Source organism: Leucoraja erinacea, chromosome 33, assembly GCF_028641065.1.
Source record: "Leucoraja erinacea ecotype New England chromosome 33, Leri_hhj_1, whole genome shotgun sequence".
Taxonomy (NCBI): Eukaryota; Metazoa; Chordata; class Chondrichthyes; order Rajiformes; family Rajidae; genus Leucoraja; species Leucoraja erinaceus.
This window is the reverse complement of record NC_073409.1, coordinates 19,278,163-19,417,161: the sequence shown is the minus strand read 5'-3', so window position 1 is coordinate 19,417,161 and position 138,999 is coordinate 19,278,163. Positions and strand designations below refer to the sequence as shown.

The 138,999-nt window shown below is 42.9% G+C and overlaps 2 protein-coding genes across 5 annotated transcripts in view; one reads left to right on the top strand and one right to left on the bottom strand.

The window, feature by feature from the left end:
* The window catches only part of LOC129712779 (retinaldehyde-binding protein 1-like), a 44,404-nt gene extending 24,367 nt beyond the window's left edge, over positions 1–20,037 (top strand). For both annotated transcript variants that reach the window (XM_055661509.1, XM_055661508.1), the window contains exons 4-8: positions 3,492–3,696; positions 12,280–12,458; positions 14,891–15,049; positions 17,530–17,640; positions 19,841–20,037. In XM_055661509.1, the coding sequence (XP_055517484.1) occupies positions 3,492–3,696; positions 12,280–12,458; positions 14,891–15,049; positions 17,530–17,640; positions 19,841–19,993 (807 nt within the window). In that variant the 3' untranslated portion in view covers positions 19,994–20,037. The remainder of the gene's footprint in view (positions 1–3,491; positions 3,697–12,279; positions 12,459–14,890; positions 15,050–17,529; positions 17,641–19,840) is intronic.
* A 39,406-nt stretch (positions 20,038–59,443) lies between these two features.
* On the bottom strand, positions 59,444–134,279 carry LOC129712777 (monoacylglycerol lipase ABHD2-like). 3 transcript variants are annotated; one of them, XM_055661506.1, is made up of 12 exons: positions 134,213–134,279; positions 126,858–126,915; positions 118,952–119,050; positions 117,145–117,364; positions 102,381–102,556; positions 100,644–100,811; positions 88,374–88,557; positions 79,503–79,595; positions 76,387–76,500; positions 73,448–73,517; positions 67,500–67,584; positions 59,444–60,169 (listed from the first exon to the last, which is right to left on the bottom strand). In XM_055661506.1, exons 4-12 carry the CDS (start codon positions 117,345–117,347, stop codon positions 59,967–59,969), a joined length of 1,296 nt encoding a protein of 431 aa, XP_055517481.1. In that variant the 5' UTR covers positions 117,348–117,364; positions 118,952–119,050; positions 126,858–126,915; positions 134,213–134,279; the 3' UTR covers positions 59,444–59,966. The 3 variants fall into 3 exon arrangements, with proteins under 3 accessions (XP_055517481.1, XP_055517482.1, XP_055517480.1); XM_055661507.1 differs by lacking the exon at positions 126,858–126,915 and having other exon boundaries at positions 134,213–134,268; XM_055661505.1 differs by lacking the exons at positions 126,858–126,915; positions 134,213–134,279 and adding an exon at positions 126,602–126,828.
* Positions 134,280–138,999: the final 4,720 nt, after the last annotated feature.

Sequence of the window (138,999 nt, the reverse complement as noted above, 5' to 3'; positions counted from 1 at the left end):
CCGTACAGACAACACCCTTAGTCAGGATCCAAACCGGGTCTCTGGCCTGGTCTGAGCCACCATGCCACCCAGCTCTGACAAGTCCTGACCATCTACAACACCGACTCACTAAACTTGCTGCCTCGCAGCGCCAGAGTCCCTGGTTTGATTCTGACTACGGATCTTATAGAAACATATAAAATTATAAAAGGACTGAACAAGCTAGATGCAGGAAAAAATGTTCCCAATGTTGGGCGAGTCCAGAAACAGGGGCCACAGTCTTAGAATAAAGGGGAGGCCATTTAAGACTGAGGTGAGAAAAAACTTTTTCACCCAGAGAGTTGTGAATTTGTGGAATTCCCTGCCACAGAGGGCAGTGGAGGCCAAATCACTGGTTGGATTTAAGAGAGAGTTAGATAGAGCTCTAGGGGTTAGTGGAATCAAGGGATATGGGGAGAAGGTAGGCATGGGTTATTGATTGGGGACGATCAGCCATGATCACAATGAATGGCGGTGCTGGTTCGAAGGGCCGAATGGCCTCCTCCTGCAGCTATTTTCTATGTTTCTCTGTTTACGGGTGCCTTCTGTATGGAGTTTGTTCATTCTTCCCATGACCTCGTGGGTTTTCTCCAGGTGCTCCGGTTTCCTCCCACACTCCAAAGACGTGCAGGTTTGTAGGCTAATTAGCTTCTGTAAATTGTCCCTAGTTTGTAGGATAGAACTAATGTATGGGTGTGGACTTAGTCGACCAAAGGTCATGTTTCCACAATGCATCTCTGAACTAAACTAAACAAAACTAACTAACCTAACCACCAATTTCCCAGACCTTCCATCTCTTATAGAGTGCTTAGTCAACAACATGAAGGGGACAGACACAAAATGCTGGAGTAACTCAGCGGGACGGGCAGCATCTCAGGAGAGAAGGATGGGTGACATTTCGGATCGAGACCCTTCTTCAGACAAGTTAGGGTTAAGGGAAACGAGAGATATAGGCGATGATGTGGAGAGATAAAGAACAATGAATGAAAGATACGCAAAAAAAAACAAAGTTGTAACGATGACAAAACGAGAAGCTGGGCCACTTGGGTGAGCTGGGATTTGAGAGAGGGATGAAAGACAACATTCACACCAAGGGCTGTAAGTGCCAAGCGAAATATTGGGTGGGGGTAGGGATCTTAGAGTCATTTCCTGAGTATTCACATACCCAGAGGAAACAAAAAAACGTTGCTCAACCAGTGTCCATTCAGTGTGCATTAAAAATAAATAGAAATAAAAATACATATATCATGAACAAATTTAACACTCTACTAAACATTCAACAGGCGTTCCGATCGGCAGCGGCACAACAGTGGCTCTGCTGCAGTGTGTCCAGGTTGGTGGTTGGTGTGCGATACTTTGGCAGGGGGCAAAGTCCGTTTAGCAGTCTTATAGCCTGTGGGAAGAAGCTGAGGAGCATCCTGCTGGTTTTGCAGCTAATGCTCCTGTACCTCTTCCCAGATGGCAGGATGGAGAATATGTGATGCGATGGGTGAAATATGATATACTGTTCCTCCAATTTGTGTTTAGTCTCACTCTGAGAATGGAGGAGACCGAGGACAGAAAGGTCTGTGTAGGAACGGAAAGGAGAATTCAAGTGTTTAGCAACAGGGAGATCAGGTTGGTTCAGGCGGGCTGAGCGAAGGTGTTCCGTGAAACGATCGCCCAATCTGCGTTTGGTCTCACCGATGTATAAGAGTCTACATCTTGAACAACGGATACAGTAGATGAGGTTGGAGGAGGTGCAAGTGAACCTCTGCCGAACCTGAAAGGACTGTCGGGGTCCCTGGACAGAGTTGAGGGAGGAGGTATAGCGACTTCTCTCATTAAAGTGGGTAGTGGTGGGATCCCGTTGGACATGGCGGGAATTTTGGAGGAAATTTAACAGAGATAAAGATTGACTTACCACATAACCATCCCTCTTTTCCAATTCCCACCCCTTCTAGTCCCACCCCTCTCCCACCCCCTCTCCACCCCTCCTCCCATGGCGGGACCCCCTCTTTGGAGGAAACCCCCTCCACTCCACCCCACCCCTCTCCCACCCCCAGCCCCCTCTCCCACCCACTCCCCACCCCTCTCCCCCCCCCCCACCCCTCTAACCCTCTCCCACCCCCTCCCCCCCTAACCCCCCCTCCCCACCCCTCTCCCCCACCCCCTCTCCCCACCCCCCCTCTCCCCCCCCTCTCCCACCCCTCTCCCCCACCCCCCTCTCCCACCCCCCTCTCCCCCCCCACTCCCACCCCCTCTCCCACCCCCTCTCCCACCCCCCCTCCCACCCCTCTCCCCCCCCTCTCCCACCCCCTCCCACCCCACCTCCCCCCCCTCTTCTCCCCCCTCCCTCTCCCCCCCTCTCCCCCCCTCTCCCCACCCCTCTCCCACCCCCTCTCCCCCCCTCCCCACCCCCTCTCCACACCCCCCTCTCCCACCCCCCTCTCCCCCACCCCCTCTCACCCACTCCCCCCCCCTCTCCCCCTCTCCCACCCCTCCCACCCCTCTCCCACCCCTCTCTCCCACCCCCTCTCCCCCCTCTCCTCACCCCACACCCCTCTCCCCCCCCCCCTCTCCCACCCCTCTCACCCCCTCCCCCACACCCCCCTCCCACCCCTCTCCCACCCTTCTCCCCTCCCCACCCTCCTCCCCACTTCTCTTCAAGAGTAAGAGCGTTTTATTGTCACATTTCCCGAAATGGAACAATGAAATTCTCACTCGCAGAAGCACAACAGACATGCAAACATAATATTCTGTAAAACCCACAATGAACAGCAAAAGAAAAGTTCAGTTGATATATTAAAAACAAACCAAATAAATAGTCATTGTGTGGAAGCAGGCCCTTCAGCCCAACATGCCCACACTGGCCAACAATGACCCATCTACACTAGTTCTACTTATCTGCATTTGGCCCAATTCCCTCTAAACCTGTCCTATCCATATAGTTATCTAATTGCTTCATAAGCATTGTGATGGTCCCTGCCTCAACTACCTCCTCTGGCAGCTCGTTCCATAAACCCACCTCCCTTTGTGTGAAAAAGTAACCCCTCAGATTCTTATAAAATCTTTCCCCCTTCACCTTAAGCCTCTGCCCTCTGGTCCTCGATTGATCGACCCTGGGCAAGAAACACCGTGCATCAACTCGATATGTTCCTCTCTTGATTTTATGCACCTCTATAAGATCACCCCTCATCCTCCTGTGGTCCATGAGTTCCAATTGAGTCCCAGCCTACTCAACCTCTGCCTATAGCTCAGAGCCTTAAGCCCTAGCAACATATACAATAATAGTACCTATATAATGTCCCTAAGTCTACATACTTTGGAACCTGGTTGGAGGATGCCCTGTTTAATAGCCTGGTGGTTGTAGAGAATAAGAAGCTCCTGAACCGGGATCTCTTTGAGATCTGAACCAGTGGTGACTCCCCATGGTCACCCTGGCCAACGGAACTTGCTGCGGAATGACGCTAACCTTTCTTCTCCCTCCGCAGGCCAAGGACGAATTGAATGAGACAGAGGAGAAGCGGGTGGCATGTGTGACAGAGCTTCAGAACCTGGTCCAGGACTCCGCCAGCTCGGGAGAGGAGTTTGCCAAGATTGTGCTGGAGAAGACAAAAGACAAAGATGATTCGTTCTTCCTGAGGTTCATCAGAGCAAGGAAGTTTGACGTGAAAAGGTCCTATGAACTTCTCAAAGGTGAGAGGTCAACCATAGGGCGATTAAGGATATTTGGAAAATCCAGGCTTAGCTTCCTCACACATCTTAGATGTCGATTTTCCAGAAGGCTGCATGTGTTGGCTAATTCCTCAAACTGTATTCAATTGGGCAAGAGTTGATTTATCTATATTGGTTAGGGAATGAAGGGAGGAATAATTGCCTCTTGCCTTGTAGAACATAGAACAGCACAGTGCGGGAACAGGCCCTTCAGCCCACAATGTCTGTGCTGAACATGATGCCAAGATCAACTCTTATCTGCCTGCAATATATCCATATCTCTACATTCAAATGCGCAATAGTCTCGTAAATGCCACTATCATATCCGCCTCAACTATCGCCCTGACAGTGTGTTCCAGGCACTCACCACCCTCCGTGAAAAATAAAATCTCTTTATTTAAAACATCTCTTTTAAACTTTGGCCGTCTGGCTTTCAAGCTGTGTGACCTCTAGTATTTAATATTTCCATTCTGCGAAAATGTTCTGAGTTTCTACCCTGTCTATGCCTCTCCTCATTTGATATCCTTCTAACAGGTCGCCCCCTTAACCTCTGACATTCCTGAGAAAACGATTCTCGTCTGTCCGACCACTCCCTGTAGCTCATACCCCCTCAGCGGCACAGTGGCGCAGCGGTAGAGTTGCTGCCTCGCAGTGCCAGAGGCCTGGGTCCGATCCTGGCTACGGATGCTGTCTGTACAGAGATTGAACCTTCTCCCCGTGACCTGCGTGGGTTTATCCGAGATCTTCAGTTTCCTCCCACACTCCAAAGACGTACAGGTTTATAGGTTAATTGACATGGTGCAAGTGTAAAACTGCCCTTAGTGTGTGTAGGATAGTGTTATTGTGCAGGGATCGCTAGTGGGCTGAAGGGCTTGTTTCTTCACCATTATTTCTAAACTAAACTAACCTGAGGGTGTCAGGCAGGAGAATGGGGTTGAGAGTGAAGATCAGGCACGATAGAATGGCCGAGTAGACTTGATGGGCTGAACGGCCTTAACCTGCTCTTTGAACATGAATCCAGGCATCACTCCTCCGCGCCATTTCTGAAGCCTCATCATCCTTCCTGTAATAACCATATAACCATATAACAATTACAGCACGGAAACAAGCCATCTCGGCCCTACAAGTCCGTGCCAAACAACTTTTTTTCTCCTTAGTCCCACCTGCCTGCACTCATACCATAACCCTCCATTCCCTTCTCATCCATATGCCTATCCAATTTATTTTTAAATGATACCAATGAACCTGCCTCCACCACTTCCACTGGAAGCTCATTCCACACCGCTACCACTCTCTGAGTAAAGAAGTTCCCCCTCATATTACCCCTAAACTTCTGTCCCTTAATTCTGAAGTCATGTCCTCTTGTTTGAATCTTCCCTATTCTCAAAGGGAAAAGCTTGTCCACATCAACTCTGTCTATCCCTCTCATCATTTTAAAGACCTCTATCAGGTCCCCCCTTAACCTTCTGCGCTCCAGAGAATAAAGACCTAACTTATTCAACCTATCCTACCTAAGTAATGGGGCAACTACTGGAGCTGCTCCTAGATGGAGAGGGCTGGGTTCCTGTTCAGCCAAAAGCCGATTTGCCCAAACAAAGCACCATTGATTTAGCATCCGCTGGTAAACATAGTGTGGACACCCATGACTGGCCATTTTACTTTTGTTTAGGTTATAAAGGAAGCAATGTAGGTAAGTATATGGATGATAGACTGTTGCATCTTTACCAGTACACAAGCCTCAAACCAGATAGAGTCATAGTGTTAATGAGAGTCAGAGAGTCACACAGAGTGGAAACAGGCCCTTCGGCCCAACTTGCCCACACCAACCGACATGTCCCACCTGTCCATGTTTGGCCCATATCCCTCTGAACCTTTCCTATCCATCCACCTGTCTAATTGTTCCTTAAACATTGCGATAGTCCCTGCCTCAACTACCTCCTCTGGCGGCTCGTTCCATGGCTCGTTCCATGAAAAAGCCATGCCTCAGATTCCTATTAAATTGTCACCTTAACCCTCTTCACCTTAAACCTATGTCCTCTGGTTCTCGATTCTCCTACTCTGGGCAAGAGACTTTGTGCGTCTAACTCTGGGCAAGAGACTGGACGTCTAGATGTGCGATGGAGTACACTTCAGCAGTGTGTCGTCCATACTCTTGCTACATGCGTAGCTATCTCCCTCACCTAAACAAAGACGCTACCCCGATAACAATCAGAACTGATCAATGGAAAAGCACCCCTGCCACTGAGGCTGCAGATGTAAACATGTACAGCATTGATCCCTTTATGACCCTCAAACCTCAGGCCACTCCACAAGGAAGGTCCAAGGGCAGTTGGAACATAAGATGGAACACTACACATCTCTCTACGTCACATAGAATCCTGACTTAGAACTACAATATAACCGGCTGACGTTTCTCATAGTTTGATCTGAAGTCATGTCCACCCTCCATGACTGGGGAGGGGGGGGGGGGGGGGGGGGGGTGAGGTGAGGTGAGGAGTGGGTCCGAGGTGGGGGGGGGAGGGAGGAGGACTTTAACCACATGATTCACCAAAAAGCAGCCCATCATTATCAACCCAAGATAATTTCAGGATGTGTGGTCAATGATGAGTTTGAGTCTAGTTTATCGTCATGGCAGTGAGATACAGTGACAAGCTTTTGCTGCAAGCTCACTGGTCAGCGGAGAGGCAATACGTGATTACAATCGACCCATTCACACTGCACAAATAACCTGAATAACATTTGTGCTGGATAAACATAGAAACATAGAAAATAGGTGCAGGAGGAGACCATTCGGCCATCCATTGTGATCATGGCTGATCGTCCCCTATCAATAACCCGTGCCTGCCTTCTCCCCATATCCCTTGACTCCACTAGCCCCTAGAGCTCCATCTAACTCTCTCTTAAATCCATCCAGTGACTTGACCTCCACTGCCCTCTGTGGCAGGGAATTCCATAAATTCACAACTCTCTGGGTGAAAAAGTATTTTCTCACCTCAGTCTTAAATGACCTCCCCTTTATTCTAAGACTGTGTGGCCCCTGGTTCTGGACTCGCCCCACATTGGGAACATTTTTCCTGCATCTAGCTTGTCCAGTCCTTTTATAATTTTATATGTTTCTATAAGATCGCCCCTCATCCTTCTTAACTCCTGTGTTTACAAGACCATAAAGTCCAGTAAAGTCCGATCAGATGGGCAAGAAGGATCTGAAGATGCTGGGTCACACCAAAGATAGGCACAAAAAAGCTGGAGAAACCCAGCGGGTCGGGCAGCATCTGAAGAGAAAAGGAATTGGTGACGTTTCGGATGGACCATCGTGGGCTCCACCTTTCCTGAGTCATTGGAGCAGGCGCTGCTTTGTTCTGGACCTTCCCATAGATCAAGTGTCTTCCTCCCTGTCTCTCAAATTGATGAAGGGTCTCGACCCAAAACATCACCTATTTCTTTCCTCCAGAGATGCTGCCTGAACGGCTGAGTTACCCCAGCTTTTTGTGCCCAAAGATAGTCCGAGGGTCTCCAATGAGGTAGATAGTAGCTCAGGACTGCTCTCTCTCTAGTTGTTGGTAGGATGGGTGGTAAATTCCATACTAGCAAAGACCTTATCCTGTAACATAATTTTAAAAAGGGTCTTCCATCAGGTTAAAGAAGGAACTGTAGATGCTGGAAAATTGAAGGTAGACAAAAGTGCTGGAGAAACTCAGTGGGTGCAGCAGCATCTATGGAGCGAAGGAAATAGGCAACGTTTCGGGACGAAACGTTGCCTATTTCCTTCGCTCCATAGATGCTGCTGCACCCGCTGAGTTTCTCCAGCACTTTTGTCTACCTTCCATCAGGTTAGTTTGTCCAAGTGGTTTTGTACATGTCAGGCTGGATGTTGATTGTTTTGTTTGGGCAGCAGTAACATGACAGCCACACTTTGGTTCAACTTGTATATAAGGGCCTCCCATTTGGAGCTACTCCAAACCAATGGTGCTGGAGTTCACCTTCCCCACCCCACTCACCCAGAGACACTGGAGCAATTGTCTATTCCCCTCCCTTATTCCTAGCCAACACGGGCTGCAGACCGGACCACCACCAATAGCTTTGGTCTTAGTGGAATCCACTGCTCGACTTCCCCCCAACATCTAATCAGTAGACAAGAAAGAGTTCATCCAGTCGAGAGTAACACGTATAATTCATTAAAGGGGGGACTTGTTTTCTCTGCTTGTTCTACAGTAATTGCTCTTGAAAAGAGCCAAATCTCTGGCATGGGAAAGTCCGTCTTTTTGTGTGTTCATTAGTGCGTAGGTTTATCCGATTGCACATGAGACACAGTAAGCATTGTCCCGCAGTGGAGCCAAGCAGGCACCATTCAGATGAGACCGGGAGGAGGAGTAGGCGCTGACTGCTGAACAAAACGGTCGGGCAGCACGGCGGCGCAGCGGTGGAGTTATGCCTTACAGTGTCAGAGGCCCAGGTTCGATCCTGACTACGGGAGCTGTCTGTACGGAGTTTGTACCTTCTCCCCGTGACCGCGTGGGTTTTCTCCGGGTGCTCCGGTTTCAACCCACACTACAAAGTTTGTAGGTCAGTTGGCGTCGGTAAAGATTGTAAATTGTAAATTGTAAATTGTAAATTGTAAATTGTAAATTGTAAATTGTAAATTGTAAGTTCACATGGCCGACTTTGGGATGTCCTTGGAGGAAACCCACGTGGCCACTGGGAGAACATGCAAACTACACATAGTCAGCACCCGAGGTCAGGATTGAACCCTGGGCTCTGCCGCTGTGAGGCAGCAGCTCCACCAGCTGCGCCACTGTGCACCCTCAGTCTTTCCATCCTGTTCTCCCCATATGCTCTCAGGCAGCTTGTTCTGAAATACATCAGTGTCGTTTGTTTCACATTCTAGACCTCAACCACCCTCGGGGTCAGTAGGCCTGTCCTGGATTTGCTATGAGATTTATCCATGAACAACTGCTAGTATTATAATCCCCAACAAGCACTGACATCTTTAGACAAAATGTTTAAGAAAGAACTGCAGATGCTGGAAAAATCGAAGGTGGACAAAAATGCTGGAGAAACTCAGCGGGTGAGGCAGCATCTATGAAGCGAAGGAAATAGGTGACTTGGGTCTCGACCCGAAATATCACCTATTCCTTCGCTCCATAGATGCTGCCTCATCCGCGGTGTTTCGCCAGCATTTTTGTCTACCTTCTGACATGTTTCGAGGTACCTTGTGATGCCTCTCCATCTCTCCCCCACCCTAATCGTCCTAACACTGTCGTCCTGCTTAGCCTAACTGTTTGTATCCACTCGTATAACATTCGCCACAGCCAACAATGGACCAACAATGGACCATTGTGGGCTCCACCTTTCCTTGATCATCGTTGCTGGCTTTTTATTTATTTTTTTATTTTATTAGAAGTTAATACAGTACAAAACAATACAGTGGGACCTAATTTTAGGTGCCAACTATGTCATAATGTAATACATTCTATGTACAACCTCTAGTTTTATGTTTTTGAAAAGGAAGTAAGAAAAACAAAAAAAACAAAAAATAGAGAGAAGAAAAAGAGGAAAAATAGATAGTAGAAAATAGAAAAACGTGAAGTGTGTGTATAAGAAAAGAAAAAGTAGAAAGTGGAAATAGAAGAAAAAGACCCTTAAAAAAGAAATTTTCAAATCTTTGTTCGTAAATCTATCCATGACCTGACCTGAAATCAGTAATCTTTACGGTGCTGCTGCATCACATGATTCCAAAAAGTCGATGAAAGGGGACCAACTCCTTAAGAATTGGTCATATTTATCTATTAGTCGGAGTCTCATTTCTTCAAGGTGTGCTATGTCCATCATATTCCTAATCCACATTTTAATAGTTGGTATGGCTGTATTTTTCCAAAATTTAAGTATCAATTTCTTTCCAATTATTAACCCATAATTAAAAAAAACTTTTTGGTCTTTATTTAAATTGATATCTTCTACTATTATTCCAAATATAATCCATTCCGTATAAGGTTCTATTCTTGACTTGAAGAGCTTTGTAAATATATCAAATATGTCGCTCCAAAATTTATTCAACTTTGTACATCCTATAAATGAATGTGTTGTATTAGCATTTTGAAACAAACATTTATCGCATCTGGGAGAGACGTTTGGGTAGAATTTATTCAACCTCGTTTTTGAATAATATAGTCCATGTAGTAATTTAAATTATTAATCTTGCATTAATGGAACAATTATATGTGTTCATCAGATACTTTTCCCATCTATCTTTCGGGATCTTTATCATTAGTTCATGTTCCCAATCTTCTCCTAGTGCCTCTGTTGAGGGTAATTCTCTATTGAATATACGATTATAAAAATATGATATTAGTTTTTGTGAATCAGCCTTAATATTCATTGCTTCTTCGACAGGGTCTAAAAATATAGTTTGAAATCTATGTATATATTTCTTCATGAAGTTACATATCTGTATATATTTAAAATATTGATTAACATTCAGTTTAAATTTTGATTTTAATTGTTGAAATGATAACAATTTGCCCAATTCATACATACATATCTCCTACGTTCCTAATCCCCAGTCTATCCCATTGTTTATATGTTTTGCCGATAAGAGATGGTTTGAATGCAGGATTGTTCATTGGTGGGGTTAGTACTGATAGATTATTTAATTTCAAGGATAATTTTATTTGTTTCCAAATTCTTATTGTATTGTGAATAATTGGGTTCTTCTTATATATTATACTATTCAATTTTATCGGTGAGAACAAGATCATTCCTATATCGTACGGGAAACACTCCTCTTTCTCCATTCTTATCCACTGGTGAGTGGAACTATCCAACCAGTACATTATGTTCTTAATATGCACTGCCCAGTAGTAATACATAAAGTTAGGTAATGATAAACCCCCAACTTCTTTAGGTTTACACAAATGCTTTCATTGAATTCTGTATGCTCTATAATCCCATATAAAATTAGTGATATTAGAATCTAGTTTTTTGAAAAAGTATTTTGGAATATATATTGGGATCGCTTGAAACAAATATATTAATTGTGGTAAGAAAGTCATTTTTATAGCGTTAATTCTACCTATCAATGAGAGCGGGAGCGTTTTCCAAAATTTAATCATATCATTCAGTTTATTTAATAGTGGTATAAAATTGGCGCTAAATAATGATTTGGGTCTTCTCATAATTTGAATACCCAAATACTTGAATTTTTCTGTTGCAATTTTGAAAGGGAATTTTAATAAGTGTCTCGCATCCTGTGGTTTTAAAGACATAATTTCGCTTTTATTCCAATTTATTCTATATCCTGAAAAAGAACCAAATTCCTCAATTAGTGTTAATAAGGTGGGTATACTCGTTTGTGTATTAGTAATATATATAAGGATATCATCAGCATATAATGACATTTTATTCTTTGAGTCCTTCGTATTATATCCGTGAATATTCAGATGATTTCTAATCCTTTCAGCCAGCGGTTCTATCATAAGGGCAAATAGCAATGGTGATAAGGCACACCCTTGCCTATTACCCCTTGATAAATAAAATTTTGGAGATAACATATTATTAGTTAATATTCTTGCCGTAGGTTTATCATAAAGTAGTTTAATCCCATCTAATAAAATTCTCTCCCGTATTAAATTTTTGGAGTACCTTATATAAATACTGCCATTCTACCTGATCAAATGCCTTCTCTGCATCCAGCGTAACAACTGAAATATCTTCAATGTCCTCTTTGTGAGAGTACATTATATTGAAAAGCCTTCTCAAATTATTAAATGATTGTCTTTTGGGTATAAATCCCGTTTGATCCGGGTTTACCAATTTGTTAATATAATTATTCAGTCTTCTAGCTAGAATCTTAGCTAAGATTTTCTGATCCGTATTTAGAAGTGATATAGCTCTGTAAGAACCCGGTTCCTCTAAATCTTTATCTTTTTTTGGTATAAGTGGTATTGTTGATTCTGCTAAAGTTTCTGGTAGTTTATTTTCGATATAAGCCTGCGTGTATAAATTGAATAATCTTGGTACAATTGAGTCCTGAAATCGTTTATAAAATTCATTACTAAAACCATCTGGTCCTGGGGTCTTCCCATTTTTCAATGAGTTTATTATTTGTTTTATTTCTTCACTAGTAATCCGTGCTCCTAATTCCTCTTGTTCTAAACTATCCAATTTAGGGAGGTTGCAATTATCTAAAAAAATTGTAATTTTACTATCATCTGTATTTATTTTAGTTGTGTATAAATTATGATAAAATTGGGCAAACCTTTTATTAATATCCTTTGGTAGTGTTAGAAGCTCATCCTTATCAGATTTCATTTTAGTGATAGTATTTTCCTTTTCTTGTTGCTTCAGTTGCCTCGCTAGTAATTTATGTGGCTTATCCCCAAATTCGAAGTGTGCCTGTTTTGTAATTTGGAATAGTCTTATTACTCTTGCTGATAATATTCTATTGAGTTTATATTTCAATATTATGTTTGTGTGTGTGTGTGTGTGTGTGTGTGTGTGTGTGTGTGTGTGTGTGTGTGTGTGTGTGTGTGTGTGTTGTGTGTGTGTGTGTTTTTGTGTGTGCCTTAGGTTACGTGCGTTTCCGTGAGCAGTACCCTGAGCTGTTTGAGAACCTGACGCCAGAGGCAGTGCGCAGCACCATCGAGGCCGGCTACCCCGGCATCCTCACCGAACGCGACAAGTACGGCCGTGTCGTCCTGCTCTTCAACATCGAGAACTGGGACTACGAGGAAATCACCTTCGATGAGGTAAACGATCCCACGTCCGGTGTGAAGGCGCACAAAACATGCAGGTGCTGGGGATCAGAAACAAAACCAAATGTACGGGTGGCCCAGCGGTAGAGTCGCTGCCTCACAGCGCTAGAGACCCAGGTTCGATCCTGACTACAGGTGCTGTCTGTACAGAGTTTGTACGCAGGTTCTCCCCGTGACCTGCGTGGGCTTTCTCTGATTTCCTCCCACACTCCAAAGACGTACAGGTTTGTAGGTTAATTGTCCCTAGTGTGTGTAGGGTCGTGTTAATATGCGGGGTGGGGGCGGGAGGGGGAGATTGCAACCATCACGTGGTCCGCCCTGTTTCAACGAATGCAATCAACCTGGCGTGCACAATCAAATAAGATCAAATTGAACGTTGTCCTACAACTTTAGGCTGTGCGTGCATTACGCAAGAAGAAGAAGAATGTGCGGGGGGGTCGCTGGTCGGCGCGGACTCGGTGGGCCATAAGGCCTGTTTCCGCGCTGTATCTCTAAACTAAACTTAACTAAACACTCAGCAGTCGGGAAGCCTCTGAGGAGAGGGAGTTACAGATTGAAGTCAGAAACCCTTCATTTTGGACCTGAAACTTTAACTATCTTTCTCTCTCCCCGGATGCTGCCTAACATGCGTCTAGATTTTATTTCTGACTCCTGCATCTTTATGGCGATGCCAGAATCCCACAAAGAATATTTTCAAGCATTTGTTCCAATAAGTCTCACTGCTTTTCAGCCAACTGAGTCCGCACCATCCATCAGCCGACCTTTCACACCACTACAATATTTGTATCCACCTATCATTTCCCAGATTTTCTCCCCCCCCCCCCCCTCTTTTCCAGCTTTCCTCCCTCCCCCCCCCCCCTTTCTCCAATTAGTCGGAAGAAGTGTCCCGACACGAATATCACCTGTCCGTTCTTTCCACGGATGCTGCCTGACCCGCTGAGTTCTTCCATCAGTTTCTGTATTGTTGCATAGAACCTAGAACAGTACAGCACAAGAACAGGCCCTTTGGCCAACAATGCCTGTGCAAAACATGATGCCAAGCCTGTCACTTATCTACCCGCCAGATATAACACATAATACAATCATGCACTGTCTTTCCGCTGACTGGTTAGCACGCATTACAAGCTTTACACTGTACCTCGCTACACCTGACAGTAAAATAAACTAAACTATATCCATGTGCCTATCCAAAAGTCTTTTAAATGGCACTAACATACCTGCTTCAACCACCATTCCAGCAGTGTGTTCCAGGCACTGACCGCGGGCTGGTTAGCATTCATGTTATTGACACCTGTACCGAGGTACAGCGTAAAGGGGCTGTCCCACTTTGGGCGACATTTGCGTGTCATTCACGTGCCGTGACGCGTAAATAATGTCGCGCGAATGACTCGCAAATGACGCCCAAGTGGGACTGCCCCTTAAATAACCTTTCCTTGCACCTCTCCCTTAATATTTAATCCCTCTTCTTCAACAGCGATACGGCAAACAAGAATAGCAATCCTATCTTGTGTTCGGTTTAGTATAGTGTAGTTTAGTTTAGTTTTGGGTACACAAAAAAGCTGGAGAAACTCAGCGGGTGCAGCAAGCAGCACCTATGGAGAAAAACATGCAGGTGCTGGGGATCACAAATAAAACCAAACGTACAGGGTGGCGCAACGGTAGAGTCGCTGCCTCACTGCGCCAGAGACCCGGGTTCGATCCTGACTACGGGTGCTGCCTGTACAGAGTTTGTACGTTCTCCCCGTGACCTGCGTGGGTTTTCTCTGATTTCCTCCCACACTCCAAAGACGTACAGGTTTGTAGGTTAATTGTCCCTAGTGTGTTAGTTTAGTTTAGTTGTGTTTAGAGATACAACAGGAAACTGGTCTTTCAGCCCCCCCGTCCGTGCCCTTCAGCGATCGCCCTGGTGCTAACATCATCCCACACACACTAGGGATATTTTACAATTTTATCAAGCTATTTACCCTACAAACCTTCACGTCTTGAGAGCGCGGGAGGAAACCGGAGATACCGGAGAAAGCCCACGTATGTTACGGGAAGAACGTACAAATTCCGTACAAACAGCACCCGCGGTCAGATTCGAACCCAGGTCTCTACCGCTGCGCCACTGTGCTGCACGTGTTCTTGTCGTCCCCATTCGTGCTATCACCTACATGAACCCAGCATGAATTGCACAACTCTGTGGAAACCAGTGCCCAATGCAAAACAGTGAACGCTACTTGTTAGTTGGCTGTTCGACTGTGGAAGAAGGAACTGTTCCTTCTATTGCATTGCACAGTCATCAGAATCAGGAGCCTTAGTTGATGCTTGATATTGGTGCCCTTTGGAACGAGGCTTCGGTCAGCTTTGCTGGAGCTGACAGTAAGAGCTTTCTTCTGAATCAAAGAATGATTGGGTGTGACACGAGACTTTCTCTCTCTCGTTAGATCCTTCGTGCCTACTGCGTGATCCTGGAGAAACTGCTGGAGAACGAGGAGACTCAGATTAATGGATTTTGCATCATTGAGAACTTTAAGGGATTTACGATGCAGCAAGCATCTGGCATCAAACTCTCCGAGCTGAAGAAGATGGTGGACATGCTTCAGGTGAGTGTCGGGATGTTACTGCCAGAAGGGCTGGAAAATCCAAGGAAGAACATGGAATTTTTTTTTTTTTTAATTTTCTTTTAAGTATGAATTTAAATTCCTTTGTTTTGAACAAATAGGGCAAGTAGAGGCGGCACGGTGGCGCAGCAGTAGAGTTGCTGCTTTACACCCCTGTCCCACGGTACGAGTTCATTCCAAGAGTTCTCCCGAGTTTGCCCTGATTCAAATTTGGAGATTTACGGTAATGTCCACTCGTCGGTACTCGGGGCTCTCGTGGACATTTTTCATCATGTTGAAAAATCTTCACGAGTCTTCTCGTACTTACCTGCCGTTAGCGAGTCTTCCCGCGTACCAATGTGATCATGGCTGATCATCCCCAATCAGTACCCCGTTCCTGCCTTCTCCCCGTATTCTCTGACTCCGCTATCTTTAAGAGCCCTATCTAGCTCTCTCTTGAAAGCATCCAGAGAACCTGCCTCCACCGCCTTCTGAGCTAGAGAATTCCTCTACCTCAGACTCACCACTCTCTGTGAGAAAAAGTGTTTCCTCATCTCCGTTCTAAATGGCTTACTCCTTATTCCGATTTTTCCGAAAAAAAATCGCATCTCCGTCGAGGTAAGAAATTGAAATAAGTTTCCCCCAGGACAGATTTGGAGGGATATGGGCTAAACACAAGCAGCTGCGACTCGTGTCAATGGAATATGTTGACCGGTGTGGGCATGTTGGGCTGAAGGGCCTGTTTCCACCATGTCTGACTTTACAACATGACATTGAAAAAGATCATCCAGTAACCATGTCCGGAGAGCCAGTGCTTTGCTGAAGTCCGACATTGGTGTTAAAATTCACCATTGGCTTCAGTGCATCAGGACCGCTGAAGACCAACTCAGAGAAAGAGTGTTTGATGGGCAAGACCTCTAACCCAGCACAAACCTCATGGACTTCCTCAATACATCTGAGACCTGGACCACAAAGCACCATGGAAGTTCTGGCAATTTAGATAGATATGCCATTTATTGTCACTATACATGTACAGTGAAACTGAAAGCTGCTCGTACTCAGTGCATACATACAATTTAGCACAAAAAACAAGAAACAGAAAAAACAAAAAACAGAAGGGAGATGGGGGGGGGGGGGAATAGGTGCACAAATTCTACGGCGCTACATACATATATACATATATACAGATGGAAGTCCGTGTTGGGCGGTGTAGTCAGTGCATGTGTGGATTTGAATTTATAGTAGATATAATTCTCGGGAAGCAGATTCTTGAGTCCCTGTTTGTCTTCGGTTGATGCACCTATAGCGCCTTCCAGAGGGCAGCAGGTCGAACAGTCCAAACGCAGGATGGGAGCTGAGACTTTGGTGATCTCTTTGCCTGCTAAGCGGGAGGTGTAGATGTCCATCAGGGAGGGAGAGAGGGCAACCAATGATCCTCTGCGCTGTCCTGGTTACCCTCTGAAGCCTCTCCCTGTCTGCCATGGTGCAGCTGCCATACCATGCTGTACATGCAGTATGTCGGCAGGCTCTCGATGGACGGGCGGTAGAAGGTCAGCAGCAGGTTAGAGTCCAGGTTTTGCTTCCTGAGGACCCTCAGGAAGTGCAGCCGCTGCTGAGCCTTCTTGATGGACGCTGTCGGTGTTGTCCGTCCAGGAGATGTCAGCCGCGATATGGACGCCGAGAAACCGGAAGGTGTTGACCCTCTCCCGTCACACACTCGCCGTTAATGTTAATGTAGGGGGACTAAGTCGGTGCTGTGCCTCCTGAAGTCGACAATGAGCTCTTTTGTTTTTCCTGGTGTTCAGAGCCAGATTGTTTTCTGAGCACCAGGTTGTCAACTTCAGGACTTCCTCTCTGTAGGCTGCCTCGTCCACCCCTTTGAAATAAGTCCGACTCACAGTAGTGTCGTCAGCAAATTTGACGATGCGGTTGTTGTTGTGGGCCGGACTACAGTCGTAGGTGTAGAGACAGTATAAGAGGGGGCTTAGCACACAGCCCTGTGGGGAACCGGTACTCAACCTGCGAGTGGAGGAGAGGTGGGGGCCAAGTCTCACAGTCTGGGGCCGGTTTGTGAGGAAATCCTTAATCCAGGCACATGTGACAGTGGGGAGGCCGAGAGTGACCAGTTTACCAATGAGGATGTCCGGGATGATTGTGTTAAAGGCTGAACTAAAATCCACAAAGAGCATCCGGACGTAGCAATTTAGATTAGCATTAACTTTGGAGACACGGCAATGAACCAGGCCCTTCGGCCCACCGAGTCCATGCCAACCATCTTCGATCAAGTTACTTCAAAGGATCTTCTACAACCAATGTGGATGTTTTGATTTTCTTTATTGATAAAACCATACCTCAGGTGCTGAGCGATGGGATATTTTGTCTGTCACCATTCGGTAGTTCCACCGTATGTCATATAAGTATACGCAGCGCAGACGAGGAAACTGAGATTAATTTGATTATTTCACGTTGGTTCCTCTCTCTAGGATTCCTTTCCTGCTCGGTTTAAAGCGGTACACTTTATCCATCAGCCTTGGTACTTCACCACCACCTACAACATGGTCAAGCCTTTCTTGAAGGGCAAACTGCTGGAGAGGGTAAGTACAGAACTCGATGGCACCGAATGTTCCGTTAAACAGTTTTAGTTTAGTTTAGAGATACAGTGCAGAAACACCGAGTGCGCGCCGACCAGCGATTCCCGCATATTAACGCCATCCTACAAACACTGGGGACAATTTTACGTTTATACATTTGTACCGAGCCAATTTATCTACTTCTGTACTTCTTTGGAGTGTGGGGGGAAACCGGAGAGCTGGGTGAAAACCCTGCTCAGATCACGGAGAGAACGTACAAACTCCGTACAGACAGTACCCGTAGTAGGAATCGAACCTGGGTCTCTGGCGCAGCAAGCGCTGTAAGGCAGCAACTCTCCCGCTGTGTCCCCCATCGCTTGCACTTAAATACCCGTTAAGATTTGCTCCATAATGCTCTGTGCAGAAATATCTTCAGAAATTCAGAAATATATCAGTCTGAAGAAGGGTCTCGACCCGAAACGTCACCTATTCCTTCGCTCCAGAGACGCTGCCTCACCCGCTGAGTTTCTCCAGAATTTTTGTCTACCTGCCAAATATATCAGAGGTGTGAATGTCGACAGTTCTCAGGTGCATATTGCAACTGGTGCTGGCTCAGAGTTTAATGTTACAGGATGCTAGGATGAGGGGAGCAGGATGTTTGCTAGGTTTCAGCGTGCAGAGACTGGAAGATGGGGGGCTGGCCAGGAGAACCAGTGACGGGAGCAAGTCCGCAGATGTTACAAACTGGAAGAAAAGAGCCGACACAGTGGCGCAGCGGGTGGTACTGCTACCTCACAGCGCCAGAGACCAATCCTGACCACGGGTACTGTTCGTGTGGAGTTTGCACGTTCTCCCCGCGGAGGATTCCGTGGGTTTTCTTCAGGTGCTCCGGTTTCCTCCCACATCCCACAGACGTGTGGGTCTGTAGGTTAATTGGCTTCTGTAAATTGCCCCCAAGTGTGTAGGGAGTTGATATGAAAGTGGACCAGTGTAAAACTTGGTGGGCTGAAGGGCCTGTTTCTCTATATTAAACTGAACAAGACACAACAGCAGCTGAGCTGAGACATCTGTGAAGACAAATAGTAGCAGGTGATAGAATTTGTCCGTCTTGGTGATAGATATAGGTTTATGTTTATTATTGTCACATGTAACGAGGTACAGTGAAGAGGTTTGTTTTGCATGCTATTCAATCCAATCAGATATATAGTATACATAAATATAATCAGGTCAAACTCAATACCAATAGGTAGAGCAAAGGGGAAGATACAGAGTGCAGAATCATGGTTTCTCCAACTTTAAGTGACCCTTGCATCCTCTCTCTCCATCCCTCCCCCACCCAGTCATACCAGCTTCAACATTGTCTTGTTGCGTCTCATTGTCTGTAACTCGTTTTCACCTAGCTCACAGCTAACAATGGCCTGTTCCTTTATCATCGTTGCTTTTTTGCATATCTTTCATTCATTTGTTCTACATCTCTCTACATCACCATCTACAGTATATCTCTCGTTTCCCTTCCCCCTCTCGACCTGAAACACCACCTATTCCTTTTCTCCAGAGATGCTGCCTGAATGAATGAGGAAAGAATGTTTCCACTCGTGGGAGAGTCTAGGACCAGAGGCCACAGCCTCAGAATAAAAGGACGTACCTTTAGAAAGGAGATGAGGAGTAATTCCTTTAGTCAGAGGGTGGTGAATCTGTGGAATTCATTGCCACAGGCGGCTGTGGAGGCCAAGTCAATGGATGGAGTTTGATAAATTTTTGATTAGTACAGGTGTCAGGGGTAATGGGGAGAAGGCAGGAGAATGGGGTTAGGAGGGAAAGATAGATCATTCATGATAGAATGGTGGAGTAGTCTTGATGGGCCAAATGGCCTAATTCTGCTCCTTTAACATGAACATGAACTTATGAGTAGCATATGCCTTCTTTGCCACTCTATCTATTGGTTTGATTGCACCTGAATTATCTAAAACGATAAATCACCACCAATTACTGACACAAAATGCTGGAGTCACTCAGCGGGACGGGCAGCATCTCTGGAGAGAAGGAATGGGTGAGGTTTCGGGTCGAGACCCTTCTTCAGACCCAACTCGAAGCGTCACCCATTCCTTCTCTTCAGATGTGCTGCCTGTCCCGCTAAGTTACTCCAGCAGTTTGTATCTATCTTCGGTGTAGACCAGCATCTACAGTTCTTTACTACTAAATAATCACCAATCATTTCTTCCAGGTGCATGTGCATGGTGAGGAGCTGGAATCGTTTTTTAAGGAAATTGATGCTGATATCCTCCCAGAAGAATTTGGAGGGAGCCAGGCGAAATACAACGGCAAAATCATAGCTGAGAAAATCTTCGGCACTGAGTCGGAAGATACTGCCCTATAAGCACCACAAATGGCATTGAGAGAAGCCTTAAATAGGGGGGGGGGGGAGGGGGGGGGGGGGGGGGGGGGGGGGGGGGGGAATGAATTGCAAACTAGGTACCACAGGATTTGGTTTTCAAAAATCAACAACAAATAAAGAACTGCAGATGCTGGATATCTGAAACAAAAACAGAACATCCTCTTAGTTTAGTTTATTTTAGAGATACTGCGTAGAAACAGGCCCGCCGAGTCCGCACCGACCAGCGATCCCCGCACACCACAACACCATCCTACACACTTTAGGGACAACTTAATTTTATACCAAGCCAATAAAGCCTACGAACCTGTACGCCTATGGAGTGTGGATGGAAACCAGAGCACCCGGAGAAAACCCACGCAGTTCACGGGGGAGAACGTACAGACAGCACCCGTGGTCAGGATAGAACCCTGGTCTCTGGAGCTGTAAGGCAGCAATTCTACTGCTGCGCCACCGTGCCGCATTTTTCACAATGGTTATGCGGTGATTGTGGAGAGGGGAGCAGAGTTAACATTTCAGGTCAGTGAACTTCCAGCTGTTAACCAGTTGAAAGTTATACACCTGAAATTTTAACTCTCCACACCAGATCTGCGAATAATTTTTTCAAAACTGTCCGAATAAAGCATTGCACGGTTCAACATGAGCTGTCCCCAATTCTCATTGTGTAACTGACTTTATTCCACACTGGAACTAGCTCTCGGCTCCTTTATCGTCAAAGTTAAAATCAGTAGAAACACACGTGTTGCTATGAAGGCAAAGCGAATGTTACATCACAGGTAGATAGGGCGGTCATGAAGACTATTGGCCTTCAACAGTCAGAGCATTGAGTATAGAAAGTAGACACAAGAAGCTGGAGTAGCTCAGCGGGCCAGGCTGCATCTCTGGAGAAAAGGAATAGGTGACGTTTCGGGGTTGAGGCCCTTCTTCAGACAGAGTCAGGGGAGAGGGAAACGAGAGATATGGAAGGTACATAGAACAAATGAATGAAAGATTTGCAAAAAGGAAGGCAACAAGAAAAGGTTGAGCCCACAATGGTCCACTGTTGGCTGTGGCGTGGGTGAAAATGAGTTACAGACAGTGAAATGCAACAAGGTGACAGAGTACAATGGCTAGCGTGTGGGAGGAACAGTGAGCGAGGGGATGTACATAGCAGTTGGGCAGTCATGTTGTATTTGTACAAGACATTGGTGAGGCCACATTGTGTTCAGCTTTGGTCACCATGGTATAGGAAAGATGTTGTCAAGCAGGACTCGAGGTCCTGAGCTACAGGGTTTAGCAGGCCAGGACTTTATTCCTTGGAGAGCAGGACAATGAGGGGTGATCTTATAGAGGTGAACAAGATCATGAGAGGAATAGATCGGATAAATGTAGTCTTTTGCCCAGAGTAGGAGAATTCAAAATCACGAGGACATAGGTTTAAGGTGAGGGGGGGGGAATCTAACAGGAATCTGAGGGGTAACCTTTTTACACAGGGCATGGTGGGTATATGGGATGAGCTGCCAAAGGAGGTAGTTGAGGCAGGTACTATTTTTACGTTTAAGATACATTTTTGGACAGCTGTATGGATAGACAATAGACAATAGGTACAGGAGTAGGTCATTTGGCCCTTCTGGTCAATGTGATCGTGGCTGATCTTCCACAATTAGTTCCCTGTTCCTGCCTTCTCCCCAGATCCTCTGACTCCGCCATCTTTAATAGGTTTAGAGGGTTATGGGTCAAGCGCGGGTAGTTGGGAAAAGTGTGGATAGGGCATGTTGGCCGGCATGGGCTAGTAGGACTGAAGGGCCCGTTTCCATGGCAAAACACTGCTTCACTAGTTGTAAGACAGTGGCCTATTATTTCATACATATTGAATCACAGCACAGAAACAGGCCCTTCAGCCCAACTCATTCCTGCCCACGTTTGGTCCATATCCCTCTAAAATCTTTCTTATCCATGTGCCTGTCCGAGTGTCTTTTAAATAGTTATAGTAGAGCCTCAACTATATCCTCTGGCAGCTCGTTACATATACCCACCACCATCTGGGTTGCCCTTCAGGTTCCTATTAAATCTTACCCTTCTCACCTTAAAGTTGGCTGTCTTTTCACCGTTTTATTTTTAGTTAGTTAAAGTGTTTTGTTTGGAGGTCTAGACTTTTTTGTGTGTGGGGGGGGGGGGGGGGGGGGGGGGGGGGGGGGGGGGAAAACTGCCTTCAGGGTCCCTACCTGGTCGGAGAGGCAGCTTTTGTCCGGGCTGCAGCTTCGACCTGTCCTCGCGGCCTACCAGCGGGCCTGGAGCGGCGTTTCCTGTCGCGGACCGCCCAGAACCTCGACTTCGGCGGCGGCACAGCGCTGGAGCGCTATCGTGGAGCGGAGCGATGCCTTGCCTGGGTCGCCGCGCTGGAGCTCCGGTATGCTGGGACTGCTGGGAACAACATCGCGGAGCTGCGGTTCTGTGGAGCGGCCAGCTACGGGCGGCGGCGCCGAACTTTACACCGGGAGCCTGGGATCTCGCGACGAGATCGCCAGTTGTGGAGCTCCAACCGGCGCGGCCTTGTCGGCTTCGGAAGCCGCGGTCTCCAGTACGGAGGTGGCCGTTCCAGGGTTCCCAGGCCGCTGTGAGGACTCTCCCGACGCTGGAGCAACATCACCCGGCGAGAACGGCCAGGAACATCGGGCCTCCGCAGAGGCAACTGTGGAGGCCTCAATAGGCCCGACTATGGGTGAACTGGGGTTGGGGACTGGACTTTGTGCCTTCCCTCATGATGGGAGCCATTGTGGGGGGATGTTCGTTATGTTTAAGACTCTCATTGGTGTTATGTCTGTATTCTTTTTTTTGTGTGCTGCAAAATGGCAAAAAGCATTTCACTTCGCTACACCTCGGTGTATGTGAATGTGACTAATAAAAACCTTTGATACCTTTGAATACTTTGAATAAACCTGGTTTTTGTCTACCCTACCCTGGGGAAAAGGTTTCCCCTGGAGTTTAGTTTAATTTAGTGATGCAACATGGACACAGGCCCTTCAGCCCACCAAGTACATGCTAGCCATTGATCACTCATTCACACATTATTTCTACACTCCAGTTAAGGGCCTGTCGCACTTTCCCGAGTTATTCACAAATTCTCCCGAGTTTTCCCCTTGATTCAAACTCGCAGAATGTTCGTAACGAGTCCGTAGGAGTGCGTGGATATATCGTAGCGGCTCGTTATGCCAGCCGTATGTGCTCGGGGCGTTTTTTCCAGCCTGATAAAAAATATCCACGAGTAAAAAAATAGCCCCGAGTCCCTGCGGCCGGCATAACGAGCCGCTACGATATATCCACGGACTCCTCGTTACGAACATTTTGCGAGTTTGAATCTCGGGAAAGTGGGACAGGCCCTTTATAGAGTTATTGCTTTGGTGTGAGCCAACACGGCCTCAATTTGGCCAAATAGCCTCCTTCTGTTTAGTGGTAAATAAGTTGGGAAATTCAGTCAAAAGTTAAATTAAGATACTCAGGGGGGAGGGAGCCCTTCTCCAGAAGATGTTAGTGGACAAGCTGGAAAAATAGTGTAACCTGACATTTTCACAGTGACTTTAACTGACTGCATGTTACATGCTTTGCAAATGCACAAAGGATTGTGGTGGGATTTAAACCCTGTATAGACACAGAATGCTGGAGTAACTGCAGTAAACCATGGTAGCCGCTACATGGTGACACCATCACACCTACAGCTGTGGAGCTGGGCTTTGACAACCTGGAGAGTTTAGGGCACAGAAAAATGCTGGAGAAACTCAGCGGGTGCAGCAGCATCTATGGAGCGAAGGAAATAGGCAACGTTTCAGCCCAAAACGAATGTCCCACTTGTCTGTCATTTGTACGTCATGCAGATGGCGCGTGAAGATTTTGTGCAACACAAAATCCTGTGACGCCGCACGCAACCGCACGCCACTGCCTATGTCATCACGCACCATGCGCGCATCACGTGCGTGTCACAATGCGTGCGTCGTGCCACGTTAATGATGTCCCGTAAATTACGCGCAAATGAAGGCTAGGTGGGACAGGCCCTTCAGTTAGCAGTGGTTTAGGGACATCCGTTCTTTTGTTGGAGGTGAAAGGGTACAAATAACTGCCGGCACTGCCTTGCTCTATCGCTGTACACGTGAAGTGGTTTTTTCAGCAACACGGATTGCGATGCGATAGAATTTTATTTATCCCAGGAGGTAAATTGATCTGCCACCAGTCATAAATCACAAAATACATGACACATTAAATTAAAGTGACGAGTGGAGAAGCTTGGGGGCTGTGCAAATATTGGGGGGGGGGGGGGGGGGGGGGGGGAGGGGGGGAGAGGGAGTCAGTCTGCCCCACAACACAAGGGGGAGGAGTTGTACAGTTTGATAGCCACAGGGAAGAAGGATCTCCTGTGGCGTTCTGTCCTGCATCCTGGTGGAACCAGTCCGTGCCTGAAGGTAGATACGCACAAAGGGTGATATTATGCAGCGTCACACAGTGTGGAAACAGGCCCTTCAGCCCAACTTGCCCACACTGACCAACATGCAAGATGAAGTCCAGTAAAGTCCAATCAAAGATAGTCCGAGGTTCTCCAATGAGGTAGATAGTAGTTCAGGACTGCTCTCTGGTTGTTGGTAGGATGGTTCAGTTGCCTGATAACGGATGGGAAGAAACTGTCCCTGAATCTGGATGTAGTCATACAGTGTGGAAACAGGCCTTTCGGCCCAACCTGCTCATACCACCAACATGCCCCATCTACTCTAGACCCACCTGCCAGCATTTGGCCCCTATCCCTTTAAACCTGTCCTATCCATGTAACTGTCTAAATGTTTTTTTAATGTTGCAACAGTCCCACCCTCAACTACCTCCTCCAGCAGCTTGTTCCATACACCCACCACCCTATGTGTGAAAATGTTACTCCTCAGGTTCCTATTGAATCTTTCCCCCCTGCATGCATGCATGCAAGCGGAGTTTATGATGCCTCGCGGCTGGTCTGGGACTGCAATGGTGCTGCGATGGGGGGAACGGAAACTACCTGAGAAAAATCACCACCTATATTTTGGGATTTTACAATATTGATGTTAAGGCTCCAGTGAATCAAAATGGGGCCATAATCGGGTGTGTAAGCCTTCCTCGCAGCTGAGTACATTTAAATCATTTCACAAACATTTAAAAACAGTGGAGGCCACAGTATTGTCCACAGTCAACACTTCTACTGCCCCTGTCCCAGAAGGTCATGCATATTATAATTCAAAGCATCTCACTCAATGCTTGGGTAGCTTACCACCCAACTGTACGAACACTGGATTCTCCAATTTTAAGTAACTAGTCAAAAACATGCCTCGTCTTATCCCCCTGTCTACTCCCCTCCCCTCTCCCTCCCCCTCCCCCCCCCCCCCCCCCCCCCCACCCCCCCCCTCCCCCCCCCCCTCTCCCCCCCCCCCCCCCCCCCCACCCCCCCCCCCCCCCCCCCCCCCCCCCCCCCCCCCGCCCCCCCACCCCCTCCCCCTCCACCCCCCCCCCCCCCCCCCCCCCCCCCCCCTCCCCCTCCCCCTCCATTCCTGTCTCTGACTTCACAATCTGCAACTTGTCTAACCTTATCTCACTCCTTTAGTCTTTCCATCTCTGGCTTATGTCCAACCAACAGCCTACCTCCTGTATCCACAACTGCTCGCCAGGCCTTGTCCTGCCCCCTCCTCTCTTGCAGCCTGTCTTCGCCCCTCCCCGCCACAATCAGTCTGAAGAAGGGTCCCACCCCCGAAACGTCACCTCTCCATGTTCTCCAGAGATGCTGCCTGGCCCACTGAGTTACTCCAGCAGTTTGTCTCATTTTTTTATTCAAGGCTCTCTGCTTCCATAGATCACCCCCACACAAACAGCTGCCACTAATACAGACATTGAAGAGCATCCAGAGGGATTTTCTGCTCCGAGTGATAACATTTGACATTGAACGACCAAAAGCAATGGGTGACAATTAGATTTGAGCGGTGGAGTTTAGTTTAGTTTAGTTTAGAGACAGAGCGTGGGTTCTTCGGCCCATTGAGTCGGCACCGACCAGTGATCCCCACACATTAACACTATCCTACACACACTAGGGACAATCTACATATTTACCAAAGCCAATTAACCTTTAAACCTGTACGTCTTTGGAGTGTGGAAGGAAACCGAAGATCTCGGGTAAAAAACCCACGCAGGTCACGTGGAGAACGTACAAACTTGTATTGACAGCGAACCCGTGTCTCTGGCGTTGTAAGGGGGCAACTCTACTGCTGCGCCACCGCGCTGCCCACTGATGCTTATACTCAATGCCCAGAATGATGAAGGTAGAGATGTGCCTGACCTGCTGAGTTACTCCAGCACTGTGTTTTCTTTGTAAACCAGCATCTGCAGTTCCTTGGATAGACACAAAATGCTGGAGTAACTCAGCGGGACAGGCAGCATCTCTGGAGAGAAGGAATGGGTGACATTTAAACGAGCATCTGCAGTTCCTTCCTACCCATCTGCAGTTCCCCGTCCCCCTGTCTCTACCACACTATCTATCCATGTTGCTGCGTTCAGGGAGTTATGGACATGGACCCCAAGACCCTGTGCATTAAAGGGCCTTGCATTAATTGCATGCTTTCCTCTTGCATTCAACTTGATTCAAGAGATGCAGTGGGGAAACAGGCCCTTCGGCCCATCGAGCCCGCGACGACCAGCATTATCCTACACACACCGGGGACAATTTACAAAAGTTACCAAACCCAATTTACTGACAAACTTGGACGTCTTTGGAATGTGGGAGGAAACCGGAGCACCCGGGGGAAAACTCATGCAGGCCATAGGGAGAATGTACTAATCGGCACTGACAGCACCCGTGGTCAGGTTCGAACCTGGATGTCTGTTGCTGTCAGGCAGCAACTCTATCGCTGCGCCACCGTGCCGCCCCTTGATGTGAAATAGATTTGTGTTTCAGTGTGAGACGGGGTAGGCTTCGTGATCTGTACATTTCCGGTGAACTGGAGTATGTCGAGGGTATCTGGGACTGACTCTCCCATCCACAAGATATCGCTTTGTACCACAAGGAATGTCAGAAATGTAAGCGGATGGGAACGGCATGTCAGTGGCTGGCCTGTCTTTCATTAGCTGCTGGTCACTTGTCATCATGGGTCATTCTTTAAAGGAGATAACGATATAATCATACGTACTCTCGTGTGTGAGGTAGCTTTGTTTCCACATTTCCACACACGCAGCCCAGCCCACAGACATCATCTTATCAGGATGCATCTCAGCTTGGTTTGGGAACGGCTCCATTCAAAAATTGAGGACACATGTTCCATCTACACTAGTTCTGCGTTTGGCCCTTATCCCTCCAAACCTGTCATATGTATGTACCATTGTTCAATCCTCAGGTGATCTGGTTACCTCCAAGTCCCAAAGACGTGTGGGTTAGTCGGTTCATTGCCCCCTGTGTGAGGACGAGTGGGCCACTACAATGTAGTGGGCATGGAGGAGAATATGTAGTGAGTAAGCTTGGGTTAGATTAGTGTACAATTGCGTCAATGGGTGGTTGCAGGTCATTACGGACTCGATGGGCCAAAGGGCCTGCCTCCATAGTACATCTCTGTGTGGGGTGGACACAAAAAGCTGGAGTAACTCAGCGGGTCAGGCAGCATCTCCGGAGAAAAGGACCAGGTGACGTTTCGGGTGGAGACCCTTGATCAGACACTCGTATCTACTCTGTGTGACTCTCGATGACCCTATTCCTAAATCTAGGCAGAGCCATCACAGTAAAGTGTAGGCAGTCTGGAGGGTCTCGCCCTGAAACGTCACCCACTCCTTCTCTCCAGAGATGCTGCCTGTCCCGCTGAGTTACGCCAGCATTTTGTGCCTGCCATTTAAACCACCATTCACTTCACAATAAAGTGTAACTGCGTGTGTTTACCACAGTCGCAGAATCTTGTACATCTTCTTCTTGCGTATGGTGTGCACAGCCTAAAGTTGTACGACAACTTGTTCTATTTGATCTTATTTGATTGTGTTGCATTGGTTGAATGTTGCAATCTCCCACCCATCTTGCGCATCAAAAGGTTTACTCTCACTAAATGTCCTGCATTCAGTCCCTCATTCCAGACATCAATAACATCAAGCCCCCATTTTGCCTTGTCTAACCTCACCCTTCATCATTTTAAACACTTCTGTCAAATCGACCGCTCAGGTATGGAAGAGTGAATTTCTCCTGTTCAAATGCAGTCTCCGCTCTGAATACCGGCCCTGTCAGTGCAGAGCCAGAGATGGAGGCGTTGGAGAATTGCCTCTTGTGCAGCGTGGATGAAGGCTCCTGTATTTGCTGCAAAACCCCAGGCCAGGGAACGGGGTCAGATTCCTTCAGGAAATGAATGCTGATGCACTCGGACACATGCCAATGATTAAGAAACGTTGCCCCAGACAGCGGTCCATTGAGGTGTTTAATAACACCATAATCACTCATGCTTCGGGGCCAGGGGTTCATTTCAAGGAATTTGCTGGAGAATGTTTCAGAGTTAACAGCGTCTGGGCCCTTCCCCACCTCCGTCATGTGCAGCATTCCAGTCCCGATTACCGGGCCTGGGATCAGTGGGAGTCACACAACATCCAGGACAGCTCAAGGGCTTGCTTATCCCAGTGAGTTAGCCCGTGTCTGAACAAGGGTCTCAACCTGAAAAACGCCAACTATTCCTTTTCTCCAGAGATAGGAATCTGAGGAGTAACCTGTTCACACAACGGGTGGTGGGTGTACGGAACAAGCTGCCAGAGGAGGCAGTTGAGGCTGGGACTATCTATCCACAACCCTTAAGAAACAGTTAGACAGGTACGTGGATAGGACAGGTTTGGACCAAACGCAGGCAGGTGGGACTGGTGTAGCTGGGACATGTTGTCCGGTGTTGGGCAAGTTGGTCTGAAGGGCCTGTTTCCACGCTGCTTCACTCTATGCTGGCTGACCCGCTGAGTTACTCCGGCTTTTTGTGTCTATCTTCGACTTAGCAAAATGTTCAGTGGTTCTATATCTCTGAGAGAAAGGAACAAATGAGGTAAAAGAATGGAGTTATATAGATATCGTATATAGATGAGGTAACAATTCAACATTCAAATCGATCCTCAGACATTAAAATCCCCTCAAATCATTAGTTTCACAACACACCCCAGTAGAAAAGGATTTTATTTTAATTTAATATGGAAACTAAAGACAATTCCTTTAGTAATGTTTGTGGTTTAAGGTTTTCTCAAGGCTGTGTGCTTCCCCCCCTCCCTAACAAGGAGCTTATTTATTACAAATTCAGTTTACAAAGTACTGCGTTAATCAAAAAAATAAAGATACCGTGTGGGAATATCAGCGGGTCAGGCAGCATCTTTGGAGAACATTGTGTGCTGTTTTGGTCCCCTAATTTGAGGAAGGACATTCTAGCTATTGGGGTAGTGCAGCATAGGTTTACAAGGTTAATTCTTGGGACGGCAGGAATGTCATATGCTGAGAGAATGGAGCGGCTGGGCTTGTACACTCTGGAGTTTAGAAGGATGAGAGGGCATCTCATTGAAACTTATAAGATTGTTAAGGGTTTGGACACGCTAGAAGCAGGAAACATGTTCCCAATGTTGGGGGAGTCCAGAACCAGGGGCCACAGTTTAAGAATAAGGAGTAAGCCATTTAGAACGGAGACGAGGAAACACTTTTTCTCACAGAGAGTGGTGAGTCTGTGAAATTCTCCGCCTCAGAGGGCGGTGGAGGCGGGTTCTCTGGATGCTTTCAAGAGAGAGCTAGATAGGGCTCTTAAAAATAGCGGAGTCAGGGGGTATGGGGAGAAGGCAGAAACAGGGTACTGATTGGGGATGATCAGCCATGATCACATCGAATGGCGGTGCTGGCTCGAAGGGCCGATTGGTCTATTCCTGCACCTATTGTCTATTGTCTAACATGGATAGATGACATTTTGGGTCGGACTCCCTACAATCAGATCGACGAAGGGTCCCGACCCAAAACATCACCAGTACATGTTCCCCAGGGATACTGTCTCGACCCAAAACGTCACCCATTCCTTCTCTCCAGAGATGCTGCCCGTCCCGCTGAGTTACTCCAGCTTTTTGTGTCCATCTTCATGCTGCCTTACCTGCTGAGTTACTCCGGCACTTTGTATCTTTTTATTATTTTATTTTATTTGTGAAACAGCATCTGCAGTTCCTTACAAAATGAGTGGGAAGGATGCTGGATATAAAGACAAAAAGCTGGATTAACTAACCAGGTCAGGCAGCATCTTTGGAGAAAAGGACTAGATGATATTTCATGTCGAGACCCTTCTTCAGACTGAGTCAGGGGAGAGCGAAACGAGAGATATGAACAGGTATGGAAACTAGAGATGCTGCCTGTCCCACTGAGTTACTCCAGCATTTTGTGTGTATCTTTGGTGTAACTCAGCATCTGCAGTTCCTTCCCACACATGACAACTAGATGTTCCGTACGTTTTCATCCCTCTAGTTCCCCTCTCCCCTGACTCTCAGTCTGAAGAAGGGTCTCGACCCGAAATGTCACCTATTCCTTTTCTCCAGAGATGCTGCCTGACCCGCCCGCGGAGTTACTCCAGCATTCTGGGTCCATCTGCAGTTTCCTATATCTGCCGCAATCACCACAACAGTAGTTCATGCCGTTTGCAAACATCGACCATCGGATTACAACGTTGTCAGCCCTATCCGCGACGCACTCCGAGCCCCCTTGACAACCTGCGTTCACGGGAGGCCTCCAACGCCCCCGTAGACACGGCATGCCGCCTCTCCAGTGGCACGTGGGCACGGACACAAGGTCTGTAATAGGTTCAAAACATTACATAGACTAAAATAAATAAACTCTTCCCCAATGTCTCACCCATCTGTGATAAATGTCTGTGTCAAGAAGCTACCCCATAGCGCATTCTTTTGTTTTTTGTACAAAAATACAAAAATTCTGGAATGAAATATTTGACAACTTTACAAAATTAATTCAAATAAAACTGGTACCAAAACCAGAATGGATCATTTTTGGAATATCGGAAGGTAACCCTGAACTAAACGTGTTTCAGAAGAATTTACTCAATTACGGGCTAATAATGGGGAAAAAAGCTCATACTTAAATTCTGGAAAAATGCGCCTACACCAACAATAAAAATGTGGATATCAAATATGTTTGAAACACTACATCTGGAAGAGATGAGATGAGATTCCTCTTAGCAGGCAAAGCAGACCACTTCCCAAAGACTTGGTCTACGTTTGTGGAACTATTACAAGCATAAGGTGCAATAGTAATCAAAAAATAAATAAATAAGTAAATAGATAAATAAATAAATAAATAGATAGATAAATAAATAAATAAATAAATAAAAGGTACCAGGATCTGGCAACAAAACAACAAAAACAGACTTGGTTGGTAGTCCCCTTTCTGCGGAGTTTAATGTTATAATAGAGCGATTGTTTCTCCTCTTTTTCCTTCTTTTCTACGGTCTATTTTCTTTCTTTACTTCCTTCTCTAACTTCTTTTCTAAGGGGCTTTCTTTTCTCAACACTCTCCTGCACCTTCACGACTCTTGCGCACTTTCTTTACTTCCTTTACTTCTGTCTTTTTCTTAAAGCTCAAAAATTGAAGCGGTACAAAGAATGTATTAAGACATATGTGTTGTGTAGTATTGTAACTTACCGCACTTCTAATAAAAATAAAAATAAATAAAAAAGTTCTGTAATAGGGGCAGGCAGTCTAGTTGGGTAGAAGCATCAAGGGGCTGTCCCACTTGGGCGACCTAATTGGCGAGTTTAGAAGAGTTTGAAAAAATGACATGTTGAAGACCTCCTTCAACTATGTTGAAGACCAGCTACGACTAACTTCGGGAAAACTGGACACCGAATAGTGGAGAGTGAAGACGACCTCCTTCGACCTCCCTTCGACTATGATGAAGACTATCTCCGACTACCCTCGACTACCCTCGACTACCTACGACTAACATGCCGACCTACTACGACTAAACCTACGAGTAAAAAAAGTATTGATTTTTTCCATGACGACCTTTTTTTACTCGCGGGCATTTTTCAACATGTTGACAAAAACGCCGCGACCTAGCTAAGGCCTCGAGTACGCGGAGACCACTCTCGAGCATGAAGGAGAGTTACAAAGACCTCCTACGACCTCGTGTCGACCATGCTGTGAGTATGAGTCGAGGGCAAACTCGCCTGAACTCGCGGATTAGGTCGCCCAAGTGGGACAGCCCTTCAGGGTTGTCTGCTTTGGGTCAGTGGACCTGCACCGCAGTAATGTGAACAGACAGCAGAGGGTGCTAGAGGCCCACCACTTGCAGCAAACTGCCTCTGATGGTCTCAAGTGGCTGATTTTTAACAAACAGATCAAATTAACAGACTGTTTGGCTGCTCGTAAATCTGCCATTGAATGTTTGTGCAAAGAGTTTTAACATGTGTACAGGGTGTTTGGAATACAATGTACAGAGATCAATCCACACCTCCACTTGTGGGAAAAATAACAGCAAAGAGGCATATTGAAATCCTGGCTGTGAATTAGAACTGAGCACATTGAGTAGACTTGCGTGAGGTTCAAGTCAAGCTGTTACCCCGCCTGTGACTCAGGTTAAACGTGCGATGGCAGATAATTCTCCGGGAACCTAATGTGTTGCACGGTACGGTGGCGCAGAGGTAGAGTATCTGCCAGAGACCCGGGTTCAATGATGACCACGGGTCGCTGTGTGTACGGAGCTTGTACGTGCGTTCTCCCCGTGACTGCGTGGGTTTTCTCCGGGTGCTCCGGTTTCCTCCCACAGTCCAAAGACGTACAGGTTTGTGGGTTAATTGACTTCAGAAAAATTGTAAATTGTCACTAGTGTGATGTCGGACACCGTTAGTGTGCGGGGATCGCTGGTCAGCATAGACCCAGTGGGCCGAAGGGCCTGTTTCTGCGCTGTTTAAACTAACCTAAACTAAACTAAACTGCTTCACCTTTCCAATTTCAGTCCATTGCTTTGGGATACAGGGTGTCATAAAATATGCAAATTTAACCCTGTAGAATCAAGGAACTGCAGACGCTTGGTTTACAAAAATTAAAAAGGCACAAAGTACTGGAGTGATGGCAGGTCAGGCAGCATCTCTGGAGACATGGATAGGTGACATTTTGATTTGGGACCCTTCTTCATCTAATTTAAATCTACTGTTCATCACCGTGGTTGAGGCATGTTGGGGAACACACTGTCTAAAGAAATCGTAACTTCGAATCTAGTTTTTACAAATATTCCATTTTTTCTCGCACAAATACAACCCCATCTCGATGATCCAACGTAACACAGATAAAAGATATAGTTTGATAGGCACAAAGTGCTTGAGTAACTCAGCGGGTCAGGCAGCATCTCTGGATCGATTTTCTCCATAGATGCTGCCTGACCCGCTGGGTTACTCCAGCGCTTTGTGTCTGTCTTTGGTATAAACTACCATCTTTGTTTCTGAAAGAACGAGGACCAGATTTTAGAGATGCAGCGTGGAAACGAGCCCTTTGGAGCCCCAATTCCGCACTGATCAGCACACTACACAAGCACTGTCCTACACACCAGGGACAATTTACCTACAAACCTGTACATCTTAAGAGTGTGGGAGGAAACCGGAGCACCCGGAGAAACCCCACGCAGGTCACAGGGAGAATGTACTAAAGGGCCGGTCCCAACAGCATTCCCCTGCATGCGGCAATCACGACCAAACCAGAAGCGGGAGCCGCGCGGAGGTTGAATGAGTGACACGGCGTCGAGGCGGTTTTTCGGAGCCACGCGCGATGTCGGGGCCAGCTCCGCACAACTCCATACGGCTCCAGCGATCGAAGTGGGACCGGCCACACGAGGCCGTACGGCTCAAGCGACCACGTTATGTCGCGCTTGCCGCATGCAGGCGCATGCTGGTGGGGCAGGCCCTTAACTGTACAGACAGAACCCGTAGTCAGGATCGAACCTGGGTCTCTATAAGGCAGCAACTCCACCACTGTGCCACTGTGTCGCAGTTTCAATGCTGTTTAATGATGGACCCATCAATGAGGATACTGCTAAATTGCTGCACAGATAACATGTTCTTGCACGATTCACTTTTTGAAAATGGTTTCAGTTACAAAGATTTAATTGTTAAGAGGTTTTTTTTTGACAGGTGTTGCTTTAATGATCTTAGTGCAGTTACTGACCACAATAGTGAACACAAAATGGGTTGTGAATTTTCTTTGGTGCAAGATGTTTAGACACTTTCTTCAGCTCACTGTTTGTGCTGTAGCACAGATCTGCGAAAAGTTCACAAACTTACAATGAGCAAGGGGTGAAGCTGCCATGGATTTGTTTGGCTGTTGGGCTGTTGCAGCTGGCTGCCAGAGACACAGACACAGACGGAGTCAAGAGTCTGGGACTCACGGAGAGGAGGAAATGTGAGCTTTATCAGAGAGTGGTGACAGACTCTAAATTAAATTGCCTCAGAGTTAGAGCCAGTACACTGTGGACGGGTTGCTTATAATATGTACTTATTCCAAAGCACACAGCAAAAAGCTTTTCACTGTACCCTGTGGTAACATGTGACAAGATAATCGCCACAAGTGGGGTTAATATAGATTGGCATGATGTGCGGCATTGGAGCGATGGGCCAAATGGACTGCTTCTCTGCAGTATCAATTACTCATGTATTAAAGCTGTAACCCAGTACAAAACATTGTCTGTCCATTCCCTCCACAGATGCTGCCTGACACGCTGTGATCGTCCAGCACTTTGGGTTTATTTAACCATTCGTCTTCCTGGTTTTTGGCTATTAGGGACTTTGGGTAAAAGATACCCCAAAGATGCCTTTGAAATCAACGGTTCTCAGTCTCTCTGATTAGAACAGAGGTGGTGGCCTTGGCAAGGCCAGCAGCATAATCAAGGACCAGTCTCACCCCGGTCACTCCCTCTCCTCCCCTCTCCCAAGGTACAGAAGCGTGAAAACGTACACCTCCAGATTCAGGGACAGTTTCTTCCCAGCTGTTATCAGGCAACTGAATCATCCTACCACAACTAGAGAGCAGTGCTGAGCTACTATCGACCTCACTGGACCTCGGACAACTGTACTGGACTTTATATTGCACTAAACATTATTCCCTTTATCCTGTATCTGTACACAGTGGGCAGCTTGCTTGTAACGTGTAATCCTCCTACAGGCTGGATAGCACGCAACAAAAAATCTTTTCACTGCACCTGATGTGATAATGAACTAAACTAAACTAATCGCCACAAGGTGGGACACACATTGGAGAGAGCGGTGGAGGGGGGTAGGTGATACCAGGGATGGGTTTGAAAAGTAGAATGAAATAATTCGAAATACGTTTGTCACATATGCAAATGCACAGTGAAATTAATTTTGCATATATTACACATGCTGGCTCTGATATTATTGCCGCTATTATTCAAAGTGCAAAGTCCAGTCCATGTACTGGAGTAGTTCCCGCGATCCCTCTCCTCTCCTCTCCTCACGCGACCATCTTTGTGTCCCGGGGCTGCCTCCTGCAGCTGACCTTGAAGGCGCTGGTTTAGTGGTCTGTGAAACGGCTACTGGAGTTTTCAACAGATCTTTATTCAAAAGTTCGATATCCAGTATACAGGTTCTTCAGACACGTCTGCCCACAACGGTGGTCGGCGCTGAACTAACGCGCGCAAGTGAAAAACTGCGCGAAACCGCGGCCCCTCCCGAGTCACGTCACGTCAAGTCACATTTATTTATATAGCACATTTAAAAAACAACTCTCGTTGGCCAAAGTGCTTTACATTCTTGATAAGAATAGTACAAACAAACAAACTACATACATATATACATATAGCCCTCGCTCAGAGGACGTCAAGAAAGGCTTGGGAGAACAGGTAAGTGTCTAGTCTAGACTTAAAGGGGTCGATGGAGGTGTCAGTTCTGATGGGAAGAGGGATGCTGTTCCACAGTCTAGGAGCTGCAACCGCAACGGCGCGGTCTTGACTGCAGCTTCCGAACGCCGGGTTCGATCTCTGCGTACGCCAGCAGGCGCCCCTACACTGGAGACATTACCCCGGTTCACCCTCCCACCAGCCCTCGCCCCTCGCTCCTCGCATCCGACGTCTCCTGCTTCCACCCAGACAATAAATCACCCCACATCCCGCAGCCCCGCCACCCGCACAATGCTGCAGTTGTCTGGAAATCTCCGACTCACAGAGACACCACAGCAGGGAGCAGCAGCAAAATTAATCACCTTCAACGACAAGCGATGCAACGCGAGGCAAAGGGCACGACTGGTGGAGACGTCGGCAGCTTTAGGGTCCTTATTGTCGCATGTACCAAGGTGCAGGTGAAAAGCTCAGTTTTGAATAATATCCAAAAGACCAGTTAATGTGCAGGAAGGAACTGCAGATGCTGGTTAAACCGAAGTTAGACACAAAATACTGGAGTAACTCAGCGGGACAGACAGCAGACCATCGGTTCAAAGAAGGATCTCGACCTATTCTTTCTCTGCAGAGATGCTGCCTGACCCGCTGAGTTAACGGCCTATCCCACTTTCCCGAGTTACTCACAAACTCTCCCGTGTTTTCCCCTTGATTCAAACTCGGAGAATTACGGTAATAGCCAGTCGTAGGTACTCGGGGCTATTTATTTTACTCGTGGACATTTTTCAACATGTTGAAAAAAATGTCCTGACTTACCTGATGCCCTGAGTTCCTATGGTTGGCATTCCGAGCCGCTACGAAACATCTACCGACTCCTACATCCTCCTACGGACTCGCTACCGACATTCCCCGACATTCCCCGAGTTTGAATCAAGGGGGGTAAACTCGGGAGAGTTCGCGAGTAACTCGGGAAAGTGGGACAGGGCCTTAACTCCAGCATTTTGTGTCTATAGACCAGGTAATGCAAAAACATAAATGTAATCAAGCAAGACTCAAGTACAATAGCTGGGGTGAAGGTGAAGGTGAAGATACAGAGTGCACGATATAGTTCTCAGCATTGTAGTGCACCAGTTCCAGAGACAAGATCCAATGTTCCCAATGGGGTCGAGGTGAATCGGACAGCACTCCAGCTTATCAAAGGACCTGTTCCCAAGTCAGATGATGTGTGCTTTCAAGCTTCTGTATCTTCTGTCCCGATGGAGCAGCTTGAAGAAATAATGAGCAAGCTGGGGTACGTACGTGGTTGATTATGTTGGCTGCTTTCCCCAGGCAGCCCAAAGTGTAGATGGAATCAATAGTGGGAGGTCTGGGCTATGTGATGGACTGGACAACATTAACAACTATCTGTGATTTATCTTGGTCAGTGTGCTCCTGAGCTCAAAGTAAACACAGGTCCATGCACGTTTACAGACAATACTCGTGTTCACATCGCCTGGTCTCTATTTAGTCCCATTCTCATTTCATTTGACACAACTTTCATGCACGTACCTTCGCTAACAGACGACACAGTGGGGCAGCTGGTAGAGCTGCTGCCTCATAGCACCAGAGAACTGGGTACGATCCTGCTGTTGCTCCCTGGAACCACATACGTTCCCTCCAGGTGCTCCACACATCGTAAAGAAGGGACTCGACCCGAAACGTCGCCCATTCCTTCTCTCCAGAGATCCTGCATGACCCGTTGAGTTACTCCTGCATTTTGTGTCTATCTTCAGTTTAAACCAGCACCTGCAGTCCCTTCCTACACATATTATAGACGCGTGGGATTGTAGGTTAATTGGCCTCTGGAATTTGCCTCCAGCTTGCATGGAATGGATGCGAAGGTGGGATAAAATTGTACTCGTGAATGGCTGATCGATGGTTGGTGCGAACTCGGTGGGCTGAAGGGCCTGTTTCCATGCTGTATCTAGAACCTAAACCAAAGAGGCATTTCCTCCAACCCTGTATCCAATGTGCAGATGCAGACACAATCGACCACAATGTATTCTTTCACAGACTCTGAGACACACACCGAGCCACCATGATGCTACGTTTAACTGGACATTGGCTGTATGTATTGATTCCCCTGTTTAGTTCAGATATACAGCGCGGAAACAGGCCCTTCGGCCCACCGAGTCCGCGCCGACCAGCGATCCCCGCACACTAACGTTGTCCTACACACACTTGGAACGATTCACATTTACACCAAACTAATTAACCTACAAACCTGTACGTCTTTAGAGTGTGGGAGGAACCCGAAGATCTCGGAGAAAACCCGCGCAGGTCACGGGGAGAACGTACAAACTCCGTACAGACAGCAGCCGAAGTGCGGGCCCCTGGTGCTGTAATGTAATTCTACCGCTGCACCACCGTGCCGTCCATTTGAAGATTGAACGCCCATGTTGAATGGCTACATCGTGGCAAGCCAAACAAACAAAGTGTTTGAATGAGCTATGCCTTTGGGTCAAGGGTGAATGAAGCTCAGAATCCCAGGACTGACACCCCCAGGCTGAATCTAACAGAAACATTGAGTGTAACACAAGTTGGCTGAATTTACAGGCTGATAATATAACTCAGCTAATTCCTGCTGTTTAAATGTTTGTTTAACTATGCAACAGATGTTTGTGGAATAGTCTGGACAAATAACATTACATCTGGCAGGCAGCTGAACTGGGAAAGGACTGAATGAACAAGTGTGGATAACAATGGGATGAAGTCTGGTCACAAGCGCGCTCGTTGCAATATTTCTACTGCTGGAATGTGCTGCAAGATTAATAGTGATGATCGCGGCATCAGAGTTGTGTAATGCGAACAGCTTAAAGTTATTGGCTGCGAAAGATTTGGAAATTGGGAGAGAGTTTGTAGTAAATTGGTTCAGTGTTTGCCCATTGTTAGGTATTTGAAGAGGCATTTTTCTAGTGAAACATGAGAACTATTTCCAGAATGCCTCCGAATCCCTGTTCTGAACAAATACTCTGTTCCCATCTCCGTGCTCAATGCAGGCCTGGTGGGACTCATACCTAGAACCACTATTACATATCACATGTCCAACATTCCTCTTTGGTGTTTTTCTTAATTTTTAACTATGTCGTTTTATATATTTTTTTAAATCCAGTTTATCTTTGCTGACATGTGTGGCTCATTGCTGTGGTATTTTGCACCAGGCATATTTAATTCCCATCTTGCTGCATCTGATTATTGTTAATCATAGAGTCAAAAATAGATTGGACAGCTTGCGTCGAACTAGTTTTGATTCACCATTGCAAATAATAAATTAATTTGATACAGAGACGTTTGGTATTTAATGTTTAAGCTGCAGGAATTTCTTTCAGTTCAGTTTTAAAGTTACAGCACAGATAAAGGCACTTCGGCCCATCTAGTTCACGCCAACCATCCATCAGCCATTTACATGAGTTCTATTTTTACCCCACTTTCCCATCCACTACCGACACACTAGGGGACATTTAACCCACAAAAAAACACACGTCTTTGGGACGAGGGAGGAACCTGGAGGAAACCCACGCGGTCACAGGGAGAACGTGCAAACTCCACACAGACAGTCCCCGAGGTCAGGATCGAACCGGGGTCTCTGACACTGTGAGGCAGCGGCACTACCCGCTGCACTACTCTGCTGCCCTTGTCTCAAGCATGGTCAATGCATGAGACAAGGGCAGCAGATCAAATGCCAGCAACCCTCACTGCATCTGCTATCCTACACTACAATAGGAAATTATTTAAATGCAATGACATGACTTGTTTAGAATAGACATTACATTTGAATACATACATCCTTTCTGAACTTGTACCAGTAACATGTTCTTGGTCAATGATGGAAGAAAGATCTCGCACCAAACCAAACCTCCTCGTGCTTCCACCATTTATACGAGGACTGCTAGGATTTTCAGCCACAGTTCCGAGACCCGTCCCAGAACTTCCTTCCACCCGCCCACAGGACCAATCCAAGAATTATTTTCCCTTCCTCCCAAACATCCCACCACTGGTCCACAGGCCTGCAATTCCGCCTGCCTCCAACACAGCCCAGAGTCTGGCTGTCCACAGCTAAGATAGACAGAAAAAGCTGCAGTTACTCAGCGGGTCACACAGCATCTCCAGGTGGAAAGGAATAGGTGATGTTCTATCCAGCAGAAGCAACAGTGAGTGAGTCCAGGTGAAGAGTCTCGATGGCCATTCCCTCCACAGATCCTGACCTCCAGCTGATCTCCAGTTTTGCTCCAGGTTCCAACATCTGCAGTCTGTCTTTACTTTAGACTTTAGAGATAAAGCATGGGAACAGACCCTTCGGCCCATCGCATCCATGCTGACCAGCGATCCCTGGCACTAGCATGATCCTTCGCATTAGGGACAATTTACCGTTTTACCAAGCCGATTGACCAACAAGCCTGGACGTTTTTGGAGTGTGGGAGGAAACCGGAGCACCCGGAGAAAACCCACGCGGCCACAGGGAGAACGTACAAACTCCGTACAGACAGCACCCGTAGTCAGGACCGAACCTGGGTCTCTGGCGCTGTGAGGCAGCAACTCTAACCTGTACACCGCCCAAGCTGCTGCATAATTTAACATGAACACGGTTGATCATCCAGATCAGTTTCCTGTTGCCATTTCCTCCTCTTAGTCCTTGATCCCTTTAGCATTTGTAAGTCCTCAATAGCATTATAGCATTAATACATAATCCATTGCATTGTTGCGATTCAATTGGATGGCACACAAGCAAAGCTTATAAGCGCATCTCAGTAACCGTGACACTAATAAATAAATACCGAGTCCATCTCCTTCAATACATTTAATGACATGATCTCCGCTGCCTTCTGTGGTATTTCTATTTTTGTTTTACCATGTTTACCAAGATGCAGTGAACAACTTTGTGGTATCCAGGCCAATCATGCCGTGCATATTTACATCAGGTAATGCAAAAGAGAAAATACACAAGCTGCAGAATATAGTGTTTAAGTTAGAGAGCCAGAGCTGTCCCACTGCGAGTTCACCTAATCCGCGAGTTCTGGCGAGTTTGCCCTCGACTCATACTCACAGCATGGTCGACACGAGGTCCTAGGAGGTCTTTGTAACTCTCTGTCATGCTCGAGAGTGGTCCCCGTGTACTCGAGGCCTCAGCTAGGTCGCGGCGTATTGTTCAACATGCTGAAAAATGCCCACAAGTAAAAAAAGGTCGCCATGGAAAAAATCAATGTTTTTTTTACTCAAGGGTTTTAGTCTAAGTAGGTCGTAGTAGGTCGGCATGTTAGTCGTAGGTAGTCGAGGGTAGTCGGGGATAGTCTTCAACATAGTTGAAGGGAGGTCGAAGGAGGTCCTCTTCACTCTCCACTATTCGGTGTCCAATTTTCCCGAAGCTGGTCATAGCTAATCTTCAACATGACACTTTTTTCAAACTCTCCTAAACTCTTCTAAGCTCGCCTATTAGGTCACCGCAGTGGGACAGGCCCTTAGGGCGGCAGAGAATGCTGAGAGAATGGAGCGGCTGGGCTTGTATACAATAGAGTTTAGAAGGATGAGAGGAAATCTTATTGAAACATATAAGATTATTAAGGGTTTGGACACGCTAGAGGCAGGAAACATGGTCCCAATGTTGGGGGAGTCCAGAACCAGGGGCCACAGTATACGAATAAGGGGTAAGCCATTTAGAACGGAGACGAGAAAACACCTTTTCACACAGAGAGTTGTGAGTCTGTGGAATTCTCTGCCTCAGAGGCCAGTTCTCTGGAAACTTTCAAGAGAGAGCTAGATAGGGTTCTTAAAGATAGCGGAGTCAGGGGATATGGGGATAAGGCAGGAACGGGGTACTGATTGGGAGCCATGATCACATTGAATGGCGGTGCTGGCTCGATAGGCTGAATGGCCTATTCCTGCACCAATTGTCTATCATCTATTGACAGAGAGGTGTATTGTAAGATCGGTAAATTCATCCCTATATGAGAGGTCTGTTCACGAACCTGTTAACACTGAGGGAAGAAGCTGTTCTTGACTATCACGGTACGTGCTTTCAAACTTTTGTACCTTCTGCCCGATGGGAGAGGAGAGGAAGGAACGACGGGGATGAATGATGTGATCCACAAATCTGCCTTCATTATAGACACAAAAAGCTGGAGTAGCTCAGCGGGACAGGCAGCATCTCTGGAGAGAAGGAATGGGTGACGTTTCCGGTCGAGACCCTTCTTCATTGATGGATTGGTGGCCAACAACTTATAGTTCCTGGGCGTGCATATCTCTGAAGATCTGTCCTGGACACAGCACGTTGAGGCAACGCCAAGGGAAGCCCACCAACGCTTCTACTTTCTTCGAAGATTGGAGGAGATTCGGTATGTCAATGAATCTTGAATGTGAACTTGATCATCCACAGAACAGTAGAGAGCATAGTGACTGGTTGCATCACAACCTGGGTGGCAACTCGATGGCCCAGGAAAGAAAGAGATTACTAAAGGTGGTGACCAATGTCCGGTCCATCACAGGTACGGGCCTCCCCACCATTGAAGGGATCTACAGGAGGCACGGCCACAAAACAGCAGTTAGCATCATCAAAGACCACACCACCCTGGCCACGCTCTCATTTAATTCCTACCATTGGAAAATAGGTGTCCAATGTCGCCGCGGTTTGACGCCAACAACGTGCCAACAGTTCACTGAACACGAGGAAGAATGTCAGAGAGCTACACCAGTCACAAAGTGCAGTAATACATAAGATGCGATCTGAACAATCTGCAGCCTCTTTAAAGCTTTGTTGCTAGATCCCTCCAATGAAGTTAAACTTTCTTACGTGACAGTGGAGAAGTTGGCGATGCAGAGATAGAGCTACCGCCTTACAGCGCCAGAGACGCAGGTTCGATCCTGACTACGGGTGCTGTCCGTATGGAGTTTGTACATTCTCCCCCGTGCCCTGAGTGGGTTTCCGCCATTATCTTTCATTCATTTGTTCTATATCACCGTCTATATTTCTCGTTTCCCTATCTTCTGACTCGGTCTGAAGAAGGGTTTTGACCAGAAATGTCACCTATTCCTTTTCTCAAGACATGCTGTCCAGTTACTCCGGCTTACTGTGTCCATCAACCAATAGACTTTGTTTGGTCACTTTCATCGCCAAAGTATTTGCTGTCTGGTGGGGCTGAAACCACTGGCATGTCTGTAGAGATTGGAAGAATTACATTGCTCCAACTCATTGTAAAGACGGGTTTCCCAGACTATGCCTTTAATGGGCTGTCCATTAGTTGTTCAAATGCTATTTAAGGTCAGAAGAAACAGAAGTTAGTGTTCTCGCCCATGGTCTGCATGCAATATTGCATCTAATCTACCTCATCCATTTCCTGTCTAATTCTCTGAGCAAAGATGTCAACCTTGGTAAGTGAAGATCACACTCGGGGAACTAAATGGTTTTCTTTTAAAAACGAAACAATTGGTTGGCAAATGTTACGCCTAGTGAGCTATTTGTTCCCTATGTTCCTGAAACTTGTCCGGCTCGTTCAGTTTCACCCATTCTCCTCCCTTGTACAACAAATGTTAATGCCTTTATGTCATCTAATCACTACATAGATACATAGAAAATAGGTGCAGGAGTAGGCCATTCGGCCCTTCAAGCCTGCACCGCCATTCAATATGATCATGGCTGATCATCCAACTCAGTATCCCGTACCTGCCTTCTCTCCATACCCCCTGATCCCTTTAGCCACATCTAACTCCCTCTTAAATATAGCAGTACTTCCTCATCTAGCAAGATCTCTCTGCACAAATGCTTTGAAAGATTGAGAATGGAGGTCTGAGCCATTTAATTTGGGTTCTTAGAATCTGTCATTAAAGCACTTCAACATTCAGAATTTTTATTCAAAGTCTCTTCATAAAATTCCAAATCTTCAATCCATGACGTGAATCAGAAGCTGGCATGAAGCTGTCCGTGCCCAAATTATTCAATTTGCAGAATATCTTTGTCCATGCTGTTTACCTGGAAGATAGGCACAAAATCTGGAGTAACTCAGCGGGTTAGGCAGCATCGGTAATGAAGGCAAGAAGTGGATGTTGATGTCTGTTAGTTAAGACACTGAAGGAGTCTGACAACTACGCTGACTCAATTATGCAAAAACAACTGGTGGCAATGTAGATTCTCCAGCACACTAGGCTGTCAGGTGTGCTTCAAGTGACTAATGTTCCCAATCCAAAGGCAAAGAGTCTTTTAATGTCTTCCGTGCTCAGAAATCACGTTGGCTGTTGGGAATTTGGAGCCTCTCCAGGTCCACTGAGCTCGGAAATTCAAGGCACATGGACTTTAGTAAGGCATATGGTAAAGTCCCGCATGGAAGGCTGGTCCAGATGAAGTCATATAGGATCACGTTGGTGAGTTAGACACTAAACTGGCTTGGTCATAGATAATAGAGGGTGATGGGGAGCATGTTGAAAAAAAACAGAGGGTCATGCCCAAATTGTTCAATTTGCAGTATATTTTTGTCCATGAAATTTAGTGGATCAGTGTTGGGATCTATGTGCTATATACGAAAATTGGAGGAGGTGTGGATAGTGCTGTCAGAATACGGCAGGATTTTGATCAGATGGAAATTTGAGCAGAGAAATGGCAGAATCACATTTTTCTATCTGGGACATATGACAATAAAACACTCTTGACACTAGTGTGAGGGAATGCATTTTGGGAAGTCAAATGCAATGGGGAAAGTATACAGTTAATGGCAGAACCGTTGGGAACATTAACAATGGGATTTCGGTCCATATGTTTGCGGGATGAAGAGCATGTTCCTGTCTGTTCCTCTATACGTTGTATTAACTTTAGATTTTAAAAATCTAAAGTGAAAAATACCACACTGGGCAGGCTCACTGCAAAATAAATATTCTCTAATTTTAAAAGCCCTCAGTGATAGCTCATACCCACCACTTGGTCTAATGGTTAACGTTTCAAGTCCCACACTGATGAGCTTGACAACAAAACGTATACTGAGAAACCAGTGTAGGATGAAGGAAGCATTGCCAACTGGAGCGACTGTGATTCAGATCAAAACCAGTCTGTGTTCTGAAAACAAATTCTGTGAAATATCCTGTTCCACTTCTTTAAGAGAAATGATTTCTATACAGTGTTCCAGCCAATATTTTACTTCAAATAATCTACACAACAGTACAGCACAGGAGCAGACCCTCTGGTCCACAATGAAACAAGCCAAATCAAACTAACACCTTCTGCTTGCACACAATCCATATCCCTCCATATCAGGTGCCTATCTCAAAGCCTCTTAAATGTCACAATTACAGTGCCCTCCATAATGTTTGGGACAAGGACCCATCATTTATTTATTTGCCCTGTACTCCACAATTTGAGATTTGTAATAGAAAAAAAAATCACATGTGGTTAAAGTGCACATTGTCAAATTTTATTAAAGGCCATTTTTACACATTTTGGTTTCACCATGTAGAAATTACAGCTGTGTTTATACATAGTCCCTCTATTTCAGGGCACCATAATGTTGGGGACACATGGCTTCACAGGAGTTTGTAATTGCTCAGGTGTGTTTAATTGCCGCCTTAATGCAGGTATAAGAGAGCTCTCAGCACCTAGTCTTTCCTCCAGTCTTTACATCACCTTTGGAAATGTTTATTGCTGTTTATCAACATGAGGACAAAAGTCGTGCCAATGAAAGTCAAAGAAGCCATTATGAGGCTGAGAAACACGAATAAAACTGTTAGAGACATCAGCCAAACCCTTAGGCTTACCAAAATCAACTGTTTGGAACATCATTAAGAAGAAAGAGAGCACTGGTGAGCTTACTAATCACAAAGGAACTAGCAGGACAAGGAAGACCTCCACAGCTGATGACAGAGAATTCTCCTTATAAGAAAAATCCCCAAACACCTGTCCGACAGATCAGAAACATTCTTCAGGAGTCAGGTGTGGATTTGTCAATGACCACTGTCCGCAGAAGACTTCATGAACAGAAATACAGAGGCTGCACTGCAAGATGCAAACCACTGGTTAGCCACAAAAATAGGATGGCCAGGTTACAGTTTGCTAAGAAGTACTTAATGGAGCAACCACAGTTTTGGAAAAAGGTCTTGTGGACAGATGAGATGAAGATTAACTTGTATCAGAGTGATGGCAAGAGCAAAGTATGGAGGAGAGAAGGCACTGCCCAAGATCCAAAGCATACCACCTCATCTGTGAAACACAATGGTGGGGGTGTTATGGCCTGGGCATGTATGGCTACTGAAGGAACTGGTTCACTTATCTTCATTGATGATACAACTGCTGATGGTAGAAGCATAATGAATTCTGAATTGTATAGACACATCCTATCTGCTCAAGTTCAAACAAATGCCTCATTGGCCGGCAGTTCATTCTACAGCAAGACAATGATCCCAAACATACTGGTAAAGCAACAAAGGAGTTTTTCAAAGCTGAAAAATGGTCAATTCTTGAGTGGCCAGGTCAATCACCCAATCTGAACCCAATTGAGCGTGCCTTTTATATGCTGGAGAGAACTGAAGGGAACTTGCCCCCAAAACAAGCATAAGCTAAAGATGGCTGCAATACAGGCCTGGCATTGCATCACCAGAGAAGATACCCAGCAGCTGGTGATGTCCATGAATCGCAGACTTCAAGCATATGGATATGCAACAAAATACTAAACATGACTACTTTCAATTACACTGCTGTGTCCCAAACATTATGGTGCCCTGAAATGGGGGACTATGTAATTTCTACATGGGTAAAACCAAAATGTATAAAAACTGTCTTTATTAAAATCTGACAATGTGCACTTTAACTACATGTGATTTTTTTTTCTATTACAAATCTCAAATTGTGGAGTGCAAAGGCAAATAAATAAATGATGGGTCTTTGTCCCAAACATTGTGGAGCACTGTATATCTGTTTCTCCCATTGTCCCAGCAATGTATTCCAGGCACTAAACTAAACACTCAACAAATCGTGCCTCGCACACCTCCTTTAAACATTTGCCTCCTAACCTTAAACCTATGCCTTCCAGTATTTGACATTTCCACCTTGGGGTACACAACCGTTTTGACTGTCTAGTATATCTACGCCTCTCATAATGTTATAAACTTTTTTCAGATCTCCTCTCAGCCTCTAACTCTCCAGAGTAAATAATCCAAGCTTGACCAACCTGTCATTTGTAGCTAATATTGTCAAATCCAGGCAGCAGCCTGGTAAACCACTTCTGCATCCTCTTCAAAAACTTCCATATCTTTCCTGTAATTGGGCGATTAGAATTTCATGCAATGTTCCAAATACAGTCTAACCAAAATTTAAAATTCAGCAAAATAACTTCCTGAATATTCCAATCAGTGCCTCAATCAATGAAATCATCTGTATTTTTTTTAACCACTCAATCTACTTGCTACTTTTAGGGAACTTCCAAGATACAGGACAGAATGCCATAGGAGATCCTTCTTCCCTGTGGCTAGCAAACTATACAACTCCTCCCACTTCTGCCGTGGAATAGACTGAGACTGACTCCCTTCCCTCCCCAAAACTTTACACATCCCCAATCCGTTCCACTCGTCATTTTAATTTCATGTTTCATGTATTTTGTGTTTTTACGACTGTTGGCAGATCAGTTTTTCTCCTAGGATATAGAAAGTTCCATCGCATCATATTGTATCTAATTGTGGACATCCCTGATGTTGAGGGTCCTGCTATTAACTGTCTACTTCTCCCTTATATTTGGTGTCCAAAAGTGCAACACCTTACCCTTGGCCGGATTAAACCCCATCTGCCATTCCTCCGCCCATATCTACAACTGGTCTATATCCTGCCCTATCCGTTGATATTCTTCGCTGTTCAACCACCACTTTTTGTGTAATCAGCAAGCTTACTAATCAACCCATTTACAGTTTTGTTCATTTATATGTGGTCACAAATAACAGAGGTCCCAGCACAGACCTCAGCCAGAGTGACGTCCTTCCACCACTACCCGGTCAGGAATTCCCTGCCACAGAGGGCTAGTGGAATCAAGGGATATGGGGAGAAGGCAGGCACGGGTTATTGATTGGGGACGATCAGCCATGATCACAATGAATGGCAGTGCTGGTTCGAAGGGCTGAATGGCCTCCTCCTGCTCCTATTTTCTATGTGTCTCTGAATAAGACAATTCTGAACCCAAATTACCATCACTATAGATGCTGTGCATCTTAAGGGCCTGTCCCACTTGGGTTGTGCATCTTAAGGGCCTGTCCCACTTGGGTTGTCATTTACGCGACAGGCCAGTGGTGACTGACGCGTGACGGTCACGTGCGTCATCGTGCGCCCGCACAGCCATCTTGAGCGCGTGGCGTCATTTGAAGATGGACACAAATTGCAGGAGTAACTCAGCGGGACCGGCAGCATCCCTGGAGAGAAGGAATGGATGATGTTTCGGGTCGAGACTCTTCTTCAGTCTGAAGAAGGGTCTCGACCCGAAACGTCACCCATTGCTTCTCTCTAATGATGTTGCCGGTCCCGCTGAGTTACTCCAGCATTTTGTGTCTATCTCCAATTGTCTTGGCCCCGCTCTGAATGTAGGAGTGGGGGCGGATCCGGATCCGCAACGGCCGTGAGCCCCAGGCCGAGCTCGGCGATCGTTTGCCTGCTTCTGCTGCTGTTGGAGGTGAGACGTTGCCCCGCGCCAGGGTCTTGGGCCCGTCCCACTTTGGCCGTCAGTTACGCGACAGGCCGTTGGCACGCAAAGATTTTGTGCAGGGTGAAGTCCACACTCCTCCACGCCACTCCACACTCCTCCAGACCACTCCATGCGCCGTCCCGCGCTACCCACACGCTAACAGGTTGCGTAAATGGCGCGCGAAAGACAGCCAAGTGGGATAGGCCCTTTACTCTTCTGGATAAGCCATCTTTGTCATTATCACATTGAAGTAATGTGTGTGAATTGTTTGCTGCACATACCCCAATATTGATCACCTTCTCTCTAAAACAAAGGCACTGGAAAACTATGAAGCGTGTTATACAATTGCTTAGATATTAGTCTTTAAGATAGCAACGATAGTGTGCACGGGAAGACAATGTCTGCACAGGGCTCTAGCGTGCCCCTCAGTTACACTGGAAGACTGTACGGAGTTGGTACGTTGACCCTGTGACCACGTGGGTTTTCTCCTGGTGCTCTGGTTTCCTCCCACATTCCAAAGACGTACAGACGACAATGTAGGTTAATTGGCTTCTGTAAAATTGTCCCTGGTGACTAGGATAGTGCTAGTGTACAGGGATCGCTGGTCGGTGTGGACTCGGTGGGTCGAGGGGCCCGTTTCCGTGCTGTATCTTTAAACTAAACTAGTCAGGAAGCATCTAAAGAAAGAGAATCTCTAAACTAAACTAAGACTTCGCAAGTACACAGATGGACAAAAACACTTAAAAAAAGGAGTTGAGACATTTGTACTAATTCCTCAGATTTACATCTTTTATTTCAACAATTCAGAACATAAAACACAAACTCATGAAAACAATTCTATAAAATTCTGCAACAGTATTAGTGTAATAAAGAAAATAATTAATTTTAATACATCTTTAATTACATTGCACAATTCCATGTAAGCGAACAGGTTTAAAAATAGAATGCCGTTTATTGTCATTTAAACAACAAGGTTTAAACGAAATTACGTTCCTGCGGTCATAACACCAAAAAAACCAAAACACACACACAACTTGTGCATCTTGCACACGTAGATAAACATTGCATTGCTAGTTGCTTCTTGCTTCAATTTGTGGTACTGAACAAGACTCAGAATCTCATTTAATCATTGATTCCCCTGGGATAAACTGATCAAACTCATTTGTCCAGATCACACACACTGGTGCTTTTTTTTACCTTAAGGAAAGATCACAAGCCCAGGCACCAGCCCCCCTTTAGCATGAGATGTAACGGAACAAGGGATGCAATTGGGATATTCCGTTTCTGGAGTCGGATACTGCCACTACATTGTGTGTCTTGGAGAAGAAACCATCATTAAGATCAAGTCCTTCACTTCCACAGGCATAATCGTCATAGCAGGCACATCTGCCAATTCAAATTATACTTGTTCTTCACCATAAGTGCAGGATCTAAACGTTGCAGTACGATCTACCATTTTAACGCCAATGTGTCCACCCCCAAGGTCCTGTTACCACGCACGCTAATCATCTGATAACTGGCACTGGAATTGGTCATTTCTATCTGCATTTCACATTGCACAATCCCAACTAGTGGACACATTGTCCAGAGAGCTGTGCAAGTGTCACAGTGCAAGGCAAGTGAATTGGAGACCACATATTCAAATCACACGAATCCAGCAAACATAACGTTCACTCGTTCTATAAACAAAAGCCACAGCAACAATTACAAAATAAAGAAAAACTGGATAAAGAGCAGCCAGCCTTTTCACAAGACACTGAATTACAAAAGATGATAAAATAATCAGATTTGTGCTGTCACTTTGCAAAAGGCCATAATATTTTCATTGGTATTTCTTAATTTCATCCTTACAATGAATTCTTTTCAGTATGAACAATATATTACCACCCTCTTCCTACCTAACAATTATAAAGGATCAGTCCTAAGCACAACAGAATCAATTTAATTTGCTTATATCAGTCATTTTAAATACATCTTATACTTTTCTACGGTCTGAAGAAGGGTCCTGACCTGAAACGTCACCCATCTTTTTCACGATAGATGCTGCCTGATCCGCTGAGCTACTCCATCACTTTGTGTCTATCTTCAGTTTATACCAACATCTGCAGTTCTTTTCTACACATTTTTTTTAACTTTTGGATGTTCTGCATCTCTACTCCTCCGCCCATTTCAGGACCTTGCGAATGTGCCAAGAGGCACTAGAGGCACCTGATCTCCATCGCCGATGCTCTGGAACAGGTGATGGTCGCCTTAGCAAGAATGGAATCGGCCACGATGCTTCAACAGCAATGGGAACATAGTGTTAGGGCATTCACACCAGAATCCTCACCCCATCCTTTTGTCCTACCGTATGGCGGGAGAAAAACTTGGACTCAAGACTTGCATACTTATCCTTAAGAGGATGAGGAATAATAAGATGAAAAGATTATCTTATTTGAGGGGGAAATAAGTCACTTTACCACACTGTCCTATCGTAAGCATATGCAGGGTATTGCCTAAAAACTTAATACTTAATAATGCCAAAAATAAATAATTAAATCCAGAGCAACATTAAAAATGAAATTGTATCTTCAGTACATGGCCTGGTAGATGTGAATATCAAAGGAATAAGGCAAAATCCATGGATCCATCTGGGTTTGCAGATGGATTCAAATTCATCTGAATGAAGGGGCACATATTGACACATATTGTGAATTGTAATCAGTGGTAAACAATGTGGCTTTGGAGAGAAACAAATGTAAACTCAACCTTTATAAAACAATCAAGATCTCGTACAGTTGACAAATCAATAGTTTGCAAACACAACCTTCTGATGTATTGACATCAGAAACGGGAAAATCACCAAATATCCAAGTGCATAACTGGACTTCTCTCTCTCTCTCGCTCCCATCTTGATGCTAACATGGTGGGTCGGGGGTATTTTTTGGGCCATTTGTGGAATGTATTTAGCGCTTCATGGAGTACAGATGCCAGGGGTTATGGGAAGGAGGCAGGAAAATAGGGTTGAGTGGGAAAGATAGATCAGCCATGATTGTGTTTAAGAAGGAACTGCAGGTGCTGGAAAATCGAAGGAAGCGAAGAAGGCCCGAAACGTTGCCTATTTCCTTCGCTCCATTGATGCTGCTGCACCCGCTGAGTTTCTCCAGCACTTTTGTCTACCTTCAACCATGATTGAATGGCAGAGCAGACCTGATGGGCTGAATGGCCTTATACCTCATGAACAATCCCACCCTAACAAATTGGTGATGAATGTGCAGACCATGTGCCCCAAATATTGTCCCGTACAGCACTGCATTATTCAGCGCTTCATATGGGAACCTTGTATGCCACAGGCTGAAGCATGCCAAGCAAATCAGTGCCTCCAACAATTTTGTTGAAAGATAGTTATATCAGTGAACGATCAGGAACGCAGGGTGCTGGGATAGGAATGCTTTTACTGTGGGGCATTGCCAGAAATAGAGATTTCAATATAGTTACTTCAAAGTTTAAACTAAAAGAGTTTATTTGTAAATATTATTGCTAACGATTCATTGGGTTCTCAAGCATTTGTTATTCTTACTTGCCATCATTCTAGATCAGTGCCGATGAATATCCTTAAGAAAATATTAAAAAGCAAACAAAAAAAGTAAACCTGGGTAACTAACTAGAAGCGGTAATTGTTATTTTTTGTTACGAAACATGACTAGTTTTGAAATTTTAAAAAAGTGCTTTTGTATTAAATACACATAGAAAGCATTTTATAATTGGTAAGTGCGATTGAGTAGTTTAGATACAGTGCAGAAACAGGCCCTTCGGCCCACCGAGTCTGTGCTGACCAGCGATCCCCATACACTAACACTTTCCTGCACACTGGGGTCAATTTAAAATCTTTACCGAAGCTAATTAACCTACAAACCTGCACGTCTTTGGAGTGTGGGAGGAAACCGGAGCACCAGGGGAAAATCCACGCGGTCACAGAGAGAATGTACAAATTCCGTACAGACAGCATGGACAGGATCAAACCCGGGTCTCTGGCGCTGTAAAAGGCAGCAAATCCATGTATCCTTCTTCAAATAAATATGGCAGACTTTTCATTAAAATTAAAATATATATTGGACTGGAGTTCTGTGAAGAATGTACTAGTAACTCTTTCACAGTGGCAGTGAATAGTGCTTCACTAGGTTAAAGCACTCTTTGGTTTGTGCAAATCAACATCTACAATTGCTTCTTAAACCACAGAAAGCATTTCATCTAGCTGCCAAAAGAGAACGCAGAGAGAATTTGGTACAATGGAATGTTGACAGCCCTCTCCAGTGAACACAAGAGATGCCATAGTAACATCAATTAGTACGGGTGTCAGAGGATATGGGGAGCAGGCAGGAGAATGGGGCTAGGAGAGATTGATCAGCCATGATTGAATGGGGGATTAGACTTGATGGGCCGAATGGCCTAATTCTAATCTTATGATCAAGCCCACGAGTAAATGGGGTGATGACTGGCAGCGCTTCCTGCCAAATATTCCCCTCTCCCTCTCTAAATAAACACAAGCAATAAACAAACAAAGCTATTCATGGAATATCACTGTTCTATCAGTGTCCTATCTGGGACATTCGATGTCTCTCTCGCAGATGATTAAATAACTTTAATATATACAGTACCTTTCATAATTTTCAGTGTTTCAAAAACAAAATCTTGAAGATGCTGAAAATCTGAAATTAAAATTAAAATGGGTAGATTTACCACTAACCACTTTTATTTTTATCTCAGATTTTCAGCATCTGCAAGATTTTGCTTTCGAAACACTGAAAATGACGAAAGTCGCTGTATATAGATGCTGCTGCACCCGCTGAGTTTCTCCAGCATTTTTGTGTACCCTGTATATATTAAAGTTATTTCTGTTAGATATCAATGGAATGTGATTGGAATCTATTCTGCGAGGAGATTCTGAACTTTGCTTGCTTCATTCCAGTTTTTAATAACCTCATTTGTGGAAGAGGTAGGATCAAGAAAACCAAGTTATTCAATATGGTGACGACCTGAATGGAGCAGGCTGAATACAAGCAAAGATACAAAGTGATGGAGTAACTCAGCGGGTCAGGCAGCACCGCTGGACAACAAGGTGATGTTTCGGGTCGGGACCCTACTCCAGTCTGACAAAGGGCCCAGACCTGAAATGTCACCTATGCATGTTGGCCAGATATGCTGCCTGACCCACTGAGTTACTCCAGCACTTTGTCTTTTTTGGTAAATCAGCATCTGCAGTACTTTGGATTCACTAAATACTAATGAACCCTGACAGATTCTCTGGATCTGCCTTCCAGGCATTCAAAACGGCAAGCGTCACACAAAATAGAGAATGGCTCAAAGGGAATCGAATGAACAATTATATATTTGGAGCGTGGAAAAACTGTATTTGTGCAGCTTAGCATAACTCAGCCTATTTAAAGTGCAGGGGGAGAGGAAGATACTCTGAACAAAAAAAAAAGTTAACATGGATAATAAATATTTTCTTCAAGCGACCAAATTCTAAGAAATGTTCCCTGTGTGGAAAGTAATTGAATGCATTCATTTGTTCTCCTACTGTAGAGCTCTGTGCTGAATGGACAATTATTTTTGAGGCACCGATGAGACAAAGTGGAATAGGAGACATGGTGAAGAATATTACTAAAGTCTTACTTTCATGCAGTACTGAGCCAGTGCCCAACAAAGCCGACCTTTGCCTAATTCACTAGATGTTCCCATATTTAATGAGGGAAAGGCACAGTCAGTCACACATTCATATAGAACATTACCAGTTAAGTACTGCCGAACATTACGTTACTCTGTGCGTCTCCCGACCTTCACACTGTGCAATGAAACAATCTGGCTGAGATCTAAATGACTCTTCTCTATAATGGTCCCAATAGAAATTGCAATTGCCGACATAGAATTTGGAATGGGCCAAACACAACCCTTAATTAAATGCAAGCGCACATAAGACTAAATTGTGCTTTTTCATCAAATCGCTACATTTTGAGTAAAAGGAGAGTCTAAAGACACAGATAAATGAATGACCATGGAGTTCAAGGCAATACAAATTCGGAATATAATGTCGGTTTGATTCGGTTACAACTGAAATCTGATTTGCAATAGGGTAAAATATCTGCCTTTGTTTATTATTGTATGCAGGTATCTCAAAGTAATATGAAGAATAAAGATAGAGATTTATTTTGCAATTGCTTTGGCTGGAAGTACACAATATTTGTGGCAGTGCTGTTTTAGGAGCTTGATTGCATATTTTGATTTAGGCTGGGGTATCAGGTAGAAAAAGCATTGGGTGAGACAATCTCACCATAATCCCCACAATTATATTATTTGGCATAACTGAAGAATATTGATTTCCTCCTTGTGTTTATTGTGAGATGTGTTTTGGATGTCACTGGCTTGGAGCATACATAAGTCTGTTCAACGTATAAGGTAGACAAAAGTGCTGGAGAAACTCAGCGGGTGCAGCAGCATCTATGGAGTGAAGGAAAATAGGCAACGTTTCGTGCCGAAACGTTGCCTATTTCCTTCGTTCCATAGATGCTGCTGCACCCGCTGAGTTTCTCCAGCATTTTTGTCTACCTTGGATTTTCCAGCATCTGCAGTTCCTTCTTAAACAATCGATTCAACATATATTTTTGCAGTCAAGGCCTTCAGTCAGGGCTAAGTTAACAAAGGTCTTGTGTGATTTAAACTTCTTTTTGAAACGAGGTAGAGCATGTCTGGAACACTGCAGCATTTGAATGCAGCTTTTATAAGGTGCAGATGCTGCCAGCTCACAAACTGCAGTGGAAACGGCACACCTCAAGGCGACGTTTCAGGAATAATGCTTTTTGCTCTTTCCGAGGTCTCATTCCAAAAAATATATTTTCCACGGATATTGGCAGAACCAAAAACATGAATAAAATTTTTTTTTTAAAATTTGACCAAGATCATTTGTAACTCAACAGGAATTCAAAAGTTAATCCTCCAGTTTCCCTGGTGTGAAATGTTCTAGTTCGAGCCACGCAGAGTCAAAACTGATGAACCACAGGAATGTACAAGATGCACAATTCTGACCTGAAGCTGGGATGTTTGGTGCCAGCACAACTACTGTGGGTTGAAGTCCCTGTTCTTAATTTTTCAGCTTTCACCCACAATAATGAATGTTGCTAGACACGAGCAAAATCTTTATGACTTCTTGCTTAATCCAGAAAATCCAACAAAAATGCATTTTAAAGCCTTCTATTTCACACAACAGGTACTAGTCCAGAATGCGTCAAAATCAAGGATAAACAGCAAATGCAACATAGATGCTCAAGTCAATGGAGGGCAAGAAAATGTTGAGCAAACACACTAGCTCGCTCGCATCAGATTATAACATTGTGGAAGAGGTCTACTAATTAGATATAGGAAATGAACAGCGCACAGCAATGGAACGTCTAAGTAGGTACTGACCTAAAACAAGATTGAGTTCTGCAAACCAATGAGGATTCTGAGACTAAAGAAAACTTGGAATTATGTCCCACCACCAACAGTAATAGCATTATTGCTGCCACACAGGGAAAGCCCCCAAAAAATGTCAAATCAAAATGTTAATGCCACTGGCCGTATTTTCGTCATCTGTTCCAACACATTGGTACTGAAAATAATTGGATAGTAATTGGCACATATCAAATCAGAAATGTAAAATTTTAACTTTTAGGCCTAACAATAGGCATCAATGTGAAATAGTCACTCAAAAACAAAATGCATATTTATGTGGCCATATGGCATCTATTTCACAAAATGTATCTGTGCCTTTTTCTCAAGTGCAAAAGTCACAACAAAACCACCAAACTACCAAAAGAAAATTCAACCTAGACTCCATGCAACCGGATTTTTATTACGATCAAGTACTCACTTATTATTGATGTACCTGGTTTGTTAACATTATTAAATAATTCTTAGCCCCAAAATACCAATAGTCACAAAGCCAATCACAGAACTCAATTCCATAATTATTTACTGCATTTTGGGATTTAAATATCTACAACCAAGAGTGCAGAAATGTATAATTGAGGTATGAATGTCATTGATTTTGTTTAAACAACCCTCCCATCATTTTCTTATAGCCCTATTCTTTAGCTGTGATTTTTGAAAGATTTTGCATAGGTTGACTACTCAAAAAAAGTGTGTGCAAAATGATACTGAACAGAACCCTGAAAACTGTGCAGGCTCGTTATTTAACTTGAAGTGTATTGCCAAAAGTGACCTGTTAGACTCTCTCTCATTGACTCTCTCATCAAACCTGAACACAGTCAATGAGAGAACTTTGCACAAATCCACCTCAGATTTCAAGCACCAAACAGGTACAACTAAAACCTCAAATCCAGCCCCCTTGCCCCCTTCTGCAGTTGCCTGTGTGTCATTTGTTGTAAACCAGCATCTGCAGTTCCTTGTTTCCTTCAGAAAAATGAGGTACATTTTCACTGTTCTTCACTGAATAAAGGTTGTGGAATTGAAGTGACGTTGCCAAATGACTCATCTAAAACAATCACCATACGGTTGGACCTGAAAGATGTCTAATAAAAAACCCAGAAGTAAGATTGATTACAGTAGCTGCACTGTAGTCAATATTCATCCAAATAGCAAAAAACAAACTGATGGAGGAATTTAGTGGGTCAGAGGGTATCTGTGGGTGGAAATGGACAGATGACTTTTCATGTTGGGACCCTTCTACGGATTGAAGGATCCCGCCCCGAAACTTTGTCTGCCCATTTCCATCCACACATGTCGTCTGATCTGCCAACGTCATCCAGCAGTTTGTTTCTTGCTCCATATTCCAGCATCGGCAGTCTCATGTCGTCATTCATCAAAACAGGATGCATCGAGATGGTCCGTAGCCTAATAATATTTTGCATTACATTGTCATCCACGGTGACATTTTCAAAGGTGGTAAAGTCATATTTTAAACATATTCAAATATCAGATCAAAATCAGTAACTGCCTTTTTCATACCAGTTTGAACAGTACCATACATTAGAAGCAAAGCTACCCACCCAAAGCAAATTTCCCATATTAATACTTTTAAACTGCTAAAAATGAGTCACCAAGCTTGTGCCTTTCCACAATTCTGTCACCCACTGAAGCACAATAATAATATTAACTGATGGATCTGTATACAGATGTTTGCACTTCATATTGTATTCTCCGAAGGCCTGTCCAAAAGCCATGAGAAACTGTAAATCATAAATCAGCTCTCAAACTTTAAAATAATAAAGCTCAAATGAATGAGTTTCCTTTTCAAGTGGGAAGCTGCAAACACAGTGCAGCATTGACTATGTGTTGGACTTGGTCAATGAGAGCCTGTACTACAAAGAGACTGTTGCTGGCATCGTGTTGGTGATTAAACACAGTCCACAATTTATTAAGTCACAACACAAAAAAAGCTGCGGTTCATTCCACTCGATGGGATAAAATTTACTGGATATGGCTCCAATTTAACATGGTAAATATATTTTTGATTTTATAGTTAAATGTAACTGCATTGTGTGACCAATTAAATGTGTATTTATCTCATTGAGTTGGTCATTTACCATAGATCCTAAATAAGAAAAATTGACCACGCCAACCCTGGTTTACAAACTGCAAAGTTATCATGTACCAAGTCGGGGGAAAAATATACTTTGAGGAAGATGGTGTGTGATTCAACCACCTGGAAGAGACAGTAAGAATACAAAATCAGTCTGAATAACTATGATATAGTTTAAAATAAAGATTAAATGTGGGTTATCTTGTGCTTGCTTACATCATTCACGAGGTAGAAATATTTCTGATGATCGGTAGAATGTTGTTTTCTTAAAAATATCAGTATGTTGCTTTCCACAGTAAATACATGTTCTGGAGAGCGCAGGTCAATTCATTCTTTCCCCATGCCAAAAGTCCCATATCTACAAATCATTAGAAAACACCCCCCGAAAAATCATATTTGGATTTTCAATTAAATTTAATATCTATTACTTTGGGTTGATGGCCAGTCATCACAATACAGGTATCCCTAGAAGTAGTCAATGAAGAATAAATCCTCAACCGAAGGGAAGTGCCGTTAAAATGCTTCCCAATTTTCTTCAATCCTAATGGCACTCATGCTTAATGCTTCTGGCACAAAGAACATCTGAAGTGCATCTATTCCCAGAGATTGATTAATCTGCACAGATCAGCGGAAAGTAATCCAGAAACACAGAACCTATTTGTACAATTTCCTGTCAGTTGTCCAGCTGAAATCAGTTAACTCAGCGCAACTCAAGAATGCCCTTGGTATAGTCTTGATTAGATGAACTCTAAAGATTGAACCCAGAGGCAGCAAAATGTCAACATATGCATTTACAGCTTATTCCATTTCTAATTGTTTGTTTTTTACAAGATTTAGGTACTTGATTCCACATTAACCAAGCAATAGATCATTTAGGAAAAGATAGTGTCCGAATTCAGATTACGAGAAGGAATGAGCATTCACCTAGTCCTCCAGAGCAATGGTGACGATACGATTTCTATATAGATAATTTATTATCAATATTGTAGACAGTACAAACTTTTATATAACCTAACTTTAAACAAAAAACTTATTTGCGTTCATCCCTACAAGTGCAGGACCATCCAAAGTACTCTTTTTGAACAATTTCCAGAACAACGTAGGATTTAATGAAAAACTGCACGTCTTTGGGTCTTGGTGGTATTCTAGGTAAAGTTAAAATGCCAATGAACAAACATTAGGATAACATGCCACGTATGGACAAGTATTCCAAGTGAAACTCGTTTTATAGTTTGACGGTGAATTTGGAGAAGGCATCACAGAGGACCGAATGGAGGTAATTGATTAGTTCTGCAAGAGCTTCCCCATGTATGAATTGTACATCTTTGCTTTTCTAAAAAAACAAAATCCAGTGAAAGACTTAATTGCCTACATTTATTTCTTTTTTAGTTCAAGCACTGCTGCGCTTAATCTGATCAAAAGATCACAAAACAAATGATGGAACTCTATCTGGGGCAGAAAAATAAATGTATTTGTCAACCATAACTTAAAAATATATATCAGAAGGCACAAGTTTTCAACAAACAAACTCCTGAAAATTTTTCTGGGACCTCTAAATGCTGGCTCATTTGCTCATACTGACAGCAGATCTCTTGCGATAACGGCAATTCTTGTTCCATGTCCCGGTGACTAGAAAACCAAGTTATTGTCAAGCACGGTGAATTGCCATGTCTTGTGCACTCAAAGTTTCCTTCACGGAAAAAAGACATAAAGGGTCTTGCAATCACTCTTAAACAGTTGTGATAAGAGAATAACTTGGCTGGGTGAACTACATTTACAGCAGGGAGGTGTTTTAGGATTACCAAACCCAAGCCAGGAATGTAATGATAATAAAGGGACCGAATGATTGAAGATTTTGGCAAATAAGGTTTGTACAGTGGCTACTCGCTGTGGTCTGAACAGTTCTGATCTGATGATGCTGTACATTGGGGCTTGTTCTTCTCCCAGTGACATATAGCGTTTGCGTATTCAAGAATAAGTTTATCCATCCAAGTTAAAGGTTTTGGGAAAAGCACCGCCCCTTCAAAGAATCCGAGGTGCCCACCGTGGAGTGTTAGCACAAACATGACATTTTCTTTTTTCTCTGTCAAAGAAAGAAAAACATAATTAGAGATATATAAAGAATGTGCGACACAAAAGTGCAATCAACTAGAGCAAAATATTTGCAGCTTCCCTCCTCTGTACAAGATCTACAAATTAACGTTATTTTTTACCTAAATCAACTTTAACCTAGTTTCAATATAGATTCTGTTTAAGAAGGAACTGCAAATGCAGGAAAATCGAAGGTAGACAAAAGTGCTGGAGAATCTCAGCGGGTGCGGCAGCATCTATGGAGCGAAGGAAATAGGCAAGGTTTCGGCCCGAAACTTCGGCCCCATTTGGGGTTAGCAATGGTGTCAGACAAGGGGAATTTTGTCCCCAGTTCTTTTAAATCTCTATATTAATGATCTGTCCAAGCAATTGAAAGCCTGTACTACTGGGTGCATGATTGTTAATACTCTAGTGAACCATATTATGTATGCAGATGATCTTGTGGTCTTTAGTCCATCTAGCGCTGGTCTCCAGCAGCTCCTTACTATATGTTCTGTGTAATGCGTGGAAAATGATATCAAATATAATGCTGGTAAGAGTGCTGTTATGATCTGTAGAACCAAAGAGGATAAATGTCGAAAATTTCTTGATTTTAAATTATCTGATAATGATCTTAGTGTTTATAATAAGGTAAAATATCTTGGACATTTTATTACAGAACAAATTTCAGATGAGGATATTTATCGGCAATGCTGCATGATGTATGCACAACCAAGCATTCTCTTACGCGTTTAGTGCGTGTACAAATGGAGTGAAGCTGTCTCTGTTCAGAGCATATTGTACACCACTGCACGCTTATGGTCAAACTACAGAAAAGCAAGCTTACAGAGACTTAAAGTAGCTTATAATGATGCCATGAGAATATTACTTAAGAGACCTAGATGGTGTCGTGCAAGTGACATGTTTGTGGCTACAGGAGTACTTTACAAACTGTTTTAAGAAATCTTATGTATACATTTATTTGTCAGATTAATGACACTGAAAATGAAATTTTGGCCTTATTAAACATAAGGTTTAGCACTTCACGCTACCAATCCCATCTGTGGAGACATTGGTATTGTTATCTCGTTGCAAGACCCAGATTTTTTTAAATTCTTGACCTGAAATCATGTATGTAATGTATTCTATGTAATGTCTTGACTTTTATCTGGACCTCGAGTCTGTGATAAAAAGTAAGTAATAGAAAGGAAGTAAGTAATAAGGGCTCGGCCATTTAAGACTGATATGAGGAAAAACTTCTTCAGCCAGAGAGTTGTGAATCTGTGGAATTCTCTGCCACAGAAGGCAATGGAGGCCAATTCACTGGTTGTTTTCGAGAGAGGGCTAGGTTTAGCTCCAAGGGCTCAAGGAATCAAGGGATATGGGGAAAAAGCAGGAATGGGGTACTGATTTTAGATGATCAACCATGATCATATTGAATGGCGGTGGTGGCTAAGGGTCAAATGGCCTACTCCTGCATCTATTTTTCTAGGTTTCTGTTTAATTGTCATATATACTGACAATGGAACAATGTTAAGTCTTGCTTAACAGGGCCGTAAATGCAATAACACACATAAATATATACATGAATCAATAATGCATTAAATTAATAATGGTAACACTAGGTAACTATAATAGTGTAAAACTGAAGTCTGTGGTGTGACCAAAATCCCCCACAGATCGGAGATCATGAATACATTCACGTCAGAGGATAAGATAAAGAACTGTGCCAGTAAGTGCAGTGTGTTTGTGCAGGAGATGGCGCTGAACACAAATATTGACCCAGCAGCACCTGCTGTCCAGCTCAGTAACTGCTGGATGGCTTCACGGTCAATCAGCACTCTGTGAGTACAAGGTAACACAGCAGACATTACAGGACTTCACCATTCCCCGTGTTGAATAGGTTTTTTCACCGACCAACACATGGTGCTGTGTACAAAACAGGAAATCAACTGCTCTGCTGAGGCACTTGAGTTACTTCAATGGGTTTTAACTGCGTGTTTTCTCTCGAAGAAAGTGGTTTATGTTTACTGCAGGCAAAATTAAATTAGTAAATCAAAGATGCAAGCAAAGGAGAGAAAATATTTTCCATAAACTTTGAACAAGCATGAAAATAAATGATTGTGCCAAACATGCCACAGTATTTATATCCTTTAATATACTGCAGGCATACAAGACACAGCACAGGAACGCTGTAAACAGATTTGATCTGCATTTTTGAACACATTGATTTTTCCTCCATAATATATGAATAAAACTTGATTAAGGTAAATATTTTACCCCCAACAATAAACTCTATGGGAAGGGAAAAATTGGACCAGAATAAGGTGCAGACAACTAGAACATCGCAGCCATTAAATATTGGCTCAATGCTACTTTATGGTCACATGGACTGAGCTACAGTGACATTCCTTTTTCAATAAGATCTTACTGTACATGAGCACAATCATATTTAAGCACTCGAGTGTAATAATAGTGAATTACAAAGGCAGTATGCAAAAGTTGCCACGTTTCCGACACCACATGCTCTTCAAGTTCAAAGTTGGTAAAAAATAAATATTTTATACTGCAGAACTTCAGCTCATAAAGTTCAATTTAAAGTTAAAGCTGACAGCATGCTAGGGAACCTGATATGCGTCCATTCAAATTTAAGTCCCTTGACCGAAAGACACCAAGGAATATGGGCCATTTCTGTGGAGAGGCATCTCCTATCTGCTCCTTCATTTAATGATCATGACCAATCTATACCTAACCCTATTGCAATGTAAATGGCCGTATATTTGCATTGCACACATTCATTCCGTGCACCTTCACACACATTGCCAACAAAATCTAGTGACTTCAAGTCTTGAAAATTAAAATTAGGTCATAAGTGATGAGCAGAATCAGGCCATTCGGCCCATCAAGTCTACTCCACCATTCAATCATGGCTGATCTATCGCTCCATCCTAACCCCATTCTCCTGCCTTCTCCCAATAACTCTTGACGTCGTACTAATCAAGAATCTATTTATCTCTGCCTTAAAAATATCCATTGACAGCCACCACAGCCTTCTGTGGCATTGAATTCCACAGATTCTCCACCCTCTGACTAAAGAAATTCCTCCTCATCTCTTTCCTAAAGGAACATCCTTTGATTCTGAAGCTATACCTCTGGTCCTAGATTCCCCCACTAGTGGAAACATCCTCTCCACATCCACCCTATCCAAGCCTTTCGCTATTCGGTAAGCTTCAATGAAGTCCCCCCTCATTCTTCGAAACTCCAGCCAGTACAGGCCCTGTGCCGTCAAACGCTCATCATATGTTAACCCACTCATTCCTGGGATCATTCTTCTAAACCTCATCTGGACCCTCTCCAGAGCCAGCACATCATTCCTCTGATACAGTGCCCAGAATTGCTCACAATACTCCAAATGTGCCTTGACTAGTGCATTATAGAGCCTCAGCATTACATCCTTGTTTTTGTATTCTAGCCCTCTTGAAATAAATGCAAGCATTACATTTGCTTTCTTTACTATCGATTTGATTTGTAAATTAACTTTTTGGGAATCCTGCACCAATACAAAGTCCCTTTGCACCTCCAATTTCTGGATTCTCTCCCCATTTAGAAAATAGTCTACACCTTTTTTCATACTACCAAAATACATGACTCCACACTTTGTTACACTATATTCCATCTACCATCTCTCAGCCACTCTCCCAACCTGTCCAAGTCCCTCTCCAAATAGACAAAAATGCTGGAGAAACTTAGCGGGTGAGGCAGCATCTATGGAGCGAAGAAATAGGTGACGTTTCAGGTCGAGACCCTTCTTCAGAAGATGCTGCCTCACCCGCTGAGTTTCTCCAGCATTTTTGTCTACCTTCGATTTTTCCAGCATCTGCAGTTCTTTCTTAAACAAGTCTGGCAATAAAGGGGGCTTTTTCTGGTTGGCTGCCAGTGATTAATGGAGTTCCGCAGGAGTCGGTGCTGGGGCTGCCACTCTCCACGTTGTACAATACTGATTTGGATGAGGGGATTGAAGGCTTTGCGGCCAGGTTTGCAGATGATACAAAAATAGGTGGAGGGGCAGGTAGTGTAGAGAAAGCAGGGACTCTGCCTCAGAAAAACAATGCAGAACTATCAATTTTAGATTGGTCGTAGGGAAGCACGGTGGCACAGCGGTAGAGTTGCTGCCTCAAAGCTCCAGAGACCTGGTTCGATCCTGGTTACGGGTCCTTGTACATTCTACCCTTGACCAGCCTGGGCTTTCTCCGAGAACCCCACACTCCAAAGACGGAAGGGTTTGTAGATTGACAAAAATGCTGGAGAAACTCAGCGGGCGTGGCAGCATCTATGGAGCAAAGGAAATAGGCAACATTTCGGGGCGAAACGTTGCCTATTTCCTTCGCTCCATAGATGCTGCCACACCCGCTGAGTTTCTCCGGCTTTTTTGTCTACCGTCGATTTTCCAGCATCTACAGTTCCTTCTTGAAGTGTTTGTAGATTAATTGGCTTGATATAAAAAGAAATTGTCCCTAGGGTGTAGGATAGTGTTAATGTGCGGAGATCGCTGGTTGATGTAGGATAGTCGAAGAGCCTGTTTCTGCGCTATATCTCTAAACTAAAACCGAAGTACAAAAGCACTTATAATCACTCAAGAAGTACTAAATAAGTGAATCTCGGTCTATGTTTGCAGCTGTCAAACGCCTTTGCTATTTAACAGTGTGTGCTAATTCATTTTGCTGCAATCCCACACAGTTGAGAACTGTATATACCATGCTAATCATAGTTCAATCTGTGACAGTCTGTAAAACTGCTCCCATTACTGTTTTGTATATAAAGAGGTTTCAAAACCAAAAACATCCTCCTGCTGGCAATTTGACTCCACATCAACATCCAACGGTCTTCCAATTAACCCTAATCACAAACAAACGAACAGAGCCACACACTAAAGCTGCAGTTTGGGCGCTGTAAGTTATGTCCGATTTATAGAATATCAGCAAAGCTAGTGTGTTTAATTGTCTGCTGGTCTCCATCTGTTATAAACATATTTCATTGGCAGAATTGAACCAGATGTACGACATAATTGACTGTTGGGTGTAAGATAAGGACCGTTAAGTTAAATACTGGATATGTAATCCTGAACAAGGACACTGCAGAAACACATTTGAAAGCTTGAACAGGTTCAAGCCATTTGTTATGCCATAAACAGCTTTTACAAGGTACAGATTCATGAGGTTGTTTTGTAAAGCACTATTTCAACTTATTTGTTATTCACTCGTCTTGCATGGTAAGATTTTTAAATTGGAATGGCATCAGTTAAATGACTGATTTGTCAGCCTACTGGCCTTGTCTCGTTTCTCACGATTACAACCATCTTTCCCAAGTTTCTCTCAATGTCACCAGTCAATAAAAGTTATACATTGGATGCTCATAGCTGTCTGCAACCGTTTGTGCACTACAACCAACAGAAGGCGCTCACAGGCCATTGCAGCAGGAAAATAAGACTAATTCCACGATCATACCACCTTTGCAGGGTGTCAGAATTTAATCAGTTCAGAAAACATAGCAGCAAATAGTGGGATGCACAACCTACCACAGTTGTTTTACTGTAATGATAAAGCACTTTAAACCTAATGGGAGCACTTAACCATGTTAAAAATAACGGCTTCTAATGGAAGGTATGCATTTCTCATCCTAACTCCTCATTTTTACTTACTAAAGCCTTTCAGCTTCTGAACTTTGCTTGTCTTGCTTCGGGAAGGTCTAACACTATGACGTTGCAAGCTTTTGTAGTTTTGATTTTCCGTTTGGAAGGGTTGGGAGGTAGGACAGATGCCTGGGTACATCCACAGTCAGGAAGAACTCATACATGCTTCTGTGAAGCGGAGACTTGAATGCAAAGTCTTTTGTTTTGACTGTCAATTATAGTAAACCTTCATAGACCATGGAGAGGAAATGGTGTCCGATATGGACGATTATATACATGCTATAACCAAGTAAGAGACTACTGCGTAATAGAGTAATGTTGTATAAGTAGCAGAAACAAAGAACTGCAGATGCTGGTTAATACACAAAAGGACACAACGTGCTGGAGTAACTCAGCAGGTCAGGCAGCATCTCTGGAGAACATGGATGGGTGACGTTTCGGATCGAGACCCTTCTTCAGACTCTCGGTCTGGAACTGGGCCTTGAATCCAGGTGAGGAAGGCCCCAGCCTACTGGTGGCCGGGGGAGATGCGAGGATTAGCGGAGTCATTGGTTGCGGCCTGTGGGCGGCCGGCTGGAGTGCAGGTAGGGGTCGGCGGCAGCCAGCGCATCCTAGAAGTGGCTGAGGAAGCTGTGTGGGCTGACAGTGGTGGCAGAAGAAGTGGCAAGGAAACAGTGCAGGCCGGCTTCGGCAGCTCGGCCTGGCGGTGATGGTCGGTTGGTCCTGCCTGGAAGCGGCCGGCAAGGTGGTGTGAGCTACGGGTGGTGTCGGCAGCCCGGCCTGGTAGTAGCCGGGGTGGTGGTGCGGGCAGGAGGTGGCATCAGCATGTTTGGTAGGTCCATCCGCCATAACCGAAATCCGTTCTACAGATGTCCATGGATTTACTGTTTTGATCTTTTCTAATCCTCAAAGTGTGACCAGGATTACCTTAAATCTGGGCTAGATAGCACTAAAATATCCTGGCAACATGAGGCAAACTGCTTGCATCACATGAACAAAAAGGATACAGAATATATTTGCATTACTGTGTACAAATTTATTCTAACCAGTTCACAGAGCCAGGTGTTAACTTATAAAATTATTCATTTCCCTTGCATATAGTTCTCAAAGCAACAAGGCTTCTCCAATAACTCATTCCTTGGGTAATTCCTTTTTCGGTAATCTCTAAATTCCAGTATTTGAGCTGCCCAAACAGTACCTGGGGCAAATGATGCTTGAGTTAACACTCAAAGATAGATCAAAATGCTGGAGAAACTCAGGGGGTGAGTCAGCATCTATGGAGCGAAGGAATAGGTGACGTTTCGGGTCTCGACCCGAAACGTCACCTATTCTTTCGCTCCATAGATGCTGCCTCACCCGCTGAGTTTCTCCAGCATTTTGATCTACCTTCTATTTTTCCAGCATCTGCAGTTCCTTCTTAAACATAGAGTTAACACTAGATATCCTACCTCAAATAAACCATACGGTATCAAAGTGATACTTTGTCTTTCCTACCTTGTGGAGACTGGAGGGAACAAACCTGGTAGAGAATGACTGAGATGGAGAGCACTGATGGGCAAAGGAATATCCACTAAACTTATTAAAGATGGTTGGGGATTCAAAACACAAAACAAGCAAACGAGCTGCTATTTTTAAAGAGCTTCATTTAACTCACCTGCAAGTGAACGAGGAATGGTCAGCAAGCTTTCATGCACTAGAGGGTCATCTTGAGCATTCACTAGCAGTAGAGGAATCTGTATCTGTGTCAGGTAGAAACAAGATATTGCATTACAAATAGATGCCACTTGCTGATAGCAATAGCACAGATACTTTTTATCACCTTTTTTATAATCAATTAAGACTGTGTCAGTTTTATCTCGCTTTTCCCTCCCAAGTATGCCTGCTATATAAATGCCAATGGTGATAATTAGGTGAGTGGAATGGCAGGTGGGCGAACCCTTTGCCAAATGCATTGCATACTTATTTCCTTTAGCTCGAAATCTAGAGCATCAGTAACGCAGAATGTGCGAATGTTATTTGTCTTTCAATGGGGAAAATTAGCATAATGGTCCAAGGGACTCTTTTTTGTTTTTACAAGGGGCCCAATCACTTGTACAACATCTCAAAGAATTAGCATTGAAAATCTCAACGCAAATTGACCTGCTATTTACCTTATTTGATTATTGATACTGATCTATTAAACAATCCAAGCAATGGTCATGTAAAACATTTGAAGACCAATACAAATGCATGCTGCAGCTAGAGGCAATTTGAACCAGAAGAGCAAGTATTCACATTCACCATGCTGCATACACTTAAAACGCAGTCACTGAAATCAACATTACAAAGAATATGCATTATTCACATACAGTGCCCTCCATAATGTTTGGGACAAAGACCCGTCATTTATTTATTTGCCTCTCTACTCCACAATTTGAGATTTGTAATAGAAAAAAACATATGTGGTTAAAGTGCACATTGTCAGATTTTAATACAGGCTATTTTTATACATTTTGGTTTCACCATGTAATTACAGTAGTGTTTATATATAGTTCCCCCATTTCAGGGCACCATAATGTTGGGGACACAGCAATGTCATGTAAATGAAAGTAGTCATGTTTAGACTACTCCCCCCATGTCTGCTTCTGCAAAGACCGCTCCCTCCGTAACTCCCTTGTCAATTCTTCCCTTCCCTTCCCTCCCGCACCACCCCCTCTCCGGGCACTTTCCGTTGCAACTGCAAGAGATGCAACACTTGTCCCTTTACCTCCCCCCACGACTCCATTCAAGGACCCAAGCAGTTGTTCCAGGCGCGACAGAGGTTCACCTGCATCTCCTCCAACCTCATCTATTGCATCCGCTGCTCTAGATGTCAGCTGATCTACATCGGTGAAACCAAGCGGAGGCTGGGCGATCGTTTTTCCGAACACCTCCGCTTGGTCCGCATTAACCAACCTGACCTCCCGGTGGCTCAGCACTTCAACTCACAGCAAAAGGATTTGAGTATAGGAGCAGGGAGGTTCTATTGCAGTTGTACAGGGTCTTGGTGAGGCCACACCTGGAGTATTGCGCACAGTTTTGGTCTCCTAATCTGAGAAAAGACATTCTTGCCATAGAGGGAGTACAGAGAAGGTTCACCAGACTGATTCCTGGGATGTCAGGACTTTCATATGAAGAAAGACTGGATAGACTCGGCTTTATACTCGCTAGAATTTAGAAGATTGAGGGGGGATCTTATAGAAACTTACAAAATTCTTAAGGGGTTGGACAGGCGAGATGCAGGAAGATTGTTCCCGATGTTGGGGAAGTCCAGAACAAGGGGTCACAGTTTAAGGAAAAGGGGGAAATCTTTTAGGACTGAGATGAGAAAAAAAATTTTTCACACAGAGAGTGGTGAATCTCAGGAATTCTCTGCCATAGAAGGTAGTTGAGGCCAGTTCATTGGCTATATTTAAGATGTAGTTAGATGTGGCCCTTGTGGCTAAAGGGATCGGGGGGTATGGAGAGAAGGCAGGTACAGGATACTGAGTTGGATGATCAGCCATGATCATAGTGAATGGCGGTGCAGGCTCGAAGGGCCGAATGGCCTACTCCTGCACCTAATTTCTATGTTTCTATGTAACTCCCCCTCCCATTCTCCATCCGACCTCTCTGTCCTGGGTCTCCTCCATGGCCAGAGCGAGCAACACTGGAAATTGGAGGAACAGCACCTCATCTTGGGGAGTCTGCATCCTTCGGGCATGAACATTGAATTCTCCAAATTTTGTTAGCCCTTGCTGTCTCTTCCCCTTCCTCAGCCCTCGAGCTGTCTCCTCCCATCCCTCAGCCCTCGGGCTCCTCTTCTTCCTTTTTCCTTTCTTCTCCCCGCCACCCCCCATCAGCCTGAAGAAGGGTTTCGGCCCTTAACATTGCCTATTTCCTTCGCTCCATAGATGCTACTGCACCCGCTGAGTTTCTCCAGCATTTTTGTGTACCTTCGATTTTCCAGCATCTGCAGTTTCTTCGTAAACATGTTTAGTATTTTGTTGCATATCCTTTGCATGCAATGACTGCTTGAAGTCTGCTTCTTCTACTTCTTCTTTCGTGTGGCATGCACATCCTAAAGTTGTTGGACAACTTGTTCTATTTGATCTTCCGTTTGAGCACGTCGAGTTGATTGCATTAGTCGAAAAAGGGCGGACAGCGTGAAGGTTGCAATCTTCCACCCCCTTGAAACCTGCGATTCATGGACGTCATGAGTTGCCGGGTGTCTTCTCTGGTGATGCTCTGCCAGGCCTGTATTGCAGCCATCTTTATCTTATGCTTGTTTTGGGGGCTAGTCCCCTTCCGTTTTCTCTTCAGCATATAAAAGGCATGCTCAATTGGGTTCACCTCGGGTGATTGACGGCCACTTAAGAATCGACCATTTTTTGGCATTGAAAAACTCCTTTGTTGCTTTTCCATCCCCTTACCAGCTCTCCCGCAACCCACTGTCTCCGCGTCTTCCTTTCTTCTTCCCACCCCCACATCAGTGTGAAGAATGGTCTTGACTCGAAACGTCACCTATTCCTTCGCTCCATAGATGCTGCCTCACCCGCTGAGTTTCTCCAGCATTTTTGTCTACCTTTGTTGCTTTTGCAGTATGTTTGGGGTCATTGCTGTAGAATGAACTGCCGGCCAATGAATTTTGAGGCATTTGTTTGAACAGATAGGATGTATTTATACACTTCAGAATTCATTATGCTACTGCCATCAGCAGTTGTATCATCAATGAAGATAAGTGGGCCAAGTACCTTCAGCAGCCATACATGCCCAGGCCATAACACCCCCACCATTGTGTTTCACAGATGAAGTGGTATGCTTTGGATCTTGGGCAGTTACTTCTCTCTTCCATACTTTGCTCTTGCCATCACTCTGATACAAGTTAATCTTCGTCTCATCTGTCTACAAGACCTTTTTCCAGAACTGTTGTTGCTCTTTTAAGTGCTTCTTGGCAAACTGTAACCTGGCCATCCTATTTTAGCAGCTAACCAGTGGTTTGCATCTTGCCTATGTGTTTCTGTTCCTGAAGTCTTCTGCAGACAGTGGTCATTGACAAATCCACACCTGGCTCCTGAAGAGTGTTTCTGATCTGTCAATAAAGAGAATTTTTCTGTCATCAGCTGTGAAGGTCTTCCTTGGCCTGCCAGTCCCTTTGTGATTCGGATGCTCACCAGTGCTCTCTTTCTTCTTAATGATGTTCCAAGCAGTTGATTTTGGTAAGCCTAAGGTTTGGCTGATGTCTGATTGGCCGATAAACAGTTTTATTCTTGCTTCTCAGTCTCATAATGGCTTATTTGACTTTCATTGGCACAACTTTGGTCCTCATGTTGATAAACAGCAATAAAAGTTTCCAAAGGTGATGGAAAGACTGGAGGAAAGACTAGGTGCTGAGAGCTCTCTTATACATGCATGAAGGAGACAATTAAACACACCTGAGCAATTACGAACACCTGTGAAGCCATTTGTCCCAAACATTATGGTGCCCTGAAATGGGGGGGCTATGTATAAACACAGCTATAATTTTCACATGGTGAAACCAAAATGTATAAAAAATGGCCTTCAATAAAATCTGACATTGTGCACTTTAACCACATGTGATTTTTTTTCTATTACAAATCTCAAATTGTGGAGTACAGAGGCAAATAAATAAATGACGGATCTTTGTCCCAAACATTATGGAGGGCACACAGTAGACGAGTGAATTTTGACATCAGCATCCACATTTTACTAAATAAGTAGTCAACCTGCTTAGATCAACTTTTTTTTTAAAGAAACACGAGATTGGTGAAGTGGAGAAAGCCCCACCTCTTATTCCCTGTACCTGAAGTAACAATTTTAAGTGGGCTCTGACTAGTCCTCAGAAGACTGAGGAAATTCAGCATGTCTCCAATGACTCTTACAAACCTCGACAGATGCGCCATAGAAAGCATATTGCCGGCTTGCATCACAGTGTGGTTTGGCAACAGCTCTGCCCAAGACCGCAAGAAATTGCAGATGGTTGTGAATGTAGCCCAGTTCATCACACACACCAGACTTCCCACCATTGACTCCATCTACATTTTGTGCTGCCTTGGAAAAGCACCCAACATAATCAAAGACATCCCACTCGTCAATCCTTCTCCTCCCTGCTCCTGTCAGGCAGAAGATACAGAAGTTTTAAAGTGCACACCAGACTCAGGAACCTTTGTTATCAGGCTTTTGAACGGTCCTTCTATAAACTAGGGTACTTCCCGATTTACCTCTGACCTACAGTGGACATTGCACTTGATGGACTTGAAGTGATGCGCTACAATGCTGATACTATATTCTGCACTCTGTATCTTTCCCTTTGCTCTAATACTGTACTTGAGTTTGACTTGGTTGTGTTATGTGTGTAGTGCTATCAGATCTGATTGCATAGCATGCAAAACTAAACTTTTCACTATACTTTAATATACACGACAATAATAAACCTAAATCATCCTCCTGGATATCAAATAGGAGGTTCGTGTGAGCAAGAATCTTAAGATGTCCTTGCATCAATTTCTAGCCAGGGTTAACAAGAATACTTTAATTACCTTTCTTACCACAATGGGCAGGATGGAGGCATGCTTACAAACTGGGACAATTGAGCCATGTGTAACACAACATTTGGTTAAATTCATTGGAACAATACATAGGTAAATACCATTGTTATAGCCATCAGTATGGATATTGGCATTGATCCACAAAACAATGGTGAATTGAACTCCATCTGTTGGGCAAGGATGACTAATCTGTGAAAGCAATGCCTTTGAGGTTTCCATCACAAAGTGCTATTACATGTGTGTGGAATTGTGTTGAAGCTACATGATGCCAAGTTCTGGGAGTCACAAAAATGCTTCAGGGCAGAATAGTGTTGTAATCCAAGTAGTTTAGCAAATGCTTCACTGAGACATAGATATGGTAGACAGTCAGACACTTTTTCCCCAGGGTGGAGTGGGGGGTTAGTTTAATGGAGATGTGTGGGACCTGTTCTTTTTTTAATCACAAAGATTAGTGGGGGCCAGGAACACATTGGGATGGTGGTGGAAGCAGATAAGATGGTGGTATTTTAGAGGCTTTTAGATGGAAGTGCAGGGAATAGAGGGATATTGGTCATGTCAAGCAGATGAGATCAATATTATTCTAGGTTCTAAGCAAAAATTATGGTTTACAATATATAATATTGGGATGTAATGTACTGTGACCAACTGCACTGGCCCTCAGGTATCTTGAGGGAGCCCATAGTACACAAATCCCTTTGAGGGATGTTGATGTAACGCGTGGGTTTTAAGTCGGCAATCACCAAGGAAAAGAGATGGCAAACTCTGCTAGCTGTCAACATAGGATCCTACCACAATAGGAACATGACATTCCGAAGAAGGGTCTGGACCAGAAACGCCACCTATTCCTTCTCTCCAGAGATGCCACCCCACCCACTAAGTTACTCCAGCACTTTGTGTCTATCTTCACACGACACTGACCAACTGCAATGGCCCATCTTTTACATAATTAGCAAAACTTTTTTAAAAATTTGGCGGAAGTAAACGGAAATCAAAATGCAAGAACTGCGGAAAATAAAACCAGAATCCATGAACTTACATTGTGAAGATAGTGCATACAGCTTTCTTGCTCGTAATATTCTTTCAGCGTGTCATAGCCATGGAATTTCCTGAAACAGACATATTATTGGAGGACCAAACTAAACCAAAATTGAGATAAACAGAAAAAACATGTCTGGTAATTCATTTTCACACATCACATTTTTCACGTTAGTCAAAATACACATTCAAGTAGAATAGTTGCATGTGAAACACGTAATGTATAAAATTGCCTTGTCAAAAGATTGGCATCCTCCCAGATAATCACAACCCATGTATTTACTGGAATAGGGTGAACTAATAGAATGTAAACTCTCAAAGTTTTAAAATGTAATGCACAAAAGATGTATACTTCCAAAATTCGCAATTATCTGGCTGACAAGGTAGTATATTAGCACCATGGTTTAAATAAGCTTTGGTTTAAGCAAGGTGGCGGATGGGATGTCAGCCAGAAGAACAAAGGAATGGGCAATTTCACAGTAGATTTGTGGTACGGTGGCACAGTGGCCCTCCATAATGTTTGGGACAAAGACCCATCATTTATATATTTGCCTCTGTACTCCACAATTTGAGATTTGTAATAGAAAAAAATCACATGTGGTTAAAGTGCACATTGTCAGATTTTAATAAAGACCATGTTTATACATTATGGTTTCACCATGTAGAAATTACAGAGTGTTTATACATAGTCGCCCCCCATTTCAGGGTACCATGTTTGGAGCACAGCATTGTCATGTAAATGAAAGTAGTCATGTTTAGTATTTGTTGCATATCCTTTGACTACTTGAAGTCTACGATTCATGTACATCACCAGTTGCTGGGTGTCTTCTCTGGTGATGCTCTGCCAGGCCTGTATTGCAGCCATCTTTAACTTATGCTTTTCTTGGGGGCTAGTCCCATTCAGTTTTCTCTTCAGCATATAAAAGGCATGCTCAATAGGGTTCAGATAGGGTGATTGACTTGGCCACTCAAGAATTGACCATTTTTTAGATTTGAAAAGCTCATTTGTTGCTTTAGCAGTATGTTTGGGATCATTGTCTTGCTGTAGAATGAACCACCGGCCAATGAGTTTTGAGGCATTTGTTTGAACTTGAGCAGATAGGATGTGTCTATAAACTTCAGAATTCATTATACTACTACCATCAGCATTTGTATCATCAATGAAGATAAGTGAGCCAGTACCTTCAGCAGCCATACATGCCCAGGCCACCACTGTGTTTCACAGATGAGATGGTATGCTTTGGATCTTGGGCAGTTCCTTCTCTCCTCCATACTTTGCTCTTGCCATCATTCTGATATGTTAATCTTTGTCTCATCTGTCCACAAGACCTTTTTTCCAGAACGATGGTTCCTCTTTTAAGTACTTCTTGGCAAGCTGTAAGCTGGCCATCCTATTTTTGCAACTAACCAGTGTTGCATGTTGCCTCTGTATTTCTGTTCATGAAGTCTTCTGCGGACAGTGGTCATTGACAAATCCACACCTGACTCCCGAAGAGTGTTTCTGATCTGTCGGACAAGTGTTTGGGGATTTCTCTTTATTATAGGGAGAATTCTTCTGTTATCAGCTGTGGAGGTCCTTCTTCTTAATGATGTTCCAAACATCATTAAGAAGATTTTGGTAAACCTAAGTTTTGGCTGATGTCTCTAACAGATTTATTCTTGTTTCTCAGACTCATAATGGCTTATTTGACTTTCATTGGCACAACTTATTGGTCCTCATGTTGATAAACAGCAATAAAAATTTCCAAAGGTGATGGAAAGACTGGAGGAAAGACTAGGTGCTGAGAGCTCTCTTATACCTCCATTAAGGAGGTATTTAAACACATCTGAGCAATTACAAACACCCGTGAAGCCATGTGTCCCAAACATTATGGTGCCCTGAAATTGGGGGACTATGTATAAACACAGCTGTAATTTCTACATGGTGAAACCAAAATGTATAAAAATACCCTTTAATAAAATTTGACAACGTGCACTTTAACCACATGTGATTTTTTTAAATATATCACAAATCTCAAATTGTGGATTACAGAGGCAAATAAATAAATGATGGGTCTTTGACCCAAACATCATGGATAGCACTGTAGGTGAATCCAGGCGGGGGGGGGGGGGCTGCAGACGACAGAATCTGATAGGAAAGGAAGGTGAAGAATAAAACCAAATGGGCACAGCTGGTAGAGCCGCTGCCTCAAAGCGCCAGAAACCCTGATTCGATCCTGACCTTGGTGCTCTCTGTGTGGAGTTTGCACACTCTTCCTGTGACCGCGTGTGTTTCCTCCGGATGCTCCGCTTTCCTCCCATCCCAGACGTGTGGGTTAATTTGTCTCTGTAAATTGCTGCATGTGTAGGGAGTGTGTGCGGAAGTGGGATAACATAGATTGGGTGATTGATGGTCGGTGTGGAGTTGTTAGGCTGAAGGACCTATTTCCATGCTGTATCTTTCAATTAAATTCAACCAAAATAATGGATGTAGGATGGGTGACAGGGGAGAAGTTGGGGGAGGAGAGGGGGGCTTTCAACTCGGAGCACCAGAAGGTGGATAAAATGATTGCCTTGTCTGTGCTTGGTTTTACAAATGTTGTGAAGGCCATGTTGAGAGAACCTAATGAAATCGAAAAAGTTGTAAACAGTGCATGTGAATCACTGCCTCACCATGAAAGGTTGCTTAGGCCCTTGAATAGAGGTGAATGGAACTGACCTGTGCTGTAACCTGGGGATGACTGCATTGTGATTTTGGTGCCAGTTTTCCCACGGAAGTTCTTGGGAACTTTAACACGTATCTGAACACGCACCAACAAGCATGCAACAATGTGGCACTCGCTCAATATTTGGCTGGAGTGTCAATTCCGATTAAAAGTCTGAATGTCTGTAGACTGTATAGAACAACCCTTGGATAGGCAAGACTGCTTGCAGAACCACTAGAAACAGATCGCCACTTACCTCATGATGTTATCATCAATATGCATCAGTGAGGTTGCTGTGTAAAGTTTGCTAAGATCCACATCTACTAGAGCATTAGGCGATTTGCACCCATTCTCTCCAAACAATATTTTTCTGCAACAAAACGTTAACACGAGGAACAAAATATTAATTTCACATTAATATTTACAGAAAACAATTGAAAAAGTCTAACATTAGGAAAAACAGATAAAGGCAAAATATTGTTTGAATGCGATAAGCTCTGATGTACTTGTACCAACAACAGGTACATCTAATTCCAGGTCTGTAATATCATTGTCTACCTCAAATCTATTGCTGTTGAAATCGTCATCCTTGCCTCTGATACCTAAAGAAATTACTTTTCCAATGTTATCCAGTTCATTTCCATTCCATTCTACTCTTCGCAATCACATAGAAACATAGAAAATAGGTGCAGGAGTAGGCCATTCGGTCCTTCGAGCCTGCATCGCCATTCAATATGATCATGGCTGATCATCCAACTCAGTATCCTGTACCTGCCTTCTCTCCAGGCCCCCTGATCCCTTTAGCCACAAGGGCCACATCAAACCCACTTAAATATAGTCAATGAACTGGCCTCAACTACTTTCTGTGGCAGAGAATTCCACAGATTCCACAAAGTAATAAGACATTAAAAATACTCACCACCAAGTCTTAAGTCTCTCTAGGTTCCATTCAATTATCAACCTGCACATATACTGGCTGCCAACCAAGCAATGCTATTTAAAATTCTTACCCATTTTCAGATAATTCAGTTTTGCCCATCCTAACCCTTCAGCCCAATAACCTTCAATATGCTCACGAAACTGTGACCTCTTGATCTTCCCCAAAATTTTATCCTACCACTCCCGACCTTTACCCGCCAAAGCCCGAAACAACAAACTACCTTCCTAAATAATTCTGTTTCTTGACTTCTCTACCTACTTTTATGATGCACTTTTATTATACCATCTCTCTGATCAAGTTTTTCGGCTTTTCCCAGGTATATCATTATGTACCTTAATGCTCCTGCTTAATAATGTCATGAAGTCCCTGGGAATGTTTTGCAATGTTTGAAGGCCAATAGATGATTAACTCTAGCTGAGTACTGTACATCCATGATGTCGATGCAGTAATTGTTGTCATTGGAGCTTAAATCCACCATAAACAATGGGAGGTAGACAAAAATGTTGGAGAAACTCAGCGGGTGAGGCAGCATCTATGGAGCGAAGGAAATGGGCAACGTTTCGGACCCGAAACGTTGCCTATTTCCTTCGCTCCATAGATGCTGCCTCACCCGCTGAGTTTCTCCAGCATTTTTGTCTACCTTCAATTTTCCAGCATCTGCAGTTCCTTCTTAAAAATAAACTATGGGAAGGTAATTTACCATCTGTGCTTTCTGTATGATTAGCTGGGCTCTTTCTTGCTACCTATGCTGGTCCTTCAAAGGTTTCCATTCTATGTAGGTCTATTCACATGTAATCAGCCACATCTGCACTTAAGCCTTTGTTTTATCGTAGCCAGCAGTAAAAAGTTATGTTAACCATCACTGATCTAAAACACGTGAACAAAATCTAATTCTGGGCCAGCTAGGCCACATTTAGTGACATACAAACCTCAAATTATGGACCGCATATTGGCTGGCTGGTGGAGCTGCTGCCTCACAGCACCAGAGGCCTGGGTTCAATCCTGACCTAGGGGTTGCAGTCTGTGTGGAGTTTGCAAGTTTCCCCGAAGACTACATGGGTATGTAATGCCGGTTTCCTCCCACATTCTACAGACGTGCAGGTTTGTGGGTTAATTGGGTTTGGTAACATTGTAAACTGTCCCTATTGTGTGGGATAGTGCTGGTGTACGGTGTGATCACTGGTGAGCGTGGACTCGGTGGGCCGAAGGGTCTCTTGCCGTGCTGTACCCAGACTGTAAATTGTCCCTAGCGTGTTGGAAATTAATGCTGTGAGTTAAAGGACCCGTTTCCACACTATCTTTTAATCAATCAATAATGGCTGCTCGATGATCAATAACTGCCCACAGCCACGATGTTACTGAGCTGAGAGGAGGGCTAGCAATTCCATACTTTACGAGTACTCCTTTTTCATTAAAAAATGGTTTTGAAAAGTGGCAGCGATGCAAGACTTCTTTACAAACTGAACCTCTGTTGGGTGGATTTTTTTTGAAAGCTTAGTGACAAGCACATTAATACAAGTAATACTGTAACTCAAGAATAATTTGCCTTTCACATTTTCATGAACATTGCACTGGCTAATCGACACAAAAGTATTCTGTCATATGCCCTGATATGGAACAATGAAATTCTTACTTGCTGCAACACAACAGCAATGGATGCTAATAAGGTCATAAAATTATTGGCAGCACCAAAATAAACTTGGCTAATGATCAGGAAAATGAAAGTAATGGTTTTAGCAAATCCAGCTAGCTTACTTTGATGTTATTATTAGGCAGCATGGTGGTGCAACGAAACAGTTGCTGCCTTGCAACGCCAGAGACCCGGGTTAGATCCTGACTAACTGGTGCATGTCCGTACGGAGTTTGTACGTTCTCCCTGTGACCACGTGGGTTTTCAGTATTTCCTCCCACACTCCAAAGACATGCAGGTTTGCAGACTAATCAGCATGGTATCATTGTAACTTGTCCCTAAGATAGTGTTAGTGCACAGGGATCGCTGGTTGGCGGGACTCGGTGGGCCAAAGGGGTTGTTTCCGCGTTGTATCTCTAAAGTAAACTATTAATTGGGCATTACATCACTATTGAGAATCCAAGCTCCAAGATGGCAGTGAGCACAACGTCAGAAGACCTTACAATAAAGTATTTCCAAACACATGCTCTAACGCTGCACATAAACTCTGTTTAATCAATTACAAACAAGTGCAAAGTAGGAATGGGGTGGGGGGGAGGGAGGAAATGAAAGTGTGGTCTTATGCAAGTTAGACCTGTTATGAGCACATAATCATGCAATGACAGGTTAGGCATTGTCTGTTGTGGCTCTGCAATAAGTTCATAGGTTTTGTTCACCAAGCATCACCTAATTTACTCGCAACAACTTTTACAGAGTACACAAGAATCGCAATACGCAAATGATCAACCCAAGAAAAGGTCACCTGTGAAATAAAATAATCTTTTTCATGTTGTCTGCCATTAGGAAGTTGTAAAACCTCCGACACTGGTCCCATTGGAGGAAAGTTTCCTGTGCCCTAAGCAAAACAAAAAAAAAAGTTAAGCATATGGTAAAAATACATAAAAGCTCCATTCATGATGTGCTATGCAAAGCTGGTTCTTGCAGTAAGTTTGGAGACAAAGAGAACTGAACCTTATTACAGAGTACTGATATTTTATCTACGTTTACAATTTGCTAGAGACTTGAATTCCATATGTCAGGAAGCTCTTCAAAACAGTCCTGACATTCCTGGCTAGAAGGCAAACAGCAGTTTCCTGCCTATTGCAGAACATATTTTCCCAGCCTTCAACTTACACCCCCCCTCAACCTTCCTTGGACAAATCTAATTTATTGATCCTGTAATTATTATTGACCTAAAACGTCCTCCCAACGTATCGCACCGTGCTGCAACTTTCACCCTCTTCCCAAAATTAGAAGTCATCGCGTGGTTTTCTACACCAAAACAATCTTTAGACGATCTTAAAGCTCTGTTACTTTTTGAAAATGCAACAAGAAGACTTAGTGAGTTGCCTTGTTTGGTCATTTTTTGTTTGGTCATTCTTTTATTGACTCTGGTGGTGTGCTGCCCAGTAGACTGGTCATCAATGTAGATAACAGCAGATGTCACAACAGGCTTAATAAAACAAACTCCTTCGATAAAATATGGTACAAAATACCAATGATGCTGGAATCGGGAGAAAAAGAAAAACTGCTGGATCAGGGATCCGGCAGCATCTGTGGAGAGAGATGTTCCGTCAATGCTTGGGGTCGGTACCTTTCCGTCGACTGTCTATCTCCCTTCACAGTTGCTGCCCGACTTGCCGAATTCTTCCAGCAGTTTGATTTTTGTTCCTTCTATAACCGTCTCGCAACAACTCTGTTTACAACAAGTATATTGATAGACCAAGAATTACGGCCAAAAGTCGTAAAGGGCCTGTCCCACTTATGCAATTTTTTTAGGCAACTGTCATAATCGTAGCAAGTCGCCAAAAAAACGGCGACTGCACCCCACCTACGACAACCTACAACAACATACCACCTAGTCGACGGCAAGCTACCGACAACCGGCGACCCATTAGGACGTCCACCTACGACCAGACAGGCGACAACCTACGACAACCGTATTCAACCTACGTCCATCCGCGACGAGCTACGACCCTGTCAACGACAACTGAAGACAAATCAGTCGCCGGTTCCTGTCGCCGGTAGGTAGTCGCCAATGGAATTCACCGAAGTCAGCTCCGGCGACAACCTACGTCACCTGGCAACAACCTACGACGGCACCTACGTCAGGAGAAGTCAAGCTACGCTCATTGGCGTCAACTCACTGTCGCTGAAATTTTTTGAACATGTTGAAAATCCAGCGGCGACCAGAAAGACACTACGACTCTTTGGGCGATTGAGGAGACTACTCACTACCATACAGGCAACACCCCGGCAACAGCCTAGTCGCCTAAAAAAATAGCCTTAGTGGGACAGGCCCTTTGGTCAAGATTTGCTTACATAAAATGTCCTGTTAATGCATTAATAATTCAAACAAACCAACTTAGTTATACAAAAATGGCAGAGGTTCACATGCGGTACAACTACAGGAGGAGGATTGACCTTCACAAGGTTTAAAACCCATTTACTTTCAGACATTTAACATTTTTCAAGCAATCCATTCAGGAATTCAGACTTGTTCAGTATATATTAACAAGGGTGAAAATACAATTTGTGTGTATTGGGCCATTTTTTTGCGTTCAAGAATTCTAAAAAGTAATATTTGTTCTGCACGATCAGCACATGATCAATTTTGGGTTAAATCAATTTCCGTTGTATATAATTAACCTCAAAACAATAAAGCAAATGAGAACAACCAGATGTTTTTACGTTGTAAATAATTACTTCTTACTGCTAACTGTAGGAAGAGAAGCCAGAAAGAAATTGGTCCAACTCTAGAATCATTTTGTTGATGTAAAGGTTGTGGTAAATTATCTCTGGACTATACATAGCGGGACATCACAACTTGGCCTTTCATTAGCCTCTGAGGTTTGAGACAAAAGAGAATAAACTCATGTTTTACATCCGTGTTGGATGTGATACATTTTTCTTCATAAACACAAGGGCAGCAGTCTATTGACAAAATGGTCAACCTTTTAACCTGCCGCCCTTGTCTCCATCTGGCTAGGAGCAGACCACCAACGTCACCATTGAGCCATGGGTATGCCAGAGCAAAAATTAAATACATAGAGTTTCATAGTCAAATTAACAGAAATTGAGTGAAATGTATACACTATATAAATATTAATTATTCTAAAACAGCATGCATCTAACTTACACAGCTTTGCTCTGCAATGTACGCCAATGAGCAAAGTAGAAATTCATTTGTAATGCGCCAAACCTAAGCAAAAGTTTAGTTTAGTTTAGAGATACAGTGTGAAAACAGTTCCTTTGGCCCACCGAGTCCGCACCGGCCAGTGATCCCTGCACATTAACACTATCCTACATTCACTAGAGGCAATTTACACTTATACCAAACCAATTAATCAGTCAAAAGGGTCTCGACCCGAAACGTCACCCATTCCTTCTCTCCAGAGATGCTGCCTGTCCCGTTGAGTCGCTCCAGCATTTTGTGTCTATTGTCAATGAATCTACAAATCTGTACGTCTTTGGAGTGTGGGAGGAAACCGTAGATCTCAGAGAAAACCCACGCAGTCACGGGGGGAACAATGGAGTACAAACTCTGTACAGACAGCGCCGTAGTCAGGATGGAACCCCGGGTCTCCAACGCTGCAAGTGCTGTAAGGCAACAACTCTAATGCTGCACCACCCAAAACAACCAGCATACAAACCTCTACTGTTTAAGTGATGTAAGTTCTCTGGGGATAGCTTTTAGTCATTGCTTATTTAGTCCACCGAGTTTGGACTGATGCTGTTAAGGCTGGATTCCATAAATGAACTGTTCTTTTTGAGCAGAAAAAGTGTAGGTTTACATTCTCTGACGTCCTCTATATTTAGCTACGAAAGAGATGTGAGCAGAGAATTCTTGCTGGAAATGTACAAATTTCAGTCAATGAGTATTAACGAGAAATTACTAACAACCAGTTCTCTCTGTAAACTCATTATTGTATAAAATATTGGTAATCTCTTGTTTCAAAAGGAAAATCCATTCAGCTTGCACAATGAAAGAAAAAAACTTTCAACTGTGTTTTATTTAAATATACTATTAAAGAGATCTGTATTCTAAAGCTGCATTCATTTATACAAACACTAGAGGTCTTATGCTCTGTGCTCGAAACATGAAAGAATCCAAATATCAGCGTATAAAATCATTTTTGGTTTATTTAAGCTCACGTTTTAAAGGGATATGTTCCAATCTAGAACACGCTCAATATGGGTCTCATTAGAAGTTTACAAAGCTGAATTGACAAACCTACAGAACTTAACGCCAGCAAAAGCTGGTGATTTTGGTCGTGGAGAGGGCCAAAAATAAAGACATTTTATGCAGAGAATTTGGGCGGCACAGAAGGGCAGCTGGTCGAGCTGTTTCCTCACAGCGCCAGCGACCTGGCTTTGACCGTGATCTTGGGTGTTGTCTGTGTGGAATTTGCACATTCTTCCTGAGATTGCATGACTTTCTCCGAGTGCTCCAGTTCCTCCCACATCCTAAAAGACATGCGAGTTTGTAGGTTAATTGACCTCTATAAATTGCCCCTTGTGTAACCAGTGAATGAGAATGTGGGAAAACAGAAAACTAAGGCAGACGGGTGATTGATGGTTGGCATGGACTCTGTGGGCAGAAGGGCCTTTTCCCATGCTGTATCTCCAAATTCAACTAAACTCTTAACGGTAAAGGACCAGGTTTGGGGTTTATTCCTGTGGTTTGATTTCGGGGACTTTTATTGGAAAGCTGCAGCTGCTTCACATTAGTTTACAACAAAAACAGCCAGGACACTCTTCATTATCTGCCCAAGGCCTCTTTGTAACTAGACATTGAGCAAGCTTAAGACCACAAACTTTCTTTTCATCCTTTGTTTAGCACGAGGGGAAATATTTCCTCTTCCCAAAGTAATCTGAAGTCAAGATTTGAAACTGCACAGGAAATCAGCAATAATAAACCATGGCTTATGAATTTGTGACACAATGAGAGAGCAGCAATATAGTGCCTTGCTACACTCTTAATTTCTCACAATTATATAACAAATATATTTTTAACAATTATCTAACAATATACAACAAAATATATTCCAAATAATATTTATCTACTGCTGAATCTAGAGATGTTCATGAAATCTTTGTCATGCTTTATTAGAGTCATAGAGTCAGAGTGATAGCGTGGAAACAGGCCCTTCGTCCCAACTTTCCCACACCGGCCAACATGTTCCAGCTTCACTCGTCCCACCTGCCTGCGCTTGGTCCATATCCCCCCCCAAACCGGTCCTATCCATGTACCTGTCTGTTTCTTAAACGATGGGATAATCCCAGTCTCAACTACCTCCTCTGGCAGCTTGTTCCAGACATCCACCACCCTTTGCATGAAAAAGTTACCCTTCAGATTCCTATTCAATCCCCCCCCCTCGGTGCTATCTGGGCAAGAGACTCTGTGCATCTAACCGATCTTTGGAATGCATGATTCAGAGCTGCTTTGTAACACAAATAAGACAGAAATATTAAAATTCTCACAATGTTCAGGAATACCCGGCATACGCATTTTCAAATTTTGAGTTGTAGGGGGGGCAGTCATGTAGATACATTACAAAAGATAGAGATGAACTGATGCAATTTGTGTTTTTATGTAGGGATAGTAGGCAAGTGAGCAGGGAATCCCTTCATATATCAACGAGGCATGGAATCTTTGGTTCCATTTGACCAGGCAAAGTATTTAAAATAAGAAATCATTTTTAACAAAGCAACATCCTTTTAGAACTGAACCAAAACAATGACTTAGCTTTAATGCTCAAATTCGAGAAAGGGACTTGCTCTACAGCTTCTTAATTAAAATTAACCAGTCAAATCGACCTTAGAATAACATAAATTGTCTGTGCTGTGCTGGAACAAATTGATAAAAGTAATTTTGCCATTTAAGTATTTTGTCTAAAGCGATGGCAGGATATTTCTGTGACTGTCGTGGTGTCTGGATGGGAAGAACCTGGTTTGACGTAACAAAGCCACATTTATACTACTTCTAAAACAGAGCATAGAAAATAAATGGCATTAAAAATGCCAATATTGATACAGAATGTGTTGCTCTTTATAATTATTGGCTTGTTCCACCTTAAGAGAGTATTTTAAATTGACTTGAAATAGAATTGGAAAAAAAATCTTATGGTTTATCCTTTTATAAGGCGCATGGGAAAGACATGATCTGAATCTCTACAACAACATACTTGTAAGGTTCACAAAAACAAAACTAGAAACATCAAGTGGAACAGACTTCCCATTGAACAAATCACTTCAATTCCCAAGTGACTTTACAAAGTTTACTATAAATGTTTGTTTTCTTAGGCCCAAGCACACCTCACTTCATCTTCATTGGATTGTAAAAATATTGCACCATAGCCTACACTCAGTACATTCAGGGCCACAACTCTGACTGCAAAACACCTCACTACTCTAATGTTTTCTCTTAAATCAACTTGCATAAAGTACAGCACACTTATCAACACTTAATCAATGGAATCAATCTCACCTGTATTCTCCCGATTCTATTAGCTTTCCAGCGTTCCTCCATAAAAGGCAATACGCTAAAATGTACTCTGCTAAAATACCAAACCAAATATGACACTGTCTATCAAAACACCCATCCTTTTTCTCCAGAGATGCTTCCTGACCCTCTGAAATACTCCAGCACTTGGTCTCTGTCAAACGATTGTTTTGCTGAACAAGTATGCTCAGTTTGCTTTGGTCTACCCGGTTGCCAAACATTTTAACCCCTTCACATATTGACCTTTCTGTCCGAGGCCTCCCCCACGGCCAGAGTGATGCCAGATGCAAATTGGAGGAACAGCACCTCATATTTTGCTTGGGCAGCTTATACCACAGCAGTATGAACGTTGAATTTTCTATTTTCAAGTAACCCCTGCATTCCTTCCCTCCGCCCTCACCCATCCCAGTCATCCTACTAGTTCCATTGTTTGCATCCCCATAACCCTTCGTTATCACCTCTTCCCCAGCCAACAATCGGCCATTATGGCTCCCACCCTTCCTTGGATATCTATTACCAGCCCTGATTTGTTCTGCCCTTTCTCTACCACCCGATCCTCTCCCCGCAACCACCCCCCCCCCCGCCATACTTTCAGACCTACAAATGTCACCCATCCTTTCTCTCAAGAGATGCTGCCTGACCCGATGAGTTATTCCCGCATTTTGTGTCTATCTTCCAAATGATGTCTCTAGCTTCTCTTAGTTAATCTTTACTTCAGAGTTCTCATGAGGTTTGACTATTTGTTTAAAAGGTTCTTAATTGTGTCCTTAATGTAGAAAAGTCACTATATTCAGACTTTAACTGGTCCATTGATTTACCAGAATTGACTGATTGTTTGGTCTATTTTTGTGTTTAAAAATGAATTCACCACAAGGGGAAGTAGGGAAAGGAAATGAACTTGTGGAATTTCTGAATCTGCCTACAACATTATTGCAACATCCTGAATCAGTCTTTTCTGCAAATTCTGAAAAGAATTAATGTTTATTTTACTACAACTTAGAACCAATTGTTATTTGTTTAAAGACTTTTGTAAGTGAAGCCAGATAGCACTTTGGTACAGGACGGCAAGAGATTGAAATTCCTCCTGAAAAGCTATCGCTGGGCAAACTCATTTCAAATGTGAGACTGATAGATTTTGGTTATAGTATTAAAAAATATGGGCCAAAGGGATTATGTCTGGATTTCAAACATAATCATGATTGCAGTGCATAATGGCTGTAGGCCAGTCCAATTTCATTTTTATTCAATCGCAGAATGAGAGTATGTGAGAAGGCTGGCGATAGACCAATTCGCTTCTTGGCAATTTTTACAAGGCTGCTAATGGATAACCAAATGGTTCTGAGGTCAGTAGTTTTCCCTCTTGAAAAGGAAGCACAATTTTTTTTATACTACCAATCTATAGTTGTGCAGGCACCTCTGAAGCAGCTCTTCATTCCAGTCTGATGAAGGACCCGCAAGGGTCTGTAAGGTTAGATCGCACAGAATCCACATCGAGTTAGTTAAATGGATTCAAAAATTAGCTTGGAGGAAGGATTCAAAGGATAGGTTTGGAAGGTGATTTCTCAGATTGAAGACCTGTGACCAGTGGATTGCTACAGGGGTTAGTCCTGGATCTATGGCGGTTGTTACCTAAATTAACAATGCGGATTAACAATATGGTTAACATTTCCAGTAAATTTGCAGACGACGCAAAATTGGCGGAATAGAAGACCGTGAGGAAGGATAACTAAGTTTGCAACAAGATCCAGATCAGTTGGGAAGGTGGGGCAAGGAATAGCAAGAGAAACTGAACACAAATCTGTGGTGTTGCTCTTCAATATGTCAAACCAGGGCAGTACTTACACAGTAACTGGTAGAACCCTGGAGAATATTGTACAAGAGTGATCTGGAAGTCCAGTGCATGGTTCCCTAAAAATGGTGAGCCTGGTGGACTGTGCTGTGAACAAGGCGTATGGCTCACTTGCCTTCATTGGGAAGGTTAATGAGTACAAAAGAGTGATTGTCAGAGGAAGCTATAAAAGCTGATACAATTACCACTTTCAAAAACATTGGACAGACATATGGATAGGAAAGGTTTAAAAGAGCTAAGGACCAAGAAGAGCTAAGGACCAAATACAGGTAAACAGGACTGGCGCAGAATGCCAATTGAGTAGCATGAATAATATGGGTCAAAGTGCTGTGCAGTTCTATGAGTCTTAAATTGAAACTTTAAATATGAAATCCTATACAAATTGAACTTATGTCTCAAAATTATTCATACAGTTCTCCAATTGATAGCCGCCTAATGTATCCATTAAATGGCCTTGCCCCACATTCAAATGCCAAGCTTCAATACTTTTCCATCAATTAACTCAGGTGCAATTGCACGGCCCTCATGTTTTTCCCTCCCTCGCACAAAGAACACTTCATGCTGGTCCTACGTCAACTACTATTGATTGAAGAAGCCCAGGACAGAAAACACAGATCCTGTCCTCACTCATCATCCTTGGTTATTAATTTTCAAATTTCTTATGTACAAGTGCATGAAATGCATTGATTTAACTTCTCTAGCTCCAGGATACTAAAGCCAACCCCAGAAGCTTAAACAATCATGTGGTTGTTTAACTGGGGACTGAATTCAAGAACATCAATGTTAATCATAATTGGTTTGCATCTGCGCGCAGAATAGATTGACGAGAATGTTGCCAGGACTTGAGGTATAGGGGGAGGTTGGGCAAGCTAGGACATTATTCCTTGGAGCACTGGAGGATGAAGGGTGATCTTACAAAATCATGAGGGAATTGGATAGGGTAAATGCACAGTCTCTTACCCAGAGGAAGGGAATCAAGAACCACGGGTTATGGGTTTACGGTGAGAGTGGAAACAATTAATAGGAACACGAGCAGCAACTTTTTCCAAGCTGTCAGAGGATGTAGTTGAGGCAGGTACTATAACAAGATTTGAAAGACATTTGGACAGGTACGTAGATAGGTAAAGTTTAGTGGGATGCGGGCCAAAGGCAGGTGGGACTAGCGTAGATGGGGCATCTTGGTCGGCATGGGCAAGTTGGGCCAAAGGGCCTATTTCCATGCCGTATGACTCTCCCTTGGGACATAATACATGCATACATTTCCATAAAGGTCAACTCACCGTAGTGCGCTGTAGCCTTGACACACGCTGATGCAACAAAGAACATTTTCCTGGTTCACTTGATCCTCTCCAAGAAATTTGCAAACTATGTTTCCACCCAGGCTGAACCCCACAACCACCAGCTGGGTCTGAGGGAATGCTTTCTTTATGTTGTTCACCATGGCGCCAAATTCCCATGTACAACCTATATGGAAAGAATGATGTTAACTTCCAAAGTAACTGAAAATAGAAACATTTCTTCAAACATTTCAATCCCAATTCACCGTATTTCTTCGGTTCCGTACATCATGTGCTCTGGGTTCTAGCAAAATTAAAAATACAGATTTGCAGTTAAAATTGTTAGAAAATGAATATTTTAACGAAATTCATTCATCGTCAGAATGGAAATGCTCGTGTTGTTTTGGGAATTCACTTAAAGGTTTTAATTCAATTTTGTTTAGTTTGTTGTCACTTGCACCATATTATGTGCAGTTTTAGTCAAATCTTTCCATACTATATTTAGGCAGCAGCCAGCAAACCTAATTTTGCAGAACAAATATCCACGTTAATTTGGCACATCTTGCTATCAAAAAAAGTGAGCACAGTGCAATTCTGTAACTTTAATGACTGTGCTGCTGACAAAGATAGGTATGTAGTTTAAATATGTGAATTGTGGATGTACGCACATCCACAACTGATATATTGCGAAATATATAATGAAAATTACAGTACCGTAAAGGCAGAATACGCAAATTTCCTTGCAAAGTCATTATGTATGAAAATTATCAAAAGGGCAATTATGCAAACAAAATGATTTTTATGTAGGTTAAACGGCTTTTGAGCAGCAGCACACAAAAGATGTATTGATGAACCATGGCTGGAATATATCAGTTTTTCCACGAGCATACCTTCCACATGCAGCGTGATCCAATAGCACAAGTCTCCAGAACTATTCAAAGACACCTCCACAAATTTACAGTGCTAGAGTGGTTCATCATATCGTTGAAATCAATGGAAATATTTCATTGCGTTTGACTTTATTTTTGGAGTGCAGTGCACAATGTCTGTGTAAATACTATAAGCTTTTAAAAACAATACTTTACAAAGTAGCAAGGGGCTTATTTGATTTTGCTGATTACTTCCCAATAATGAGACACCATATCTCCCTGAACTCTCAAACATGGTTATAGACCAACTGCAGTTGCGGATGGCCATTGGGGCCATTACATCTCTTCTATCCAGAACCACCCGAAAAAAGAGTCACTTCACGACTTCCTTGTGCAACAAGTGCAGCTCCAATCTTAACCTGAACACGAGTTTAGTTTAGTTTATTGTCACTTGCACCGAGGTACAGTGAAAAGCTTTATGCGTCCGAACCAGTTAGCAGAAAGACAATACATGATTACAATTGAACCATCCATACTGTACAGATAGCATAGTTATAGCCCTGTCCCATGGTGCGAGTTCATTCAAGAGCTCTCCCAAGTTTAAAAAAAAATCTAACTCGTAGTAAGCAAGGAGAATGAACATAGCGGGTACATCGGAGCTCGGGGACGTCTCTTCGCAGCTATTTACGCTAACGGCAGGTAATCGGGAATACTCGCTAATGGCAGGTAAACACGGAAGACTCGTGGAGATTTTTCAACACATTGAAAAATGTCCACGAGAGCCCCGAGTACCGACGAGTGGCCATTACCGTAAATCTCCGAGTTCGAATCAGGGCAAACTCGGGAGAGCTCTTGGAATGAACTCGTACTGTGGGACAGGACTTTTAAAGTAAAAAACGCTGCTGTCGGAGTAGAGATTTAAAGGAGTAGAGCGATTGTAATGCGTGATTGGAAATCCACTTCTATGATTGGTCACAGAGAGCCTGGCTTGGGTGCAATCTTAGATCTAAGATGATAGCACTAGGGTTGCCAACTGTCCCGTAGTAGCCGGGCCATCCGGTATATTGGGCTAAATTGGTTTGTCACTCATCAACGGCGCTCGCAAAGTCCGGCGCCCGGGCCAAAACACCTCAGCCACTCTGCCGGCTGGGCTTTGTGTGCAGTCCAGCACCCGGGCCAACTCATCATTCACCCAGCCACGGCCAAGTCAGTCAACAAATTGCCGTTGGGAATTTGTCCCTTATTTTGACTTTTTGCCCCTTATTTGGGCGTGATAAAGTTCGCAATCCTAGATAGCTCCCTAAGTAATATCACATTTAAATTAAATTATTAACTTGAGCCACAGGTGACAGCGTTTCCATCTGTGCCAGACACAAATGCAGATTATTGTCAAATCTTAAATAATAACTTCCCTTGAGAAAATATTGCACAAGCAAGTCCCTCAAGTAACCAGCTCCTTTACCTTGTTAATCTGGTTATGTTAAAGAAAAATAAACCAAGTCAAAGCACATAGAGCAGAACATCGAAATAAGAGACGAACAAGGCTATTGAATGCTAGCAACATTAGTTGGTTTTTTTAAAGCTGAGAAGAAGAGAAGAATCGAGCAAAGTGATCATAAGTTTGAGTTTCAAGAAAAGAGTAGAATTAGCTGTGGTAACACGAGGCTTGATTTAAAAAATCAATGAAGATGCAAGGAAAAAGGAACAAGTACAGAGATTTTGCTCCTTTTGATATTATATTTAATAAAACATGCAGCTGGTGGTAGCAAGAAATCAACCAAGAAATTTTATGACTAATTTATTGACGAACTCCCATAGCAACAGGCGGTTATTCTTAGCAATGACAGCAGGGGAATGAAGTCTGCATAACTTTAGGAACATTCAAGTGAAAGAACATTCAGGTGCATCAAACATTGGCATGGATTTCAGCAGAGTACAAAGGTGGAAGAATGGATTCAGAACAAGTGCAGTAACATTTTCAGGGTGATTTCTTTCCAATCCTTCCAGACTCATTTGAGTTTATAGGTCATGCAATTTCTCGAGTGTTTGCCTGCTTTCAGCACTATGTCAAAATACTAATTCTTGGGAAGACCGTCAATCAGTCACAATAATCAATCAGCAATGTCAAATCTAATGCAGTGAAACATTTAGAAAATGATCACATGCTCTAAATTTGTAATAAAAATCAAAGGGCTCTGTGGCATATGGAAGTCTGGCCGTTTATTGCGTTATTAGCAAGCTTTGTAATGAAATTAAATGCAGCTGGGCTTCATCTCTACAATTCTTTCAAACTGTTAACGGTGATTTAAGAACAATAAGAAGAAATAATATCTCACTCAACAAATAGCAGTATGTTTCTAATTACACGCTCACTTGGCATCTACAATGAAGTTGAGCACATTATATGTGTAAAGAATAGAGGGTTAAAGGATCAGCCCAAAGATCTGCTTCTACTGTTGGATCTTTTTTTTATAATATATGTGGTCATCTTTAGAAAAACACAAATCTGTTTACATAACCCTACTTGCCTCAAACTATTACAGTCCTTCTAATGAAGGGATTCCCCGTGCTAAATTCCCAGGAATTAGTATAAACACATGTAACTTGAATTATAAAGACATAAAGCAAAAAAGAAATATCATTAAAATGGATCAATTGGCAAAGGTTTTTCAATCGCATTTGGTTAATCAAATGTGGTAAAAATATGAGCAAGTTATTGATATGTTATTTTAACAAGATACAGGAAAGAGTTACCTCAATCCCAAGGAACAAAGGCAACTTCTAGAACTTTAAATAGCAGAAATATATGCAGGGAACAAAGTAGAAATGAATGATGCCGTAGCATAAGAACAGAGATGGCACTTCTATTAAACCACAACGTCACATGTCCAAATTAAGGTTGTGAGCAGTGCTCACTGTGAATCTTAATCCTATGATCTACAAAATGCACAAATGAAATTTAATCTTGGTAATATTGCAACTATTTCAAAGGTTATACCTTTGGACTGTGAAATGTCATGATTATGCACTATGGACTGAAACAAAACAGATATGCTGAAACTTGAATGGTTAATTAATGTTAATCCTTCAACTAAGCTTGAAAACTGCACTCAAAGTGAAGTTCAATCAGATGTTTTATCGATGGGGCGTTGTCAGTTGTGGAAACTCTATAACCAGAGAGCTCCAGCATCTGAAAACAACACCCACAAATACGTCAAAATTTATAGTTCAGTAATGTCAGCGTGAAAATGTGTTTTTCTTTCTCCTTCACAATCACGAGTGAAATTCATGAAAAGTTTTATTACAAAAGGGCTTTTGGCCATCATTTCATATCCATTTATTCATGTGAAAACATCCAAGGTTTTAATTTAGATCTGCATTCCTGCACCGTAGATCAAGTAGTAGATAAGATGCAGTTCCAACTGCGTACAAAAATATAGACAAAATTATTATGGCTGTCAGCAACTCTAATCAGAAACACAACATCGACTTAACACAAAACGCAGAAAGGAAAGCATTTATAATAACTCGTAAATTTACTAAAGCACCAGAATTAAATTATGGAGTTAACCTAGATCTAAAAAAAAAAATAATCTAGATAAAGATACGGGTCATAATGCGAGTCACCAACAAGACTGATGTAGTAAGGAGGCTTGTCATACTATCCACATATGACACAACCTAACAGCACAAAGTTAGTTGATCAATGCTTCAGTGCCAATTCTTTGTAAAAGTAATCCAAATGAACACATTCTCACTTTAAAGTATTTCGGAATAACCTGACGATGTCGGTGAGCTTGACGCCATTGTCCTTTATCTGTCATTAGTCCGTGTTTACTCACTCTTACAGGCTCCAAAATTCACAGCATTTTCAGCTTAGCTTTAGTTTAATAGCTGCATAATTTTGCCACTGGTCACTTCAGTCCAGTGGAAATTTGCCAGAATGCTCATAATCCAGCACAGCCAGGTCTTTGGTTTTGCCTGACTCCGACTTCTCAGGCAATTGAATTGTTATTCCTATTAATATTTAAACACCTTTTAAAATCACTTTAAAAAAAAGATGTTACACAGCTTTTTGAATTTTCTAGTAAGCCAGGTAAATTTAAAGAGTGTGCGGGAACAGGTGAATTTCAATGGAGCACAGAAAATTGCAACTCCCAAACAATTGGGATTTCCGAATACTTAAGATAGTCGATCATTGTAGATTTACTCTGATCCCATTCTCTCAAGTCTCTCCTCCATTTGATTCATATTTGTTTGCACTTTGTCAAATTGATACTCTCTACTGACTCCACTTTTATTGCACTTTTTACAGCTGTATCCAGTAGGCACAAAGTACAGGGTCTCGACCTGAAACCTATCGTGTTCTGCCGAAGACTCTGTCTGACCCAATGAGCACTTTGTGTTCTCTCTTTTGTTTCCCAGTCTCTGCAGTTCCTTGTTTCCACGCTTCAGCACAATGTACATGGATGTGTTAGCACTGTATGCCAATTTAGCATTCTTTTGCTGTTCTTATATATGGGTAATTGCCCGAGATTGTTATTATACATTCGATTTATCAATCTGTATTTGGACTTTCAGGAAATTGTCCCAATAGATAGATTTATTTTTTGATTTATGCCCTCTAAACACATCTTAATTGCATCTTCGCAAAGTCACTCACGTTCTTCTATCCTCATTTGTCAAAGAGCTTTCAAAGAAATTGTAGGAGAGAAGGCAAATAGAGATGTTCTGTAAAGTTAGCGAGATTCAACTGCTGCATTGGGAATTAATTTCAATAAGAATGCAATGACAAGTCTTGGAACAACACTCAATAAATTACAGACAAAATAAAACTACAACAGGCCTGGAAACGCTCGAGTTTTCAAGATCTACACAGACTGCAATTTCTGAAGATACTCTCATGTTAAAAGAGATACCGCCAACGGCAATATCCAACCATCTCATCAAGAGTATTTAATTATAAAGCGTATCTCTGTAGATCCAATCTTAGAAGTTAGCTACATTTCTGTGGTGAGCTGTTGGAAAAAACTGGTGATCTTTAAGTCAAAGTCATTATCATTTACAAAAATATTAACTAGAATGTGTATGCCTCTGGGAACTGTTGCAAGAATGAATTTGTTCAAGAAGGAACTGCAGATGCTGGAAAATCGAAGGTAGACAAAAGTGCTGGAGAAACTCAGCGGATGCGGCAGCATCTATGGAGCGAAGGAAATAGGCAACGTATCGGGCCGAAACCCTTCTTTCCGAAACGTTGCCCATTTCCTTTCCTCCATAGATGCTGCCGCACCCGCTGAGTTTCTCCAACACTTCTATCTACCCGCAAGAATGAATTTACTGCTTTTCATTTTGCACAGTGCTCTGGAGCGAATACTAGAGAAGAAACTCTGTTGACTGTGCAGAATAATAACTGTAATAACTGAGCTAATTTATTACTTCAATAATTATAGCTGCAAATTGTAGGGACTGCCAGGAGTTTAAACTATATAAATTCTCAAGGAACATTGTTCAATTATGTTGATACCGACACACAGACGCACTCACACACGTGATGGCCACAGAATAGATTGAAAGATTGGTTAAAATATATTAGTTGACACAGAAAGAGTAAGGAGGTATCCCAGGAGTATACACTGCACTACCAATTCACCGCTCAATTACTGCACACAAGTGTTGTGGTCACAGTACAGAACTGATGCAATTACCCTGGAGAGAGCAGAGAAGAATTACGATGTTTCTACAAGCATTGGGAATTTTTTTGCTGTTTAAAAATGAAGGTTTTTTTTTGTTTTTGAGAAACAGTGGAAGCTTTAATGGAGGTGTGTAAAATTCCAAGGAGCCTCAAACTAGTAAGTAGGAAGTACCCAATTCCCCAAACAGGAGATGTCAACGACCATGGATGGCACAGATTTAAGATAATCTGTAGAAATAGAAGGGGGGTGTTTGGAAAGGAGATAAACATCTGGAACTCATTGCCAGAAAGGAGTCGATACAAAAAAAAGACCCTAAATAAAAAAATTACTTGTATATGTATTTGAAAAAGCATGACCTAGAGGATCATAGACCTACCGCTGGAAGTGCAAGTAGGTTGGTACCTTTTTCAATCTGCATGGACATGGAACAAATGTCATTGTGCTGTACATTTTCAGAAGTTCTATTAAAAATATGCTTTTGTAAAATGCTTCAAATTTAAGATTATGTTAAGATTAGACACATGAAGACAAACTAACAAAAGGGTTAGAAATTTGGTGCCATTTACAACATGTTCCATAACCCCACGTTTAGCTGCAAACACCCCAACTATCAGCTTTGCCTTTATCAGCTGTGAGGCATGTTATCTGCAAGTTACATATGGCCAGTTGCATGCTTCATAAACTCAGCATCAAAAAGCAATAAGGAAGCACACATCACTAGAACAGAATAGTATGGGAACAGGCCCTTTGACACACTGCGTCTGCACCAAACATGACGCTACATTAAACTAATCCCCATCGGACTGCACATGGTCTGTGTCTTTCTATTTTCTGTCTGTTTGGATGTCTAAATGCCTCTTCAATGTTTGATTAGATTTTTCATGTACCTAATTTGTAACTGTAATTGATTTATTAGCCACGTATGTAAAAACATAAAGAATTAGATTTGCCACGCAGTCATATCAAAAAAGCAACAAGACACACAACTGCATAAAAATGGACATAAACATGCACCACAGCACACTGTGATGGAAGACATAACGTATTATCTGCTTCCTTCCGTTCCTCCTGCAATCAGGGCAGTCGAGCCATCCGCAGTCGGGGAGATTGAAGCTCCCGTAGCCGGCAATCAAAGCTCCCGCGTCAGGGCGATCAAAGATCCCGCTTCTGGGCGATCGAACCACCGAGTCGGAGCGATCGAAAGTCCCGCGTCGGGGCGATTGAAGCTCCCGCGATCGGGATGGTCGAAGCTCCTGCGGTTGGAGCTCCCAAAGTCGTTCCCTAACCAAGGGACAGCGAGCTCCATGATATTAAGTCCGCATGCTCCCGCGGTTGGAGCTCCCGAAGTCAATCCCCAGCAAAGGGACCACCAGCTCCACGATGTGCCTGCTGTGGAGCTGCTGTGGAGCTGCTGTGGAGCCTGCTGTGGAGCCTGCTGTGGAGCTGCTGTGGAGCTGCTGTGGAGCTGCTGTGGAGCTGCTGAGGAGCTGCTGAGGAGCCTGCCGTGGAGCTGCTGAGGAGCTGCTGCAGACTTACCTACGTGGAGCTGGCCGGCTTCGGGGCGTGGAGAGCGGCGGTGGCGCGTTGATGCGGCCTGGCTCCGGTGGATGGTGACACCGGGAGCTCGCGGATCCCCGGGGGGAGGCTGCTTTGCGGGGCACCGGCAGCGGCCCTACAACGCCCGGCGCGGCCTTAATTTGCCGCGGACTAGCGCCCGCCGGGGGCTTTGACCTCGACTTCGGGAGGGAAATGGAGTGCAGGGGAGAGACAAGAACTTTGCCTTCCATCACAGTGAGGAGGAGAGCCACTGTGATGGATGTTTATGTGAATGGTGTTGGTGTGTGTTTTGGTTCTTTTATTGTATTGTATGCTGCAGAAACTACATTTCGTTTGAACCTCATGTGAGGTTCAAATGACAAATAAAGGTATTGTATTGTATTGTATTGTATTGTATTGTATGTTAGGCCGCAGGCACAATACGGAAAGAAAATGCATCTCCGCTGAGGAAATAAAAAAGTCTCCCCCCCCACACACACAAAACTAAAGATACACTAAAACATACATTTAACAACAGACTAAAAACAACAAGAAAAGGACGAGAAAGACGGCTGGTGAGGCTGCCATTACGACACCACCTCCAGTATCCAACATTTCCAACCTTGGAAAATGACTGACAATCTTCTCTATCTTTGTCATTTATAATTTTATATATTATAATCACAAAGAATAATCAATTAAAATGAAGCATCTCCACAGCTGATAGTTAAATATTAATGGGAAAAATCTCCAAATATCAATTGTGCACTTTACTCAAGTGAAATTCATGTCACCGGAACACTTCCCCCTAGTTCACACTGCTCTCTTAGGCCACTTTCTGCACATGAATCTAATTCTCCAAGCATACTTGATTAATCCTACTGGGATCTTCAATCATCACATAACAGTTAATTACCAACAGTGACGAGAGACAAATATCATAGATATTTGCAACACAGATTACCCAATAACGCTGTTGCAGCAAGGGATGGAGATGCACAGCTCAGTAGCTGAGTAAAGCCTCTATGCCCACTAGGCAACAGTATTTGATTTAATTCAGTAACATACTGAAGCGGGGACGATCAGCCATGATCACAATGAATGGCGATGCTGGCTCGAAGGGCCGAATGGCCTCCTCCTGCACCTATTTTCTATGTTTCTATGTTTCATACAGAAGCTGGGAGTTCGGTTCATGAGGAAATTGGGAAGATTGTGATGAATAGGGTTCAGAAACGATGAGAGGGATGTGGCCAATACCTTGAATTGGATTGGGGCTTGAAGATTAAAGAAAAGGAAGGCGAGCAAAATTATACTGCATGTACAAGAGTGAGGGTGGAGGCATGTTTGTTGGAAGCAAGAGAAGAAACATGTTTTGCCATTTGTGGTCTAGTTTTCTTTTTAGAAAGCAATTTAGAATAAAACCATGCTAAAGGAACAAGAAATCAGGTTTAGGCAGACAAAAATGCTGAAGAAACTCAGCGGGTGAGACAGCATCTATGGAGCGAAGGAATGGGTGACGTTTCGGGTCGAAGGGTGGGTCTCCAGCATTTTTGTCTACCTCCGATTGTTCCAGCATCTTCAGTTCCTTCTTAAACAAGGCATCAAATTTAGTGGCTGTGTGTACAGATCAACAAAACTAGCATTTCCACAGGAAATGGAAAGTCCCTGCGATTTTGACCACATTTTGTGCAGCATTATTGTATACAGTTAACTTTTACACTTATGCCTATACTTTTATTGTAGACTATACTTCATCTTGGCAACATCCAGGGGCAACAAAAAATATTACTGATGCCATAATATACAAAAACTGGCAAATGAACTATTAAAAAAAATATAGGTTGTTAATTTTAGTATATTCCTCAACATTTTATACATAACAGATTGCTCTGCATATTGCCAGATTGCAGAAAACAAATAGGAAACTAACTCCAGCAACAGGAACTAACAATGAATATCTGGAAATAATGAAATGTTGCATAGTTCTCTCCATTAAATAAAGACAGATTCTTTCAACAGAAATTTAACACGTCATTTTTCAAAATGAACCATTACAGCCATTTCAACCTCCTTTCATCAAACCCCTTTGATGTCAACCTTGAAGAGACATGGCCATTGCCAAATAGTTTGTTTATGATGACAGCAACTAAAGATATGCTCATGGGGAGGTGAACAATGTGCAAGCTGGTTGTAGCTCAAGAGACAGCAGGCTTTGGATCAGTTCTCAGAGCAGTCTGAAACCATAGCACCCAACCCATTAAATCAAAATGGCATTATTCCTGAACTTTGGGTGTGATATCAGGACAATCTCCAGTAATTCCCATGAAGTGGCTGGGGACATTTTACTGTTAAACCTGATTTATAAAATCACAAATTAACACAACACAAGAAACGGAAGAGACAGTCGGTCGCTCACATGGGAGAGCCATCATGCAAATGAGCTCAGGATTCACCCCTGCACCATTTTTGATGAGTTTAGTTTAAGTTATTATCATGTGTACTGAGGTACAGTGAAAAGCTTTTGTTGCATGCTAACCAGTCAGCGGAAAGACGAGACAGTCTGCCACATTGTACAGATTAATGATAAAGGGAATAACGTTTAGTGCAAGATAAAATCCAGAAAGTCTGATTAAAGATAGTCCGAGGGTCACCAAAGAGGTAGATAGTAGCTCAGGACTTCTTAGTTGTTTATAGCATGGCTCAGTCTCCTGATAACAGCTGGGAAAAAACTGTCCCTGAATCTGGAGGTGTGCATTTTCACACTTCTGTACCTCTTGCCTGATGGGAGTGGGGAGAAGAGGGAGTGGCCGAGTGAGACTCGACCTTGATTAGGATGGTGACCTTGCAGAGGCAGCGTGAAGTGTGAATGGAGTCAATGGAAGGGAGGTTAGCTTGTGTGATGGTCTGGGCTGCATCCATAATTCTCTGCAATTTCTTGCGGTCTTGGATGGAGCTGTTCTCAAACTATTCCAATAAAGTGGTTTCTACAGTGCATCCGGAGAAGTTGGTTAGAGCTGTAGGGGACAGGGCAAACTTCCTAAGCTTCGAAGGAAGTAGAGGCATAGGTGTGCTTGGCCATTGCTTCGACATTGGTGGTCCAGAACAAGTTTCTGGTTATATTTACCGCGAAGAATCTGAAGGTTTCAACCATCTCTACTTTGGCGCAGTCAATGCCTGCAGGGTTATGTTTACCACTTTGATTCATGAAGTTGATCACAATCTTCTTGGTCTTTCTTGCTGACCTTGAGAGAAACTCTATATCTTTGAATTTCCTTAAATGAATTGAATTGCCTAACAATCTACTTTTTAATATATTCAGTAAGCTGGTGTCCACAGATTTATTGAGTAAAGAATGCTGAAGGTTCGTGAGCATCAAGACGACAAAACTCCTTGTGGCTCAGCCATGAAAGATAAACCCCTGATTTTAAGACTCCTGACCACGGGTCTAGACAGATCAGCAAAGGGGAAACTTCATTCTGCATCTACTCTTTCAGGTATTGTTAGCAAGTTTTATACATCAGTATGATCAGCTCTTTCTACTCAACTTGAATTGTAGGCCAGTCTGCCGAATCGTCAGACAAACCCATCATTCCATTCCTGTTATCACACATACATCCTTCATGACGCAAGCAGACCAGACCAGTACACAACGTACTGGTCTTTACATCTTTACTTGAATTGCAATGAATTGACATGAACCATTTACAGTAAAACTGCTATCCAACTATTTGGAAATGTCATTGCTATTACATGTTGTATGAGAGGGGGTAAAGGAGCAGGAAAAGGGGGTAAAGGCATATAGGAAGGGAAATGCAGATGCTTCGGCGTCTGATTCAACAGATCATTTGCTCTGTTCCATTTTGATTCACTGCCCCCACACTCCACCAAACTTAGCTGGTTCACTGGAAAAATTACAATGCTGTATAACATCTACAGTGAACATCTAAAACGGAAATCTACGATATCAATAAAAAATACCATCCAAAAGTTTGGAAAATGTGTTAGTGTGCCTCAGTATCAAAATTTTGCTGAACACCAAAACATTTATTTTGTGTAATTATTGGCTGGATTTTAGCTGAATCGTAACTGCAACTTCACTGCACAGTATTTGTCATAATCATTCTGCATTGTAATTTTTTTTATTAAGATAAAGCAAAACAATTTATTTTTCTTACCATATGTAAACATACGAGGAGAAGTAAGTTCAATATTAGGCAAAGCACCGAGATGATTGAGAACAGCACAGCGGTATCCATTCCTCTGGGCATAATCGACAAATGTCCGAATGTACTGCTTTTCACTGTGATTAGCTATCCCAGGACAAATCACCATAGTAATATCCTCTAATCAAAAGAAGAAATTGGTGGTATCAATATAGTAAATGTTATACAGGCTAATGATCAGAATGTCTTAATAATGACAAGATGATATTTGTTTAACCCAGAACAAAAGACATTTAGCCTAGATTCCAAACTCTCCACTATGCACATCACCTACTAGATGTTTCCCTCTCTGCTAACATGTAGGACAGAACTTTTGTACTGTACATACTTTAGATTTATTTTCCAGTAATGTATTCGACAAATCTGGTATCTTTTGGATGAACATATTCTACTTACTTTATATATTATGCTCAATGAACAATACGTATACATCAAATTCGTCAAGATCAATACCCCCTCCTCGACTACAGTATAATAACCGGGAAAAAATGAATATTAAAATTTTGGAAAGGCCCTACAACCCCCACAATTAAAATGTGGATTGTGGAAATGTCGGAGACCCTATATCTAGAAAGAATTAGACTTGTCTTAATGGACAAACAAGAACTTTTTGATTCATTCATTAATTATCTGACGGGATAGATTGGCCCAGCACGAAAACCCAACTGAAACTTGATTAGATGAAAAGTCATACTTTATAATCTACGAACCTATCTCCAATGACGTATTATAAGTAATCCATTCCACCTTTTTTGTTTTTTTGATATTTATAACTCTTTATTCTCTCTTTCTCTCTTTTTCTATATAAAAAAAACACTAGAAGCAGGAGTAATCGACAATTGAAAATTTTAATAATGTATGACTGATGTGTATGAAAAGTTTTTTTACTATAATATGTAACTATGCTTTATAATATGTCTACTTCTAATAAAAATATTATTTAAAAAAAAGAATTTAAAAAAAAGATCAAGGGACCAGATTTGCAGTGTACGAAATAGTACATTGCCAAAGCTTTCTTCAATATTATGTATCAGCTTAGAATCAACATACTACTCACTATTGAACAAGTTGGTGTATTAAACAGAGTCTGTGCCTGATTACAACCTGAGATGCTGCCTGTCTTACTCCAGCTTTTTATGCTTATCTCCAGCTTTTACATGATTGTTGAACAAACAGAGGTAGATTTAATTTATCCTCCATTTTCCAAAATCTAGCTGTGCAAAAAGTATTGTAATGGGGTCATACAGCATGAAACCAGGCCTTCATCAGCCCAACTCACCATGCAGACTAAGATGACCCAGCTAAGCTAAACTTATTTGCAATATTCCATATCCCTCTAAACCGGCCCAGATGACTTTCAAATGATGTTACTGTGTCTGCTGCAACTACTACTTCTGGCAGCTTGTTCCATATACCCAGCACCCTGTAAGTGAAAAAGATACCCCTCAGGTTATGCCCTCTAAATCCTATACCTTAATGGATTGTGTACTCGAACTACAATATTCCCCAAAGCCGTACCAATGAGTGATGTTGTTGCTGCAGCTAAGTGTACAGTCAACTGACTGTAAATGAAATCCTTCTCCTTTTGCACGTTTGAATAGAAGAATAACTATTATGTAGTTTTAATACGTAATAAATATTTGTAGTTTCACCAAATTCTCCCTCAGTCACACTTGGTTGCTCACTCACCTCCAGTGTTGTGCTCTGCCATAGGCTCAAAAAGGTCCCACGTAGCAGTAGCTCCATCAGGCATGGGAAGATACTTGCGTAGACCATAGGGATGGGGAGAGCTTACACGTCCCATTTTACCATACAATGCTGTCTGCACATGTCCACTCTTTCCCCAGATGAGGGGCGGAATATATCTGTTCAATAAAACAAATGCAAATACTAGTCACTTCACAAGAACATCGGTCCTCAAGCCATTATCCACAACAAGATATCCTCTTTGGTTCCCACCCATCTCACAATAAAGCCAAATATTTCTGCAGATTAAAGTGTTTTGTTGATAGCAATGCTGTTCTTATCCAGTGACACCTTATCAGATGTCTTAGCTTACAATCCAGCGATATGAACATTGAATTCTCTAATATTCGATAACTTCCACAAACCTCTTCCTTCACTTGAGGTTCATTAACCTGCTCCACAGTTCAAAACTATATATCTGTCTTTGGCTCACACCAGTCTTAGCCAACAGTCAGCTTATCAGGGAACCTCCTTGTCGGAGGTCGTCTGTTGTCAGCCCTGATTTGTTCTCGTATTTTGCTTCTAGTCCCACCTCCCTCCTCCAACAATCAGTCTGAAGTAGGTCCTAACACAAAACGTCACTTATCCATTTTCTCCAGAGATGTTGCCCGACCCACTGAGTTACTCCAGCAGTTTGTATCTATCTTGTGTTCATTAGGTCTAACCTTTCATTCTTCACTGAATTACATTTCAAAATGAATTCTCCCGAGACCTTATGTTTTGCGTCTTATTACACAATAAGACTCAAAACATTGGACAGGTATTAGCTGCCTAACTTAATTTTAACTAATCTTATGCCTTGGTTTTCCTTGCAACTGATTCCTTGTATTCTTATGTCATGAGCAATACGAGCAAGCCCAGGCCATAAGACCGGTTAAACCAACTTTGCAATCCCTAAAATCAAACTAATCCATTACCCCATCCATTTTCTTTCCTGATCCTCTTGACTTGAGGTATCCAAATACTAAATACTCTTCATCAGACTTCCTCTCCATCAGACCTATACTGTTTCATCAGGGACTGGATTGTTTTTACTGTTATTATGTGTGAAATGTTTAAGTTTTATGTGCGATGCTCCGGTATTCCCTGGGAAACTTCTTCTCATTTTGCACTGTACAATTGTTGCTTTGCAAGATGACCATAAAGGTTGATTTGATTTGATTTGATATCTATACCTCCTTTGGAATCAGTTGCAACTCTCTGTGCAAAGCTTTCTTGGCTAGAAAATTTTAAAAAACTCATAATGCGGTTGCGCAGAGGTAGAGTGGCCGCCTTACTGCGCGATGGACCCATGTTCAATCCTAACTATGGGTGCTCTCTGAACGGAGTTTGTACGTTCTCCCTGAGACCACTGGGTTTTCTCTGGGTGCGCCCGTTTCCTCCCACAGTCCAAAGACGCGCAGGTTTGTAAGTTGGTTGGCTTCTGTACATCGTCCCCAGTGTGTAGGGTAGAACTAGTGCATGGATGATCATTGATCAACAAGGACTCAGTGGACCAAAGGGCCCGTTTCCACACCGCATAGCTAAACTGAAATCAGAATGAAAATGACATCTAACCAACTTACTGAATTTCTAACCCCACACAAAATCACGGCCCAAGTTCCAACTCAATAACCAAAAACTAAAACATCCTCTGAATATCCCCGCCATCTGACTTACTCAATTTTTATCTTACAAGAGGATTTCCTCTCATTTTTCATGCTTCAAGAACAGAAACCAATCCCACACAATAATTCTTCAAATGACAACCCTTCATCTTTTAAATCAATGTACAGGGTTACATCACGCTACCTCCAAGTGTAACCTTGCCGTGGTGGAGACAGTAAAAATTTGCATTGTACCTCAGAGGTGTTCAAAATAAATTTGTGTACAATAATTACAAGGTTTCCTTCTTGTAAACAGAACATTTGCTATAAAAATCAACTTACCATTTGTTTCCTAATCACTTGCTGCACCTGTGTGTGTGTGTGTGTGTGTGTGTGTTGTTAGTGCACACAACCATAGTCCACTCAATACCAAAACTACATTTTTAAAGCATATTTTTGGAATGACGTTCCTCAATATTATATTCCATATACCAGCTTGTTGCCCAACTAACCCGTCTATACACCTTCCTTAAAGCTTATTCGTCACCTAACCTTTTTGTCAGACTTGAATTTATTAAACTGTTCTTTTATCTAGCTATTAATATGATTGTTAATACCTGATCCTTGCACCCTAGGTAATAACTCAGCAACCCAAAAATTAAATAAAAAGGAACTGCAGATGCTGGTTTACATCAAAGATAGACACAAATTGCTGGAGTAACTCAGTGGGTCAGAGAGCATCTCTGGAGATGCAGCCTGACCCACTGAGTTACTCCAGTATTTTGTGTCTAACCCAAAAATAACCTGTTTTATATTATGTTAACCAATCTACATGCTTATGTATGACGATGTTCATGAACTCTTATGAAACTTCTGTTTTCATGGCACCTTTTAAATACTTTTTAGAAATACAGATACATTTTCACTTATTTATCTTGCAAGCTGTAACATAAAAAAAAACGCATGCAATTTACAGAAAATCATGTTGAGTTTACCTAACAAAGAATCTTCTTGTGTAGGAAAGAACTGCAAATGCTGGTTTAAACCGAAGATAGGCACAAAATGCTGGAATAACTCAGCAGGACAGGCAGCATCTCTGGATAGAAGGAATGGGTGATATTTCAGGTCCCTACTTCAGACTCTTCAGAATCTCATTGGTGCCTCTTCATTAATTGCTTGCATTTCTCAGTAAATGAATTCCAAGTTACCAGATTTGGAGCAGCCCTTGGCTAGAAACGTTCTACATTAAATTAACCACTGATAAATAAAGGAATCTTCCATTGCAAAAGTACATTGAAAACAAGACTATGGCCGGAGGTATCCATTGGTGAGAAATCTTGTTTTTTTAATAAAATGTCAATTTGTATTTGCCTCAAAGCACATGTAAACAAAAATAGTAAAAAAAAAACTACAGAGGGCTGGTTTACAAAGAAGACAAAATGCTGGAGTAATTCAGCAGGTCAGGTAGCATCTCTGGAGAACATGGATAGGTGACGTTTCGGGTCAGGACCCTTCTTCTACAATAGATTATCTGATAGGAATATACAAGCCCTGATGGAAATGCAAGATAATGGGAGAAAGATAGAGGGCAGGTAGAATCTCCACCACATACAGAGGTATTAAAAACTAGTTTTACAGTGAGAGGAGAGTTTTAAAGAGGATCTGAGGATTGTTTTTGTTTTGCGAGTGAATATCATGAATGCACTGCCAGAGGAGGTGGTGAAATCAAATGCCATCTCTACATTTAAGGCGCATTTAGACAGACAGAAATAAGCAATGTATAAAAGGGATTTGGGCCTAATGCAAGCAAATAAGATTAGGCAAAAAAGGTTGACATGGATGTGGTGGCATCAAGTGCCTTTTTTCTTGCCGTATGGCTTTAGGACTCCAAGTTATTTAGGTGACTTGCAAACCGACTACAGATGTACCTCGACCTACGCTATTTCAACTTTACGATGGTGCACGGTGGCACAGCGGTAGAGTTGCTGCCTTACAGCGAATGCAGCGCTGGAGCCCCGTGTTCGATCCCGACTACTGATGCTGTCTGTACGGAGTTTGTACTTTCTCCCCATGACCTGGTAGGGTTTTCTCCGAGATCTTCGATTTCCTCACTCAAGACGTACAGCTTGGTGGAAGTAGAAAGTGTCCCTAGTGTGTGTAGGGTCGTGTTAATGTGCGGGGATCGCTGGTCGGCGGGCCTGTTTCCAGGGGTACCAGGGGCTGGGCTGGGCCAGGCAACGAGGGCTGGGGTAGGTTCAGCAGGACGTGGTCTCTATCCCACCAGGGTTTTCTGGACTACACTCAGAAGGTAATCAGAAGGTAATCTATCCATCGTAAGTTGAGGAGCACCTGTATATAATATTTTGATTTTTTGATCACTAGCCAAAAAATGTATACAATTTCAATGACACCCTCAGTTTAAGAAAAAAAACAAAATGTTTACATGGAAACCTAAATCACAGCATCAAGGGTTATTTATTGAACCAGGTTAAATTGAAGGCTCTGTATGTCAGGCCAAATTTGGCCTAATAACTGCTTCTGTCATCTCAGGTCTTTAATTTATGCCAAATTGGAAGAACATTAGCTTCTACTTCACTAAATTATATATGCTTCATCAGGTGCTATTGACAGAAGCAATGCCATTAGGGTTAATTTAAAACAACTGGAGCGCTGTCAAAAGTTAGGCACGTCTTTTAATTTCCTTGACTGCATGCGGCTCCATTCATTATTAAATAAAGTAAGCTTAGTGCATGACAGTGTTGCAATGTGGTGGAGTTACACGGATGGATCTCATGACTCACTTCAATCCGACTGCAGAGTGCTTATGAACTAACCCTAATTGCACAAAAACTTCGACAAATTAGTTATTCAGAAGACTTGAGCTAAATGCTGACTATTTTCACTAGCATTATTATTTCACATTTTTGCCATTAAATTTTACCAGTGTTATTATCATCAATGTTCTTCATGAAGAAGCATCCTAAAGTTGTCATCAACAAGAAAGCAATTCAATACCAGCCCATTAAAATCACAGCAGATCACAATTTTAAGCAGAAATTAGTTTGCTGCTAAACTACTACAGTAAGTAAAGTGCACAAGCTGCCATGAGTCAAGTTACTGGAGGCAACATTAAAATGTAATCTTCTCAATATATCATGAGATTTTTAAAAAACTGGGACAAGCCCTTTAATTATAATATGATTTTAAGGTTAAACAGGAAGTAATTTTGTTCCATGCAAATTACAGACATATAAAGTTAATGGGGAAGGATATTAAACATTCAGATGGGCATGTAGGACTTTGCTCAATAGTGCTCAAAGATCACGACCCCTCTCTCTCAGTCTCATTAAACCAGAACATGGGGTTAAAGATGAACCTGGCATCAAAGTACTACATTTTACAGGGGATAAGGGTTTAAATTACAATATTATCAAACCTTTATGTTCAGGACCTAGAAGAATTCTGATTTTGCAACAAACCTATAAATAATCCAAATCTTTAAACAGAATGACTAAACAAGTTTAAGAGAACTTCCATTTCCCTAGGCACAGATCAGCTACGGCATAATCACATTTTATTAGCCAAGTATGTATTGCAACATATGAGGAATTTCAGTGGCCATACAGTCATCATACCAGTAAAAAGCAAAACACACAAAATACATTTTAACATAAACATCCACCACAATGACTCCTCCACATTCCTCACTGTGATGGAGGGAGAAAAAAGTTCAATCTCTCCCTTCTTTGTCCTCCAGCGGTCGGGGGCCTCTAACCTTCCGTTGACGGGATGATCTTACTCCCATAGCAGGCGGCGGGTCTTTCTTGTCGGGGCGATCAAGGTCCTGCATCGGGTGGGGAATCTCAGCATTCCCGCATCGGGCAATCGATGAACGTCATGCGGTTTTTGGAGCTTCCCGGCGACGGTCTCAACTCGAGACTGCGAGCTCCCGATGGTGCCGATAGGCATAGAGCGGCGATCCCAGGTAAGGAATCTGCTCCGAGCAAGTCCAAGCCCCGTGATAGGGTTCAAAGTCAGTCCCGAGCAAGGCCTCCAACCCCACGATGTTAGGCCGCAGAACGACCGGAGATGCGATCCGGAAAATAATCGCATCACCGGCACCGTAAGCGATTGAGAAAGTTTCCCCCCAACCCCCCCCATAAAAATGTTAATAGATATTTTAATATCTATATACAGTGCCCTCCATAATGTTTGGGCCAAAGACCCATCATTTATTTATTTGCCTCTGTACCCCACAATTTGAGATTTGTAATAGAAAAAAATCACATGTGGTTAAGGTGCGCATTGTCAGATGCTAATAAAGACCATTGTTATACATTTTGGTTTCACCATGTAGAAATTACAGCAGTGTTTATACATAGTCGTCGCCCCCCCCCATTTCAGGGCACCATAATGTTTGGGACACAGCACGGACATGCAAATTAAAGTAGTCATGTTTAGTATTCTGCTGCATATCTTTGTATGCAATGACTGCATGAAGTCTGCGATTCATGGACATTACCAGTTGCTGGGTGTCTTCTCTGGTGATGCTCTGCCAACCTGTATTGCAACCATCTTTAGATTATACTTGTTTTAGACAATAGACAATAGGTGCCGGAGTAGGCCATTCGGCCCTTCTAGCCAGCACCGCCATTCAATGTGATCATGTCTGTTTATCCACAATCAGTTCCTGGCTTCTAATCCATATACCCTGACTCCGCTACCTTTAAGAGCCTTATCAAGCTCTCTCTTGAAAGTATCCAGAGAACCAGCCTCCACCGCCCTCTGAGGCAGAGAATTCTGGGGGCTAGTCCCTTCAGTTTTCTCTTCAGCATATAAAAGGCATGCTCAATTGGGTTCAAGAACAGAACGGACCATTTTTTAGCTTTGGAAAACACCTTTGTTGCTTTAGCAGTATGTTAGGGATCATTGTCTTGCTGTAGAATGAACCGTCGGCCAATGAGTTTTGAGGCATTTGTTTGAACTTGAGCAGATAGGATGTGTCTTTTGTTTTATTAAGTTGTGTATGTATGTGGGTGGGGTGGGAGAAACAATGCTTTGGCCTCTTCCTTCGGGGGATGCGACTTTTTCTTCGGTCGTATCCCCCGTCTCCGTCTGCGCCGAGGCCTAATGGCGGAGCTGGCAGCAACGGAGCTGTAGCGGCGGCAGCAGCGGCGGAGACCTGACTCGGCACCGAAGCTGTAGCGGCGGCGGTAGCAGCGGCAGCAGCAGCGGAGACCTGACTCGGCCCCGAGGCGGAGGCGGAGGCGGAGACCTGACTCGGCCTCTGAGCTGTGGCGAGGCAGCGACCACCCGCGGAGTTTGAACCGTCGCCTCGGCGCAGAGGGAGAACAAAGAGGGAAGAGCCAGAGACTTAAGATTTTGCCTTCCACCACAGTGAGGAGGTGTTTGGTGAACTCACTGTGGTGGTTGTTAAATTTGTGTTGACTATGTGTTTTGTCATTTTTTTTGTAAATTATATGTATGACTGCAGGGAAACAGAATTTCGTTCAGACCGAAAGGTCTGAATGACAATAAACGAATCTAATCTAATCTAATCTGTCTATACACTTCAGAATTCATTATGCTACTACCATCAGCAGTTGTATCATCAATGAAGATGAGTGAGCCAGTACCTTCAGCAGCCATACATGCCCAGGCCATAACACCCCCCACCAACGTTTTACAGATGAGGTGGTATGCTTTGGATCTTGGGCAGTTCCTTCTCTCCTCTTGTCACTCTGATATACGTTAATCTAGGTCTCATCTGCCCACAAGACATTTTTCCAGAACTGTGGTTGCTCTTTTAAGTATTCTTGGGATTTTTCTTTATTACAGAGAGAACTGATTTCTGTCATCAGCTGTGGAGGTCTTCCTTGGCCTGCCAGTCCCTTTGCGAGTAGTAAGCTCACCAGTGCTCTCTTTCTTCTTCACGATGTTCCAAACAGTTTTGGTAAGCCCAAGGTTTGGCTGATGTCTCCAACAGATTTATTCTCGTTTCTCAGCCTCATAATGGCTTCTTTGACATTCATTGGCACAACTTTGATCCTCATGTTGATAAACAGCAATAAAAGTTTCCAAAGGTGATGGAAAGACTGGAGGAAAGACTAGGTGCTGAGAGTTCTTTTATACCTGCATTAAGGAGGCATTTAAACATACCTGAGCAATTACAAACACCTGTGTCCCAAACATTATGGTGCCCTGAAATGGGGAAACTATGTATAAACACAGCTGTAACTTCTACATGGTGAAACCAAAATGTATAAAAATGGTCTTTATTAAAACCTGACAATGTACACTTTAACCACATGTGATTTGTTCTATTACAAATCCCAAACTGTGGAATACCCAGGCAAATAAATAAATGATAGGTCTTTGTCCCAAACATTATGGAGGGCACAGTAAATGACATTGGCAGGTAACTAAAAGGGGAAAGCAACAAGTAAGTTGTGCTAGACGTTCACACCTAGATTTGGCATTTAAGGGACTTTTGGATAGGCACATGGATTTGCAGGGAATGGAGGGGTAAGGGTTATGTGCATGCAGATATGAACTGTACAGTATCATATTCAGCACATTGTTGGCAGAAGGACCCGTTCCTAAGTTGTACTGTTCTAAGTCCATATACCTTTGATGTTCACCAAAAGTGCTTCAAAGAAGACATATTAGTTTCTGAAACAGGCCAAATGAGGTAGCCACAGTTCTTTTGTAGCTAATGGGGTGAAAATAACAAGTTAAGCTGCTTAGGTTGATGTCACCTTTAATAAATGTTAGCCAGAGCACTGGCTGAACTGCCCTGACTTTCAAATAGTGCCAAGAGATCTTTTGAATCCCTGAACAGATTTAATATTCCACCCTAAAGATGACACCTCCAATAATGCAGCACTCACTCTGTCAAATTAATCCAGATTTCATGCCCAAATCTGTAGTAAATCCAAAACATGGAAGACCCAATAAAGCAGGAAATAATGTGAAGAAAGGATCAATGCTACACATTACATGTGAATATTTTCACTAAAATTCCAACCATAAGCAGAAATGGTTTTGCAACCATAAGCAGAAATGGTTTTGCAAGCGTTAAAAGCACAGCTGATTGATTGCCACAGGAATCCTCTTTCTTGTGAAATTTAAGCAGAACAGCTCCAACAAACTGAAGAAACAAAACAAACTGTTTGATCCACAGAAACATGTGTTAAACTTCCCATGCAAGATGACAAATCTTCTCTCCTCCCAGTTAAATATACTTCAGAAATTGGCTGAGATTCTGTGCAGGATTTAAACTCCAGAGTCCAGTCAAGTGAATGCAATCCAATTCCTGACCCAGTCGGGCAAATGAAATTCAATCTATTTATGTCTGCCAAGTTTCTCCCACCACGCCTAGATAACTAACATTTATTTAGCAGAGACGGTTCAATCCATGACAATAGCTTGTCTCAAAGCACTTTTTAAAAGATTTCAATTGAGCTTAATAAAGTGACTTGGGAGTTGATTTTTACCTCAATTTTAATCATGAACTTATTTCTTGGAAGAGTTGATTCTTTGGGCTCATTCTTTCAATATGGCATTTTCTGGCCTGAGTGTTCATTGGAATTATTTTATCATGACCTTTATGCTAATCCCATCTATTTCTAGAATGTTCTCCAGTCCATAAACCTCCCAGATCTTTCTAGTCTTTTGTTCTTCCTGTACTTGTTTTGCTCCACCATTGGTCATCAAATACTATTCCCTGGTATTTCCTCCCTAAATCTCCCCGTCATTAATCCTTCCATATGCACTTTTTCCACCTAACTTTATCCTCAATATCAAAGACAATGTTTGCCTATGCTTTCAGTAAGTGTTTTCCTGTATCAAAGGCCCTTGAGAAAGGAGTTGTATTATCAGAGCAATAAATAGACAATAGACATTAGGTGCCATTTGGCCATTTGGCCCTTCGAGCCAGCACCACCATTCAATGTGATCATGGTTGATCATCCCCAATCAGTACCCTGTTCCTGCCTTCTCCCCATATCCCCTGCCTCCGCCATCTTTAAGAGCCCTATCTAGCTCTCTCTTGGAAGCATCCAGAGAACCTGCCTCCACCGCCCTCTGAGGCAGAGAATTCCACAGACTCACCAGTCTCTGTGTGAAAAAGTGTTTCCTCATCTCTGTTCTAAATGGTTTACTCTTTATTCTTAAACTGTGGCCCCTGGTTCTGGATTCCCCCAACATCGGGAACATGTTTCCTGCCTCTAGTGTGTCCAAGTCCTTAACAATCTTATATGTTTCAATGAGATGCCATCTCATCCTTCTAAACTCCAGAGTGTACAAGCCCACTCTTAGTGTCAATGAACAATTGTCATTTCCACAGAGCAATATAGCATGGCTGTTGATACACAATTTACCATGACAAACTCCTCATATCTATTGTAGACATGAGGAACTGCAGCTGCTGGCTCACAAAAAAGACAGTGCTGGAGTGACACAGTGGGACAGGCATGGTGGTTGGGGGAGAAAGCTGAATGAGAAGTGGGGGCAGGGAAAATTCTAGCAAGTAATAGGGGGATATAGGCAAGGGGGATTTTTGATTAGCAAATGGTTGGACAGAGATGAAAAGACAAAAAGTATGAGATGAGGATAGAAGAGGCATAAAGCCAGTGGAAGTGGACCGGGAGAAGGGGGATGGGAGAAATGGGTGTGCATCCAGGTGGGGCACAGGGGAAAATTGGAGGGAGAGGGGTTAGTGAGGAGTGTTGGTAGATCAGTTACCAAAAATTGGAGAAGTCAATGTTCGTACCATTGGATCGTAAGAAACCCAAGCAGAATACAAGGTGCTGTTCCTTGCTGGTCTGTGTGTGGCCTCACTCTGGCAATGGAGGAGGCCCCGGAACAAACAGTCAGTAATGGTGAAGAGTGCTTAAAATAGCAGCCGGGATATCCAGCTGACCAAGCAGGTGTTTGGTGAAACGGTTGGCCAGTCTATGCAATGTCTCACCAATGTAAAGGAGGCCACATCAGGAGCACCGAATGCAGCAGATGAGGTTGGAGGAGGTACACATGAACCTCTCACCTGAAAGGACTGCTGGGATCCCTGGATCAATATGAGGGAGCAGGTATATGGACAGGTGTAAATCTCCCATGGCTGCAGGACAAAGTACCTGGGGAGGAAGTGGTTAGGGCAAGTAGTTCACGCACATCATTTTTTTCCTTATGTCTATTATTGCAAAGAGAAGAAAGTCTGATGGGTGCCAGGACCTTTATCAAAGGATTGATGGTAGAGGAAGCTTATGAACCAAAGCCACTCATTCTGACTTACAAATGGCCATTCCCACCTTGATTATTTCACAGGATTGCCGGTAAAAATAGCAATATCCCAAACATCATTGGGATAGTAAATTACAATTTGGACAATGTTTCAATAAATTGGCAGTTTTAAATGTTTACTTTATGAATTCATGGGACATAATCTCAAAATGTTCATTGGTAGAAAAGAAACACGAGGCACAAGATGGATATCTGTACCAGCTTGGAAAAGCACAGGATCAGTATTGCTCTAGTGGTGAACATTCTTCCAGAACACATAAGAGATTAGCTTGTCTGTGCGGCACTGTATAAACGGCCCAAGTGGAATGACTGCGTGGTTGACTAACATGTCTATTCCTAGGAGAAGATACCATTTTGCATTATGCAAAAGTCAGTAGTTTATGCGCGCTCTGGCCAACATTATTCCTTTGAGCATCCTCAGGGCAATTCAAGCAAAGTTGCTGTGGACTGCGTATCTGACAACATTTGCCTTTCTCTCCACTTCAAACTAATTCACTGGACATCAGATGATTTATTCTGTCCACACGGATTTTAATCGTACAAAGAGCCACGTCTAATTCAAAAGGCGACCAGTTACTCAACTTTTTTTTGCTTCAATTTAAGAGATGATCTCTTTAAAAACAATGTTTAACTGCATTGAAAAATGATTAGCCAATTTTGTCCATCTCGACAAAGCCAACTAACATTAAAACTAATCGCGAATAAAAGGTCAACATTCAGACTTTTCTTGATAAGTAATGATTTAACTAAACAAAAAGCAAGGCAATGCAAAATAAGGTCTGCTGGTGGAACAACGAGAGTATGGTTTGCATCTGTGGAGACAGAGGGATAGTTGACTGCATCAGGATTCAGAGGGATAGTTGACTGCATCAGGATTCAGGGGGGGGGGGGAGAGGAAGAGGCTGGGGGTGGGGGGGGGGGGGGGGGGGGGGGGGGGGGGTTTGACGCAGGAGCTGGTAAGTAGAAACAGATGAGGGGGGGGGAATACGATGAGCAGATGGAGCAATATTGGAGGAGAGGAGGGATGGAGGCAGAGAGAGGCTGGAAGGTGACAAGTGGAGACTACAAAAGTCTACAGTCTGGATTCTGCTAAGTATCGAAAGCCATAAGTGGAACCGAATAAGGGAGAGATGATGGGTAGAATAAATTTAAATGCTACTATATTAAAGACTTTAATTTATAACTAATAACAGCAACCTTTTATGATTATTAAAAAGCTAGAATATAAATTAAGTAGATAAAATCTTGAGATTTATTAAATAAAAACATTCCTGGCAAAAAAGGTTGAGGGGGAGGTTTGGTGTGTTCTATCATCTGTTTTTATGAAAAATCTATAAACATAGACATTAAATGGTCCCAAATGCAAGTTTTTATGTTGTACAGAAATGTTAATAGCCCCTAAATGAAAAATGATTTGTATAACTGGTGGAAAAACCAAGTTCCCTCATGTCAAAAGAATGTGTTTCCATTATCAATATCTAACACCGGATTATACAATTACTCTACAAGATCACCGGACAACAATTGTGCAGGCTTTCATCTGGACATACCAAAGTTGGACAAAATTTACGAACCATTCTCCAAAGAGGTTCTGGAAAATGTGAGTAAAAAGGAGTAAATTGCGAGGAGGCCTCAGATCAACAATAGTTCTAACGAACAGCATATGATCCGTCAACATTATCGCCACCACCAACGGGATCCCACCACTAGCCCCATGTTCCCCTCTCCACCCCTTTCCGCAAAGACCTTTCCCTCTGCAACTCCCTGGTCAACTCGTCCCTTCACACCCAAACCACCTCCTCCCCAGGTACTTTTTCCTGACCCCACACCTTCCCTCTCGACTGTCCAAGGTCCACAACAGTCTTTTTTAGGCGAGGCAGTGGTTCACTTGCACCTCCTCCAACCTCATCTACTGTATCTGCTGTTCCTCGTGTGGACTCCTGGATATCGGCGAGACCAAGCCCAGGCTCGGCGATCGTTTCGCTGAACATCTCTGCTCGGTCCATCTGAACTTACCTGATCTCCCAGTTGCTGGACACTTTAACACACTGACCTTTCTGTCCTGGGCCTCCTCCATAGAGTGAGGCCCAGTGAAAATTGGAGGAACAGCACCACATATTTCACTTGGGCAGCTTACACCCCACCTGGATGAACATCGACTTCTCTAACTTCGTAACCCTTGCTTTCCCTCTCTCCATCCATCCCCCTTCCCAGTTCTCCGACCATCCTTACTCTCCCCGACTACATTTTATCTGTTTGCTTTGTTGTTACCTTCTCCCATGATCTATTCTAAATATTCCTTGATCTCCATTCCCTTTGCCCTGTTTTCACACTTCTTCCTGATCTATCCCCCCCCCCCCCACCCCCCCCCCCCCCCCCCCCCCCCCCCCCCCCCCCCCCGTCAGTCTGAAGAAGGGCGTCGACCTGAAACATCACCCATTCCTTCTCTGCTGCCTGTCCCGCTGAGTTACTCCAGCATTTTGTGTCTATCTGTAGTTCTAATGAGGTTATACTTCAATCTCAAAACTACTCTCTTTACATGTATAAATGAAAGTCAACATTTTACTGTTCATGATTTAGATTATAACTCCAGTATTTTACATTTAGCCTTGTAGTTTTCCAGTTTTAACAAAAAAATATATGAACCAGAAACGGCAATTTGGAAAAATTATTATCATTCTGATAAAGTGGTACAGACAATAAATATCATTTGTGCAGAATTTACTATTCCTGTTCATTTTGCTTCAAGAATGTCGCATGTGGCTTTTAAAATTCGCACACTGCTGACTAGTCCCATTTGCTTGTGAAAAGTGTTGGGCAGTGTAGCAATAACAGTGAATAGTCAACATTTGTACATAGTCACTAACTTGGAATGTGCAGAAATAGGCATTATTAAGATTAGTAGGTCCGTTGGCCCACAATGTCAGAGCCAAACACAATGCCATTAAACTCATTACCTCTGCCTGTGATCTATATCTCTGCTTGAAATCCATATACCTGCATGTCAATGTGCCTATCTAAAAGCCTGTCGTATCTGCCTCCATCACCACCCATGGCAGCGCTTTCCAGGTACCCACCACAGGTCTGTTTTTTAAAAACTCACCTCGCAACTTTGCCCTTCTCACCTTCAAGCTATGACCTCTAATCGTTGACATTTCCATTCTGGGGAAAAAGATCTAAAGAAGCATCTCGACCCAAAACGTCGCCCAATCCTCCTCTCCAGAGACGCTTCCTGTCCCGCTGAGTTATTCCAGCATGTTTGTGTCTATCTTCGGTTTAAACTGCAGATAGTTCCTTCCTACGCAAAAGGTCTGACTGTATACCCTATCTATATACTTCAAACCGGTCTCCATTGAACCTCTACCACTTCAGAGAAACCAATCTAAGTCTGTTTAGCTGATACCACATCAGCCAGGCAGCATTTTGGTAAACCTGTTCTACATCCGAATTGAGATTAATTATGACAATCACTGGGTACCAGCATTATTAGAACTAAGTTGGTGGCAATTTAATAAGAATTTCCTTACAGCAAAAACTCACAGATGTGTTTAAGAAGGAACTGCAGATACTGGAAAATCGAAGGTAGAAAAAAATGCTGGAGAAACTCAGCGGGTGCAGCAGCATCTTTGAGCGAAGGAAATGGGCAACGTTTCGCTCCATAGATGCTGCTGCACCCGCTGAGTTTCTCCAGCATTTTTGTCTCACTCAAAGATGTGCTTTGATGAGCCTTTCAAATGCAACATTGAGTCTTCAGCAACACATAATTGCTGTGCACCTATATATATATATATATATCGCAGAGAGTCAATTAATTTACTTACTCTTTGGTCAGCAGTGGGCATGATTTCAGCAGAAATCGAGTTAGCGGAGTGTCCTGGAATGTCAGGTCTGGAGAAGCAGTTGGGCTCTTGAGATTCAGGCATCTTACAATGATGTACAACACTGCAGCGACTGCTGCCAGCTTCATCCCATCAAACATGGCCGGCATTTCCGGAGCAATCCTCACACTTTCGGAGTCTGCCATTGTTACCTGTAAGTTCTCTTTCAAGGGGGAAAAAAAATAGTCAGCATATAATATGGTCAGTAACATAAATGAAAAGGTTCAATGCTTAGAAATACACAGGCAACATGACTTTGTGTACAAAATTGATGATTGCACAACTCAGTCTGAAGAAGGGTCTCGACCCGAAACGTCACCTATTTCCTACGCTCCGTAGATGTTGCCTCACCTGGTGAGTTTCTCCAGCATTTTTGTCTGCGCACAATTCAAATCAATCCACTTTGTGTTAGTTGACACATAATAGTTCCCTGGAAGTGATTTATGGGGCGGGAAGAGTGAAATATGAATATTTAGGTCCCGGTAGGAAACGACTACAGAGTAAGCAGTTGGATTTAATGCTCCCTCGCTCTATACACAATTGGAATTTTCCATACACATATATATTGCAAAACGAGTCAATCTTCAAGAGAAATGGGAACATTTAAATATATATTCGCAGACTTGTGCACAACACAGTGATAGCTATAGTAAACTCCAAGTGTTTGCAACTATAATTTTTTGCACTGTAAATTGCTGAGTCACAGCAGTGTCCACCTCGACTCACATAAGAGCGACAAAGTGGTGCAGTGGTAGAGTTGTTGGTTCACAGCTCCAGGGAGACAGAGTCAATCCTGACTACAGGGTGCTGTCGGTAGGGAGTTTATACTTTCTCCCTGTTACCGCGTGGCTTTGCTCCATGTGCTCCCTCGCATTTCCTCCCACACTCCAAAGTCCTAGCGACATTAAATCTGTAAATTGTCCCTAGTGTGAAGGATAAATTGTCCCTAGTGTGTAGGATAATTCGATGGGCTGAAGGGCCTGTTTCCTCGCTGTATCTCTAAAGTCTAAAGTAATAAAATGCACTTTGTTTTTAGTGCCTGCTTCCGACTAATCTTTATTTATTTATTTTTTAAATATATTTTTTTATTAGAAGCAAACATATTTTGGTAAAGTATAGTTACATATTATAGTAAAAAAAACTTTTCATATACATCACATACATTATTAAAATGTTCAATTGTCGATTAATTCTGCTTCTAGTGTTTTTTTTAATATAGATAGAAAGAGAAAGAGAAAAAATAATTACAAATATCAAAAAAGAGAAAAGGTGGAATTAATTACTTATAATACGTCACTGGAGATAAGTTCGTAGATTATAAAGTATAACTTTTCATCTAATCCCGAGTTCAAGCTTCAGGGGTTTTCGTGCCGGGCCAGTCTATCCCTTCAAATAGTTAATGAATGGAGCCCATATTTTGACAAAAAGTTCTTGTTTGTCCATTAAGACAAGTCTAATTCTTTCTAGATGTAGGGTCTCCGACATTTCCCCGACTAATCTTTAGAGTTCCAAGAAACTAAAACTTGTCTTTCTTATGTTCTGCCGCATTAGATTCTTACGTTTTTTTAATTAAAAAACAAGCACAAAATATTTTTAGGAAAACCACATCCCGGGTTAGTTCAAGCATGGGAAGGGATTGGAACAGCAGAGGAGGGGTAATCTAAAACCCACTTTTCCCAGAATCACTATAATCCACTTGTACACCATAGCGAAATGATATGAAGGAAATTAAAAATGAATATAAACTTACCAATTAAGTTATTTGTTCTGATCAAAAGCAAATTCAGTCAGAGTAGAGGTGGGAAATGGTTCTATTTACGTAACAAGATTTGGTTTTCTGATTGGCAACCTGTTAAAACAAACACTACTTTAATAAATGTATCGGCATCAAATGGCATGGGGTTAAAAAGATGCTGTAAATTAATTACATTTCTCCACAATTTACATCGTAACAAGCCACCACTAAGACCAATACATACCACGTGCACCTCTTGAAAAATAATCATGATTCATCCAAAACTGAACAAAGATAATCCATCATCCACTTCTTCACTGAATTGATTGACATTGCTATTTTTAACTCTCAATTATCCGATCAGCTTCCAAATGTAGCCATTATATAACAAGCTATATTTATGGCCATCTAACAATAGCAATGCATTCACATGGTGGCCTTACAATAGCTCAGTGCTTTACGTTGAAGTCACATTTAGATAGTAGCATCGGGGGAGTTAGCAGAACTAGTGAAAAGCAGCTAATAAAGCCGGATTTTAAGTGTAAATAAATGTGACAAGGGAGGGGGGGGGAGGTCAATGGTGTGGAGTTAAGATACCTAACACTACAGAGATGAGAGGCATGTCTTGCAAGGTGTGCTGGCAGGAGATATTGCAAGAGGCTGCAGGACAGGGGAACAAGGAAGTTGAACAGATTTAAACATGAAATAGTCATTAATCAATACAAAAATAAATCAGTAAATGATTACGATATTGAGCTTGCTATTTAGGGTAATTCATGCGTATAGCAGACGCATGGGAAGCTTAAGACAGAACAAAGGTGATGTTCATAAAGGTAGATGAAGTGAGGAAGGTAGAGCTACAGAGGGTAACGACTTCAACATATAAAGCAAGGCTGGTGGGTTGCACAGCACGATTGAGCCAAGTTAGCATATCTCTCATGCAACATAAATTGTAATCAAAGAAACTGGGAAGAAAGAACCATTAACGGACCACAGGACATACAAGAACAACATCAGTGAGAATGTGGGGAGAATAAAATGGTATTTGCACTAATAGTGAAGATCGGCATGGACTTGGTGAGTCCAAGGCCCGATTTCTGTTCTGTACGACTTTAGGAATGGGCAAGTTTCCTCTGACAGCAGCCCATGCGTTTCTCCTGGCTAGTTCTCAGACACTTTCTCCATTAGCTCACAGAAGTGTCCTTCTTTCTTATTTTCTTCCTCCTGTATAATAATTAAACATCCACTCATTATCCACCTTCATTTATTTTGGTGGTAATTCATCTCAATATCAAATAATTTCCTTTATAAACAAGAAACTCGTTCAAGAGCAGCATTCATTGGAATACACACACTACACTGTAAGTGAGCAAAGATAGACCTGCAAATATGCAGAGGTGTTTCAGATTCCTCCACATCCAATAAATACAACTGCTGCAAATGAATGTGATATGCATAGTAACATAGCAAGATCCAGTAGCTAACTACGAGATCAACTTTTGGACAACCTTTTAGGAATATTGCAGAAGACATCATAAGGACCATTAGATCTTCTTTCAATCTGCCTTACACTTTTCTACTTATAATAGCACATACTACAAGATAAACTTTAAATGCCATGGGTTTCTGAGATATTAGGAAAGAAAGGCAGGAGTTGATCCTTGAAGCCAAGTAGTTTATGGTGCTCACTCGGAGCACAGGAAAGAAGAGCAGAGAAGAAATAGGAAACTTCCAGACAAGTACCTCTCACTGACAACCCAATTTTAATTCCATGTTTTTTTAAAAAAAAGTTTTAAACCCCTTGATTAGTTTGTAAATAATAACATATTTCTTGCATTCCATTTCCATGGCTTACAGCATCGGGTCACAACCAATTTTCTCTGCAGATGTTGCCTGACCTTGTGCGTTTTTCCTGCATTTGTCTTTTTAATTTTAGGTTTCCAGCATCTGCAGTATTATTTTGATTTCCATCAACCATGACAGTCTGTTAACAACCAAATAGCTGACTAACATGGTGATACGAGATACTGAAACATTGATTTGATCGGGGTTGCAATTGTGCAATTAAAACGATTTGCGGATGTCAGATTAATCATAATCATAAAAAGGAATCTATATCAGCTTATTGAACCTCATGTGTGGTTATAAAATATGTGATGAAAACTAAATGTAAGCGATGCAATCTTTATAACAAGCGTCAGTTTCCTCTGAACAAGCATTGAGTATAGAAGCTGGGATGTAATGTTAAAATTGTACAAGGCATTGGTGAGACCAAATCTGGAGTATGGTGTACAATTTTGGTCGCCAAATTATAGGAAGGATGTCAACAAAATAGAGAGAGTACAGAGGAGATTTACTAGAATGTTGCCTGGGTTTCAACAACTAAGTTACAGAGATAGGTTGAATAAGTTAGGGCTTTATTCTCTGGAGCGCAGAAGGTTAAGGGGGGACCTGATAGAGGTCTTTAAAATGATGAGAGGAATAGACAGAGTTGATGTGGACAAGCTTTTCCCTTTGAGAATAGGGAAGATTCAAACAAGAGGACATGACTTCAGAATTAAGGGACAGAAGTTTAGGGGTAATATGAGGGGGAACTTCTTTACGCAGAGAGTGGTGGCGGTGTGGAATGAGCTCCCAGTGGAAGTGGTGGAGGCAGGTTCATTGGTATCATTTAAAAATAAATTGGATAGGCATATGGATGAGAAGGGAATGGAGGGTTATGGTACGAGTGCAGGCAGGTGGGACTAAGGGGAAAAAAAAATTTGTTCGGCATGGACTTGTAGGGCCGAGATGGCCTGTTTCCGTGCTGTAATTGTTATATGGTTATATGGTTAAATTGTCCATGTCTAATTAAATGCGTATATCGAAAGAGGAAGCATAGTGAAAGATTATTGGAAATAGGATTCAATAAATTTTTAAAACCCCAAATTTTTGAACACCAGGATGAATTTGCATCGCCAATCATCAAATTAAGTAAAATATTAATTAAGTCGGAAGAAGAGTCCCAACCCAAAACTTTACCTATCCATTTTCTTTAGAGATGCTGCCTGGCCCACTGAGTTACTCCAGCATTTGGAGTGTCTATTAAATCAAGTGACTTTGTTTCTCCTAACAACTGTGACTGTTTATGTTTCATCAGCTCCTGGTAGATACACTAAAACTCTCAAATGAATATTCCATAAACTCTATTACCTCATCTTCAGGACAGCATGTTTGTCAAGTTACAACCCCAAATACTGGATCTGCATGTTATGCTTTGGAATGGTGTATTGATCAAACATAATTTTTAATGCTGTGCTTGCTATATTAGGATATTCTATTTACACTCAAAGCTGTTTTAAGAACCAGAGTAATTTCTATTCAAACAACAGTGTGATGTTATTTCCATCACGTGTCCCAATTTGTCGATTACTAATACTTTATTTCGAAATTCATGGGTGTGTAGACACAACTGCCAGAACATGTGACTCACAGACGGGACAACAATTTAAAATGCAGAAGTAAAATGCAGAAGTTAAAGTTGTGCATAAAAACCAAAATACCAATGGAAAACACATTAGTGTCACCTTCTGTGATGGTGTTTCTGCTGGAATAGCTATTCTAATCCCACTTTCCATCCATTTCCACACATCCTACAAAATGTCCCCACTTTTCTTTTAAATGTTGATAAAGATTCTGCTCAATTGCCATGGAGTTAAACATTACATGCCCATGAGTTTTCACTGTAAAGCCAATATCGCAACTCTTTTGCTTTCTGTATATGGATACCTTGATCAATCAATACACTTATTCCTAATGCCCCTTGTAAATTCTAATGATCTCCCTAGCAACAAAATAATTACATTTTAGCAAATTTAATTTCATTGTGTTATTTTATTATTGGCTTCTACTCATGCTTGTTATTTTCTGTAGGCAGGTTATTTATATCCATATAACTGGTAATATTGATCCCAGAATCTGTATAAATGCCTTTTACTCAATCTTTCAAACTAACTTTCTGCATAGCAGCCATACGTTCCCTCATTGTAGCAGCATCTTGTTACCAATGTACATTCTTGTTTATACACATTTTAACCCATTTATCAGTGATGCTAATGGCCATCCTTCTCAATTTACAAATTTGTGGACGACGCCACCGTAGTGGGCCGAATATCAAATAATTACAAGACAGAGTACCGGAAGGAGACTGAGAACCTTGCACCCTGGTGTCAAGTAAACAACCTTCTCAATGTCAGCAAGAGAAAGAAGATTGTGTTCGACTTCAGGATGTGAAGCAGTGTATATATATCCTGGTATACAATGACAGCACCAAAGTAGAGGATTTTGAAAGTTTCAAGTTTCAAGAAGTAAATAACACCAGCAACTTGTCCTGGACAAGCCAGATTGAAACAATAGCCAAGAAAGCCCATCGACGCCTCTATTTCCTCAGAAGGCTTTGGAAATTTGGCAGGTCCCAGACAATTCTCACCAACAGATGCGCCATAGAAAGCATTCTATCGGGATGTATTACTGCATGGTTTTGGAACAGCTCCCCATCCAAGACAGCAAGAAATTACAAAGAATTGTGGACACAGCACAGACCATCACACAAACCAACCTCCATTCCATTGACTACATCTACACTTAATGTTGCCTCGGCAAGGCTACCAGCATAATCAAGGACAATTCCTCCTCACCTATCTGGCAACAGGAACAGAACCCTAAAAACGCATACTTCCAGATTCAGTTTCTTCCCAGTGTTATCAGGCAACTGATCCATCTTATCACCAACTGGAGAGCAGTCCCGAGCTACCATCTATCCCATTGGAAGCAGTCAGACTATCTATAACTGGATTTTGTTGGACTTATCTTGCACTAAACGTTATTTTGTTTTTCCTGTATCTGTACACTGGACAGCATGATTGTAATAATGTATAGTCTTTCTGCTGACTGGATAGCATGCAATAAAATGTGTTTGGATAAGGATAATATGGATAGGTGACGTTTCGGGTTGAGACCCTTCTTCAGACGCAAGGAGGGCCTGAATAAGGGCCCTGACCCGAAACATCACCTGTGTTCTCCAAAGATGCTGCCTGACTCGCCGAATTACTCCATCACTTTGTCTTATTTTATCTGAAGGATGAAGTTGTGAAAGTTGCACAGCAGATTTAAAAAATAACTATTGATACATATAAATTAAGATACTTATCAGCTTGACTGCAGCAGCATTCTCAGAACTTCAAGAGCAAGTCATAGTCCGATTATTTTTGTATCTGCCATTGAGCAACGATGCAAACTGCCAAGAGATCATCATCGAATAGTTCCAAAACCACCAAATTCAAGCTTCAGTAATTTAACAATGAAAATTTGAGGAGCTTCTCAGAAAAAATGACTTTAATAAGAAAACTGCCAACATTGACATTGCAACACTTGCCATTCATGCCGAGGGTTCTCATTTTTTTTTCACACTCAGTAAAATACTTGAATATAAAGACTTCACAGATAACCAAATGGGACATTTCTGAAATGTCAAAACTATTACTGCAACTTAATCCAACAGTGTTTCCCACATTAGCTAAAGCATAAACTCCAAATTTGCCAAACAATTTTGTAACTACACCCCTCCATCCCTGGTAACATTCCATTAAGTCTTTACTACCACTTTTCCACTGATTGCACGCTCTCCTTGGAACCAAAAGCTACAATATTTGTGTTACACCAACATGTAATTTTACAAATAAGCATGTTGTTTTTCTTAATTCTACTTTCCCATGAGAAAAATATATATTTTTTCCAATAACGGCATCACCGATATCATCCATTATGCACTCACCGTGTAAAGAGTATTTCACTTTTCCCATTCTTAAATGTAAAATGTATTTCACGTTTTTAACAGCAAACAACAGCCCAGCCACGCTGCAAGTTTGTGGATATCTTCTTGCTTTCTTACACAATTATTGAGCAGTTTTTCCTTTCCCTCTCCAAACTCCACCTCCCCACTCATGCTCCCATTTCTAAATTTTGGTGATATCAAATCACATGCTTGAATTTACCTTGTACATTAACCCCAATTCTTTTTACATCCAGGCTGTTCATCTACTCAGTAACCAGTAGTCTCTTCAGGAACACCTTTAGAGGTTGATGAACTTTCCTTCATTCTTAACAGTGACGCAGCTGAGACCTAGGTTCAGCGCCTGAGACCTGGGTTCAACCTTGATCTCAGATGCTGTGTGGAGTTTGCATGTTCTCTGTGACTGTGTGGGTTTCCTCCGGATGTTCCGGTTTCTTCCCACATCCCAATGACGTGCCTGTTTGTAGGTCAATTGCCCCTAGTGTGTCGGGAGTGGATGACAAAGTGATAACACAGAACTAGTGTGAATGGACAAATGATGGTCGGCATGGACTGGGTGGGCTGAGGGGCCTGTTTCCATGCGGTATCTCTAAGGTAATCTATTACTCCAACTATGTGTCTATCCACAGAACAGGTTCTTCATTATTGTTGCTTGTCAAATCTCAAGTGACTTCTTCTTTCGGTCTTCCAACTAAATCAGAATTGATCTTGTATCCAATAGCTGAGAGCCCGAACATCAGCCACTGAACCCCTTTGCCACAGTAAATAATGGTAGAACTGACCTCAATACTGCATTTACATCTACCTGCCATAACCTTTACGTCTGTTTAAAAAATATTCATGACTCTGTTTCCACCCGCCTTTGAAGAGGAGGGCTCCAATGACACATGGCCTTTGGAAATAAATGGTGCCATGACTTCAATTCTAGATTCTTTCACACGAGGACACAGCCTTTCTCAATAGACAATAGGTGCAGGAGTAGGTCATTCGGCACTTCGAGCCAGCACCGCCATTCAATGTGATCATGGCTGATCATCCCCAATCAGTACCCCATTCCTGCCTTTTCCCCATATCCCCTGATCCCCATATCCACTCTATTTTTAAGAGCACTATCCAGCTCTCTTGAAAGCATCCAGAGAACCTGCCTCCACCGACCTCTGAGGCAGAGAATTCCACACACTCACAACTCTCTGTGAGAAAAAGTGTTTCCTTGTCTCCGTTCTAAATGGCTTACTCCTTATTCTTAAACTGTGGCCCTTGGTTCTGGGTTCTGGACTCCCCCAACATCGGGAACATCCACCCTTTCAGAATCATATACATTTCATTCAAATTACCTCATACTCTTTCAAACACATAGCCTAGATTTACTCATCTTTATTCATTAAAACAAACCTGTCATTCCAAGTAATAGTCCGATAAATCTTTACCAAAAGACTTCCAAGACATTTACAATAATTTTATACATGAGATTATGGATGTTAATATCTGCATTAAGTTTATCAGAGTCAGAATGATTTGTAGGTAACAATGCCATTGAGACTGGAGATGAATGCGCTGGGGAGGTTTACTCCAATGTTGATTATTGTTTGCAATATTCTTGTGGGGATGTCAAGCCGAGATGCTTCTGGTGAGGCAGAACCCAAAGGCAATTATGCTATATATTTCCAAATTACACACATGGTGCAAGAGAATTGAAACTACCCAAGAGACAGCCCAGTTCCAACAGCTGCACCTTTAGCATTAAAAAAAAGCAAACAAGCCTCTCATCATGTCAAATAAATCCCCTCACCAGACAATCACAGTAGATTCATAAAACACTCCCCTTCTTAAGTTACCTTGGTTACATCACAGAACAGGACAAGTGGTGATCATTAAGCCGACTGCACATCTTCCTTTTTGAATGAGCTTTCCACAGCCCTGTTTGTTCCTTCCATAGCTCTCATTTCTTCCCCATCCCACTTCTACTCAGTTCTATCCTGTAATGCACCACCAAATATGCCTGAGGCATCCTTTCAGGCAGTGAACTCAAGATCCTAACTTTTGTTTAAAAATAAAAATCAGCAGCTCCAATCTAGTTTCTTTGAAAAATACCTAAAATCTTTGATGCAAAACTGAATCCTCTTGGTATATTTGGAAGGTCAGACGGCATCTGTCAAGAGAAAAACAGAATTTAGGTTTAAGGTCAATGACCATGTATTAGAATCTAAATCTTTTTCTTGCTTGTATTGATTGCCCCTCCTGCCTAAGGAACCATATTGTGCTCATTCACTCAAATCAAAACCTTCCATGATGTGACCAACTTTTGAAAATCTCATTACCATTCTCAGCATGATGGAGAACATTTATAGTTTAACCTCTCACCAAATATGGTACCATTTTAATAAAACTGCAAACTCTTCTCACTACTCCTAAAGTTTGTTAAAATATGCCAGGTGCCAAACTAGTGACTTGAAGGTTTAAAATCCCAAGAAAGTGATCTTGCTTTTGGAAATAAGTTTCAAGAAACCACAAGCAGAATATTAATACAAGTTGCATGTGCTCTTCTACAGTTTGTAACATGCATTCGTTTATCAACAACAGCCAAGTTGTCTGATCATTCTCTTACATTCCACTATTAGTTGTACACAAAAGATATTCACCCAAAAACCTTTCAAGAAGAAACAAAACAACATCCGAGGAGTTTCTTTCTCTCCACTAATTCTGGTCTCAGAGGAATTTCCAATCTAAACTTTATAAATCAAAGATATTTCTTTAAGAACACAGCTCAAAAACCAAAAGTAAAATCTAAAATGTCTGAAAGATGAAGCTGTTCTATATGCCGCAGGCCAATTTGACAAGCAAACCCAAGTTATCGACTGTAAAAATCCACGTTTAGATTTCTTTTTTACCACTATGTTTTATTTGAAGCTTCAGATCAGAAAGTCTACAAGGAACAATCCAAAGCCATTTGATAGATAAATAAATGGCAAATCGGATCACAGAGATTTGATGTTTTTAGCAATATGGTTGTCAAAGGACATCCATTTCGGAATTCCAAAACTGACATGAAATCACCAAAAACATGTGAACATGCAAGTTTCGTAAAATTCTATTTAAATTTGGGTGTGATTAACCCAAAATCAAAATTTCAAAGACTTGTTTTTCTATGATTATAAAATTAATATACTTTAGGAGCTACACTCCTAACCCCATAAATCTGGATTCTATGTGTAGGAAAGATGCTGCAGATGCTGGTTTAAATCGAAGGTAGACACAAAATGCTGGAGTAACCAGCGGGTCAGGCAGCATCTCTGGAGAGAAGGAATGGGTGGCGTTTTGGGTCGAGACCCTTCTTCAGACTCTAGATCAGTAAAAGTTTTACTTTTATATTGAGTGTTCATTTTGGCATAGTTACTTGCACAGAATTGTAAGCAAGATATAATGAAAATTAAATAAAAAGCTGACATTTTAAATAGAGGCCAATTTAGCCCATGGAAATGCATGTATTTCTCTCACTAGTAATTCAACACACCTTTGTTTTCGTTCTTAGCTATTAATTTCTACATTGAACTACGAAGCAATTTGTCTTAACACTATGCTACAAGGTTTGCATCTTCAACATATTCACCAAATCAGCAACAAAGGTGATTTGCTACACTGTGGTCATACCGGAGTATCAATTAAACTACGGACAACACATACAAATCAGGAATTTCCTGCAACAATGATATAACAGTAATTAGTCAACATATGGAAATCTCATTGAAAAAATTAGTGCAGTGAAATATAACCTAATCATTATCAATAGATGCTTTTGAATAATTCCAAGGCGTATCTAATTTCCAATTTCATTTGGTAAGACCAACTGGAAATTTCACAACTGTAATCTGAGAAATGGTGACCTAACCTTTAAAACTATGGCGCAAACACAGACTAGATAGAGTGCCTAAGGCTACGCATTTTTAATTAATTGGCTTCAAAACAAGAAATTGTCGTTTCGCAACATGGAACGGCTACAAAGTCATCTGACATGCTGTTATCTCACAAAAAAGACAAAATATAGATTAGAAATGGAAATGGAACTGTAACTAGACATAAGTGCTTAGTGAAAATTAGGGTCAGACGTATTGGTCGAAAGATTTGCCAGCAGACAAAAAACAGACAATGGAACAAAATTTTCTGATCAGAGCTCGTTTTACAGCAGTGATCATCTAAAGCTGTCATGGTGTTCTAGGATAGAGCCTCAATGGACTTCCGAGGCCAATGGTACAATTGGCCTCCCAAGGCCAAGTCACCTCTCAGCTCACCCTGTCTTGTGGGACATTGCAGGTTGAAGGTTCAGGTTGATAGACACAAAATACTGGAGTAACTCAGCAGGTTAGGCTGCATCTCTGGAGAAAAGGAATAGGTGACATTTCGGTTCGAGACCATTCAGGTTGTTTTGCTTACACACGTGGAATAGCTAATGGCAAATGCAGATACTGGGCTAGCCAGCAGCGTATTTTACATAGCACTTAAATGAACACTTCAGAAGATGTGAAAGACAGTAAAACAGTCGCTATTATCTTTTTTTTTCTTTGCTCTTAGGAAACTGCAAGAAAATCTAGATTAAAGCAGAATAAGGTGTTCCTGACTGTAAAATATTGAATTCTCAAGCTCAGTGGACAAGACATTTTTACATAAGAAACAAAGAAGAACAGCCACTGATGACTAATAGAACACTAGTGGATGAAACTAGTTTGTACGATGGCAGTGATCCAGGGACAAATAGTAATACAGGGTGCTAAATAAATAAAAGAAAAAACATTGGAGCTCAACCCACCGAGCATCAAAAGAAACTCGTCTCTACAATTTTCAATCCTCTGTGAAACAGAATATTCGTTGCTTTGTATTTTAATAAAAATAATTCAAAGAGTAAACTGGTCGAAGGACACTTTTAAATCCATTCTGCCAGCATTTATCTCAAGTTAACATTCCCATAGTAAACATTCTAATTATGAATGTATCACAATGAAGAATATGCAGTAAAACAGTTTTCAGGTCAGATCACACAAAAGGATTTACATGATGGGTGAAACCATTTGAGCTATGATTGCAGTTAAAACATCACCTACACGACTGTCATTATGAGCACAGCGTCTACAAACTGCAGAGACAATCACAGTAAAATTCTACCCAGTAATTCAAAATATTTTGGATTTGAAATATCAAAAACAAGTCTTGTCATCACCTTCTCAAGGACATCTCAGAACAGGCTTTAATGTTAGCCTTGTTTGCAACGCCTACATCTCAAGAATGAAATAAGCGATGCCATAAATTCAATGCCATGTACACCAAGTGCCATTTTGTTGATACAATGCAGTTAATAATTTTACAGCAGATGCTCCTAAACCTTGCTCTACGTTTTCCACGTGGCAATCTCAAAGAAAGGAGACTTTGAAGGTATGAGACGGGAATTGGCTAGGATAGATAACCCGTTATTTACAATATATTTTATTGATTTAGACAAGGGAATTAAATGTGACATCTCCAAGTTTGCGGATGACACAAAGCTGGGTGGCAGTATGAGCTGCGATGAGGATGCTGTGAGGCTGCATGGTGACTTGGATTGGTTGGGTGAGTGGACAGATGCTTGGCAGATGCAGTATGTGGATAAATGCTAGGTATCCACATTTATCCACAAGAACAGGAAGGCAGATTATTATCTGAATGGTGTCAGATTAGGAAAAGGAGAGGTTCAACGAGGCCTGACAAGTTGGCCTTCATTGCGAGAGGATTTGAGTTTAGGAGCAAGGAGATCCTGCTGCAGTTGTACATGGCCCTAGTGAGACCACACCTTGAGTATTGTTTGCAATTTTGGTCTTCTAATTTGAGGAAGGACATTATTGCTATTGAGGGAGTGCAGCATAGGTTCACCAGGTTAATTCCCGGGATGGCAGGACTGACATATCCTGAAAGAATGGGTCGACTGGGCTTGTATTCACTGTAATTTAGAAGGATAAGAGGGGATCTTACAGAGACATACAAAATTCTTAAAGGATTGTACAGGCTAGATGCAGGGAAATTTTACCCAATGTCGAGGGAGTCCAGAACCAGGGGTCACAGTTTAAGAATAAGGGGTAGGCCATTTAGGACTGAGATGAGGAAAAACATTTTTACCCAGAGAGTTGTGAATCTGTGGAATTCTCTGCCACTGAAGGCAGTGGAGGCCAATTCATTGGATGTTTTCAAGAGATTCGATTTAGCTCTTAAGGCTAAAGGAATCAAGGCATATGGGGAAAAAGCAGGAATGGGGTACTGATTTTAGATGATCATCCATGATCATATAGAATGTCGGTGCTGGCTCGAAGAGCCGAATGGCCTGCTCCTGCACCTATTTTTTTGTTTATATTAATCAAAATAACACTTTATTGCAAATGTGATAAATAAGCTGATTATTCACTTTTAGTCCCTTTACACGAGTTTATACATTTCTTATCTCTCTTGATGTGGCCTCCCTTAGATTGGAGATACCTCATGAAGACTAGGTGACCGCTGTGGGGATTCCCTGTGCTCAGTCAGCCACTGTGGTCATCTGCATCTCCCAGTTGCCAGTCATTTTAATTCCCCTTCCCTCAGTCTCCACCACTACCAGGTGTGATGAAATGTAAACCAGGAGGAACAGCATCCCATAATCCATAAAGTCGTACATAATAGGAGTAGAATTAGGCCATTCAGCCCATCAAGTCTACTCTGCCATCCAATCAAGGCTGATTTATCACCCCCACCTGACCCCATTTTCCTGCCTTCTCCCCATCACCTCTGACATCTGTAATCAAGTCTATCTATCTATGTCTATGCCTTAAAAATATCCACTGACTTGGCCTTGACAGCCTTCTGCGGCAAATAATTCCAGATTCATCATCCTCTGATGCATTTCCCCTCATTTCCTACCTAAAAGAACGTCCTTTAATTCTGAATTTCCCTGGGTATTCTATATGGCATGAACACAGAGTTCTCCAATATACAGTTAAGTGACACCCCCCACTGCCCCTGTCTCACTTGCTATTTACCCGGGTCCTCTTATTACATGCCCATCTTCACATTATAACCCCCTTCACCCTGTTTACTCCCCTCCAGATACACATGCCTCTCCCGCTGAGCCTCCTTTCACAATACTGCTCACCTCTCGACTCTCTCTTTTGCTCCCAACTGTCACCATCCTTCATTCAGTTCCATTCTTCTCCGTTCTTTCCTATCAGATTCCAGGATCTGCACTCTGATGTTCTCCACTTGTCACCTCCCAGCCTCTGTTGCTGCTATCCCCACCCTTCCCTCCCCACCTCACTTATCTGCCAATCCCTCCTCACCTACATCCACTGTCACTAGGTTTCACACACCCTGGGTACTACCCCCTCTACTCTTAGCCTAGCGGAAGGGGTTTCAACCTAAAACGTCAACTGTCCATTTCTCTCCACAGGCACTGCCTGACAGTTGGGTTCCTCCAGCTGCTCTCTGTTTCTTTTAACTTCAGTATCTTGTACAGTATCTATTTCTCATCAGTTATCTGCCATAGGAAGTGACGAAAGAAATAGGAAAAATGTTAAATGAGAGTGTTTTGTGCAAACAAGGGCAACTGAGCCAGTCTTATATAGGTCTCTGTTTAAGAAGGAACTGCAGATGCCAGAAAATCGAAGGTAGACAAAAATGCTGGAAAAACACGAAGTCTGAAGAAGGGTTTCAACCCGAAACATTGCCTATTTCCTTCGTTCCATAGATGGTGCCTCACCCACTGAGTTTCTCCAGCATCTTTGTCTACCTTATATAGGTCTCTGTTTATTTGGAGCATCTGATATCCAGTACCTTTGATTTCATGCCATAAGCAAAATATTTAAAACATAAAAAAACTATCACTCAAGCTGTCCATTCTGTTATCCAAGTTTGTTTAAACACATCATCATGTATTCCATTCTGTCACAATGAACAAATACAAGATTCCTTTGATCGTAAGGCCGTATCCAAAGGGGGATAGAATACCTAGCATGTGTTGCATCACTAATACAATTCAATTACTTTCAAATAAATGCCAACAATCTACAATATAGCGAATATTTATGTTTTTTTAGTAAACAGTTATTTTGCATTGTGCGTTTCAGAAAGCAAGAATCTAAAACTGTCCCCAAAGGTTGAATTAAAAGTAGGTGTCATGAGAACTTTGAGAGGAGATATCTTCATTTTGGTAGGAAGAACTCAATCAGATAAGAGGGAAGGCAAGTCCACTGTGGAACATCAACTATCCTCACGAGTTGGAAGTAACGAGAGACTGGATTGGACAGGTTTGGTACATGGATAGGACAGTTTGAGAGATATGACCCAAACGCAGGCAGATGGGACGAGTGCAGCTGGGGCAAGTTGGGCCGAAGGGCCTGGTTTCACGCTGTATCACTCTGTGATTCTATGACTGGTGAAGAAAGGACAGAGATCCCAGGTTGACAACTTATCATTCTGTCCTTGGCTCCATAGAAATGAATAAGGTCAAGTGCAATGGAATAGGTGGTTATACAGTAATACTTGGAATATCAGGAATATTGGCTTTAATGGAACATGCTCCTCAACTAATGACTGAGAGCACAGTTAATGAGGATGTTGTAAAAATGGGGAAATTCTCCTGACGGTAAGACAACCTTTGAGGATAGTTCTCATTTCCTGCTTTCTGAAAAGTCCAGTACAAAATAATTGTTCACAGCAAAGCTTACACTAACAAAAATACAATTAGTGCATCAAACAGACCAAAAGTACAGGGGAGCGCAGGGCGGCCTGTGGCCTGTGCTTCCTCCTGCACGCAGAGGGAGATTGCCCACGGCTCCCAGAGTGCTGGGAAGCAGTCGAGAGATGAGTGGGTGAGATGATGGGGTGGAGCAGGTGGGCATTGTCCTGGGTGGGGCGGGGGGGTGTCATGTTAGGGGGGGGGGGGGGGGGTGAATGTGGTGGTGGGGGAGATGGATGGAAGTGAGGGGGAGATGTAAGAGTAGATGAGGAGATGGTGGTGGAAATGCAAAAAGAGATGAGGAAGGGTAAAAGGAGTTGGGAAAGGGGCAGTGGGGGAGAGGAGGTGGAGGTGAGAGGGGGAAGAAGGGAGGAGGATGGGGAGCAGGGGATGGAGAAAAGTGGGAGATGGGGGGGGGAGGAGGTTGTGCGAGAAGGAAGAGAGACAGAGGGGTGAGGATGGAGGAGTGGGAGGGGGGGGGGGGGGGGGAGAGGGGGAAGAGTAGAGAGAGGGAGAGGGAAAGGCCGTCCGGCGGGTGAAGGAGGAGAGGCCGGCGCCTCGCCTCGCCCCTGGCCCCGAAGCTACACGACCCGCTTCACGCCCGCCCACCCACCGATCCCCCCACATCATCATCGCTCCTTCCCTTTCCCCCTTTCCCCCTTCCACCCTCCCCTCTTCCTCCCTTCCCCCTCCTCACCCTCACACCCCACCCGGCGCTCACCTCCTCTGCGACCGGTGCCTTCACCCGCGCTGCGCCTGCGTCTCCTCCCCCCCGGCAACGCCCCGCCCCCTCGCGCAGACCCGGCTCCCATTGGCCAACGCGGCGCCTAGTCCCGCCCCTGGCGCCGCTCTCCATTGGCTGGAGCAGCTGCCCGTCCGGCCGCCGCCGAGTTTCCTGGCATCCTCCGTCACAGATGCAGGTCCCGCCCCTCTGCCTCTCTCCCATTGGTCTAACCCGCCCAGTGATATCACCTGACGGACGGCGCGAGCAACCAATGGGAGATGAGGTGCGGTCGCTGGCACTCAGTTTGTATTGTGGATACTGGAAAACTGGAACAGTCATAGTCATATACTCATATAATCATAGTCATATAGTCATTGAGTCATAGAGTCCTATTCTTACTTACTTAGACTTAGTTGCTCCCAATGTTGAGCGGCAAGCTTTCACCATTCTGTTCGGTTATGTGCGGCGTTGTCCACCATCGATAGAGGGGTTGTCCCACTGCGGCGTCCTAATCTGTGGGTTTAGAAGAGTTTGCCCTCGACTCATTGTCGACACGAGGTCCTAGGAGGTCCGATGAGGTCACTGGAACTCTTCTTCATGCTCGAGGACTTGGGGAAAAACAGGAGCACTGCCCAGCCTACCGGACGAGCTTAACATTTTCTATGCCCGGTTCGATGCAGATAACACAGCGCCCACCATGAGTCCACAGGTGTGCAGGAGGACTACCATGAGGCGGTCCCTCAAAAAGGTCAATGACCGCAAAGCTCCAGGGCCGGATGGTATTCCAGGGCGGGCTCTCAGGGCGTGCGTTGATCAACTGGCAGAGGTGTTCACCAACATCTTCAAACTCTCCCTGAGTCAGTCTGTGGTTCCCACTCCCTGCAAAACATCCATCATTGTTCATGTTCCAAAGAAACCAATAATCTCCTGTTTAAATGACTACCGTCCTGTCGCACTGACATCAATCATCATGAAGTGCTTCGAGCGACCAGTCAGAACTCACATCTACTCCTCTCTCCCTGACACCTTGGACCCTCTTCAGTTTGCGTATAGACCAAACAGGGCCACGGACCATGCCATCGCCATGGCAACTCACACTGTGCTCACCCACCTGGACAAAGGGAATACATATGTGAGAATGCTCTTCATTGACTACAGCTCGGCATTCAACACTATTATTCCCTCAAAATCCGTCCCCAAGCTCCTTGATCTTGGACTGGAGACCGCCATCTGCGGCTGGATATTTGACTTCCTGACGGGCAGGCGCCAGGTGGTGAGAATCGGCAGCCACACCTCTTTCTCACTGATCCTTAACACAGGCACACCACAGGGCTGTGTGCTCAGTCCTCTCCTGTACTCCCTGTTCATGCACGACTGTACTGCTAAGCACAGCTCCAACACCATCTTAAAGTTTGCTGATGACACGACCATCCTAGGCCTCATCACAGACAATAATGAGACGGCCTATAGAGAGGAGCTAAAGGCACTAAACAGCTGGTGCCAGGAAAATAACCTCTCAATGTCAGCAAAACTAAAGAGATGATCGTGGACTACAGGAGACAGCAGGGGAGTGGACACCTCCCCATCCACATCGGTGATGCTGAGGTTGAAAGGGTCAGCAGCTTCAAGTTCCTCAGTGTGCACATCACTAAGGACCTCTCTTGGTCACTGCACACGGACACAATAACAAAGAAAGCCCGCCAGCGGTTCTTTTTCCTGAGAAGACTGAGGAAGTTTGGCATGAGCGCCAGCATCCTCACAAATGCCTACAGATGCACCATCGAGACGGGCTGCAGCACAGTCTGGTACGAGAACTGTTCTGCCCGCAGCCGCAAATCACTACAGAGAGTGGTGAAGGGGGCACAGCACATCACTGGGAACTGTCTCCCGGCCATTCAGGACATTTTCCACAGGCGGTGTAGTCCATCAGGCTTCTGAACTCATAAACACATCATATATGTTGATTATTTTACTTATTATTGTCTTTTACCTACTTATCTTTTCTTACTTTTATCTTATCTTATTTTCATCCTTCTAATATCATTGCTGATGGGACCCGTTGTCTTGTCAAACACATTTCATTGTACCGTTGACCCTGTGTTAATCTACATGTGACAAATAAAACTGAACTAGAACTAGAACTAGAGGGAAGTTCCCACATACACATGGCCTCAGCTAGGTCGCGGAAAAACTTTCAGCATGTTGAAAAATTTTCCGCAAGTTATATTTGGTTGGCATGGTTCTTTTTAACTCGTAGTAGATTGGAGTGCTGTCGCTATTTAGTTACAAGCAGTCGAGGGCAGCCGTAGGCAATCTCCTTCATTGACCGGGCATTTTGATTGGCTCATTGGAGTTTTCAGGACCAGGGAAAACCGGCCGGTTGGTAAAATGCCCGCTAAACTATTAGATTTCGTGAAAGAGTCTCTACTCCTTCTTCCCCCCCCCCTTCTCTCTCCATATCTCCCCTTGTTGGGAAGAAGATGGTCCTGTACCTTCCCATTGGCAGGAGCAAAATTAGAGTGTGAGCAAGGTGGTGTGATAATGCTGTCTCTGATGATGCTGGCTTCCTTTTTGAGGCAGTGATTCCTGGAGATCCTTTCGATGGTGGGGAAGTCAGAACCCATGATGGATTGGGCAGTCCACTTTATTTGCAATCTTCTTCGTCCCTAGATGTTCGAGTTGCCGAAGCAGGCTGTGATGCAACCAGTCAATATGCTCTCTGGTATGATATGGTATGGGAGGCCCAGACCATGGGTGAACATCAAAGAACATCAGAGGAAGATGACTGAACTTTTGGTGCCTTCCCTCACAGTGGGATACTTTGATTCTGCTGTGTGGGGATGTTTTTGTTGGACTCTATCGTGTGTTGCGTTCTTTTTTATTCGTATGGCTGTATGGTGACCACACATTTCACTGTACCAATTGGTACAAGTGACAAATAAATGTATCTTGTATCTTGTACGTTGGCGAATTCTTCCGAGAAGTCAAGTCCAAATAGGTAGAGTCAACTTGCTTATCAACCCCCAACCTACAGTCGTTGCAGTCTTTACCTGTCAACTAACACATTTTTAGGATTTGGTCAAAAATAACTAATTAATCCGCGCACATTAACCAGAAAATTTGCATCCTCTGCTCTGTCTGAACTAAAGGTCAGCATCACACTTGGATGGTTTGAGCTCTGAGACAGTGGTAGTATTGTTCAGATAATAATTAAACAGAATATATAAACCAAAAATGTAACCATCAACTTTGATTTCAATGGCTTTTCTAACATAGCAACAATTCACAACAAAAACCTTAACAACCACGCAAGTGAAATTAATGCAGATCTACATAAGGAGAAGATAGCAAAGAGGTCCTAATGCTTGATCAAAGATTTTGTTTTAAAGAGCTTATGGCAGAAAAATAAAGAAAAATGGGTGAAGCAGCTTTGAAAGGGAATTTGTCAGCAGAAGGCAAACATTAAATTCTGGATAGTGCTAGAGGCATGAATCGACATGTTGAAGGTGTGGAAGCAATAAGGAAAATGCTAATTCTGATCAAAGTGCACAGATGACAGCACCGTAGTGGACCGGATTCCAAACAATGACGAGGCGGAGTACAGGAAGGAGATTGGGAACCTCGCAATCAGTGCAATGACAACAACCTCTCCCTCAACTCCACCTCCCATTCCGAATCCGACCTTTCTGTCCTGGGCCTCCTCCATGGCCAGAGTGAGGACCATCGGAAATTGCAGGAGCAGCACCTCATATTTCGCTTGGGCAGTTTGTACCCCAGCGGCATGAACATTGACCTGCAATTTCCGATAGCCCTTGCATAGAAAATAGGTATAGAAACATAGAAAATATGGTATCATAATTAGTGCAAGATAAGTCAAGGGACATGGGGGAAAAGCAGGAACAGGGTACTGATTTTAGATGATCAGCTATGATCATATTGAATGGCAGTGCTAGCTCGAAGGGCATACTCCTGCCCCTATTATTTCCATGTTCAATGTTTCTTGCTGACTGGTTAGCACCCAACAAAAAGCTTTTCACTGTACCTCGCTACACGTGACAATAAACTAAACTGAACTGAAGACTGAGGAAGTTCAGCAAGTCCCCAACAACCCTCACCAACTTCTACAGGTGCTCCGTTGGAAGCACTTTATCAGGATGCGTCACAGCATGGTTTGGGAACAGCTTCACCCGAGACCGCAAGAAGTTGCGGAGAGGCGTGCACTCAACCCAGACCATCGCTCAAAACCAAACCTCCCTTCCATCTACACCATCTACACTTCACGCTGCCTCGGCAAGGCTACCAGCATAATCAAGCACCCAACTGAACTGTTCCTCTCGCCAGCCAGAGTGCCTTCCTGACCTCCCATCTACCTCAAAACTAGCTTTATTCAGACTTTATTTTGACCTTAGAAACATTGAACATGGAAAAAATAGGTGCAGGAGTTAGCACTGCCATTCAATATGATCATGGCTGATCATCTAAAATCAGTACCCTGTTCCTGCTTTTCCCCCATGTCCCTTGACTTTTCTTACACTAATTATGATACCATATTTTCTATGTTTCTATACCTATTTTCTGTGTTTCTATTTGATTGGGGACAATCAGCCACGATCACAATGAATGGCGGTGCTCGCTCGAAGGGCCGAATGGCCTCCTGCACCTATTTTCTATGTTTCTATACCCTTTATCCTTTATCTATACACTATGGACAGCTTGATTATAATCATGTATAGTTTTTACTTTGACTGGATAGCACGCAACAAAAAAAGCTTTTCATTGTTGGT

What these genes read in the sequence shown, in the direction of transcription:
- LOC129712777 (XM_055661506.1), bottom strand. Translation starts at nt 117,347, where the DNA reads ATGGCAGACTCCGAAAGTGTGAGGATTGCTCCGGAAATGCCGGCCATG. An exon ending in TCCTCGTATGTTTACATATG is followed by an intron (nt 88,558 to 100,643) that starts GTAAGAAAAATA and finishes CTTTCCATATAG; the next exon opens with GTTGTACATGGGAATTTGGC. An exon ending in GTATGCACTATCTTCACAAT is followed by an intron (nt 67,585 to 73,447) that starts GTAAGTTCATGG and finishes TACCTGACACAG; the next exon opens with ATACAGATTCCTCTACTGCT.